Source organism: Myotis yumanensis, unplaced genomic scaffold (genome assembly GCF_028538775.1).
Source record: "Myotis yumanensis isolate MYYU_CA2020_CCGP unplaced genomic scaffold, mMyoYum1.0.hap1 SCAF_1, whole genome shotgun sequence".
NCBI lineage: Eukaryota > Metazoa > Chordata > Mammalia > Chiroptera > Vespertilionidae > Myotis > Myotis yumanensis.
In genome coordinates, this window is record NW_027223752.1 from 80984349 (window position 1) to 81096945 (window position 112597).

At 47.6% G+C, this 112597-nt stretch overlaps 4 protein-coding genes and 2 pseudogenes across 12 annotated transcripts; 4 read left to right on the top strand and 2 right to left on the bottom strand.

Moving 5' to 3' along the window:
* Positions 1–5436: 5436 nt before the first annotated feature.
* On the top strand, positions 5437–5536 carry LOC139000495 (U6 spliceosomal RNA; annotated as a pseudogene).
* A 17243-nt stretch (positions 5537–22779) lies between these two features.
* On the top strand, positions 22780–43850 carry ARHGEF40 (Rho guanine nucleotide exchange factor 40). Of its 4 annotated transcripts, none has more exons than XM_070425934.1 (24): positions 22780–22864; positions 26545–26742; positions 27335–28586; positions 28735–28902; positions 29045–29165; positions 30059–30155; positions 30258–30338; positions 30448–30564; positions 31937–32032; positions 32115–32230; positions 32614–32740; positions 35554–35676; positions 35777–35920; positions 36389–36999; positions 37128–37362; positions 37935–38021; positions 38576–38791; positions 39705–39875; positions 40686–40863; positions 41643–41747; positions 41974–42117; positions 42622–42752; positions 43121–43182; positions 43318–43850. In XM_070425934.1, exons 1-23 carry the CDS (start codon positions 22862–22864, stop codon positions 43175–43177), a joined length of 4578 nt encoding a protein of 1525 aa, XP_070282035.1. In that variant the 5' UTR covers positions 22780–22861; the 3' UTR covers positions 43178–43182; positions 43318–43850. The 4 variants fall into 4 exon arrangements, with proteins under 4 accessions (XP_070282035.1, XP_070282044.1, XP_070282052.1 ...); XM_070425943.1 differs by having other exon boundaries at positions 43136–43182; XM_070425951.1 differs by lacking the exon at positions 41974–42117.
* Positions 43851–44282: 432 nt separating this feature from the next.
* Positions 44283–59224, bottom strand: ZNF219 (zinc finger protein 219). Of its 5 annotated transcripts, none has more exons than XM_070425997.1 (5): positions 59095–59224; positions 47670–47761; positions 45973–47386; positions 45598–45729; positions 44283–45348 (listed from the first exon to the last, which is right to left on the bottom strand). In XM_070425997.1, the coding sequence occupies exons 2-5, from the start codon at positions 47673–47675 to the stop codon at positions 44747–44749; spliced, it is 2154 nt and encodes a 717-aa protein (XP_070282098.1). In that variant the 5' UTR covers positions 47676–47761; positions 59095–59224; the 3' UTR covers positions 44283–44746. The 5 variants fall into 5 exon arrangements, with proteins under 5 accessions (XP_070282098.1, XP_070282108.1, XP_070282072.1 ...); XM_070426007.1 differs by lacking the exon at positions 59095–59224 and adding an exon at positions 53718–53859; XM_070425971.1 differs by lacking the exon at positions 59095–59224 and adding an exon at positions 53258–53360.
* TMEM253 (transmembrane protein 253) lies at positions 55720–58319 on the top strand. 2 transcript variants are annotated; one of them, XM_070406354.1, is made up of 7 exons: positions 55720–55816; positions 55921–56062; positions 56422–56532; positions 56626–56682; positions 56978–57094; positions 57210–57356; positions 57708–58319. In XM_070406354.1, the coding sequence occupies exons 2-7, from the start codon at positions 55955–55957 to the stop codon at positions 57786–57788; spliced, it is 621 nt and encodes a 206-aa protein (XP_070262455.1). In that variant the 5' UTR covers positions 55720–55816; positions 55921–55954; the 3' UTR covers positions 57789–58319. The 2 variants fall into 2 exon arrangements, with proteins under 2 accessions (XP_070262455.1, XP_070262466.1); XM_070406365.1 differs by lacking the exon at positions 55921–56062.
* Positions 59225–78777: 19553 nt separating the features above from the next.
* Positions 78778–79648, top strand: LOC139006777 (small ribosomal subunit protein uS2-like; annotated as a pseudogene).
* Positions 79649–80723: 1075 nt separating this feature from the next.
* Positions 80724–81813, bottom strand: OR5AU1 (olfactory receptor family 5 subfamily AU member 1). Its single transcript, XM_070406381.1, has one exon. It carries the CDS (start codon positions 81657–81659, stop codon positions 80724–80726), a length of 936 nt encoding a protein of 311 aa, XP_070262482.1. The 5' UTR covers positions 81660–81813.
* Between the last annotated feature and the right edge of the window lie 30784 nt (positions 81814–112597).

The window sequence follows — 112597 nt, forward strand, 5'->3', positions numbered from 1 at the left end:
CTCGCTCATCGGTGTTTCTATCTTTCTATCCCTCTCCCCTCCTCTCTCTAAAAATCAATTTTAAAAAATTTTTTTAAAGAAATAGGCATTTGGCTATTCAGCCTCCCAAAGGTCAAGGCTGAGGTCCAAAATGAATAATAGGTTTAAGCCAGACACCAAGGCTGGCTGAACCAGATGCATTACTACCTTAAAACTGAAAAATAGGAAGAGGAGACTGGTTAGTCATGAGACATTTCTTTAAAAATATATTTTTATTGATTTCAGAGAGGAAAGGAGAGGGAGAGAGAGATAGAGATAGAAACATCGATGAGGAAAATCATTGATCAGCTGCCTCTTGCCCCACCCTGGGGATTAAGCTCACAACCCAGGCACGTGGTTCATAGGTCTATCTATGCTCAACCACTGAGCCATGCCAGTTGGGCAGTTATGAGACATTTTTGTTGCTGGAGGTGGGTGCTTGGAAGGGAAAGAGAATATTTAGGGAAGTATAGACCTACCTTGTATAGAAAGCTGTAAAGGATTCTTTCGACCTGGCCCTAAGGAGCAGAAATAAAATCCAGTAAAGAAATTAACCTAAGAACTGGAGCTATAATGAGTTAGCTTTCCTAGGTGTGAGACTGAAGTAGAATAGGCAGGAGACTTTTCTACTTGACACTGGTTCCCCCAAAGTCTCCACACTCGGAAGTAAACGAACCATACTCACTGTGAAGACGGCCAATTGAGTCAACAGTGTGGTTCGGTTGAAGCATCGGCCCATGCACCGAAGGGCAAAGGGTCGAGTCCCAGTCAGGGCACATATCCAGGTTGTGTATGGGAGGCAACTAATGTTTCTCTCTCCTCTCTCTCTCTCTCTCTCTCCCTAAAATCAATTTTTTAATTAAAAAAAAAAAGAAGAAGAAGGGTCCTGCTCTCAAAGACAGAATGTAGGAAGAGGAAATGCCCTTGAGATCAAGACCCTTCTCACATTGGTTCCGTTTGCCCTCTTCATGGTGTCTATGGCTCCAGAGGATAACCCTAGACCTACAGCAGAGAAATCACCACCAGCAGCAACATCCAGGAAGCCTTCTCTTTGGGCTTCTCTCTGGACCCATTTCATCACGTTTCTCCTATGTTCCCACACAACCAGGCCTCCAAAAGAGCTTCAAAGACTTCAGATCGTCACTCTTTTAAAGTCCTTCTCCTGCCCCCTTTTCATCATTGGAGAGGTCAAAAGAGCAGTTACAGCTCTTACCAGGATGTTTACCTGTGCAGGACTCCAAAGCCAGTAAGCTTTGGAGACTTCATGAAGCCACAGGGACACGAGAAAATATTGCTAATGAAGCTCTGTAGAAAGTCCTACCCATAATGGAAATACACACTATGATGCAAAGTCCTCTTGACTTAGGGAGATGGGAATTTCCTCATCTATATCAAGGTAACCTACTTCATAAAGCACTTAGTACAGTGGCTGGCATGTAGGGAAAGTTTGAGAGGTGTTATCATTTATATTTATTACTGTAGTGTCAAATGTCGACTGGCAGCACCTATGATGGAGGAAGCAGGCCTGACTTCCATGACAGAAGAACAAAAAACTTAAACAAAGAAGATCAAACTCTTCCTCATTTCTCTTGCCAAAAAAAGGTCCTAGCCAAGAATAGATAAAATAAGGCTCAAGGTCAGACAAAAACCATTTCAAATTGTAAAAACAGAAAAAAGCTATTTCAATTTTTCCACACATCTGCATTCAGCCTAGGCAGGAGTACATGGGCCTTGATGAGGTTTGTCTTCATTTTGTCTATGTGGGTGTGTCTCTGACCAGTATTTCTCTTCAAGAACTGAGGAAAGAGAATAAGATAATCATGGGGCAAGGGCAGTAGGAAGGTCCTTCAGATGCTAAAAGAAAGAGAGAGAGAGAATAGACATAGAGCACTTGGAACAGTGACTGAAACATAGAGCCCTAGTATAGCTGAGCCTGGTTGCTTTTATCATGGTTGTCTTTGTCATCCCTGGGAGGTCCGAATGCTGCACACAGGCTTGTAGTGAGTTAAAGGCGACAAAACCCATGTGCACAGAGCCACATGCCTCCCTCTTGTTGGAGTGAAGACTACCCTTGAGGACAGATCCTACAGTCAGGAATAAGGGGAGACAGGCTACCCACTGAGGCAAGACCACAGTGGATTGGGTTCCCTGAGCCCAGCCAGTGTAGCACAGTGGTTGGGCATCAACCTATGAACCAGGAGGTCATGGTTTGATTCCCAGTTGGGGCACATGCTGGGGGTGTGGGCTTGATCCTCAGTAGAGGGCATGCAGGAGGCAGCCAATCAGTAATTCTCTCTCATCACTGATGTTTCTATGTCTCTCTTCCTTTCTGAAATCAATAAAAATATAAAATATATATAAAGAGAAGAATTGGGCTCCCTGAGAAGGCCCCAAAGAACCTTTACACAGAAAAGAAAAATGAACCTGGGAACAGATGAGGCTTCCCAGAAGGAGTGTGGCCACTGAACTTCATGGGATCGAGTCTGAGGCTCAGGGTTCAAAAACCAGACTCCAGGATATCTCAGCCATCGGCCTTCAGGGCCAGGGACACCACTTGGAGGAGAATCGCTCCCAGAGAGATTCCCTGTGGAAGCTTCTAACAAGGCTCCTACCTCAACCTTAGACCAACCCAGCTCCCCTGCCCTAGTTGTTGATTCATTGCCAAGACCCCAGATCCCAACAAAAAGAACAAGGAGGGCATTCAGAGAAGCCAGGGCAAGGTAGCCCTGTTGTTCTCCAGAGCTACTCCGGAACAGGACGCCACCCTGCAGTCCCCTCTCCCTTTTTACCCTCTGGGCTTTGCCAGCCTGAGCTCACCTTTACCCAGCTTCCTAGACGTTCATGCTGTTCTCTTCTTTTCTCTCTTCTCTCTCTCCAAGGGATATTGCTCTACATACTCACCAAGTAACTGGGGAGCTAAATATTCACAAGCTTGGTCTCATTTTTTTATTTAGTATTACAAGAATGTCTCTCAGCCGGAGCTAGTCAAATACAGAAGTATCAAGGTAAGCCACCTTAGGAGTAAGTCACCTGTTCTGGCTCCATGTGTCCATCTTGGAGGAAGGAGCTGTTTGCCAGAAAGTTAGCTGAAAATCTTCCATGCTGTGCCCAGGGCAACAGAATACCATCACCAGCCACCTGCCTCCTGAAGCCAATGTTATCCCTTCATTCAGCTTTTCTCTGGGTGAATTTTACTTCCAGGCTTCCACATCCCCGCTTGGCTCAGCCTTGGCACCTACAGAAATCAGCACCAGAAACAGTTCTTCTCAGACCCCTTCATAGCACCTTATCACAGCAGCGTAGCTTTCGGCGCATCAGTCACACCTGAACCTGTCCTCCTACACAGCCTCTGCCCTCTCCTGAGGGACCCGGAGCCTGTGCTGGACAATCTCATACAGGATCCACACTGAGGTTTACTAGTAGAAGAAGCACACCTCATTCCCCCCTGAGCCCCTCCTGCCATTTGCAGCGCCCTGGCCCCTCCGGCACGAGCCCTGCTCCTCCAGACCTTCCCCCCACCCCTCCTTCCTGAGCAGTCTGCCTCTCACCACCAGGAGGCTGTATGCAGGGTGAAGCCTGACAACCACACTGGGGGTGGCCCTTGCAGCTCAAAGACTACCTCATGGTGCTTCTGTCCTTCAGGCCAGCAACCCAGACAGACTTTTGTGGCACCCTCACACAAAAATACTGGTCTTTGGAAATCATTGCTTATTATCTACTGCCCCTCTTTTCAGCTACCTTCAGGGTCTTCCTGTAGGTTCTCTCCTTACATTCTAATCTTGCTACTAGCACTTCGATGTTTCTTCTTGTTTCAGAGAGAGTTAGAGCCAGGAGGCATTTTAGAAATCATTACACTGAAACTCTTTGTGTTAGTGATGTGGAGACTGAGAAGACCAGAGCGGTAACTCAGTTCAGCACACGGTCACTGGGTGTCCCCGTGAGCTCTCGGTACTGGCACTGAGGAGCTAGAGAAATGCCAACAGGCCAGAGTCCTGAACTACAAGTTTACCGTAACTCACGTAAGAGTTAAATAACAAAACAAGGTACCCACCTTAATGGCACCAGGAGTTAATGCTGAAGGAAGTTATGTTCTGGAGGGATTAGCCTGAGGTTGAGTTGTACAGAAAGGCTCATACATATGATCAAGATGATATCATACAGCTGAGCTCTGACGGATAGATAACATTTGAGGGAGGGCTCTCAGGAGAGAGACAAGGCAAAGAACACCCACAGAAGTAAAGTTGAAGGGCACAGCACATGTCCAGGAGACAATAGGAAGACCAGTGTATTAGAATAGAATTTGGTCACAAGGTGACTCCCAGCCCATAAGGCAGCTATTAATAAACAGAAAAGCAGTGTGGCAGAGAGGGACAACAAAACTTTGGAGCCAAACCTACCTCATTTTCAATCCTGGCCCTGCCGCTTACTAAATCTGTGACCTTAGCCTCGCTAAGCCTCAGATTCTTTTCCTGTAAAATAGGGATAATAACATGGAACACATAATATTGTTTTGTATATAAATTATATATAAAGTACAATGTCTTGGCATACAATAAACACTATTTTAATGACTGCTATTAACTAGCACTGTGTCAAGCACATATTATCCTATATAATAAAAGGCTAATATGCAAATAAACTGAACGGCAGACGGACCCGTCGCTATGATGCGCACTGGCTACCAGGGTGCAGATGCTCAATGCAGGAGCTGCCCCCTAGTGGTCAGTGCACTCCCACAGGGGAGCACTGCTCAGCCAGAAGCCAGGCTTATGGCTGGCGAGTACAGTGGCAGTGGCGGGAGCCTCTCCCGCCTCCGTGGCAGCACTAACGATGTCCTACTGATGGCTTAGGACCGCTCCCCATGGGACATCCCCCAAGGGCTCCCCGCCTCCATGGCAGCACTAACAATGTCCTACTGATGGCTTAGGACCGCTCCCCATGGGACATCCCCAGAGGGCTCCCGAACTGCGAGAGGGCCCAGGGACCCCCCCTGAGTGCATGCATTTTGTGCAGTGGGCCTCTAGTATGTTTATAAATGGTGGTTAGTACTATTTCTTCCCTTCTGCTGCTGTTGTAGAGCCCTGTATCAACCTGTCCTTAATGTGACATATATTATGTTGAAGGTCATGTTTAATACCACCATAACACACTAGGTACTTTATCATTTCATCACACCACATTAAATATATAAAATATATAAAATTTGTATTTCTCATTCAGTATCATTCACACAGAAATGTACCTGAAATTATTTTAATAAGTCTTACTTCTGAAATTATTTGACTACAGTTTATGATGGGCACTGTTCCTTCTGCAATTACGGTACTTGAGAATTCCTGTAAAATAAAAAAAATCTAACCTAAGATTCCAAAGTAATAAACTCATGTGTGCCAAATTCCAAAATACATAAAATTGCACTTGCTTTGGCAACACGTGCACTAAAATTGAAACGACACGGAGATCAGCATTGCCCCTGTGCAAGGATGGCAAGCAAATTTGTGCAGCATTTCACAAAAATAAATAAATAAGTAAATCTACTTTATGTTACTGTGGTAGCTGGTAGGTAAGTATGTTAAACTAGAGGCCCGGTGCACGAAATTGTGCACAGGTGCAGTCCCTAGACCTGGCCAGCGATTGAAGTGTGAGCGTCTGGTATAGAAGGGCAGGTCCCAGCTGATCTCTGGGCAGCACCTGGACCCTCAGGCCTTCACACACACCCCCTCCGCCTGAGTCACAGCGCCCCAGTCCCCATGTGGAGATGCAGTGAGCGTGGCCAGACGCCAGGGGCTGAGGCACAGCTTGGGCCTCTGGGCCACCCAGCAGTACTGCATGGAAGCCAGGTGGGCAGCTTGCTCTATCCCGGCCAGCCTCACAGACCGGCTCCTGTGTGAACCCACAGGTCCTGCAGCTGTGGCCCAGCTCACCTGGAAGAGGCCGTGCAAGTGTGGGGCAGGTTCCTTGTGGGCGCCTGGCACCTGAGCACAGGAGCTTCCCAGGGGAGTGAGAACGAGCTCAGTGGACACCCCACATTCTAACTGCATCTCCATCCCGGTCACCCCTGCCCCCAGGTAGCCAGTGAGAGGTCACAGAGCGTCGCTGATGCCCGCCATGTTCCGTGCCACCCCTAGTGGTCAGTACACGTCATAGGGAGTGGTCGAACTCCCAGTTGAATGACTGCCCGAGGGGACAATTTGCATATTAGCCTTTTATTATATAAGACTAGAGACCCGGTGCACAAAAATTTGTGCACTCGGGGAGGAGGGGGGTTCCTCAGCCCGGCCTGTGCCCTCTCGCAGTCTGGGACCCCTCAGGAGATAACAACCTGCTGGCTTAGGTCTGCTCCTGTGTGGCAGAGGGCAGGCCCAATTCCTAGGTGCAGCCCCTGGTCGGGCTCAGAGCAGGGCCGATTGGGGAGTTGGGGCGCTGCCCCCTGTCATGCACAGAGCAGGGCGGATCAGGAGGTTGCGATGCCACCCCTAGTCATGCTCAGGGTAGAGCCGATTGGGGGGTTGGGGCACCGCCCTCTGTCACACTCAAGGTAGGGTTGATGGGGAGGTTGCGGCGCCACCCCCTGTCACATACAGAGCCGGCCGATCAGGGGGTTGGGGCGCTGCCCTCTATCACCCACAGAGCAGGGCCAATCAGGGAGTTGAGGAGCTCCCCCCTGTCACACACAGAGTAGGGCCAATAGGGGAGTTGGGGCTCCGCCCCCTGTCACACAGAGCAGGGCCGGTCAGGGGGTTAGGGCGCTGCACCCTGTCACACACAGAGCCGCATGGTGATCAGGGGGTTGGGGAGCTCCCCCCTATCAGCCACAGAGCAGGGCTGATCAGGGGGTTGGGGTGCCTTCCCCTGTCACGAACAGAGCAGGGCAGATAGGGAGGTTGTGGCCCCGCCCCCTGTCACACACAGAGCCGCAGGGCAATCGGGGGGTTTGGTTGCTGCCCCCTGTCACACTGATCCCGGTGCCAGGAGGCCTTGTGCTCCACTGATCCCAGGGCTGGGAGGCATATTACCCTTTTACTATATAGGATAGAGGCCTGGTGCACAGGTGGGGGCTGGCTGGTTTGTCCTGAAGGGTGTCCTGGATCAGGGTGGGGGTCCCCACTGGGGTGCCTGGCCAGCCTGGCTGAGGGGCTGAGGGCTGTTTTCAGGCTGGTGGGTGACTGAAGCTCCCAACCACTCCTTTTTTTCTTTTTCTTTTATTCTGGGCCAGCTTTAGCTCTGAGGCTTGGCTCCAGCTCTGAGGCCTCGGCTGCTGAAAGCAGGTATCTGCTTTGTTTGGGTTCTATAATCGAAACACTGTTTCAACTCCAGCTCTGAGATCCCGGCTGGCTGAAAGCAGGTTTCTGGGGTTTTGTTTAGCTTCTATATTTGTAACAATGTTTCAAACTGCAAGCTCAGAGGCCGGCAGCCGCAGGCAGGAAACGTTGGCTTCCTCCATCACTGAAGCAAGCAAGCCTCCTGTTAGCTTCAAGCTGCCTGGCCGCCATCTTGGTTGGCAGTTAATTTGCATATCGCCCTGATTAGCCAATGAGAAGGGTAGCGGAGGTACGGCTAATTACCATGTTTCTCTATTATTAGATAGGATTTGATTCTTTAGTTGCCTTTTCCAGTACTGAAGCCAAGATTTTTTCCCCCTGTCTCAAATATTATAGACCCTTGAAAACTTTCCAGACTCTAGGCATTGAGCCTGTAGTGCTTCATGCATAAAACAGCTCTGAGACCCTGGTAGGTGGGAGGACTTGTGGTGAATGAATAGGATCAAATACACAACCATAGGAACCCCTTTCCCAGGCCTCCTTGAGTGGGGCTGGCCAGCTGCAGGGTCTGCACCTTCTTGAGGGAAAGCACTTTTGCAACTTAATTGGATTCAGAGCTTGCAAAATCTGTGGTCAGTCACCTTGGTTAGCACAAAATGTTTCTGCCAGCCTTGGCTCCTGCTGCTATCCCCACCCTCTCACTCCAAAGCTTGGATCTGTAACTGTTAATGAATAATCACATGGTAATCCTTTCATCTCAATGGGAGAGGCTCTGCTGAGGGCCTACAAAAGAGAAATGACTTCCTGGATAAATAAATATTTGTATATTTGCTCCCTGGGGCCCACGTCAACTGCTTGCTGGACAGTGTTCTCCTGGGTTCAAGAATCAATGTTTTGTTAGCTTTATGGAAGGGGTGGATGAAGGGATCTCCACCGTGGAAAGGGTGAGCTCTGCTGGTGGCCCAGGCTCCCCCTTGGAGGCAGAGGGACACACCTTTCAGGAGTTTCCATTGGCAGCACAGATTCTAGAAGCCTAAGTGTCTTTTGCCACTTTGCAGAGCATTTTTCTCAAAGGCAGTGAAGCCACACAAATCACAGAGGTAGAGATGCTGAGATGGGTCTAATACATCGACAATTGTTGCAAAACCCACTTATTGCCAGTAGTATATAAATATAATTTACTTAATATGCATGCACTCATTTAGTTCAAATAATACTTTGCAAATGAAACTGGTTAACACCATATTTCAAAGAGTATGAGTGTCACTTAAAAATAGAAGTAAAAATAAATATGATGTCATCCAATGTTTAAAACTTCGATTTAGAATTATTTTCCGTTGAAAACTGAATCTGAGTTCTGTTGTCTCTATTGGAAATGGGAGGAGAAACAAAGACTTTACCTTCTTGCTCTCATAGGAGACTTTCTCCTAAATGTTATCAGGAGGATTAGAAGGGAATTATTGAAGGCAATGTTCATGCACCGCTTAAACCACAACCAGAGACACACTCACTATGCTCTGCTTCCGTGGAAAAACTTTCTCCTTCCGTTTCAGCCTGGCACTAAACCAAAAGGATGGGTTTAAAGTCAGGAAGCTCCTGGCCCCAGCTCTGCCACTCATTTGGTAGCGCTGGGAAGGGCACTTCATCTTTTAGGACCTCCAGCTCCTTTATCGGTGAGATAGTTGATTGAGATGATCTGATGGCCCTCTATCATTCCAAGACTTTCTCCATCAGGGTGAAACGTCAGCCATGGAAAGAACCCAACTCACCATCCTGCTTTGCTGGCTCCCTTACTGGGAGTGACTGTTTATCCAGCTTCAGCAAGAAACTGGGCCACAGAACAGACAGGAATTAACCTGACTCCACAACCTTAATATTGCTTCTTTCAGGAACGCCTGAGCTAGCCTGGGAGAGTGAGGTATGGACCCATGGCCTATTTTTCTTCCAAGATTCATTTCCTTTTGTGGCCTGACTTCTCAGAGTTTCCAACAAGAAACACGGGAGTGTGGAAAGAATAGGGGCTTTGGAAGCCGAGGGGCGTTGATTAAAAGCCTGTATTTGACATGCTCTAGCTGTGTAATGATGGACAGGTTCCTTAACTTTTCTGAGTCTCAGTTTGCACATATATTTTTTTAAAAGTAATCATACTCACCTCATAAATTCTTTTGAGGGATAAACAAGGTATGATTTATTGGGAGCATAATAAGGCACATGGTCTGCTGACGTTGGACAATAAAATGCCAATGGTGTTCTTCAATAGTCTAGGCTGCAATGACTGACTGAGGGTATGAAATTCTTAGAAGGGCTAGCAACACACCCCCAGTGGTGACCTACTCACCCACCCACGTCTTCCTCCGTGCCATCGTCCCCCTTAGGAGAGATGGCCCCAGCCAGAGCGGGATTTGCCCCCTGCTGTTGCTCCTGCTGCTGGGGCCGTGGGTGGCCCAGGTCAGCACCAAGTCCAAACACAGTTTCAGCTCAGTGGTTTGAAACTCAGAATGTGCAGCCCAGCCCCCAGGGATGCAAAGGGGTGACAGCAACATCAACAAGCACGCAAATCACTGCAGAGGCCTCCACACCTTCCTGCATGAAGCCTTCTCCAGTGTGGCCACCACCTGCCACACCCCCACCATAGCCTGCAAGATCGGCCAAGAAAACTGCCACCAGAGCCAGAAGCCCGTATCCCTGACCACGTGTGAGCTCCCCTAGGGAAGGTACCAAGATCGCAGGTACAAAGACAAGCAACTGGACCTATTCTTCATCGTGGCCCGTGACCCTCCACAACAGGACGGCCTGCCGGCCCTGCTGGTGCCTGTGCCCTGGGTAATGCTGTCTAAGGCCAGGTGTTTCCCTCACCCCATGCTCTGCAGACTCCTGGCGCTGCTGCTGCATTTCCTCCCTTGAGTTCTTTACTAATCCTCAGCCTCCTTGCAAATACCACTTTTCTCCCACACTCCCAACTGCACATACTCTTAATTCCGGAGGGGGGGTTATGGGTGCCCAAAATGAGAGAAGAGAGGCGATTCTCTTTAGCCCTTCCCTGCTGCTTACATTGCTTTCTGAGTGTGTGTGTGACAGTGTGGCCCTTTAAGCCCCAAGGATCTCAGTGAGCAGGGCGGTCTGGGTGTTGTGGGGGCTATGCCATATAGAACTTTGGAGACTGTCTTTAAAAATTTGTAATTTATAAAAATATATAATTCAAATGCAAACTTAGAAGGGCTGTGGTCAGACAGTTCAGAGGGATCCCAGGCAGGGGAGGCTATGGAAGGAGGAAGGCAGGAGAACCTGTGCTGGGTCCCCTGTGTCGACAATGTGTCTGATTTTGCTTCAGTAAAAGACTGACCTTCCTGACTGAGGGCGCGTTACTGTCCAGGGCAAAGTTTGGAGGTTTGCAAACCCCTTCTTATCTCTGTGAGGCATCAGTTTTACTTGCCTGGCAGACTGGAGGGGGGCTGTGCCCTGAGCAGCTTGGGCTTGGAGGAGCAGCCTGGACTCTGCCAATCACCCCCTTGAGAACAGCCTGGTGATCCCATCTCACAGGAAGGGGCAGAAGGAGAGGAAGAGCAGGCTGAGCCCTGGGTGTCAGCCAGATCTGAGGCCTGGCCCCTGCTTCTCTGACATGATGCTGAGCAGGAGCCTCAGACTTCTCCAGTGAATTTCTCTCCCTTGGGAACTTCAGAATCTGGACCTTCCAGAAATCCGGATCTGGTCCCAACTAGTGCTTCCCGAACCATCTGTGGTAAAGGAGCAGTTTGTTTGTTTCTTTGGTGTTTGTGTTTGTTTGTTTGTTGATTTCAGAGAGGAAGGGAGAAGAAAAGAGAGATAGAAACATCAATGATGAGAGAGAATCATTGATCGGCTGCCTCCTGCACACCCCACACTGGGTATTGAGCCCACAACCCAGGCATGTGCCCTAACCAGAATCGAACAGCGACCTCCTGGTTCATAGGTCAACGCTCAACCACGGAGCTACGCCGTCCGGGTGAAGGAGCAGTTTTATATGCAATCTGCCTCACATCAGTAATTTTGTAAAATACAAAAAAATGAAATAGAACATACAGATATGGAAACCCAAGGCCAAATTTTATAGTTAATTGAATCTAAATTCAATTAACATAAAATCACTCTATCAAATTGGCGCAGAAGTTTCTCAATGCTTTCCCTCAATTTCTATACATATCTTAATAGATATTCACACAGAGAAAAACATACACATATAATACACATACATAAGCACCAACATAAGATGTACACATATATACATACATAAACACATATTCACACATGTGCATGTGTGTGCACAACACACAAACACAGGTGCACATAGTAAGGCAGCTCCTCTCCTTCCCTCTACCAACTCTGCCTCCTCCACATACCCCCTTCCCATATTTAAAAAGATTTTCTGACACAAACTAGGGCTCAGAATAAGGAAAGGATGATTGGTGAAGTATGATGTGGCTAAGAAAGCACAGAATCCAAAAATTCTGACTCCCAACCCCCTCCCCTGCTTTCTAGAAAAAAGAGATCGAAGGCAGAGAGAGCTCCCTGCTACCTACCACACCCACACTATCCACCCCAAATATAGCTCCCACGGCATCCAGGAGGCCTCACCATACCATGCTCTGCCCACCAGTATCACTATCTTACCCACCCCTGTGCTTCTGACGAAGGAAGATAGACTGGAAGTGAGAGAAAAACATTCTTCTACCCCTCTGGCTTCACTCCGGTGTCGTGGGCAGGCCCCACTTCCTCTGTCTGCACCTTAAATGATGGTGTTTCTACAGGTCCTATTCTTAGGTCCTATTCTTAGCTCACACCGCCCTCTCTGAGCGACTTGGTACACTTCCATGGCTTCAACTGCCACTTATCTGCCCCCAAAGCATATCTCCAGCCCCAGTCTCTCCAGTTCCAGGCACATATCTCCAGCTACTGACTGTCACTAGCCTCCTCAGTGTCCTGCAGGCATCTTAAGAAACATACTCAGAACTGACCTCAGATCTGCCTGGCTTCCAAACTTGCCCCTGCTCCTGCAGTCTCTCAGTCTTGGCTAGTGGAAACATTATATCCAACCATTCAAGGTCCTAATCTAAGAGACACCTGTGTCAACTGAACCACACCAGCCAGGGCTGTCAACTCATTCTTTTTTGTTTATTTGTTTCTCCAGTAATTCCCCCAACAATCCCATGTACTGCCTTCAGAAAGCACAGAGCTTCTTGGGTTTTCTCTTTTCCACATATCACTCGGGTCCTAATCTGTGCCCAACACAGGTTATGGCTTTGGAGGAGGCTGTGATTTGGAGCCAGGAGAAAAAAAACACTCCTAAGTTGTGTATATATATATATATATATATATATAGTGTAATATGCTAATTAGATGAGACAGCTGAATGACCTTCCAGACGACCTTCCAGACAGCCTTCTGGACAAAGCTGGGGCTGCAAAGGCTGAGGCAGCCACCACGGCTGCGAGGGTCAAGCCCCTTGCACGAATTTCGTGCATCGGGCCTCTAGTATACACACACACACACACACACACACACACACACACACACGCACACACTTGCCCTGGCCAGTGTGGCTAAGTTGGTTGGGTGTTATTCTGTGCACCAAGAGGTTGTTGGTTCGATTCCCAGTCAGAGCACATGCCTGGGTTGTGGGCTCCATTCCTGGCAGGGGGCTTGCAGGGGGCAGCTAATCAATGCCCTGCTCTCACATCGCTGTTTCTCCCTCTCCCTTCCTCTCTCTCTAAAAAATCAATTAAAATCTTTTTAAAAATAAATTAAGAAAAGATTTCACTGTCTAGTTTAAGAGGCAGGTAGAAATAATATATTTGAAACATATCAAATATCAGAAGAGTATAAGGAATCAAAGGAATTCCATGACATTTTTCTCCCACCTTCCAAAGAGTTTCGTTCATCCTAACCCAAAGCCCATTCTTTATTACATGTTAATCTTCCTGTTACATGTCTCTGGTGTAACATTCGGTCTGTGACCAGAGTTAGTCAACACCAGGAGAAATTCAACCATCTATAGGAGTTGTGACCCCAGAAGCTGGGAAGAGTGTGGAAAGAATTCAGAATGGAATGAATCCTTAAATAGATTCATTATATCCAAACAAGTGGTGTAGCAATGTAGATAAGAGTTTTCTGACTTCCGTGTGTAGGTTGAAGAATGAGATGGAGTGTAACTTGAATCCAGGGGCCTTGGCCCACTCAGAGAGTAATGACACAGCATCCATAAAACAGGGCTCAGTGGGGCACTTGGGGGCTTGAGAAGAGCTTCCCAAAAGACTTGGGACAAATCTCTGCTGGTTATGCTCTCTGGGCCATGGAAGACCTGTTTCCAAAAAGTCACTTGGGAAGGGGCTCCCCAGCTATTTAGGATGACATATTTCCTAGAGGGTAAGTTTGTTTTAATATCCAGGACATTTTAATTCAGGATAGAATATTTAAGAAAATCAAACACATAACATCATTATGTTTGCATTAAGGAATTTGTGCATATTTGGTATTTTAGGTATTTGCAGTGTTTAAGAGAATTCAGTCTGTTACAGTTACAAATTGGCCTTGTAATTCTAATTTAAAATGTGTAATTGGTGTAGACGTGACTTGAAATAGAACTTTCCTTTAAAAGCAGTTTTGGAACATTTTGGGAAAACCTAAGAATTGAACCATATTTATAAATTGCTAGATTTCTGAGTTTTTTAGGTATTCAGGAATGTCATGTTGGTTAGCTCAGATGATCAAATTACTTTATAAGGGCATGGAATAAGTTAAATTTATAAAATATATTTTAAATTTGTTTATACATTAAATACAAAGGCTTAAGGAAGAACTTGACTTCTGATTTGCATCTTTAATACAGGGAACATACATTTTACAGAGCCAAAGTGGCCCTCTGAATATTCTTTTCTGGGCACAAAAGGGACATATTAAAAACTCACACTGACATTGCAAAACCAGCCCATTTTCTGTGTTGTTTTCATCTACTGGTGACTGTATTTCCTGGCGTTCCCATGTTCGTTGCTTTTATTGAGCTTTTAGGAGGAAGGGTGACTACTGATGATGCAATAGCCCAGATCAAGGCATGCAGCTGCCAGTGGCGGCATCAGAATTAAACCCGGAGCTGTGTCTCCTCAGCGCCCTCTGCTTCTGCACCGTGCTGCCTTAGGTGGATCACTCTGCCGACTTGAAGAGGGCCTCCCATTGCATTCTGGAGAAACTCAGAAAGTTTCCCTGAGGCCTGTGTGGTGGTGGCAGAGGAATTCAGCAAAATATACACCAAGAAAAAGTAAATCTCAGAGACTATGATTGAATCTCTGTCCTAAATAGGGGCTTTTCTTCCCTGGCTAAACTTGGAGTTTTGAGACTAGATTTCACCAAGTTAGTTTTAAAATATATATAAAAACCAGCCCTAACCACTTTGGCTCAGTGGAAAGAGCATTGGCCTGGGGTTTGATTCCAGTCAAGGGCACATGCCTGGGCTGCAGGCTCCTCCCCAGGCCCAGGTGGATTGGGGGGGCATATGGGAGGCAACCAATCGATGTGTTTCTCTGTTTCTCTCACATCGATGTTTCTCTCTGTCTTACCCTCTCTCTTCCACTCTCTCTAAATATCAATAGAAAAATATCCTCAGGTGAGGATTAAATTATATATATATATATTCTAATATATAAAAAGCCAGGGGCCAACCAAAACAACCAGATGGACAACCGAACAGCAGGCTGCTTGGGGCGACAAGACCGGCAGTGGGATTAGTGAGGGACAACCAAATGACAGAACAGCAGGCTGCGTGGGGTGACCAGGCTGGCAGGGGGGGCAGTTAGGGGCGATCAGGCCAGCAGGCAGAGGCGGTTAGGGGTGATCAGGCTGGGGATCGGGCCTAAACTGGCAGTCGGACATCCCCTGAGGGGTCCTGGATTGGAAACGGTGCAGGCTTGGCTGAGGGGACCCCTCCCATGCACGAATTTCATGCACCGGACCTCTAGTATATATAAAACAGCAGAATGTCAAGCAACTGGTTTCTTCAATAAAAATCAGATGCCCTAGTTGGTTTGGCTCAGTAGAGCATTGGCCCGTGGACCATAGGTTCTTGAGTTTGATTCCAGTCAAGGGCATGTACCTCAGTTGCAGGCTCAATCTGGCCTGGTTGGGGAGGCAACCAACCAATGTGTCTCTCTCACATGGATCTCTCTCTCTCTCCCTCTCTCTCTCTCTCTCTTTCTCTCTGTCTCTCTCTCTTTCCCTCCTCCTCTTCCACCTCTTCCTCCTCCCTTCTTCCCTTCCATTCTCTCTAAAAATTAATAGAAACATATCTTCAGGTGATGATTTAAAAAAATAAATAAATAAGGCTAAGTGTGTACAGGAGTGTGTGTATATAAACACACGTGTTCATAGTGGGGAGGTAAAGTTATGTTAGTGGAATTAGGAATGCTATATTCCACCAATTACAGATTTTTTGGAGACCCAAACTCCTCATTTGAAGTACAAATATCTTTTGGCAGAAATAAAAAACAAGATAATATAATAATTACTTAGAATCAATCACTTAGTTACCGGTTTTGACTTGGGAGCATAATGATAGTTTTGTAACAAGAATAGGGTGAATATGAGCAGAGACCTATAAGTGGACAATGAGTCCAGAGGAGGGGATGTCAAGGAACTGGAAATAAGTTTTTACCCACCTGCTTAACAGCTCTAAAGATTGGGGGGTTGGCTTCATTGACTCCATGCTGTCCTAATTCCCAGATTGCCTGCCCCTGGAGACTGCTGGGAGCCTGCTAGTGAGGGCTCGAGCTGCCACTAGATATACCCAGCACATGCTAGGTCTTCAAAAATGTTCTTTTAACAAAATTTGTTTTCAAAGAAAAGGAATGGGAAAAATATACAGATCACAAATCAGGAAAGTTGTATAAGCTAGTTCTTTTCGAATTCTCTACGCTTAAAAATCTCCAGAGAGGGGGAATCTACTGCCTATGGAGATAGCCTTATGCCATTTTCGGGCAGCTCTAAATATTAAAAATTCCCCTGGATAGAACCTAATCTTACAGCTCATCACTGCAGCAATGCCTTATCACTGTTGAGCCATTCAGCACAAATCCAATTCCTCTTCACACCAACCTTTTAAATACTTTAAGAGTTTCATAACCTGTGCTCTCCAAATACAGGGTTGGGCAAAAACAGGTTTACATTTGTTCATATGTAAAATAATACAATAATTAATAAATAATAATACAAGAATTAACTGTGTTTCACATACTCACAACTGTAAACCTACTTTTGCCCCACTCTGTATTGCCTCATTAGGTAATAGCAAGAGCTATAAAATGGCTCCTACTGTTTGATCCAATAATTCCACTTGCTAAAATAGGCTAAATGGAAGTAACTCAAAGTGAGGAGGGATAAACTGATGCAAATCTGTTTCCACTTGTCTTTGTGTAACAGAGAAAATTCAGAAATAATACAAATTCCAAACAGGCTCATAGATACAAAGAACAGACTGATGGTTGCCAGAGGGAAGGGGAGTAGTGGGATGGGTGAAAAGGGTGAAAGGATTAAGAAGTGCAAATTGGTAGTCACAAAATAATCCCAGGGATGTAAAGTACAGCATAGGGAATATAGTCGATAATACTGTAATATAGTAAGTATATATGGTGGCAGGTGGGTACTTGAAATATCAGGGGGACCATTTTGTAAAGTATATGACTGTCTAATCACTATGCTGTACACCTGAAATTAATACAAAATAATATTGTATGTAAACTGTAATTGAAAAATAAAATAAAAAGGGAATAATATAAATTACTCAAAATTAAGATGAATTAAAAAAATGATGGGGGAACTATTTGATGTTTTGACGGAAGCACCAAGTTATCACTTTAACTGAAGGCAAATACACAAAAATTATCCTGATGCATGGAAATATGTATGGGCGCTGCCACATGAAGAAAACAGAACATAAAACTATGATTCCATTGGGTTGCAATTCTATAAAAGGGTCTCAGGGTTTATACATCCATAAAGTTCATAAGTGAATGTGGAGCTGTTCCAGAGCTCCCTCTCCAAACCATGCTTCATCCAGACTCTCCCAGCCCAGTGAGCTACCTCCAACCAAGGAGCTGTTCCACATTTGCTTTTGATTCTGTGCTGTGTATCTCCCACTTGCAAATACTTACCCACAGACGTAAAAGAACCTGTGAGGGCTAAAGAAAGCTAAGCAGCAGACCCCAAGCCTCGGCCTCCCCAGTCCCTCCCAGTTTTCATGTATCACTTTGTCTGTGGGGCTTTCTGCTCCCCTTACAGTCTTTACCTGTAGAGCTGATGTCTCCTGGGACCAAGTCAGACACTATCTAGGGTACAGCAGTGACAAAATAGACAAGGTCCCTGAGTTTATAGAGTTTATTTTAAAACTAGAGGCCTGGTGCACAAAAATTTGTGCACTCGGGGGTGTCCCTCAGCCGGGCCTATGCCCTCTTGCAGTCTTGGACCCCTCAGAGGATGTCCTCCTGCTGGCTTAGGCCGGCTCCCTGGGGGATCAGGCCCAAGCTGGCAGTCAGACATCCCTCTGGCAGCCTGGCAGTCCTCGGGGGATGTCCACTTGCCAACGGGGAGAAGGCCTAAACTGCAGTCAGACATCCTTAGTGCTGCTGAGGAGGCAGGAGAGGCTCCCGCCACCACTGCTGTGCTGGCAGCCGTCAGCCTGGCTTGTGGCTGAGCAGAGCTCCCCTTGTGGGAGAGCACTGACCACCAGGGGGCAGCTCCTGCATTGAGTGTCTGCCCCCTGGTGGTCAGTGTGTGTCATAGTGACCAGTCATTCCCAGTCGTTCTGCTGTTAGGGTCAATTTGCATATTAACCTTTTATTATATAGAATAGAGGCCTGGTGCACAGGTGGGGGCTGACTGGTTTGCCCTGAAGTGTGTCCCGGATCAGGGTGGGGGTCCCGCTGGGGTGCCTGGCCAGCCTGGGTGAGGGGCTGAGGGCTGTTTGCAGGCTGGTCAAGCCCCCTAGTGGGGATCCTCACCCCATGGGGGTTTGGTCAGCCTGGGTGAGGGGCTGATGGCTGTTCGCAGGCTGGCCACAGCCCCTTCAGGGTAGGGGTCCCTGCTGGGGTGCCTGGCCAGCCTGGGTGAGGGGCTGAGGGCCATTTTCAGGCTGCCCACACCCCCTTCAGGGTGGGGTTCCACACTGGGATGCCTGGCCAGCCTGGGTGAGGGGCTGAGGGCTGTTTTCAGACTGACCAAGCCCCACAGCTACCGAAGCTCCCAGCCTTTCCTTTTCTTGTTTTTTTTTTTTTACTCGCTCCAGCTCCATGGCCATGGCGACTGGAAGCAGGTATCTGGGGTTTATTTACCTTCTATAATTGAAACTTTGTTGCCTTGAGAGGAGGCAGCAGCCGGCCAGGAAGCTTGGCTTCTTCCATCGCAGGGGCAACCAAGCCTCCTGCTTGCTCCAGCTCCATGGCTGCCAGCTGCCATCTTGGTTGGTTAATTTGCATATAGCCACTCTGATTGGCTGGTGGGCGTGACTTGGTGTGTAGCAAAGGTATGGTCAATTTGCATGTTTGTCTATTATTAGGTAAGGTATGTTGTGGTAAAGGTGGGCTTATTATGAGAAAGGAAATAAACAAATACATAATCAAGTAGAGAGAAATGTGAAGAAAACAAAACTAACTAACATTATTGGGAGGTATAATGGGAACACTAGACCAGGTGGTTGGGGAAGACATCTGAGAATGCAACACTTTAGTTAGGACTGAAGGATGAGAGCCAGCCACTAGACTTCCTCCAGGCAGAAGGAACAGAGAGCAAAAAAGCCCCAAATTAGGAATAAGCAAGGCATATTTGAAGGACTGGAAGGCCACAATGGCTGGAGGATCACTGGTAGCTTTCTACTCAGGGTAAGAGAGGAGCCTGGAGAAATAGACAAAAAAGGAGTCATGCAAATCAGAAGCCATGGAAAGGGATTGAGGTGATCTGATTGAGGTTTTTGGAAGATCAGTCTGGTGAGGGTGCAGCGAATGGCTTATCAGGAGGGAAGAGTGGAACGTGTAGACCAGTGTGGAAACTAATGTGCTCCACAGTCAAGATGTTGGTGGTGTGGACTTTGCCAACATCTGGTTCAGAAAAGTTGTACATTTTTAAAGGAATATTACCAATAAAATAAAATCTAAACTAAGAGAAAGTTAAACAAAGATAGATTTAAAATATATATACTACACAGAGTTCTTATCCTAAGATAGCTAAGGTTTGGCCCCCAGTTTCCTTGGAAGGCCTAGGCAACAAGAAGATGTTCTCTCAAGGCTGTCCTTTCCTGTCCCCTTTGTGGTCCTTCATTAATTCCCCTTACCTTGTGGCATGAGAAAAAAGCAGAGCCCACAATACTGCTACTATTCAAGTGGACAAACAGTGAGCAGCCTAAAGCCCCAACCCTATGTACAATGGTAGTTACATCTCTTGGTGCACATAAACCAGATAATACATTAGACACAAATGTTTCTTCCACCTATTCTCATGTTAGGATAACACTCCTTCCCCCTAAAAACCATAATGGAAATTTCTTGGGGATTATTTTAACTATAACACTCTAGAACCGTGGTCAGCAAACCGCAGCTCTCGAGTCACATGTGGCTCTTTGGCCCCTTGAGTGTGGCTCTTCCACAAAATACCACGTACAGTACAATTGAAACTTCGTGGCCCATGCGCAGAAGTCGGTATTTTGTGGAAGAGCCGGTATTTTGTCTGGTCTGTTCCCTGCCTCCAAGTCCTCCATTATCATCTTCCCCTTCACATTTCCCCAAAACATATATGTCAACACACACTCCATTGTACACACAAACATGCACCACACTACACACTCCCCATGCACTACACACTCTTAGGTAACAACCTTCATTCTTGGAGAAAGTGGTATTTAACCACTATAAGCATAGTAAGTGTCACTTTACTTTTTAAAAAATATTTATTTATTTGAGGGAGAGGGAGAGAGAGAGAGAGAGAGAGAGAGAGAGAAACATCAATCAGCTGCCTTCCCCCCTGCCACCCCCACTAGGGATCAAGCCTGCAACCCCACTGGAATCAGACTGGTGACCTCTCTGTGCACCGGGACAACTCTCAACCAACCGAGCCACACCAGTTACATAGTATATGGCACTTAATAAAATAAATATTTCTAATTTAGCACAGATTAAAACAACTCCTGGAAAGAAGTAACTGGATCCCAGACCCTGAATTCAAACTCCCTCATGCTACACCCTCAAAAATTTTCAAGTGCTCTTTTTCCATGGGGAAAATAAATGACCCACTCCCTTTTCCAGAAGTTCATGGACTCCCACAACCAGTTAGGTTTATATTCCACTTTCTAGTTTAGGTTCTACCAACTGTTTCCCAATTTGCTTGAGCATAAGGAATTTAAGACCAGGTAAGGGAAGGTCCATAATGCCTCCACACTGGGAATAGGTGAGCTGGATCTGAAGCAAGTGAATAAGGTTCATAATACTGTTGACCCTTGAGCAACACAGGTTTGAACTTTTCATACCCACTTGTACTTGGATTTTTCCCCCTATAAATACCCGTACTGTTTTCCATCCATGGTTGGGAGTGTAAGGATTCAAACTGCATTGTTCTGCCATTTTATATAGGAGACTTGAGCATCCATGGGTTTTGGTATGGGTGGGGGTTCCTGGAACCAATCCCCCTCCAGTACTCAGAAACAACTTAAGTTGGGGGGAGTCAAAAGTTGTACATTGATTTTCGAATGCACCTAAGTATTGGCCTCGGTAACCAGCTACTGGGCAGCATTTGCCCAGTGGACACCAGGGGGTAGCAAAATCACACTCTCCCGGTTCCCAGGCACAAATCCTTAGGAAGAGTCTTCCTGACTCAGGGCCCCCTAACCCATGGACAGCAAAGAGCTCCAACTCCCTGCTTCTCACTGGACTGGAAAGATGGTCACCAGGGTTTGTGGCCCTCGATTAATCTTTTGCCACGATGGGGCAGAGGGATCTTGCCTACAATTAAAATGAACATTTTCTCTCTCCTCTTTTCTAAACCCAGTGGAGTGGAGAATGGGTGGAGTTTAACTTTCTGAGGAGGTGAAAGAGTCTTCACCTTAAGCGACGTCCTACTCTCCCGCGGTTCCGGCGACTGCCCAGAAGCTCTGGCCTCCTGGCTTCCTGGGGTTTCACACCCTTCACCCCCTAGCCCACCCGTCACCCCTTAGCCCACCCGTCACCCCCTAGCCCACACGTCACCCCCTAGCCTCCGCGGCACCGGCCTCCAGCCCCTCTCTAGGAACTATTTTGCTGTCTGAGCTCCTCTCAAAAGCCCACCCTTTGGAAGCTCCACCCCACCCCCCAACCCACTGCCCTGCAGGGCATCCCGGGCCGCTCAGAGGAGGGACAAGACATCTCCCATCTATGCCTAAACCGGCCCTAACCCTCCTGGGGGGGCCTAACTGGGTCTTCACTTCCCATCCAGACTCGAGGAAGGGAGGGTGAGGCTAGAACTTTAAGTGATCTACGCCCCCCCCCTCCCCCTTTGTCTACTGTGTCAGATAGCCATCCCCACCACCAGGAGCCCCAGTGCCTCTGGGAGACATCGCCACCCGCAAGAAGGAAGGGTCTGATATCCAGTATCAAATTATGGGGTCCGATTGGGGTTCTGCTGCCTCCCCTCCGCCAGCACAAGTGGGAGAGGTAGGAAGGACGTGCCGAGTGGATACACAGCGACCATGAGACTCAGAACATGTTCCCAGCAGCGCGCGCCCTTCCAGGAGGATCCCGATCCCCGGACCCTGCCCCCCGTCTGCCACGGCGCCCACCCCAAGCCTTCACGGCCCCCCACGCCTCCGCCATCCCCAGGCCGAACAGAGGAGCCCATTGTCAGAGCCCGAGTGTTCGAGGACTGAGGAGGGGAGAAGGGAAAGAGGAGGGCCCGCAGGACGCAGAGGGTGGGAGGAATCCCCTGGCTTCCCTGCCCTCCGCTCCACCCAAGGCGGGCAGGGGGGAGGGGGGTCTCTTCTGAGCCCCAGGTTCTGCCCGAGTCTGGCAACTGAAAGGAGAAGAGGTTCCCAGGCCAGTTAGAGACGGAGGCTTCCGGCCGCCGACCGACCCGGGTCCTGGGCTGGGGGTCCCGGGACTTCACGGACGCCCCAGCCTCTGAGCCTGGAGGGTCCCGCAGAGCGCGAGGCGGTGGCGGGAAAAGAAGGGCATCTCGGGCAGGCGGGCCTCCCGGGCAGGGTCGCAGCTCCCCCCGGGGGTAGGGGTGCGTGCGAAGGAGGGAGAGGGCTGCGGGGGAGCCGGGCAGACCGGCCGGGGAGCCGGGGAGAGGCTCCGCGGGAGAGGGGGTCGGGCCCGCGAGTCCCGGCAGGGGGTCGGCGCGGAGCCCGGCGGGCGCTGGGAGGCGGGGCGGGCGGCCGTCTCGGTCCTCCCTGGCGGGGCCCCGCGGCCTGGGAGCCGAGCCGCCGAGCGCAGCGGCCGGAGCTGTCCCCCCGCCAGACCCGGGAGACGCGAGCGGCGGGACGGAGGCGGCGGCGCGCCCGGCCCCGCCCGCCGGCCGGAGCGTCGGACGCGAAACCGCGCCGAGCCATGGTGAGTCCCGCATCGCCACCCCGGGTGCCCTCCGCCTGCGCCCCGCGCGCTGTGGGCCGCCAGCTCCCACCCAGCCCGGTGCCTCCGACGCCTGCTCCGGGCTGCGGCGCGCTCCCGGGACTCCCCTCCCGCCCCCAGTCTTTGATCTGTCTGCCCCGCTGTCTGGCTCGGTCCCCACCGGGGACTGCCCTCACCCTTTCTTTCTTCCCCCTCTTCCCCGCCCCTTCCCCCATCCTCCCTTGGTCTGTCCCCTAATCCACACGCCTCCCCTCGCCCTCCTCGGTCCCGACCCGTGCAGGACCTTCCCTCCCGCTCCGGTCCCTCCTACGGCTCGGGTGCTGCAGCGGCCCTGCAAGGGGCCGGCCCCAGGTCATGAGAACTGACCTGCCTGCAACTACCATTTTCCATCCCAGTCCCCAGCCCGGTGAACCGGACCCACCCATCCGGCCCTGGGGGACCGGCCGCAGCTGAGCCTGGGCCACGGCCAGGGCCAGGGCCAGACCCGAAGAGGGAAATTCCCGCGGGGAAGAGAGGTCGCCTCAGGATAGTGGGCAGAATGGGGAGGGGGCTCACGGTGCCCGGGGGCGTGACGCTGCTGGAGCAGACAAGAGGTTGGGGGAGGGGGTGTCCCAGCTCCCGCTGCAGGGAGCAGAAGCTGTGCTAGGGCATTCCCGCCGCAAAGGGGAGGGCGCTCCCTGTAGGGGGCAGGGGCCCCTGGCAGCAGCCACTCAGGGCGCAGGAAGCAGGAGGGCATAGTTCGGGGGAAGCCCACACCAGCAGGAGTGGTCACTGTCCTGCGAACTTTCGCTCCAGAAGTATTCTCTGAAGAATTACTGCAGTGGGCGCTGCCAGGGAGCGTCCGCTGCGGGGGTGGGGTAGGGGGACACGGCCTAAGGGGTGCTCCCTGCAGAGAGGGGAGGAGGGGGAGAGGGAGGAGGGGGAGACGAGAGGACTGCCTGGGAGGCGCTCCCTGCGGGGAGTGGAGAAGGGGGAGGAGCACTACCGGGGCTGCTCCTCTGCTAAAGGAAGGGCACCCTCTGGCTGGGAGGCTGGAGCGAGAAGAAAGAGGAACTGGGCCAGGGAGAGCTGACTCAGTCTCTCTGGTCGCTTCTTTGGTCCGGGCGGCCTAGAGGCCTGGTCTCGGTGCTCCTGCCCACCGCCTCCCACCCCAGACCCCTCCTCCCCTCCCGCCGGTGTCGTTTCCTGTGGCTGAGACTCTCTCTCAGCCATGAGCTCACCGCCCCTAATGGGTTGCAGCTGCCTCGCTGCTCCAGCTCTAGCGCCCCGCTCCCCGCTGCTGGCCTCAGAGCGGACGGCCCACTCTGCCTCCCCTCCCCTCCTCTCCCCTCCCCCCGCCCATCTCCCCCCGCCCCCCTCCCACGTTCACTGCGCTGGCCGAGTCCCCGGAACACTGGGGGTCTGTCTGCTCGCCCACACACCTTGGGGCTGGATCTCTGTGTGACGCACGGAATGACCCTTTCTGGAGTGGCTGCCCTAGCTTCTCATGGTCAGGACTGGCTGGCAACGCTGGCTGGAGGGACCCAAAGCAAAATGGTATGCAGTTTTGTCTTCAGGGCAAATGCGGGGGCTGGGGATAGGGTAGGTAAAGAACTGGAAAAACTCTGCAGTGAGCATCCCCTTGCGCGTTTACAGCGATTAAATCTGGTGAAGGAACTTCAAAGCCATCTTGAAGGAGAAATAAGTTTGCCTGAGGGGTAGTTGTCTAGAGTGTGGGATGGAGACAGATAACCCATTAATTCACTTAGGAGGTGAGTTTGGAGGAAGTAGCGCTGAGTCTTTTGAGACTGGGGCTCCAGGTGGAGATGGGCAGAGAGAGTCCTGCTGAAATCAGAAAAGACAACTCCAATACATACCATCAAGGCCTGCTTCTCCCTTCCCCACATGTTCCTTTTGTGACTTTTTCCTGTTTCAACTGTCCCCACCCAGTTCTTTGTAACCCAATCCCACATGCTCTGGAATGGGTGATTGCTTCACAGCCACTCTGGGAGAGGGGAGAGAAGGTGCTAGAAAGATTCAAGATACACAGCCCTCTAGTCCTCCCTCCCATCCAACAACCATCTCTAGCATATGACTCATGGGTGGTGGCACCACCTCTTTTGATGGGGGTCTCTGCAGACTCATGGATACAGAGAACAGACTGACAGCTGTTAGAGGGGAGGAAGTTGGGGGGTGAGTGAGAAGGTTGAATGGATTAAGCAAAGGAAAAGAAGGTTCCTGGACAACAGTATGGTGATTACCAGAGGGAAGAGAGGGTGGGGGGAAGTGGAAGAGGGTGAAGGGGGCATAAATGGTGATGGAAGGAGACTTGACTTGGGGTGGTGAACACATAATATACAGATGATGTAGAATTGTATACCTGAAACCTATATAATTTTATTAACCAATGTCACCCCAATAAATTTAATTAAAAAAATAAGACAATTTTTAAAGAGTTTATTTGAGCCAAACTGAGGACATGCTTGGAAGCAAGATCTCAATAGATTGAGAAAATGCTCCTGAGAATGGCAGTTTGGCATTGCCTTATTTACATTTAGAATTAAAGGAGAAAATGTAAGAAAGTTTACATAAAATCCATTGGTGGTAGACTAAGGAGGTGGGAGAAAGCAAAGAGGGGAGGGGGGAATACCTGGGGTTGAATAAAAAGCAAAATGGAGAGATATATACTTCTTTCACATTGACGGGTTCAGGGTAGTTAACATTTAACATTACAGCAACTAGAGATAATATGCAGGCAACGAGGCAGCAGTGAGTTTTGGCGCACCTGCTCTCTCCTGAGGGTGCTTATGCCTCCAAGTTGTCTGGAAATGAAGATTGCTCTGGCATTTGAAAGGTATGTTATCGTAGATGCACAAGAACAATGGGCAGGGCTCTATTAAAGTAAAGATTAACCTTTTACTAAGGAAGCTATAGGTCTGGCGCTTGACTACCCGTCATGACCTACCCAGTTGGGAATGTATCATGTGTGGTTACTATTGGCCACTGAACTTGTCAGGTCTGCTATGTAGCCTCTTTTTCACTCACAATTAGTATTTTTGCTTTAAAAATTTTTTTAAATGCATATAAAACAATTAAATGTTGTATACCTCAACTGTGAGCACAGCAAAAATATCACCCATCTTACAGGAAAATAAACTGAGGTATAGAGGTTAAATGGATGGCCTAAGATATTGTATTGTCAGTCAAAATTAAACTGCTGTTTAATTTTTTTTAAAGATGGCGGGTGCGGGGAGGTCTGTGGATGGTAGGCCCTGTGAGGAGGGGCTTGCAGGATGATGTGTGAAAGCCCTCCACCCTCCAGAGCTCTCAGCCATAACTCAGTCCCCTGATATCCCAGTAGCCATCTCAACTCTCCTGGGAGGGCCTGTGCAATCAGCCTGATCCTTAAGATCAGGGATGGCCCTAATCAGAGACATGCACAACAAATTCTCCCTAGATCTCCACAGCCAAGGTCTCAGAGCTCTCTCAGGAAGTGCCCTGCAAGGCCTGTGCACTCTGACTGGCCCAGCTCCACTCCCATCCTGAGCTCATTCAGCCAGCAGTCCCTGAGTGCCCTCTCTGTGCTCTCAGTGGGACCCCGGGGTGACACAGCCAGCCCCATACCAGCCCACTCCCAAGGAGCCATGCTGGGGTGATCTGCAGCCTGGTCTTGTTTCTCCCAGGAGCCGGAGCCCGTGGAAGACTGTGTGCAGAGCACGCTCGCCGCTCTGTACCCGCCCTTTGAGGCAACGGCCCCCACACTGTTGGGCCAGGTGTTCCAGGTAGTGGAAAGGACTTACCGGGAGGATGCGCTGAGGTACACTCTGGACTTCCTGGTGCCCGCCAAGCATCTGCTTGCCAAGATCCAGCAAGAAGCCTGTGTGAGTGACCATGGATTCCTGTTTTCCTCCCTTAAGATCCTCTGCCTCACTCCGGAGACTAGGCAGGCTGACTAATCTCCCCCACCCAGAGACGGGAGCCTCCCTGATCCTGATCTCTCCAGAGGCACAACCCCTCAGATATTAACACACAGACACTCATCTTTCTTGAAAATTAGCCCCTAAGAAATATCAACTCCCAAACACCCTGACCCTCCAGACCCAATTCCAGACATTTTTTCCCTCATATCAATTGTCAAGATACTAACTCTCCCAGATGTGACTCAATAGAGATCCTTCACTTTTTTAGCTATAAAACCTCCTGAGAGTCTCTGAGTCCTCCAAGACAATGGTCTCTGCTGACCATGTCTTTGTCATGACTCAGTTCTTACTCCCACACATGGAATTAGCTTCCTACCACCGGAAAACTGACCAGTCCCAAGCCCTTCCTCTGCCACGTGAACACCTGCTCCCCTGGGGTTATAACCCACCAGGCATAAGGCCACTCCTGCCTAGGATGGTTCCATTCTAACTGCCCCCTCCTGTTGGTTTCATCAGCAGAGGCCTGAGCACAGCCTCCCCTCTCTCTCCCCAGGCCCAGTACAGCGGTTTCCTCTTCTTCCATGAGGGCTGGCCCCTCTGCTTGCATGAGCAGGTGGTGGTACAGCTAGCAGCCCTTCCCTGGCAGCTGCTGTGCCCAGGGGACTTCTACCTGCAAGTGGTGCCCTCAGCAGCCCAAGCACCCCGCCTGGTACTTAAGTGCCTGGCCCCAGGAGGTGGGCGTGTACAGGAGCTGCCTGTGCCCAATGAGGCTAGTGCCTACCTCTTCACACCTGAGTGGCTACAAGGCATCAATAAGGACCGGCCAACAGGTCGCCTCAGTACCTGCCTACTCTCTGCGCCCTCTGGGATTCAGCGGCTGCCCTGGGCTGAGCTCATCTGCCCCCGATTTGTGCACAAGGGAAACCTCATGGTAGGACATCGGCCAAACACGCTGCCCCCAGAACTGCCCTCCGGACCCCCAGGGCTCCCCAGCCCTCCACTCCCTGAGGACGCCCTGGGCACCAGGAGTCCTGGGGATGGGCACAATGCCCCTGCTGAAGGACCTGAGGGCGAGTACGTGGAGCTGCTGGAGGTGACACTGCCCATGAGGGGGACCCCCACGGATGCTGAGGGCTCCTCGGGCCTCTCCAGAACGCGGACGGTACCCACCCGAAAGGGTGCTGGAGGGAAGGGCCGGCACCGGAGACACCGAGCATGGATGCACCAGAAGGGCCTGGGGCCTCCAGACCAGGATGGGGCACGCCCACCGGGTGAGGGGAGCAGCAGCGGGGCTTCCCCTGGGTCTCCCCCTGAAGCTGAGTCTCTCCCAGAGGCAGCAGCCCAGGAGGTATCTGAGCCCCCAGCAGAGGCTCTGGGGGAAGCCTCTGAATTTTGCCCCCTGAGGCCAGCGGAGGCTGGGGGAGGATTGAGCCAGGGATCTGAAGGACCACCCGGCACCCCTCGGAGAACAGGCAAAGGAAACAGGAGAAAGAAGCGAGCTGCAGGCAGAGGGGCTCTTAGCCGAGGAGGGGACAGTGTTCCTGTCCCGCTGAACCCTGGGGCCAAGGAAGAGACCAGCCAACAAGAAGCCCTTGTTAATCTGCCTTCACCAAGTGAGCATGAGCTTCCAGGAGGCAGCCTGGTTAAGGAGGAACTGGAAGGTTCGGAGAAGCCAGAGTCTGAGCTGAAAGAGGAGCTCATACCAGCAGATGAAAAGGAGCCGCAGCCCCCAGAAGCCTGTGGGACTAAGGAAGAGAAAGCCCAAGAGAGAGAGCAGAAGGGCCCGAGTCTGGTGTGCACAGCAGGTGAGGTGATACTGAGGCCAATGGGGCAAGGGCCAGTGTAGGTTAGGCCTCAGAAAGGGGGCTGGAGGAGAAGCAGAGGTGAGGCTGGGAGTGGAACAGCCATACTCAGTCTCACTTCAGGCCCATAGCTCTGTCTGTGTCTGTGCAGGACCCACAGATCCCGAAGGGCTCCCCTCTGACCCTCCACCACCACCTCTGGAGCCTGTGCAGGAAGTGAAAGGGGATAGGATCCCAGAAGAGGCACCTCCGGTTTCCATCTCTGATGACCCTGACATAGCTTGGGACTTGATGGCATCTGGATTCCTCGTCCTGACTGGTCAGTGAGCATCAGTGGTTGAAAGGAAAGGGAACAACAAAAGAGAAGCAGTTGAAGTGGGCTGCAGAGGGAGGCAAGAGTGGATGGGAGGTAGCCAAAGCCTGCCTCCAGCAAGGACAGTCTGGCCATTTTGTGTCCGCAGGAGGGGTTGACCATAGTGGGCGAGCTCTGCTGACCATTACCCCACCGTGCCCTCCTGAGGAGCCCCCGCCGTCCCGAGGCATGCTGAGCACTGCTCTTCATTACCTGCACTCATTGCTCAGGTAACGGAGGCCCATTGCTGGCACCCTGGACACTAACCTCTTGGGTCATGAGGACTTTGACCCCTCTCTTCTCAAGACACTAACCTGACATCTAGGACACCTATTTCTCAAAATTTCAAGTCATTGACTTCTGACTTTACTGACCTCCAACCCCCAGCATTCCTACACAGATCCTTAAAATCAGCACTGCTGACTTTTAATATCCTGAAACACTAATGGTTCTCAACCTTCCTAATGCCGCGACCCTTTAATACAGTTCCTCATGTTGTGGTGACCCCCCAACCATAAAATTATTTTCATTGCTACTCTATAACTGTAATTTTGCTACTGTTATGAGTCGTAATGTAAATATCTGATATGCAGGATGTATTTTCATTGTTACAAATTGAACATAATTAAAGCATAATGATTAATCACAAAAACAATATGTAATTATATATGTGTTTTCCGATGGTGTTAGGCGACCCCTGTGAAAGGGTTGTTCGACCCCCAAAGAGGTTGCGACCCACAAGTTGAGAACCGCTGCCCTAGACTATCAGGACATTGACTCACTTATTCAACAACTATTTATTGAACACCAAGACCTATTAGGGACCATGCTACATGGTGGCATTGAATTTATTCCTTCCAGAGCAAAGAATTCTTAATTTTCCAGACCCTGACCTGTGACCCAATAGCCATGTGAATATAGACTGCTGATTGCTAGGTCACACCATTTCTTGAACACACATCTCAGACTTTGGCCCTTTGCCCATTGCCTCCCAAACATACCAGGAACTAACTTCTGCGAACTAGTAACACTAAAGCCAGACCCTGTACTACTATTACACATACACACACACACACACACACACACACACACACTGCCTCCCTGGCTCTTCCTGCCCCCACAGGCCTGATCTACAGACACTGGGGCTGTCGGTCCTGCTAGACCTTCGAAAGGCACCTCCCCTGCCTCCAGCACTCATTCCTGTCCTCAGTCAGCTTCAGGTAAGCAACCCTTTGAGACAGGTACTTCTCCTGATCCTAACTCTTCCTTACTGGCCATCCAGGCCACCCAGTTGCCCACGATTTGGGCTTTTCTTCCTTCAGGACTCAGGAGACCCCCGTCTCATTCAGCGACTGCTGCTTCTCAGTCATGATGACCCTCCGGCTGAGCTCCATGGATTTCAGGTTTGAGCCCCTCCCACCTAGTGCCCCTCAGTAGTGGAGAGAGAAGAGGTTAGCTGGAATCCAAGGGTGGCGCCCAGGCGAGAAACCCCTTGCCTCCATATGTCTACAGGGTGCTGAGTTGCTGACAGAGAATGATCTGAAAAGAGTGGCCAAGCCAGAGGAGCTGCAGTGGGACTTGGGAGGTCTCAGGGAGCCCTCTCCCAGCCACTGGGTAGAGACACACCAGGTAAGCTACATTTCCTCCACCCAGGACACGGGGAGCCAGGAATGACCCCACTGAGAACACTCTAGGAGGCAAGGCAGACCTGAGACACAACTAAGGGGTTGGGAAAAAGTGGTTTCCCTTCCATTCAATTCAACAAGTATACTTACGGCTCACAAACCATGAGCAAAATATGGTGCATGTACCTTGCATGGGCTACTGAGGAAATGGGATGAGTATATTAAACAAAAATTTTAATTGATTTGAGAGAGAGAGAGAAACATTGATGTGAGAGAGATACATCTATAGGTTGCCTCCTGGGGATCAAACCTGCAACCTGATTCCTGACCAGAAATCAAGCCCACGACCTTCCCATGCATAGCACGATGCTACAACCAACTGAACCACACCGGCCAGTACTTAAATAAATTCTTAATATGATATTAAGCTGCATGTGAATTTTGGTGGGAGATGTCAGAAACAACTGAAGAACTGCAAAATAGCATCACTGGGGTTCTGGAAAGAGTTGAGAACCAGGAAGTCTGATTCTGGTTCCACATGACGTTGGATAAGTTACTGTATACCACTTCCTGAGATGGTGCCTTTCTGTACCTGCTCCCTGCACCAACATCCAGGCCTCAGGATTCTCCCCCACAAAGGACATCTATTGTGATAAAATTTCTGATTCTATGAATCTAAATGTATGCAAGAAAAGAGGAGTAGCCCAGCCCGGGGTGGCTCAATGACTGAGCGTTGACCTATGAACCAGGAGGTCATTGTTTGATTCTTGGTCAGGGCACACGGGTTGTGGGCTCGATCCCCAGTAGGAGGCATGCAGGAGGTAGCCAATCAATGATTCTCTCTCATCATTGATGTTTCTATCTCTCTCTCTTTCTCCCTTCCTCTCGGATATCAATAAAAAATATATATTTTTAAAAAAAGAAAAGAGGTGTAAACCTGATCTGAGCCAAGTATTAAAGGAGGTCTGAAAAAAAAAAGAAGTAAAGGAGTTCTGTAACATGGTCTCTAAGTTATGTACATGGGACCTGGATCTGAATAGGCTGGGAGGAGGGTTTTATAGGGTAAGGACCCAATGCAGACAAAGGAAAGGAGCCTCATGTTTACTAAGCTCCACAATGTGCCAAGCCCATGCTGGGTGCTTACACAGCAGCATCTCTTTAAACCTCACAAAATCCCTTATGTCTTATCTGGACTTTACAGTTGAGGACACTGAGATTCAGGGGGGTTTCTGGACCTGCCCAAGGTCATACAATTAGTAAGCAACAAAGTCACGAAATGAAGCCAGCATTGCCTCCACAAAGGTCTCTGGGGCTGCCCCGTGTGCTCCTTGTGCTCCACTCTGCCCCTGGACTCCATCCCTGTGTGCGTGTTTCAGGAAGTGGCAAGGCTGTGCCGGCTGTGCCAGGGTGTGCTGGGCTCTGTGCGGCAAGCCATTGCGGAGCTGGAGGGAGCGGCAGAGCCAGAGGGAGAGGTATGAAGTGAGATGGGGCAACAGGGCATGGGGTGGGGACTCTCTGGTGGAAGCCCAACTGTCAACTGTTCCCTGCTCCCAGGAGGCGGTAGGAATGCCGGAGCCCCTACAGAAGGTGCTGGCAGATCCCCGGCTGATGGAACTGCAGAGGGATGGGGGTGCCATCCTGATGAGGCTGCGCTCCACCCACAGCAGCAAGTATGAGGGAGGGGCAGGTGTGCTGGGGCAGGTGGACGTGGCAGGTGGAGACACAACAGAGGGTGGCCAATAAACCTTAGCTGGCAGAACATTCTTACTGAGCATGTATCTGGACAAGATAGCATGCTTTTCCACTTATCTCATAACCCTCACAAGGTCCCGACATGCTAGTTATGATTACCAATGGGGATTTGGTGGGTCAGAAATGTTAAATGTCTTGGCCAAGGTCAGTCAGTAAATGAAAGAGTTAGGATTCAAGTCCAGGCCCACATGATGACCCATGATGCTGTGCCATCTCTCTCGTTGGGATGGGATGATGGAATAGGGGTGGAGGGGCTTGACAAGGAAGGGCAGTGGTTTATTCTGCCCTACTCCTTCCTCAGGCTGGAGGGCCCAGGCCCAGCTACACTATATCAGGAGGTAGACGAAGCCATACACCAGCTTGTGTGCCTGTCCAACCTGCACGTGCAACAGAAGGAGCAGCGGCAACGCCTGCACCAACTCCAACAGGTAAACCAGGACCCCCAGACCTCTTATTCCACCTGGGGGCCTGGCCTCCAGCACCCCCCTCCTTTCACTGATAGAGTTGATGGTGTTCTCCTAACCCGGCTTGGTTGACTGACCCTCCCTCTCTCCTTACCTCCCCTGGAGGTTAGTCGTGGTCAGTGTGAGATTCAACATGAGGGAGATAGTATCTATCACAGGACCAACAAAGAAGAGAAACCACATCTCCCCTCCCCATTGTATGTTTGATCAAGTCTTCTTAAAGATTGTGAGAGATGCTCAGTATCCTAGAGGGTCTGGGAAGAGCTGATTGATCCTGGAGTGCCTACTCCTTAGCTTAAAAATAATAAATGACTATTGATACCATGCCCCCTCAACTCTTATGTCTTTATTGATTTCAGAGAGGAAGGGAGAGGGAGAGAGAGATAGAAACATCACTGATAGAGAGAACCATTGATTGGCTGCCTTCTGCACACCCCAAAAAACCAATGAGTCACTCAAGGCCACAACCTGGGCATGTGCCCTGACCGGGAATCAAACCGTGACCTCCTGGCTCATGAGTCATTCAACCACTGAGCCACACTGGCCAGCCTCAACTCTTATATATATATATATATACACACACATACATACACTAGAGGCCTCATGCATGAAAATTCATGCACTCAAGTGGGGTGGGGGGTCCCTCAGCCTGGCCTGTGCCCTCTCACAGTCCGGGACCCCTCGGGTGATGTCCACTTGCCAGCTTAGGCTCGCTTCCTGGGGGATTGGGCCTAAGCTGGCAGTCAGACATCCCTCTGGCAGCCCAGGAGCTCTCAGAGGATGTCCTAAGCCAGAGTTGGACATCCTTAGTCCTGCGGAGGAGGGGGGAGAGGCTCCCACCACCACCACCACTGTGCTAGCAGCTGTCAGCCTTGCTTGTGGCTGAGCGGAGCTCCCCCTATGGGAATGCACTGACCAATAGGGGGCAGCTTCTGCATTGAGTGTCTGCCCCCTGGTGGTCAGTGTGTGTCATAGCAACCAGTCCTTCCACAGTTAGGGTCAATTTGCATATTACCTTTTTATTATATAAGATATATTTATTTTTTTATTGATTTCAGAGAGGAAGGGAGAAGGAAAGAGAGATAGAAAAATCAATAATGAAAGAGTATCATTGATCGGCTGCCTCCTGCACCCCCCTCCCCCACTGGGGAATGAGTCCTCAATCTGGGCATGTGCCCTGACCGGGAATCGAACCATGACCTCCTGGTTCATAGGTCATATGCTCAAACACTGAGCCATGCTGGCCGGGCATGGGCTCAACTCTTTATACAGTGTCATCCACCAAACCTGAGGCTGGAAAAGCCCCTTGGAAAGAGAGGGCAATGGAAGCCCTAAGTGCCTTGGCAACCAAGGCCTCTTTGTGGGGGAGATTCAGGGATAAGGCTGGCTTCTCTGAACCTTGATTCTTCTCTCCTATGGTTAAGAGCCCCTTATGGATTTGCTCTCCACCCTACCACTTGGAGTAGAGGGGGCTTTGAAATCTGATTGCTCCTTTCTAACCCCAAGCATGGTGAGTGAATTCACATCATGGGCCTGCCTCTGGGCATCAGGGGAAGGGTCCATTCAGGGCCAATGACAAAAGGGTCAATTCAGGGTGTGGGAAGTAGTGGCAGGGCTCTGTTTTCTGGGATTTCTGCATATTCGCTCCCTCCATTCCAGTATCCAAGGGGTTGTATATCTTACTGTTTGTTTGCTTGCTTGCTTATTACCTGTTTTCTCCCACTGTTTAAAAACCGTTAGCCACCACCCTAGCCAGTTTGACTCAGTAGATAGAGCACCAGCCTGTGGACTAAAGGGTCCCAAGTTTGATTCCGGTCAAGGGTTATGGGCTCAGTCCCCAGTGTGGAGCGTGCAGGAGGCAACCCATCAGTGATTCTCTCTCATCATTGATGTTTCTATCTCTCTCTTCTCCCTTCCTCTCTGAAATCAATAAAAATATTTTTTAAAAAACATGCACTCAAAAAAACGTTAGCAGATAGGATTTGAAGTCTAATGTGCTCAGCTTGAGTTCTTGCTCTGCTAGGAGTAAGATGTTGGACAAGTCTTAAAGCTTCTCTGAGTTCCCAAGTCCTCATCTGTAGAATGGAGATGATAATTACACTTACAGGGGTGTAAGGACCAACCAAATGAATTCAGCAAAGGACTATGGAAGTGTTAGGTAATTAGGAGCATTCTGACTTATCCTCAGGCAGTTTCACTCAGCTTCCAGCCTTTCTTCAGAGGAAAAAATTACCATCCCTTTTTGGTCAAATATCCAAGAACCAGTGAGTCACTAGAGCCCATAATAGGCAACTAGAGCTGCATACGGGTGCCTGTGTGTGCAAACACAAGCACAGAAAACCACCTCCTGAGCCCTCTCTCCAACCCTGATCCCTGGGTACCTTGCACACCCATCACTGGGCTCGGTAAATGTGAAATTTCTCCTGGCCCTCATTTCGATTCATCATCCCCTCATCCTGCCTCAGGCTCACACCAGTTTTATTGATTTCATCTCCAGGTATATCCCTGGAACCCTAACCCACCTGCCTCAGTGCTTCCTGCCAGCCTAGCTTCCCCTTCATCTGGTGCTTTACCAAGATCTTACTTTCTCACTTGGCCTTGTGGAAACAACTACCGTTCACTGTTAGCATTCCCACTTGACCGCTGAGATGAAACAGTTCACCCAAGGTTCTGCTGATTGGGCTGGTGGGGTTGGAGCTGGGCCTCGGCTTCCTTTTCCTTCCCTCTGCAAGGCCTTTCTCCCTCTCAGCCCTGCTCTCCACCCTGCCTGCCCCCAGGTGCTGCAGTGGCTCTCAGGTCCAGGGGAGGAGCAGCTGACAAGCTTCGCTGCGCCCGGTGACTGCCTGTCTGCCCTGCAGGAGACAGAGCTCCGATTCCAGGCTTTCAGTGCTGAGGTTCAGGTGAGAAGGGGAGAGGAGCAGGAGAGAGGAGACATTCGGGAGGAAGGGGGGGATTGAGTGGTAAAGAGGACCAGGTCTGAGCGCAGCCCCCCTTCTCTAGGAGCGCCTGGCCCAGGCACGGGAGGCCCTAGCCCTGGAAGAGGACACTGCCTCCCAGAAGGTTCTAGATATCTTTGAACAGCGGCTGGAGCAGGTGGAGAGTGGCCTCCACCGGGCCCTGCGGCTACAGCGCTTCTTCCAGCAGGTGTGTGCATAGCCTCATTCTTCTGCTTGGACAGACTGATCGGATAGTTGTTAAAAGCAGGGACTCAGGTGGCCATCTCCCTGGCTTTCACTATTGGCTCTGCCACCTACTTGCTAAATGGCCTGGGATGAGATACCAAGCCTGAATGTGCCTCAGTAGGCACCTACCTCTCAGGGCTGCTGTGAGGATTATACAAGCCATATATAAAAGGCACTTAGTGCAGAGCCTACCACTGATAGATGCTATGTACACATTGGCTATTCTTTCATCTAGGCCGCTGCTTCCATGTCGGCTGAGATGGCATGGTCAGGCAGGGATGCTGGAAGAGCGAGGGGACATGTTCTGAGAGGACCGGGAGGGTGATGGGCAAGCCCTCGGGAAGGAGGCCAGAGCTGTCATCAGGCAGCATATGGGAGAGCACAGGCCTCACTCTTTCCTCTCCCATTCCCAACCCCTTTGGTTTCGTAGGCACATGAGTGGGTAGATGAAGGCTCTGCCAGGCTGGCAGGAGCGGGGCCGGGTCGGGAGGCCGTGCTGGCAGCCCTGGCCCTGCGGCGAGCCCCGGAGCCCAGCACAGGCACCTTCCAGGAGATGCGGGCCCTGGCCCTGGACCTGGGTAGCCCAGCAGCCCTGAGGGAATGGGGCCGCTGCCGCGCCCGCTGCCAGGAGCTGGAGAGGAGGATTCAGCAACAGCTGGGAGAGGAGGCCAGTCCACGAGGCCACCGGCGACGGAGGGCAGACAGTGCCAGCAGTGGAGGGGCCCAGCGGGGCCCCCACAGCCCCTCACCCAGCCTCAGCTCCCTGCTGCTCCCCAGCAGCCCTGGGCCGATAGCAGCCCCATCCCACTGCTCCCTGGCTCCCTGTGGGGAGGACTGTGAGGAGGAGGGCCCTGAACTGGCTCCAGAAGCAGAGGGCAGACCACCGAGGACTGTGCTGATCCGAGGCCTGGAGGTCACCAGTACCGAGGTGGTCGATAGGACGTGCTCACCCCGGGAACACGTGCTGCTGAGCCGGTCCGGGGGTCCAGATGGGCCCTGGGGAGTAGGCACCCCCCGGATGGAGCGCAAGCGAAGCATCAGGTGAGAGCCCAGCCCAATCAGTACCCAGAGGCAGGCACCACTGCCCAGCAGGAAAAGAATGACACTGTTGGGGTGGTGACTCCCTCCCACGCCCCAGTCTCCTCTGCCACTCTTTGTTGTACCTGCAGTGCCCAGCAGCGTCTGGTGTCTGAGCTGATTGCCTGTGAGCAGGAATATGTGGCCACTCTGAGTGAGCCAGTGCCACCTCCTGGGTATGAGCTGACCCCTGAACTCCGGGGCACCTGGGCTGCGGCCCTGAGTGTCCGGGAGAGGCTTCGCAGCTTCCATCGGACACACTTTCTGCGGGAGCTTCAGGGTTGTGCCACCCACCCCCTGCGAATTGGGGCCTGCTTCCTTCGCCATGTGAGTGATCCTATAAAACCTCTTCCTTCTGCCGAAACTGGTTTGGCTCAGTGGATAGAGCGTCGGCCTGCGGACTGAGGGGTCCCAGGTTCGATTCCGGTCAAGGGCATGTACCTGGGTTGCGGGCACATCCCCAGTAGGGGATGTGCAGGAGGCGGCTGATCGATGTTTCTCTCTCATCGATGTTTCTGACTCTCTATCTCTCTCCCTTTCTCTCTGTAAAAAAAAAAAAAAAAAAAAAAAAAACCTCTTCCTTCTTCCAGGTCATGTTTCAGCTCCACCCACTTGATCCTCCTTCTCAGTGTCTGTCTCCCAACCCCATCCCCACCAAAATGTGTGGTCCAACACTCGGGCCTAGTGCTATTCCCTTGGCCCCTCTGGACCTACTCAGCCTCTGTGTCCCTGTCCACAAGTGCTGCCTGGCCTTCACTCTCCACGGGAGCCCACGATTCCCTTAGCAGACTGAGTGCTCCCTGGTGACCCTGCCCCTCCTTTGGACTACAGCGAGGATGTGGAGGAGGAGAGGAAGGGGCTGTATGCAGGGATGGCTTACTTCTCCTCTACTGGCACAGGGGGACCAGTTCAGCCTTTACGCTCAGTATGTGAAGCACCGACACAAACTGGAGAATGCTCTGGCTGCACTCGGCCCACCGACAAAGGTAACCTTTTCTCCAACCCTCATGAGAAGGAGAGGGGCCAGGAAGCTCTAAATTCCACCCAAGCTCAAAATCTCCCCGGGGGAAAAAAGCTTTCCTGCACGTGCCCAGGAACGTGACCTACCGGTAATCTCCCAGAACCTAGGTCTTATCTAGTCCACCTGAGGGACTCCTAACCAAGACCCTTGGTTCCTCTGAGCCTCTGTTTCTACACTGGTAAATGGGGGCAAGATTCACTATAACTAATTCACAGAGTGCTCCGAGGATCAAAAGACCTCACAACAAAAGATGTGAAAGTGACTTCAAAAGTTAAAAGCCAGAGAATAGAAAGGATTATTTGTATTCCTCCTCTATTCCGTGTCAAGATATAGAGGATGACTGAATCCCTGCATTTCTCTCTGGGGAAAGGTTTTTTGCCTTACCTTGGGGTATATCTGAGCTTCATCTATTCCCCAGATGAGATGGGCCTTGGAGTACCACCCACCCTCCCCACAGAGCTCGGTCCCCACCAGATCTGGACCCTCCCCTAATCCCTGTCTGTCTCCTCCCCAACCTAGGGCTCCACAGAGAGTGCTCCTCACCTGCCCAGGGCCCTGCAGCAGCCCCTGGAACAGCTGGCTCAGTATGGGCGGCTCCTGGAGGAGCTCCTAAGGGAAGCGGGGCCTGAGCTGAGTTCTGAGCGCCAGGCCCTTGGGGCTGCAGTGCAGCTGCTTCGGGAACAAGAGACCCGGGGCAAAGACCTGCTGGCTGTGGAGGCAGTGCGTGGCTGTGAGGTGAGGCCGGGCTCCAGTCACTCCCGCTCAAACTGCCCAGCCCTGTGGCCTCAAGCAGTGTGGGCTGGTGACAAGAGAACTAGACTCAAGGTCAGAGGGTCCCAAGCTGTAATTTTTAACCAGCTGGGTGACCGTCGTCAAGTCACTGAACTTCACTTGGCTTCAGTTTCCTCATCTTTGAATAAAGAAGCTATATCCTGCTCAATATCCCATGATCCTACATCTGCCTGTGCTTACCTGTTCCTTTCCTAATTTTTCTCTTTCTCCATCCACTACTCTGCATTTCTTCCTGCATCTCAACACTCAACACATATCTTATTCTCCTCTACCTAATCTCTTTTCAGCCCTGAGATTCAATACAGGCTGAAAACCTACCTCCTCTGGGGTAGATTTCTTTCCCCATCAGGTCTTTGTTGATTCTCTTCCTGGGGCAAAATGGTGCTTTGGTCCCCAACATTCAAAGGCTTCCCCATGAGAGGCTGTAAACCAGTGGTTCCCAAACTTATTTGGCCTACCGCCCCCTTTCCAGAAAAAATATTACTCAGCCCCTGGAAATTAATTTTTTTTAAATTTTAATAGCAGTTACTCATCGCCCCCAAATGCATCTGTGGCCATCACCGCCCCCCAGATTGCTGCAGCGCCCACCGGGGGGCAGTAGCGCCCACTTTGGGAATCACTGCTGGAAACCCTACTGTGCAATGTGCCTTCCATCTTTAGAGGCAAGCTGTGCTGCTAGGCCAGGTGTGCTGTGCACAGTGACCAGTAGGAGGATTCTAGGCCAAGTGCTGCCCTGATTCCAACTCTGTCTGAGAATTAGTCATTAGGCCCTTGCCCTATAAATCCCATTTTTACTCCCCGTAAAACATACACAAAGGGTTCCAGGGCCAATAACCTTTCCTTTTCCTTTCTCCAGACAGACCTGAAGGAACAGGGACAGCTCCTGCACCGGGACCCCTTCACCGTCATCTGTGGCCGAAAGAAGTGCCTTCGCCATGTCTTTCTCTTTGAGCATCTCCTCCTGTTCAGCAAGCTCAAGGGCTCTGAGGGGGGGTCTGAGACCTTTGTTTACAAGCAGGCCTTTAAGGTACAATGCCTGCAGGAAGGAGGGGTGGCAAGGAATGGGTCAGGAAGTCATGCTCTTCTTGAGAACTCAGGATGTTCTGTAAATTCAACCCCAACCCAGGTTCAGAATCTGCATCATCTAGAACAGGCTTTGGCCTGCAACCAACCATCAGTTAGGGTATCGGGGTGATAGAAGTCCGTCATCAGCCTCCTCCTTGGGGTTTTCCTTCTCATTCATGCAGGAGGCCCATGAGGCATTCCAAGCCAGAAAGAAGGAGGACCCTTGCCATTAAGAACACACATGCCTTTTGAGTCAGGAATGGTCCCTGGGGATGAGGAGGAAGGACATGCATATATAGCTTAACATGATGGAACTGAAGAAGCCAAAAGGAGGGAGGCCTTACCTTAAGGAAACAGCTCTGCTGTCCAGATAAACATCAGTGGCAACCTGTGGCTCTGTGGCATGATTCTAAGGGCTTCTAGACTTTGTCCCCAAACTCTAGTTCCAGCTCTTTGGGGTGGGGTGGGGGAGTACAGTACAGAGGGAAAAAAAGCCTAGGTTTGGAATAACATAGACATGAGTTTGAACCTTCCTTCTCTACTAAGCTATGATAAACCCTTGGGCAAGTTGTTTCATGTCTCTGGGCATTCCCCTTCTATAAATTATGGTTGCTATGGAGACTAAATGTAGAGCACTTGGCCCATGGTAGGTGTTGAGCAAACATTTACTGAACATCCACCACATGCCAGGCTAAGTGTAATGCTTTCCCATGTGGTACTATCTAGCCAGGACTCACTCCATCCTTACCCACTCTTTTCCGCTCTTTCTCAGACTGCTGACATGGGGCTAACAGAAAACATCGGGGACAGCGGGCTCTGCTTTGAGCTGTGGTTTCGACGGCGGCGGGCAAGAGAGGCATACACTCTGCAGGCAGCTTCACCGGAGATCAAACTCAAGTGGACAAGTTCTATCGCTCAGCTGCTGTGGAGACAGGCGGCCCATAACAAGGGTAACAGGCAGAGATGGGAAGGGTGTGCTTAGGGTCAAGATTATGGCAGGTTAGCTGGAAAGTGTGGAGACCACTTGGGAAAACAGGGTGTAGGATGGAGAAAGAAGAATGACTTATGAGAATATTTAAGATATGGTTTGAGAAAGGAAGCTGAGATACAAATTAGCCTAAGGTGAACCAAAAGGAAAGAGGAACCCAGCAAACTTCAGGGAAGCAAGAGCAAATGGCTGAGCAAAAGAGAGAAAGTATGCACTGGACCTGGGTCCCAGACTTACTTGCTGTGTGACCTGAGCTCGTTTGTTTTGGTCCTGCATCTGCTTTTTGTGCTTTTTTAAATTCTCTGAACCTCATTCCACACATATGAAAAAAATGGAAAGTAATATCTACAGCTCAGTGTGATGTGTGATGGGGAATATTAAATAAGGTGATATATATGGAAGCACTGGTAAACTATAAAGGTATGTAAAAATATGAGTTTTGCTCTTAACACCCAAGATAAAAGGAAAAACTCGAGTATCCGAAGAAAAGTTGGGCAGCTAGAATGGTCAATGGGGAGGATGAAACTACAGGAGAAAAGAGACAGGTGTTTGAGGAGGAAGTTGAGGACCACCATCTCCATCCATGTCGGGACAGTCACCCGGAAGAGTGACAAGAGACACCAGAGGAATGAGAGGGAGAAATAAGAGTTGGCAAGGAGCAAAGAAGAGTCAACCGTAACAGGGCTAAGGCTGGAGCAGAGAAGGAGCAAAAGGAGGTTGGTAACACGGTCTCTTCCCTAGAGCTCCGAGTGCAGCAGATGGTCTCGATGGGCATTGGGAATAAGCCTTTTCTGGACATCAAGGCCCTCGGGGAGCGGACGCTGAGTGCCCTGCTCACTGGAAGAGGTGAGGGCCACAATGCTGGGGGGTGGCCGCCAGAGTCAAGACCTTGACAGTGAAGGCACAGTTGGGGAAGCATGGTACAAACTGAGGAAGGGTAACGAGCGGATGTCTTCCCAGAAATTGTGGAACTGATTGGGAAGCCCTCTGTGAAACTTAGGGTCATTTCAGGGAGCCAGGAGGGCTTTCCCACACCAGCACCCCACCCCTCCCCCACCCCCACTCTCTGCAGCCGCCAGGACTCGGGCCTCTGTGGCCGTGTCATCCTTTGAGCATGCCGGCCCCTCCCTTCCGGGCCTCTCACCGGGAGCCTGCTCCCTGCCTGCCCGCGTCGAGGAGGAGGCCTGGGATCTGGACGTCAAGCAAATTTCCCTGGGTGAGGCACCTCTCAAGGGGTGGCTCCCCCCAACAGCTGGGTCATCATTGTGATGTTCAGGCTGCTTGCTGCTGAGCAATTCCTTTTTCCAGCCAAGTAGCCCCATTGCCATGACAACTATTTACAGCTTCCCCACTGCTAAAAGAGCCTTCCATCTGGTTGCTAGGGTACTACTACAGCAGCCTGTTGCTATGAAGCACTTCCTCTGTACCTCTCTCTAGCTCTCCTTGGGTTTCTATGGAAACTGCCTCAGCTTCCTGTTGTACCCTCCTGGTTCACCATGGCAATCCTTATAGTTTCCTGTCGCTTCTTCCCTGGTTGCTCTAATGACGCTGCTGACAATTTCCTGCCTCTTGGTAGGGGGGGTTCTCTTGCAAGTGGATTGCTATGGTGACTCACAGCTTCCTGTTGCTATAGAGCTTTTTCTTCCCTGATGGAGCAGCTTGGTTGCTTAAGGTAATCTAGGAGTTCTATACCCTGCTCTCACCCTAGCTTCCCCTCTAGCCCCAGAAACACTTGACTCTTCCGGAGATGCGTCCCCAGGACCAAGAAACAGCCCCAGCCTGCAAACCCCCCACCCTAGGAGCAGCACTCCCACTCTGGCCACTGGAGGGATCTTAGGGCTATCCCGGCAGGTAAGTCCCTGCAATAGAGCTAGGAATGGGTGACCTCTTCAGCCACTTTTTGGGTGGGCTTTTCTAATCTTTCAACCCATGAGGGCAGGGGAACCAGTGAGCCTGTGCTGCCAGCAAGGCTACAGGCTGGATACAGTCTGCCTTTGTCCTCTCCCCCACCCCTGGCTGAGAGGCACTGAGGTCAGAAGTGAAAAGGAATCTTTAATAAAGAGCACACTGCAGGAGTGGGTGGTAAGGGGAGAATGCCAACAGCCTGGTTTGGACTTGGATTAAATCTGGGAGGAAAAAGGTGAATTGACAGGGATGTGTGAGAGAGAGAGATGGAATACAGGGAAGAGGTCATTTCTTCTCCTTTTAATTCACTGCAGTTTCTCTCCCCTAAGAGTCATGCCCGAGCCTTGAGTGACCCCACCACACCTCTGTGACCTGGGTGAGTCAGTACCCCCTTTCTACCACCTCCACACTCCTTCCCTCTTGCATGTACCATCCTTCCTCCCCCCCAACTGCTTAGGAGTCAGCCTCTTCCCTCTCCCAACCCATCTCCCTCTTCTCTCCTGGTTTCTAGAGAAAATCCAGAACTTGGCTACAGCCCCTCCTCTCAGCACATTTTGGGCTGGGCTGGCAGTGGGACATAGTGAAGGACTGGAAGAGCACTGACTTCCTTCCCTCTGCTTCCTGGACAGAGAGGTCAGAGGACCAGCGTATTTCCCTGCTGCCACTATCTCTGTTGCTCTCCCCAACTGGGTGCCTTCCTTCAGGAACCAAAGTAGCCATACTTGCTTGCCTTCATACCCAGGAGGTGGGGAATTATCCCTGACCCAGTCCTTCCCCACCCTGGGCCACTGCTCACTCCCAGGGCACAGCCCCGTGCCAGGCTCCCCGGGTGACCAGTGTTTCCCCTTCCTCCCACCCCAACTCTCCCTGAGAAGACCCATCCCTGCCAGGTTACCCATAATTCCTAGTGACTCCATTCTGGGGGGTCATAGGAAATGGAGCTATGCAAACCAATATATGAGGGTGGTGTGGGAAACTGCAAACTTTATATGTGTAATTACTGTTATTATAATCCTATTGTTATATTAAATGTATTTACTCACACTTTGTGTCCAAAGAGATAGAAGCCGTCCTCTGGGTTGAGGTGATAATACTAACTTGAACACTTCCCCTCGACCAAAGCTCAGTGTGGGCCGGGCCTAAGAGAATGTACCTTCTCCACAGTGGTTCCCAGAGACTCAATGCACCCTTTGAAGTTCCTCCTCTCACAGTACACCCACGTCTTGAGGCAAAGCTAGTCACGGTTAAGATGGGATTCAGCACATTTGAAAATGAGAGGTCCTCAGACCACGATGCATGAGAATCCCCTAGGCCACTTGCTAAATGCCAATTCCTGGGCCCACAGCAGAGCTGCTGAAGCCAAAGCCTGGGGGTAAAACCCAAGCTCTTTAGGTGATAACTAAGTGCCTAAAGAGATGCCTCTTTCCTGGACAGAAAGGCCCAAGGAGGACAGGACATAGGCAGACAGACGCAGTGTCCCTGTGCCTCAAGACACCTGTTTATTGGGGACACAACTCTGCAACAGGGATGACAGGAATCGTACCAAAAATAGCGACGTCTACAGGACCCCTGAAGGGGCTTAGAAGGGTACAGTGCCCCCCACCCCCACCCATTGTACAAAAATAAACTCTCATGCCTATGGACCAGCAAGGACTGGCAGAGCATCTCCTCAACAGGGGCACAATCCTCTCTGCCAGCCCTGGGAACCCATTCTTTGATCCTCACCCCTGCCACTTCTAAGGCACTGTGACTCCCCTGGGCTGGGTGCATACCGCCCACCCACCCCCCTATGCCCTCCATACCCTTTACCTCTGGTCCACCTGGGGCTGGGATATGGGTCCCACACTGCCCCCCTGCTGGCTGCTCTACCCAACTACCTCTAGTGCTCCCCCGCTCCTGCAGGGTAAGCTCACTAAACTAACAGCCCCTAAGAGGGCTTCCTACCGTTCTTGCCCCCCCAACCCCACCTCTCCGGATCTCAGCAGCCCGGGGCCCTCCTCCCCTTCCTGCAGAGGAGGACTGGGAGGGGTCTCTCCTGATGGTGCTCGGACATAGGGCAGCGACACATCGGCCTGGGGAAGCCGGCGGCCCCGAGCCCGGCGACTGTGGTGCACTTGCAGGTGCAAGGCCATGAGCTCGGGGGCTCCAGTGGCGAAGGGGCAAAAGAGGCAACGGTGGAGGGCACCCCCGGGCCCGGCCTCGCCTCCCGGCCCCGCCCGCAGGGACAGGTCCAGGGGTTCGGCCTCACCGCCTCGCCCATTGCGCAGGGTCCTCCCAGGACTGGCAGGCTTCCTACGGGACCCCGGCGCGGTGCTGCTGGAAGGCCGGGGGCTCGAGGTGCCCTCCACCCAAGTCGCAGGCTGCTGAGCCACCTTGGCTCCAGACGTCTGGGCTGAACCCCTCTGGGAAGGGGGCGGCTCCGGCGGTGGCCCTGGGCCAGCCCCGCTCCTCTGCTCCCGATGGTGGCGCTGCAGATGATACTTGAGCGAGCCAGATTGGGTGCCCGCGTAGTCGCAGTGCGGACACTTGTAGGGGCGCTCGCCTGCGGGAGGGGGGTGCGATAGGGTCAGAGACGAGATCACTGCCCACCCCATCCACCTTTCGTTCAACATACAGACCTCCTCTGGGCCAGGAAAGAAACGCTGCCCCTCCCGCCCCCTCGGATTTACTAAAGAAGGGTTTCCCTGCGCCCGCATCCGGCCAGTCCGGAGGCTGCCAAAAGTCACAGTCGGCCCTCTCCCTTCTCTTCCTGCCCTCCAGGACCCTCCCGCCCCGGAGGCTGCCCCCTCACCTGTGTGCACTCGCAAATGCACTTTGAGGTGATGCGCCGAGCGGAATGATTTTCCGCAGAAGGGACAATCTTTGCCGGTGGCCCCCCGGCTCCCTTCGGACCGGTTCCCTCCGACTATCAGCCCATTCTCTTCTGCAATGCACACGTTAAGGGACATCAGAGGAGCCCATTGCCCTACCCTACCAGAGCCATGCGCCCCATACCCACCCTTCGCCCCCCTTCGGGTCTGAAACAGCACGTTGGGGGAAATGAGGGGTTGGATTTGCTGTGAGTGGAGCTGGTGCATTACGAGATCCTTTTTAAAAGGAGGGGAGTGGTGGCGTCAGAGTGGGACCAGATGCGGAAAACCTCAGAGACAGGAGACCCCTTACATACCCTGCGCGGCAGCGGGCCTTGCCTGGGCCCCCGAAGCAGGTGCCGAGTGCCCTGGCCCCTCCCCTGGGCGTGGGTGCAGCGAAGCCAGAGGGCCCAGCGCCCTGTTCCGGGCCCAGGTCTCCTCCTCGGCCTCCACCACCTCCTCTTCTTCCTCGGGCTCCTCAGCGCGGTGCCGGCGAGCCCGAGCTGGGAGCGCAGAGGGCAAGGGGCGGAAGCCTCCGAAGCTGCGGCCAGCCCCAGACTCGGCGCCCTCGCCATTGGGCCGGGCTTCGCCAGCTCGCAGGCTCAGGTAGCCCAGGAGGCTTGCAGGCTCACGGCGCTCAGCCGGGGTGGGCGCTGGGGCCAAGAGGAGCGTGGGGCCCAGCGGCTCATAGGCCAGCAGGCCCAGGTCAGGAGGTTGGGGAGCCCGGGCAGGCCCAGAGCCAGGCCCCGGGGCACGCAGTGGGCCCAGCTTGCTGGCATGCACCTTCATGTGATTCTTAAGGAACCAGGGCTCCTTGAAGCAACGGCCACACACGGGACACGCATGATCAAAAGAGGCCTTGTGCTTGCGCATGTGGCCCTTGAGAAACCAGGACTGGGTGAAGCTCTGGCCACACACTTGACAACGGAACTCTGGAGGCGCAGGGGGCTCCTCAGGAGCAGCAGGGGCTGGGGTTGCCTCACGTTCGGGCTCCAGCTCCGGCTCCGGCTCGGGCTCCTGCTCGGGCTCAGGGACTGATCTGGGTTCAGGTTGGGGTGGAGGTTGAGGCTGCGGGGCAGCCGAGGTGGCCGCCAGAGGGCGCTCAGGAGCTCCGTGGGCGGTCAGGCTGTGGTGCAGCAGCTCCTCCTCCTGGCTGGAGCCGAAACTGCATAGGCCGCACTTCCAGGGCCTGTGCAGGATGTGCAGGTGGCGTTCCCGCTCCGCTGCGGTACGAAACTTGCCTTTGCAGAAGGGGCAACGGAAGGTGGATGCTGATGGAGCCTGGGGCCGCACCAGGCTCTCAGTGGCAGGAGTGGCCTGCAGGCCCCCTGAGCTTCGGGCTCTTCCTAACCGGGCCTCGCGCAATAGCGCGCGTTCCTCCAACTCCAGCAACAGGCGTGCGGCGGGACTTCGCGGGCGCTCTGGCTGGTGCGTGCGCAGGTGCGAGCGCAACAGGGCCCGCTGAGCTGCACGGTGGCCGCAGTGTGGGCATTGGAAGGCCTGGGCGCCTGGGTGCGCCCGCAGGTGCAAAGCCAGGATAGAATTGAAGCGGAAGCGCTTTCCGCATACAGGGCAGGGAAAGCGCCTTTCGCCAGCGCGACTCTCAGACCAGCCCACCGCTCCCATTCCTGGAGACCCTGGTCCGTTGGAGTAGCGCTGCAGATCCAGTTCTCCGTCGAAGGCCGGCGGTGAGGGCGCTAAGTGGCCGCCCAGGGCGCGGGGACGTGAGCCCTGTGGAGAAGGATGTATATAGAGCAAAGGGTGGAGAAAGGAGAGCTGTGTGGGGTAAGGACATGGAGACCCATAGAACCCAAGGGAGGGTGGATAGGGGCCTACACCAAGTACACCCGGCACCCTTCCCACTCAACTTAGGGAAATTGGAGGATAAATGGGAATTGGGCTGTTGGGGACACGGAGATAACTTATAATAAGGGCGGGTCAGAAGGTGAGAGAGGTAGGGAGGGGCAGGAAGTATAGTTGTAGGTACTTGCAGGTTCAGGCAAGCTTAACTCACCTCCATGGACCCCTTTCACATTCTTTGGTTCTGGGGAGTTCAGGGAAGAGGAGGAGGAAAAGCTGCTAGTGAAGGCAACAGGTGCTGAAGAGCTAAAGCAAAAGAGAGAGATTTGGAGGAAAAGATAAGTCCTGATTTTCAGCAATGGAAATAGTCACTCCCAACTCAAAACTCTTAGCACCCTGTATTCCTGAAACCCTTCTCCCTCCTTGCATCCTGAGGCAGGAGGTGGCTGCTGTCTCCAGAACTTGTACTCCTTGATTTGCCCATGCCCAAGCTTCCTGAGAACATAGATTTCTCCCCCCAAACACGTTCTAAATGCCTGGTCCAGAACAACTACAACCACCACCACTACCCCCTGGTGGTGGGGGAGACTATCACAGTATAGCCCTCTCTCCTTTAGATTGGGGTGTGCAGCTTGATGAGCAAACGGGGTGGGCTTGCCATGCCCCATAGTTATCCAAGTGGGAACAGTTGCTCTCAGATACCTAACTGACCAGCAAGCCAAACATCCTTCCAGACTCCACAGTCCTTCCTTTGCTCTTACCCTGTCTTTCTGTCTTTCCCCCTCATTCTCCCTCCCTCTGCCTGGATTCCTGATCCATTCATTTCCATTCATTACAGAGACTCATTCATGCATGGGAGAGAAACACCTCCCAGCAGCAGCAGTCTGGAGACAGACAGAGGGGGAGGGGCACGAAGGGGGAGAGAGCCAGAAGGAGAGGGAATGAAGAAAGAGTTGGGGGAGGAGTGGAAGTTAAGGGGTGCTGCTGGCCTGGGGAAGGGGCTAAAAACTGCAAATACCGGATAGGATTCATTCCCGTGTTTCAAACCTTGGAACCTGCAGTTTGCTGGGGCATCTCAGCCCCTTTGTCCAGGGCTGTTCCGAAGCAGGCTTTTCTCCTCTCTGCAGGGGAGAGGCTCGCTCACACAAGAGGAGGATTACACTGGCTCTGAGCTCAAGAGGCTGGAGTGAGGGACGGGGGGCGGGGCTGGGCCATCTGCACAGATAGGGGCTCAGCACATGCTCTGAGCAGAAAAGGGTTAAAATTCTCCAGGCTAAAATTCCCTGGGCCTGGATGTGCAGAGGTCCAGTTCTGAGGAAGAAGAGAACTGAGAGGAAGAGGATTGGGGGGGAGGAGGGGGCGCAGGAGGGGGTGCTCCTGAACATAAGCTGCAGAGGAGGTTAGCATTAAGACATAGAAGCCATCCCAGAATAAAGATTCATGGAAATAGGCCTGGGAGGCTGACCAGAAGTCAGTCAGTATACCTTCCTGCTTACTTATATAATTTTATCTGGTCAAGGCTAGACAAATGTGGACTTAATCAAATTTTTTTTTGCCTGAAATAGAAAGAATATTTGATATATAAAGAACTTTCTTACAATAGGCATGAAATGGGTTACTAAGCAAGAAAAAGACTCAAGCATTACTTTGCTTAAGGATCTTTAATGGAAGAAAATTGGGCCAGAAGTCAGCCCTGCTTATCAGCAAAGAAAAGCTCTGGAGGTCCAAGTTTCTTTAATTTTTGATATTTACTGGATGTGATAACACTCCATGAATGGGTCCTGGCAGCATGACTCAGTGGTTAGAACATTGGCCCGTGAACTGAAGGATTCCAGGTTCGATTCTGATCAAGGGCATATATCTAGGTTGCAGGTTCCCCACCCCGGTTGGGGTGCATGCAGGAGGCAACCAATTGATGTGACTTTCTCACATCGATGTTTTTTTCTCTCTCTCTTTCTCCTCTCTTGCCCTCCCCACTCCCTTCCACTCTCTCTAAAATCAATGGAAGAACTATCCTTCAGTAAGATTAGCAACAAAAACAATCAACCAGTGAGTGCATAAATGGGTGGAACAACAAATCCATGTTTCTCTCTAAAATTAATAAATAAAATTAAATAAAAAATGGTCCTAGCCGGTTTGGCTCAGTGGATAGAGTGTCGGCCAGCAGGTCAATGGTCCCAGGTTCGATTCCGGTCAAGGGCACAGACCTCGGTTGCAGGCTCCTCCCCAGCCCAGTCAGGATGTGTGCAGGAGGTAACCAATCAATGTTTCTCTCACATCGATATTCCTCTCTGTCTATTCCTCTCTCTTTCACTGTCTCTGAAAATCAATGGAAAAATATCCTCAGGTGAGAATTTAAAAAATAAATAAAAAATGAAAAGAAAAGATTATTTATAAAAAATTACTCCCTTGGCCAGCTAGGCTCAGTGGTAGAGCATTGACCTATGAACCAGGAGGTCATGGTTTGATTCCTGGTCAGGTTGCATGCCTGGGTTGTGGGCTCGATCCCCAGTGTGGGAGTGCAGGAGGCAGAGAATCAATAATTCTCTCTCATCATTGATGTTTCTATCTCTCTCTCCCTCTCCTTCTCCTGTCTTCTCTGAAGTCAATTATATATATATATTTAAATATATTTTTTTAAAAAAAGACTCCATGAGCCGGCAGGTACCTGTTACATGTGGAATCTGGGTTAAGGGAATTTTATTAACAAGAGGTTAATTAAGAAAGTGTCCTTGTCCAAGGGTCACTAAACAATCTCCACCACTTTTAATATTTGTATTTCTGTAGCTCCAAATTAGTGCATCCACCCTCATTTTCTGGATTCTAAAAAAAAAAAAAAAAAAAAAAAAAAAAATCCCCTTCCTGGGACCAAGAGTCTAGCCAGGCTCACTGAGTAGTATCATGAAAAGTGTAGAATAAGACCGAAGGGTTCAAGGCTATTGTGGGCCCAATCAGACCATTAAAAGCCATGCAACCTTCCGTAAATCACTTAACATCCCAGCTTACTCGTCTGTAAAATAAGGGGATTGAACAAATTTATATAGATAGTTCCTTCCTGCTAGAAAGTTGTGTAGTTCTGAGTCACAAGACTTCTGGACCCCAAGTGGAGTTAAAACAAATGGTCATCCCTTCAGTACCATGGAGAGTGCAGTGGGCTACCAGAGGAGCCACTGTGGCCACCTCATACCTGGCGAGAGCTATGAAGTGCTAGAGGGGCCACATTTAACATTTTAACACCACAATTAAAGCACTGAGAAAAGCTAGATTTTTAAAAATTCTTCCCTGGAAGCCATGGGGGAGGAAGGGGGGAACAGCGATACCAGAGGGTTTATTTTTGCCTTTTGGATGACACTGAAAATAGATGTAACAAAATAGATGTAACTAGAAGAATTTTAATTAGCTATAAGGAGTGTCCTGACAGTTACAGTTTGTACATCCTGGAATGAGTGAGTGAGGCATCGTATTTGGGTCCATCACATTCTGTTGCTCTCCTGGGGATTCCCGGAACATCCTGGTGTACAGCCAATCTGGTATATTCAGAGGAAGCAGATGGTGGGGGAGGAGGGGGAAGGCTGGGAATACTGCATGGTCATAGCTGACTAACCTATGGGCGCATACTCTGATTCTGAGAAGATTCTAGGGCCCCTGAAACTGCCTGTAGGATAGTAAGCAAAATATTTCAGGGGAAGTTGACCTCATATCTGAGGCAAGTAGAGTTGGAATAGGGCAAAGCTTTCTCCCCCACCCCACCCTACCTCCAAAAAAAACACTGCTTTGTACACAGCCGTTTCTAGGATAGAAATACGGTCATATACAAGAAGACCCATATTGAAACTATATTCCTGAGCAGGGAGACTTTCCCCAAAGGGTGGCCTCAAATCAATAAACCCACTGAGAGACCCTCTAGGCACAATCAAGATCTGACTCACCTCCACACCAAACCAGGTCCCAGGCACCTAATCCGATGAGTTTTTCTCAATAGGAGAAAACAGTGACAGGGCCCAAGATTCTATGAACTGGCTTAGAACCCAGGTCATGCACATATTGCTTGTGGGCAATAATCAACAGTTTTCTATAGTCAGGCCCTAACCACCATCCGAGAGACTTGGCCAGACAGTAGCACTGACCTACTTTCCTCCCACACTGGGAATCAGGGGTTATCTTGCCCTTATTTGGGTTCTATAGGGATGCAAGGCCAGGGATAGGGGTCAGAAATCTTCCCAAAGCAACAGGCCAATTACTTTTATGTGCGAGGAGAGCTGGTGGAGAAGGGGGTGTGGACCACCAAACCTTACCGAGTAGGAAAGGATAAAAGGTTTGGTGAGAAGATTCTTGGAAACAACAGGGACGGGTACATAGAAACGTCTGCTGACTGGAGAACCATGATATTTGTCCCTCAAGCCTTGTGGTTCAAAAGTTTTTAGGGTCCAAGTGTAAGGGGCAAGGGTTCAGAACTTCTGAGGTATTGCTGTGGCTAGGCATCTCTCACTGATAATTTCTAATACTTGATGTCTTTCCCTCTATGGGGATTCCTACACCTCCACACGCCCTCTAACAATTATTAACACTGCATTAGACGGGGTTAAAGAAAAGGAATTTCTTAGAGGGTCTACAATCAAGACCACCTTTATCAAACATCCCAGTAGTTCTTTTTATGGTCTCCTCTCCATAGCCCTCTGAACATCACTGCTCAGGTGGCTCCTCCAAACTGACCCCAGACCACAGCTTGCCCACCTTTCACATTGAGGGCACACTCTCCTGCATTGGGGGCATGGAATCTCAGTCATGAACTCCAAAAATGGAGCAGGAGGCAAGAGGAAGGTACACCTGCTCCCCTACGGCCACCCCACCACGGCCAGTCTTACTCCACAGGCACGTCCCAACCTGACCCCTCTTCTGAAAGTTCTAGATTTGTGGGAGGGGGCACAGAGCAAGCCCTAAGTTCCCTTAACTGGAACTGACCCTAAAAGGTCAGAGTCTTAGCACCCATAGGGGCCCCAGTCCTGGGATGAGGGGGTGGGGTGGGCAGGAGAGCCTCTGGGAAAATCCACCTCCCACAAGTAGGTGGGCAAGTAGGGCAGGACCTGTGATCCTGCACAAGAGGTGCTCTGAGCGGCACCCCAGACCCCTCCCCGGGAAGATAAGCCAGAAGGATGATGGGGGGCAGGGTTGGAAGCCTGGAAGGCCAGGGCTCAGCTACCCAGGCCGGGAGAACAAAAGCTGAGTTGCAGCCGCCTCTGCTGCTGCCGGCGGCCGAGCTCTTTGTGACACTTTGTTTGGGACGCAGAGAGGGAAGCACCCCCCATCCTCTCCCCTCCCCCACCCCTGCTCCCAGAGAGTTTGGGTCCCTTCTCCCTCCTCCATCAGCCCTACCTGGGGAGGGGTGGGGGGGCGGCCATCCACTCTGGCTCCCGGCTGTGCAGCCCTGCACCCCAGGCCCCTCGCGCCCTGCCTTCGGGCCCCTACAAAGACGGCTGTCCCCGTCCCCCCCCCCCCCGCCCCCGCTGGCCTTTCCCCTTTGGTGCCCCCTTTCCCGGCTTCCCCACCTGGCCCCCCTCCCTCGAGACCCCCCTGGCTCTCCAGGCTTCTGAGGCCGCAGCCCCCCCCCCCGCGCCCCCCCAGGAGCTCTGGGCGAAGTTTGCTTGGGGTCGAGCCGGCGCCCCTCCCCCGCCCCCGCCCCCTGCACCTGCTCCGAGCCCGGCGCGCGGAGTGGGGGGCCCCCCCTCCGGGAGGGGGGAGGGGGCCGGGGGCGGGGGCCGGGTGGCGGAGGGGGGGCCGGGAGTGGGGGGAGCGGCTACTCACGAGCCCAGAGCGGGCGGCGGCGGAGCGGGCGGCGGCGGCGGCGGCGGCGGGCGGCGGGCCGGCGGCGCGGGCGTCAGCGTTACGTGGGGCCGGGGGAGATGCGCCGGGCCCCGGCCCCCCCGCCCCCGGCCCGGCCCCCGCCCCCTCCCCGGTCCCCCGCCCCCGGCCCTGGCCCGCATTGTGTGCGGCGGGAGGCGGCCCGGCCATTAGCATGCGGGGGGCGGCGCGGCGCGCTGGGAGCCGGGAGCGGGCTCCGGCTCCGGGGACTGGGCGCTGGGCGCCCCGGGAGCCGCCGCCAGGGGCGGGGTGCGGGCCGTGCGGGGACGGGGGGCGCTGTCGGAGGGAGGGGGTGGGGCGCGGACGGTCTCTCCCGGAGACCGGGAGAGATTGGGAAAGGTCATCCCGTCCTTCCCCCAGCCTCCGAGCCGCGCCGCCCCTCCCACCCTAAACCCGGACATACCAGGGAAGGAGTTGGCGCGGCCGCCTTTTCTGCCCCGACATGCACAGACTCGGGAAGTTCTTCCTGGGGTTTTATCTCAAAGCCTCTCCCTTCAATTTGTGTCTCTTTTTGGGGAGGAGGAGGGGCGATGATAGAGATAGCTCATGTCTGCCGTGTAAGAAACATTATTTAAAGTTACTCCTCGGTCCTTTCTGTTCTTGATAAACAATTCCTGCACCTTCCTCTCGAATTCTGTTCTCCATTCCTGAAGTCACTTTACTGGCTCTTCAATACAACAAATATGTGCTGAGTGCTTACTGAGTACCCGGCACTCTGCTCGGCGCTGAGGGGGGTTGAACGGATGGGGGGGTGCAGCGCCGTCCCTGCGGGAGATGATCATCTGGACTGGGGCTATGTGTTTTTAAGCAGTGTAGTCAGATCTAATCAGTAATTACTGGATACCTGTTCACATATTTAATAGTATACAATCCTTACCATTACACTCTGAAATGTTAGGTCGCATTTACAGGTAAGGAAAACGAGGCTAACGAGTCTCTCTCCCCTGGCCTGCCGGCTCAGGGAGCTCCGTGCACGCCCAGCACCTCACATTCTGTCGGACCATGCACCGCGACCAAATAAAGTTCATCCACAGCAGCTCCCAGCCATTTTAAGTGTGATTCCCACTCCCCAGGAAAGAAGAGAGGGCACAATGCTCCGATGAGCACAGGCTCGGCACTGAGCAGGGCATCAGTGGCTTACAAAGAAGGCCGCTTTCCTCACAGAACCCAGCCGCCCGGTGCTAACTCCCAAGGGTCTGCTGGCTCAGTCTTCTTTCATCATCAATAATAATAACGATAATAGCCACTAGCATTTATTGAGCACTTATGTGCAAGGTGTTGGGCTGAGCTGGTTTATATGCATTTTCTCTTAATACTCAAAGGAACCCTGTGGTATTATTAACTTCCCTTTATAGGTAAGCAAACAAAAGATTAAGTAACTTTCACAAGGTCAGCCAGGTAGATGTGGAATTTGAACATAGGTCTGGCTGCCTCCAAACCTCAGGCTCTGCATCAAGATGGATCTTTCCTCTTTTTGATCTCTAAATATATATTTGGGCCCCGCTGGTTCTGCTTCCTATTGTAGAAATAAATATCCCCAGCTTAGCTTCTGAATAAGCCCTTTAGTATATGGGCAACAGGCACAACAGTATGACCTCATCAGCGCCACTAATGGTTACTAAGCACCCACCATGAGTCAACAACCCTTCACAGTCATATTATTAGCCCCCGTTTTATAACTCAGTTTGAACAAACAGTGGTTCAAATAGGTAGAATAATGTATTCAAGGTCACACAGCTAGGAAAGTGGCAGAGCTGAGATTTTAGTCCAGGTCAGCCTGGCTGCAGGGCTGCAAGGCAACTTGTATCTCTCAAAAATATTAATTGTTGCAATAGCATCCTTCGCAAGACTGACCATTTGGGGACTCTCTTCTATACATGTCTAGCTGCAGGTTATCACTGAGCTAAAAACAATCCCCACTATAATAGGGCACCCCATCCTCTTTGTCAGTGTTCCATCCAGAGAAAATCCTTCAAAAAAGGAAGGAGAGAGGAGAAACCATTCAGAAAGGGACAGATAGGAAGCCAAGGGAATTAAACCTTGCCTGGTTTGGGGACAAAGCTGCAAGTGGTAATGACATGGGAACAATCCAGACAGTAATGTGGGATTTCCCTAGGGAACAGCAAGTTATTTGAGGAGGAAGAAAAGAAAAAGGAGAAAGATTAGATGGAAATGGGGGCGGGGGGCAGAATTAGGGCCCAGGGTGGTAGCATCCATGGGTGAGTGATCAGAAGAGGAACCCAGGATGGGCAGAGGTGGAGGCAACAGGAAACAGGAACAAAGCAAGGCAGAGCTGGGCATCTCGTGGACCGAACAGCGGCTGGTATCTACCTACGGCCACTTCCTGGGTCCTTAGGCCCTCTTAGGGACCTTTGCCCCACCACACCCCAACCCTGACAGCCTGTCTCAGCCAAGACAAGTCTGTTGTCAGCTCTGAGCCACCAGGCCCCACCAGGAGCTCCAAGACCAGCTGGGTCCCTTGGAGTAGCTGCTTCAGAGTAGGTAGGTGAGAGGTCCTGAGCCTCAACTCCCTGGATATTAGAAGCATATGGAGGGGCAGCTGAAATAGAGGCTCCTGCATGACCTGTCTCCTGCCTTTTTCTCAGGGGAAAAAAAAAAGCTTCAGCAATCAAGGGAGCCATGGGGGACAGAGCTGGTCAGCAAGAGCAAGGGAGATCCAGCCCTCGTCTGGAAAAGCTACAGCATTGGGCAAGGCACAGGCAGAGTGGGCACCTCTTGATGCTGGCGGTGAGGCCAGGATGCCCTACCCCAAGCTTCAGCATATCCACTTGTACCCCAATTCAATTCCATCTATGTTTTGTGAACACTTACCATGTGTTTGAAAACGTTAGACTCTGAGAGGGAGGAGGGTGGGGGAAGCATAGAATAAATAAGGCAAAACCCTTAATCTATGAGCAGCTTCCATCATGTGGGGAAAGCACATAGGTAAGTAACTAAACTATGACATCAGGCGGAACAAATTAAATGATATCCCCTTCCTTCACTGCCCTTGGTTGGCTACTTCCCACCACCAGGCATTCGGGCCAATTGCAGGGGTTGGGAGGAGGAAGGGGATCCCTGACAGTTCCCCTGCGTCTGGCCTCCAGGTGAGCCAACTATGGCTCGCAGTGGCTGTGGTGCCCTTGGCTGTCTCAGTTGCCTGCCTGAATTCTGCTTGTCACATGGCCACAGCACTGCCGCTTGGACCTGGAGCACTGGTAAGATCCACCACAACAGAGGACGGAAGAAAGATCCTGGGGGCCCTTCACTAATAGGACCAGAGCTCAACACTTGCCTTTCTCACCATTCAGGGTCTCCTCACTGGGATTGTTACCCTTGAGCTGCGCAGAGCACCCCGCCTTTGGAAGGTGAGAGGGGAAGTGAATGCAGTACTATTCTTTGACCACCCAAAACACACACACACATGCACACACACACACACACACCACACCCCTCAACCTAGAAAGTGGCTCTCCAAGCTAATCCTGTTAGCTCTCTGCCTGACAATCTTAAAAGACTAAGGCAAAAAGCAAAAAACATGGAGGGCTGAGGGCCCAGTTAGGAGAATAAAATCTGAGTTCTGTTTTCGGGTAGGTGCAGGTTGGGCTTGGGGTTGCAATGAGTCCCCTTAGGCTAGGCAGGGCTGAACTGGTTCACCGGCAGGTGCGCGCCATGATGATATTCAACACCATCAATCTGATCTTGGGCTTCATTGTGGTGGTGGTTGAGGTGATGAAGACAGCCTTGGGGCCTGCAGCACCTGCCTCCTCCATGGTACCGGTGAGTAAAGGAGAAGATGGGAAGACGAGGAGGCAAAAGGAGCCGGAGAGGGATAAGGGCAGGGGCCAACAGGTGTTGGTTCCCCTGTAGCATCCTCAGCCTTGTCTACCTGCAGCTGGAAGGCTTGTTGGTGCTGGAGCTCAGTGCTGAGGCTTTCACCCTAGGAGGAGTGCTGGTCTCAGCGTATTCCCTACTCCTGCTAAACCAGAGGAAGCCAGGATGCTGCAGGAGACAGAGTCTGCACTACCAGGAGCTGCAGGAGGTACTGAGGGCAGGGAGGAAAATATGGAGCAGCTACCTACGAGCTCATTTTTTTTTCAATGGCTATTTTGGCCAATGGCACTTAAAGGAAAACAATGGGGCAGGGAGGAAAGGAAGGGGTCCTAGACTCATGCTGATTGGTTTTCTGACTGGACATACCTCCCTTAGTGGTGGGTAAGAGGGAATTGGATGTCTAAATGGTTGGACCCAGAAATGTGGGGAGAGCATTAGAAAGCTGCCTAAATATTAGAAGGGCTATAGGAACACAAGAAAAAAACGAGAGAGGAGGAGGAAGTTGCTTTTGTGGAGGATTCCTCCTTTCTCACCCCTCACACTTCTGTCTGGTTTTCAGGGTCTCTCTGAGTTGGAGGAAGTTACTGATTTGGAGAACGGTCCCGCGGTGGCTAGCACAGCAAACCGAACAACTGAATGAGATGGCAAGGGAAGCAGACAAGCGCTGCTCTCCTACCCTGTGGGAACGTTCTCCGGACCCTACTGCACCCCACCAAACTCAGAAAACAGATGGAGGCCCTGGAGACCTACATGCAATCCAGCGGGAATGCCTTCAATTTCCACTCAGACTAGGCCCCTTTCTCGTCTAGGGGAAGCTATACCTAGACCAGATTCTTCCCTCACCCCATTGCCCTGAAAAGCTGTCCCCCATCAGGACATCCTTAGGCTAACTTTCAGCTTCCCCCCTTCCATCCTTACCCACCCCCGTCCCATATAGCTTCATATCTTCCTCATCTCACTATGTCCCTTCTTTCCACCTTTCATAATCCCATCCACTCCAAGCCCAGGTTCCCATACGCGGCGATCTCTGAAATCAGTTCTTGGGTGCTTTAGTCCCCCCGCCCCCCACTCCCCGTCCGACTGGTTCCGTACTCCAGCGGAGACTACAAGTCCCATGATGCCCCGTACCCCGCGGCCTGCTGGGAAATAAAGAGCCTTTTCTCCGCGGTGAGGGCGCTGTGCATCTGCTGAGTGACGTGAGGAGCAGAAAGTCCGGGCCTAGCCGACTTTCCTCGGACGCGACCACTGGCCCGGCGTTCAGGGAGGAGCCAGACGGGTTATTCCGAAAGGGGGCGCCGCTACCCCAACCAGGCGAACTGAGAGCTGACTGTGGCTCCATGATCCTCTCTCTGGCAGCTTCGGAAACCCGCAGGCGGTGGGGGATGGCCCTCGGCAAAGCTGGGGTTCCCCAAATGCTGTCATCGCGCCCCCTCTGACGGTGCCCAAGTCTAAAGTCCTGAGACTTGGAGCGCGCGCGAGAAGGGGGTTGGAGATGATGAGTCAGAAGCCCAGGGCCCTGCACGCCGCCCTCCCCCGAAGTCTGGCCGCCTGAGAAGGTCCGGCTCCCAGGGCAGCAGACAGGTGGACGGGGCAGGAAGAGGGAGGGGCGCGGCGGCTCGCCTTAAGACTTTCCCGCCTCTGCGAGCACGCGGTGGAAGGAGCCCGCTGCCGCCACCCCTTCTCGCCCAGGCGGGAGTGGGACTGCGCAGGCGCAGCCTCTCGCGGCCCCGCCGACCTTTGATCCTGCGGGCGGCCGTCTGGTGGCCGGAGCTCGTGTTACGCGCAACCCCCACCGTTTGTGAACTTTGCAAGTGTGCAAAGATGACAAGCACAAGCGGGCTTGAGAAAAGCCCAGAAAAACCGGTAGAGGCCCCGGAGTCCTCATCAGGGCAGCTTATGAGCCCGACTAGAAATTGCCCAGAGCTGGAGGACTTAAAAGAACTCACCCCACATTCACATAGTGCCCGGGATGGGTGTGCGCCGCACACTCATTTTTGCTCCCACTTGAGAAGGCTTCTTTCCCTTGGAGAATGCTGCTTCTCCGAAGTTGGCCAAGCCCAGGCACCGGCGAGGAAAGAGCGCAGCCTGGCTGCCTTGCCCTAACATTGCAGCGGTGCCAGCGGCAACTCCTTTCTGTTGGTGACACCTTGGGAGTGGTAATAGGCGCCCTATGACAAGGTTATGTGAGTGCTAGTGGGTGGGGATAGTTCTGGGATTAGGTTTTGGAACGGAAAAAGGATCCGGGCCGCTCTCTTCTCCTCCCAGTCTAACTGCCAGAATAATGGCAAGCTCATGTGGGAAGGATTCAGAAAATAATTTTCTTCCAAGTTAGAAGGTGGCGGTGGATGAGGAAATTAGGGGTGTAAAAAAAAAAATCAACAATTGATTCTCACTGTCTTCCAGATAGGAACTACAAATTTTAGTGACATGATCAGGTCTAGGAATTGCATTCTAGTTCTTGAAAAAGTTCAGCAACCATGCAAATGAGTCCTTGTATGGGTCAGGTCGGGCTAGGTTATGCTGTGGCAACAGTGCCAAAATCGCAATGGCTTAAAACCACAGAGGTTTATCTCTCACACTACATGTCTAGCGTAGTAGGCAGGCACCTCTGCTCGTTGTAAGTTACTCAGGTACCCAAGCAGATGGACCTCCACCACTTCGAGATCCTGCCATGTCACTATGAAGCTTAGAGCACCCCCACACCCCTTCCCGGGGCATGAAGAATTGTTCATGAGCTCTTAAATGCTTCTGCCTCAGAGGGACAAATACCACTTCCACTCGAACTTGACTGGCCAAAGCGAGTCATATAGCCACACCCAACTTCAAGACAGCTAGACGGGCAGTCTTTTCATATTCCTGTAAGGAGAAGGGAAGCAGAAATAGTCATTAAAAAAGAAAAGTTAAACATTTGCAGTGATACTTGAACAGCTTAGCAGTTGGAACTCATCTATTCTAGCAGTTATGCCTGTATCTACTTCTTTGGCTTTGTTGCATGAATCACTAAATGAAGTTCTTCATAGAAACTTTCTCCCCAAAATTAACAGAACTGAAAGAGGAAATCTAAAGATTCTGGAGTTTTTTGTTTGTTTTTTACATATATATACTTTTTTATTGATTTCGGAGAGGAAGGGAGAGGGAGAGAGAGAGAGAAACATCAATGATGAGAGAAAATCATTGATCAGCTGGCCTTCTGCACACCCCACACTGGGATTGAGCCCACAACCAGGGCATGTGCCCTTGACCGGAATCAAACCTGGGACCCTTCAGTCCGAAGGCTGACACTCTATCCACTGAGCCAAACCAGCTAGGGCTAAAGATTCTGGTTTTGTTGTATAAGTTTGGGCGAATCAAACTTCTCTGAACTATGTTTTGTTTACATCGGGATAATAATCACAGTATTTAACTTCTCTACTGACTTACCAAGGCTGAAATAGAATCGCACATAGAAAATAATTTAAAACTATAAAGCACGTCAGAGGGTGAAAATAAATTGCCTATAGAGATGAGGAGTAGTGAAAATGAGTGAAATGGTATAAGGTAATAGGGAGTGGTGTGAACTGTGGTAAAGTAATAAGCATACATTCTATTTAATGGCCTTTCCCCCCACTCAACTCCATCCAAACATACGCCATGTGGGACTGTGAGCCTAGTATTGCCATAGTTCCAGTTTTCCTATAAAAGTCAAAAATTCTGGCGTTTAAATGTGGAGTCATCTTATTTTAAAATGTTAATAACTACTTTTTTAATTGACCAGATTCAGGCTGTAGTCCTTCAATTATAGTCTCTCTATTATACAAAAATATGGTAGGGATTATGGACAAAAAAGGGCCCCATACTAAACCTGACAAGCTCAGGGGAGGCCTACATGGTGGCCTCACAAACTCAGAAACCAAATTAACCACATAGGATGGTCTGAAATTAAAAGTTCATGGTAGGTAGTCATGTCCTAGGCTGGCATTTTTCCCTAACAAAAGTCAATCAAACTGACCTTGTCTGTCATGTTTTTTTGTATGTATAATAACATACCTGTTAACATATCTTTGGAATATCAATATCAAAGTAACTTCCTTTTTTCTGGACCCATCAAAGCACAACCACTGCACAGAGCAGACCACAAATCCCCTCATTGTTATTATTTTTTTTTAAATATATTTTATTGATTTTCTACTGAGAGGAAGGGAGAGAGATAGTTAGAAACATCGATGAGAGAGAAACATCGATCAGCTGCTTCCTGCACACCTCCCACTGGGGATGTGCCCGCAACCCAGGCACATGCCTCTGACCAGAATTGAACCTGGGACCTTTCAGTCCGCAGGCCGACGCTCTATCCAATGAGCCAAACTGGTTTCGGCATCATTGTTATTATTAACTAGAGGCCTGGTGCACAAAATTGATGCACCAGGGTGGGGTGTCCCTCAGCCCGGCCTGTACCCTTTCGCAGCCCAGGAGCCCTCGCAGAGCCCTCGCGGGGGAGCGGGCCTAAGCCTGCAGTCGGACATCCTTAGCACTGCCGTGGAGGCTGTGAGCCTGGCTTCTGGTTGAGTGGCACTCCCCTGTGGGAGTGCACTGACCACCAGGGGGCAGCTCTGGCTCTCCAACATACCCCAAGGGGTCCTGGATTGCAAGAGGGCACAGGCCAGGTCAAGGGACCCCACTGGTGCATGATCGAGGCCAGGAGGGACGCAGGAGGTTGGCCAGCCGGCAAGGGACTGTGGGAGGGCTCCAGGGCATGTCCGGCCCATCTCGCTTAGTCCCAATGGGCTGGACCCCAGCAGCAAGCTAACCTACCGGTCTGAGTGTTTCCCCCTGGTGGTCAGTGCACGTCATAGCGAGAGGTTGAGCAGCCTTAGCATATCATTAGCATATTATGCTTTGATTGGTTGAACAGATGACCAGACAACCAGACAGTTAGAATATTGGGCTTTTATTATATAGGATTGTTAATTGTTAACTATCCTATACCCACCTATGTAAAATAAGTGTGTGTCTATTGGTTCTACTTTCTATCCAGTCCCAGAGATCCCCACCCCACCTTTTGCTTTCTCTTGCCTTCCTAATCTATTGCCAATAAATTTCATGTAACCCCCTTATGTCTTCCCCTTTGATTCTGATGTTTAGCATAAGTGGTACAATTGCCATTTTCCTGAGCATTTTCTCAATCCATTGATATCATGCTTCCCAGCAATTATCATCAGTTTGACTCAAACTCATTTTTTTCTCTTTTTTTTTTTGTATTTTTTTGTTTTTGATCCTTATTTTATCAGATAAACTCATAAAAATCCTTACAGGTTTGGACTTTTCTTACATTGACAGAATTGAGGTTTTAGATGTGCAATACGGTTTTTGTAGGCTTTCCGGGCCTTTTCTGAAATTCAAGTCTGGGAGAGGTTTAACATTATGTTCTTAAAAACTTTTAAAAATCAAATCGCTCTATGGCATTGGTTCTCAAGCAGCCTTTAGTCCCCCAGGGGTTATTTGGCAATGACTAGAGACATTTTTGGTGGTAACAACTGGGGGAGGGACAGATGTGTAACAAAAGGAGCATTAGTAAGTCAGATCAGAGATTTAGCCCCAATGCTACTAACGCCCCTTTCCTGTGCATATCCTCTGCCAGCTGCAAGTGAAGACTGTCTGTGAGGCTTGTCCTGTGACCTCATTCTTACCCCTCCCTTCTGCCTAGTGCCAGAGTCCCTGGCTACTCCCTGAAAGCATTCTACTTTCTTGCAAATGCTTCCCGACAAAGTATCTGCCCCTTGGTCAGTTTGGCAGCTTCTGTGGAAGTCACTCATATTTTACTTAAATTGCTGCCTATTGAAACTTCACAGGAAGAAGTGACTATGACATGGCTCCTGCTGACGTCAGTTTTTAAAGGCCTTGGCCAATGTACCTAGCTTTAAGCATTGGAGAAATGTCCTATTCATATGGCTTCATATGCAGCTGAATTCTGTGGTGGGTGGGAAATTCTCCATGTTGATGCTCATTTCTTTTTCAGACATGTATTCTGGCCTTGAATACATGATTATAAGCATTATAGGCAACTAATGATATTTCCCAAATGAAATGAGCTGCTTTTGCAGATGGTTCAGGTTTTGTGGCCCGGGTTGTGTCCTCTGCTGCCATCTCGTGGCCTCCCGGCTGCCCGGGTTGAGGTTTCACAGAGAGCCTTCCGCAAGGTAATGGCGTGTGGCAGCGGCTTAGTTGGAGAAAGAATCTCTGCACGCTGCCGGCGCTGCCCAAATCCCTCCCCTGCAATGAGTCCGCCAGGCCCGCGGCACGCTCCGCTTGGCCCGGACCTGGACAATGCGAGCAGGCGGGGAAGCGCAGGGCCCTTCCGAGCCATCCTCACCCGTTTGGGCCTCTGTCTGTTATGCAATCCTGGAAATGAGCCACGCCACGGAAATCAGTAAGCTCAACTATCTAGGAGTAATCCGAGCTGACCTCGCCTGCTTGGCCTGATGAATCCTGGGTAGCGACTCACCCCTCTCCACCTGGGACCGAGATGTTCTTAATCTCAGCGAGGAAAGATTATTCAGTGGAGTTTCTGGATTTCATTTTCTTGTCCAGGCCCATTTTGTGCTGCTCTGTGTCCACGCCCATCATCTTGGCTTGCCCCGAGGTGCTGCCTCAAGTGTGATATTTGATTGATGAGTTGAGCAGAACGGTGGCAGAGTTGTCACTGGGAGACAGTGTCTCCTACAAATAGGGCAGGGTCTGTGCACTGAGGGGATCAGAGGCCCCTCTCCAGAGCACCGGGAACCTGGGAGACTGCCCTGAGCTGAACTGGTGACTGAGCAGTGACTCAGCACAGGAGAAAAGGCTGGAAAACATTTTTACTTGGCGCCTTTCCCCCCTAATTATAATAATGTGTTAAAAACGTTCCAGTTTGTTAAAGCAAATCTGTAGAACTGTCTCTACTGTTAGCCCCTCTTGTACACTTTACATGTGTGTGTGTGTGTGTGTTTTATGAGGGCTCTGACTCTACCACTCCCCCATTTCCCCTAACCCCAGAAGAGGAGAAGAAATGAGGAGGAGGGGAAACCACTGTCTTTGATGTTTTAACCTGCTTTCCCTGTATGAAATTCAGACGGAAGAGCCTCCTTGTACAATTTCCTTAGGCCTCAGGCCAGAGATAACCTGCTACTAAGCTGCTATGTGTTGCTTCTCTTTGAAATTCAGATGTCATTTACTAAATGGGAGTTGTTTCTGTTTCTCTTGTTTTACCTTCTTTGTCTATGTTTTTTTCTGCCTTATTTAATTTATATTTTACTAGAGGCCCGGTGCACAACATTCATTTACTGGGGGGCGGGGGATTCCCTCAGCCTGGCCCCCGCCCTCTTGAAGTCCACTCCCACCCCAGTCCCATGGGCCTAAGCTGGCAGGCGGACCTCCCCCAAGGGGTTCTTAGCGCTGCCTCCTTAGCACTGCCTCCTTAGCGCTGCCTTGGAGGCGGGCGAGGCTCCCAACACTGCCACTGAGCTCGCCAGCCAGCTGTGAGCCCGGCTTCTGGCTGAGTGGCGTTCCCACATGGGGAGCACACTGACCACCAGGGGGCAGCTCCTGCATTGAGCATCTGCCCCCTGGTGGTCAGTGTGTGTCATAGCAACTGGTCATTCCACCCTTTGGTCGATGTGCATATTAGGATTTTATTATATAGGATAGAGGCCCAATGCACGAAATTTGCGCAAAAGTAGGCCTTCCTTCCCCCGGCTAGTGGCACCAGCTTTCCTCTGGCACCCAGGACCCAAGCTTGCTTCCTCCAGCAGGCACCTGGAACCCGGGCTGGCTTCCCTCTGTCCCCAGCTTCATCAGGAAGGACATCCGGAAGGATGTCTGGTCTTATTAGCATATTACCCTTTTATTATTATAGATGTTGCATGTTATTCTTGATTCTACTTATCTTAATTTTAGGCTTATTTTTCTTACCAGAAGCTCTTCCTGTGTTCTGTCTAGAGTTAATGAGTTGTCTGTGTTGATTCTAGTCTATTTTACCTTGCCTTTGTAAAGTTTTCTTGTTTAAAATATTTTTCCCCAAGTCCCAAATCCAAGGTACAATTTAATCTGTTTTACTTTATTATGTGTTTCCTTTATATATAAAGAAAATGCTATGCACCTACTCTTATGCTTTAGATAAAGCAAGAGGACTCAAAGGAAGTCATGGCATAGAAGAAACAGGACTGATGTCTTTTTAAAAATATATATATTTTATTGATTTTTTTACAGAGAAGAAGGGAGAGGGATAGAGAGTTAGAAACATCAGTGAGAGAGAAACACTGATCAGCTGCCTCCTGCACACTCCCCACTGGGGACATGCCTGCAACCAAGGTACATGCCCTTGGCTGGAATCGAACCTGGGACCCTTCAGTCCGCAGGCCAACGCTCGATCCACTGAGCCAAACCAGTTAGGGCAGGACTGATGTCTTTATAAATCTCAAAGATAATTATGATGAAGAGAAACTGTTTTTTGTGAACCTAAGAAGTGAAGCTGGGTCCAGTGGCTACTTTTTTTGTTGTTGTATTTTTAAATTGATTTGAGAAAGAGAGGAAGGGAGGGAGGGAGGGAGGGAGGGAGGGAGGGACGGAGGGACGGAGGGACGGAGGGAGGGAGAGACATCGATTTATTGTTCCATTTAGTTGTGCAGTTACTGGTTGATTCTTGTATGTGGCCTGACAGGGGATCGAGCCCACAACCTTGATGTATCAGGATGATGCTCTATCCAATTGAGCTACCTGGCCAGGGCCAATGGTTACTTGTTATAGAGAGACCAAAGAAGAGAAGAAACTGAACACTTTTCCAAAGATGAGCTGCTTTGAAATTGGACTCTGAACCTCTGGATATGTTGGAGGTATTTCGTGCAATGCACTTCTGCACTGATCGGTTATTGAAGCAAATATCAGCTCAATGGTTGGGATAGATGACCTTTAATTTCTTCTCCAACACTAGGATCTGGTTTCTCAGTGGCACTGATGTTTTTTAATTGTCCATCCAAGTTCTCTAATATGAATGACTGGCCCTCAGCAACATTCTAAAGTAAGGTGTAAGTATTCTGCTAGTCCTTAGAACAGAGTTTGTCAACTCTGGCACTACTTACATTTGGGCCAGGTAATTCTTTGTTGTGGAAGGGTATCCTCTGCATTGTAGAATATTTACCAACATCCCTGGCCTCAATCCACTAGATACCAGTAGCACAACCTCTCCCCAGTTGTGACAATAAAAAATCTATAGCCGTTTCCCTGGCCAGGTGGCTTGGTTGGTTGAGTGTCATCCCATGCACCAAAAGGTTGCAGGTTCGATTCCCAGTCAGGGCACATGCCTAGATTACGGACTTGATCCCAGTAGGGGGCATTCAAAAGGCAGCCAAACAATGTTTCACTCTCACATCGATGTTTCTCTCTCTTCCTCTCCTTTCCTCTCGCTCTAAACACACACACACACACACACACACACACACACACAAAAGAAAACAAAAAAAAAATCTCTAAAAAATCTACAGACATTGTTAAATGTCCTCTGTGGCTCTAAATAGCCTCCCTCCTTGAAAACTAGTGCCATAAAGAGATATAATAAGCCCTGACTGGTTTGGCTCAGTGGATAGAGCGTCGACCTGCGGACTCCAGGTTCGATTCCGGTCAAGGGCATGTACCTTGGTTGCGGGCACATCCCCAGTAGGGGGCGTGCAGGAGGCAGGTGATCGATGTTTCTCTCTCATTGATGTTTCTGACTCTCTATCCCTCTCCCTTTCTGTCTGTAAAAAATCAATAAAATATATTTTTAAAAAAGAGAGAGATAATAAGAAAAATTTTCAAGAACTTAATGTCTAACTTCTCCAAGATTCTTCTATTTAAAAAGAGACCTACAAGAACCATATTACACACCCAAAACCTGAAATCCTCCCCTTGTTTTTACACCCTACTCTCCCTTCTGAATTTTTTATCTTAACTGGTGTTATCACTTGGTCGCATAAGCTGAATACTAAACTCCTCTCCCTCAAATAGTCAATAATGTAATAGCTATGTATGGAGCCAGGTGGGTATTTAGACTTATCAGAGGGATCACTTCATAAATTTTATAAATGTCTAACTACTGTTATGTAATTTTTTTTAAATAAATAAACTCATCTCCCTCATTTCCTATAGCCAGTTACTCACCATATTCTATAGATTTTTCTGCTCTTGAATGAGTCCTTTTCTCTTCATCACCACCTTTCACTTAAACCACAGAAAAAGCTTCCTAAATAGTTTCTGTGCCTCCCGGTTTGTCCTTCTCAGATACCTTTCACATTAGCCACCTAAATGTGACCACCAGCTTCCCTGCTTAAAAGCCCTTAGTTGTGCCCTGGCTGGATGGCTCTGTTGGAGTGTCATCCATGCACCAAAAGATGGTGGGTTTGATTCCTGGTCGGGGTGAGTGCTGGAGGCAACCTCTCTCCTCTCCTCTCCTCTCCTCTCCTCTCCTCTCCTCTCCTCTCCACTCCTCTTCTCTCTCTCTTTAATTTCTTTTCTCTAAAATAAAAATAAAATTTTAAAGTCCTTAGTCATCCCCATCACCTATAACAGTGATGGCGAACCTATGACACGCGTGTCAGAGGTGACACGCGAACTCATTTTTTTTGGTTGATTTTTCTTTGTTAAATGGCATTTAAATATATAAAATAAATATCAAAAATATAAATCTTTGTTTTACTGTGGTTGCAAATATCAAAAAATTTCTGTATGTGACACGGCACCAGAGTTAAGTTAGGGTTTTTCAAAATGCTGACACGCCGAGCTCACAAGGTTCGCCATCCTGACCTATAAGTTTAAGTCCAAGCTTTTTCAATTGGTGTAATGACCCCTGTGATCTGGCCCCTGCCTGTGTTTCCAGTGTCATCTCCCACATCCCCTTCCTTGCACTTAACTCTTCAGTGACAACAGTCTGCGGAAGGTGGCATGCAGCCTTAAAGAAAGTTTCTTTAAATTATTAACATGTATGATAAACACTTCCACCCCATCTTTGAGCTTCCCTCTTTTTTCATTTTTGATTAGCCCAAGGATGATGATGATGACAGCACTGACTCAGTACAAGGCTGGATGGGTCAGGGCTGTGTGTTAAGCACAGTAGTGAGAAGTTAAAACAATTAAAACACTAATGGGGAGTGAAAGCCATATCATGTCAAAACATCTCACTTTGGCACATACGTTTCTTACTTCCATGCCTACTTCAAGCTGTGGTATCTAGTGTTAGCCCCTTACCAGCTCCTCGTGTCGCTATCTGCAGCTGATCCTTACAGACTCAGCTCAGGCCTCACCTACTCTGAGAAGCTTCCCTGAGGTCTTCCCCCAACTCCTTTCCCATAGCAGGAGGAAGAAAAACAATCATTTTCACAGCAGACAGAGAGTCAGCACTGTGAAGGGTCTTCACAAAAAAACTTTACTAAAATAACCCTTATCTTCCATCAATTTCCCCCTCATGTTTACTTTCCCACAATTTACCACTCCCGTAAGTCCAAACCCCTTTTCCTTTGTCTTGTCACTTCACAATTTCTCACCTTGTATTTTTAAAATCTACACTAATAAAAGAGAAACATGGTAATTAGTGTACGACCACTACCCTTCCCATTGGCTAATCAGCATATCCTTATGCAAATTAACTGTCAGCCAAGATGGCAGCCGGCAGCCATGCACTGAAGCAAACAGGGAGGCTTGCTTGCTCCAGTGACTGCGGACTCCAACGTTCCTCGCCTAACTTGCCGGCCTCTCAGCTGCAACTCTAAGCAACTATGTACTATGTTGCAAATAAGAAGCTAAACAAAACCCCAGAAACCAGCCGGACTAAAAGCCAGCCGGACCACAACATTGTATCGATGTTTTCAGCAGTGAGGCCTCAGGGCTAAAGCTGGCCCAGGATAAAAAAAAAAAAAAAGGAAACAAGGAGCGGTTGGGAGCTTCAGTCACTCGCCAGCAGGAAAACAGCCCTCAGCCCCTCACCCAGACTGGCCAGGCACCCCAGTGGGGACCCCCATCCTGATCCAGGACACCCTTCAGGGCAAACCAGCCGGCCCCCACCCGTGCACCAGGCCTCTATTCTATATAGTAAAAGGGTAATGTGCCTCCCGGCACCGGGATCAGCGGAGCAGCGAGGCTCCCGGCACCGGGATCAGCATGACAGGGGGCAGCGCCCAAACCCCCTGATCGCCCTGCGGCTCTGTGTGTGACAGGGGGCGGGGCCACAACCTCCCTATCCGCCCTGCTCTGTTCGTGACAGGGGAAGGCGCCCCAATCTCCTGATCAGCCCTGCTCTGTGCTTGATAGGGGGGAGCTCCCCAATCCCCTGATTGCCCTGCGGCTCTGTGTTTGACAGGGGGGAGCTCCCCAACCCCCTGATCGACACTGCTCTTTGTGTAACAGGGTACGGAGCCCCAACCCCCCTGATGGGCCCTGCTCTGTGAGTGACAGTGGGCAGCTCCCCAACCCCCTGATGGGCCCTGCTCTGTGCATGACAGGGGGCAGTGCCCCAACCCCCTGATCGGCCCTGCTCTGTGCGTGACAGGGGGTGGCGCCACAACCTCCCCATCGACCCTGCCTTGAGTGTGACAGGGGGCGGTGCCCCAACCCCCCAATCAGCCCTACCCTGAGCGTGACTGAGGGTGGCATCGAAACCTCCCGATCCGCCCTGCTCTGTGCATGACGGGGCGGCGCCCCAACTCCCCAATCGGCCCTGCTCTGAGCCTGACCAGGGGCTGCACTTAGGGATTGGGCCTGCCCTCTGCCACCCGGGAGCAGGCCTAAGCCAGCAGGTCGTTATCTCCCGAGGGGTCCCAGACTGCAAGAGGGCACAGGCCGGGCTGGGGGACCCTCCTCCCCCCACACCGAGTGCACAAATTTTTGTGCACCAGGCCTCTAGTAGTATATAATCCCCTCTGTCTAATCACCTCTTTGGGTCTTTGTTTTTTGTTTCTTTAACAAATGTGCTTTAAATATTTTTCTTTGATTAATTTTAGAGAGAGAGGGAGGGAGGGAGAGAGAAAGAGAGAGAGAGAGAGATCAGTTGTTCCACTTATTTATGCATTCATTGGTTGATTCTGTATGTGCCCTAACTGGAGATTGAATCCACAACATTGACAAATGCCAATAAGCAAATGAAAATTATGTTGAACATCATTAATCATTAGGGAAATGCAATTCGAAACCATGAGATACCACTTTACCACTTCACCTCTGCCAGGATAGCTATAAAAAATGACAATGGAAAATAAACAAGTGTTTTCAAGGATGTGGAGAAATTAGGACTCTCATGTATTGCTGATAGGAATTTAAAATGCTACTGTGGGAAATAGTTTGGTGGACCCTGGCCAGGTAACTCGGTTAGAGTGTCAACCCAATACACCAAGGTTTCAGGTTCAGTCCTGGTCAGGGCACATACAAGAAGCAAAGCAACCAGTGAATGCATAAATAAGTGGAACAACAAATCAATGTTTCTCTCTCTCTCTCTCTCTCTCTCTCAAAATCAATCAATACAAAATTTAAAAAAAGAAAAAACAGCTTGGCAGTTCCTCAATAGGTTAGGCATAGAATTACCACATGATCCAGCAATTCCACTCATATACCAAACAGGTGTTTAAACCAACCAACCAACAAACAAATAAAAAGCACAAGAACATTCACGGCAGCACTATTCACAGTTGTCAACAGGTGGAATAACTCAAATGTCCATCAACTGATGAATGAATAAACAAAATGCGGCATATCCATATGACGGAATATTTGATATTCCAACATGCTACAAAATGGGTGAACCCAGAAAATATTATGTTAAGAAGACAGACACAAAAGGACACATATTGTATGATTCCATTAATCTGAAATATCTAAAATAGGCAAATTTATGGAAACAGAAAGCATGTAAGTGGTTGCCAAGGGCTGGGAGAAGGAAAGAACAGGGAGTGACTGCTTACTGGCTACAGGGTTTCTTTTTGCAAAGCTGAAAATGTTCTGGAACTAGATAATAGATGGTTATACAACACTTAGAATTTACTAAATGCCACTGAATTGTACACTTTAAAATAATTAAAATGGTGAATTTTATGTTATGTAAATTTTACTCCAATATTTGAAAACACATTACAAAGCAATTGGTATATAGCTGGTTTTATTTTTCTAAAAGTATATGCATAGAAAAAATGTAGAAGAATAAATATCAAATTACTCTGGTTGTCCATTGAGTGGTCATTTAGGACTACTGTTCTAATTATTCTACAAAAATCCAGGATTACTTGAGTCCTTTTTAAATATATATATATAGTGATTTCAGAGAGAAAAAGAGAGAGGGAGAAAGATAGAAATATCAATGATGAGAATCATTGATCGGCTGCCTCCTGCACGCCCCCTACTGGGGATCAAGCCTGAAACCCAGGCATGTGCCCTAACTGGGAATCAAACTTTGACCTCCTGGTTCATAGGTTGACACTCAACCACTGAGCCATACTGGCTGGACTAATTACTCTGGTTGTCCATTGAGTGGTCATTTAGTGAGTCCTTTTTAAAACATGCTGTAGAATAATATTTAATGAAATAAAGGAGTGTTTATCTATCATATATTAATATATTATTAAACCAAAACAGTATATTTGAATGATGACAATTTCATTATAAAAAACACCGATTGCATAGGGGAAAAAACTTACTGGAATTGTATATGCCAACATATAATGGTTACGTTTGAGTGAAGTGAATATAGATGAATTTTCAAAATTCCTCCAGTGAGGAATTTTGGGTTCAAAATATTTTTTAAAGGTTTTTCTTATATTGAGCCAAAAACTCTTCTTTTAAAAAAATGCTTTTTATTGATATTTAGAGAGAGAGAGAGAGAGAGAGAGAGAGAGAGAGAGAGAGACACTGATCAGTTGCCTCCCAAAACCACCCCAATCGGGGACTGAACCCACAACCAGAATCAAACCGGTGACCTTGCAGTGCACGGAAGACGCTCAACCAAATGAGCCCTCTGGCCAGGGCCAAAAACTCTTCTTACTTCTTAAATGAAACTTTTAGTTGGGAAAAAATGGAAAGATATAATTTTAAAGGTAAATAACACCGAAGACTCTGGAAACTATTAAAGTGAAGGAGGAAGAGAATTTCAGAGATAAATTTGTTTGTACTTAGAAATAAAAAAATCTCTTGCATGGCTAACTAAGTCAAAAAAGTATTGTAGGGAAGAAATGCCTTTTGAAAAGGGAAAAGCAAGCAAAGAGAATAAGGATGCAATAAAATCATCTGAAGAGGGACAGACTATACCCTGGCCAATGTGTTCAGTGGTTAGAGCGTCGGCCTACGCACCCAGGAGTCTCGGGTTTGATTCCTGGTCAAGGGCATGTACCTCAGTTGCAGGTTTGCTCCTCACTCCCAGTCCGGGCACACACGAGAGGCAACCTATCCATGTTTCTCTCTTTCTCTCTCTCCCCCTCCTTCTCTCTCTTCTACTCTCTCTGGAAAGCAATGGAAAAAATATCCTCCGGTGGGGATAAAAAAAAAAAGAGGTACAGACTAGAAGTTTCATTTGCAATAGATTGCAACAAACAATATCAGGGAATTTAAAAAGAATTCAGGGAAGGAACTAGAAAATTTGTCCAAACCTGTAACCTCTGATACTGGGTTGCAGGATGGATGGGCTGCAAATGTGGTTTGTGCTCATAAAAAGGGACCCAACCAACAGATATATGACATATAATTATAAGGGAAATACAGATATAACTATAAGGGAAATGCAAGTCAAAACCACAATGAAGAAGTACAAATTTGTAGTTACAAAATAGTCATGGGAATATAGTGAATATATTCAAGAATATGGTAATAACTATATATGGTGCCAGGTGAGTACTGAAAATATCAGGGGGAACACTTTGTAAAGTACACCTGAAACTAATACAAAGTAATATTGAATGTAAACTGTAATCCAATATAATAAAGAGGTAATATGCAAATTAACCCTCACGCCCTCACAATATGGCTGCCTAAGACCAGGCCAGCAGGGGAGTTAGTGAGGGACGACCAGACGACTGAACAAGTAGGCTGCATGGGGCGACCAGGCCAGCAGGGGGGTTAGTGAGGGACGACGAAATAACTGAACAAGGAGGCTGCATGGGGCAACCAGGCCGGCAGGGGGGGCATGAGGGGTGACTAGGCCAGCGGGGGAGTAGTTTGGGGTGACAAGGCCGACGGGGGGGGCAGTTTGGGGTGACCAGGCAGTCAGGCAGGTGAGCAATTAGGAGCCAGAAGTCCAGGATTGTGAGAAGGATGTCCCCCAAGGGGTCCCAGATTGGAGAGGGTACAGGCTGGGCTGAGGGGACCCCTGCCCTGTGCATGAATTTCGTGCATCAGGCCTCTAGTTGAAAAATAAAATAAAAAACAACAATGATAGACTACCTCACACTGGTTAAATGATTATTAATAGGACAAGAAATAAATGCAGGAGGGAATGTAGAGAAAAGAAACCCTCATACACTGCGGAGGGAATGTAAATTGGTACAGCCACTATGAAAAACAGTATGGAGGTTCCTCAAAAAATTATGAATAGAGCTGTCATCCAGCCGGCATGGCTCAGTGGTCAAGCATTGACCTGTGAACCAGGAGGTCATGGTTCAATTCCTGGTCAGGGCACATGCCTGGGTTGTGGGCTCGATCCCCTGTGGGATGCATGCAGGAGGCAGCCAATCAATTATTCTCTCTCATTATTCATGTTTCTATCACTCTCTCTCCTTTCCTCTCTGAAATCAATTATATATATCGTGCACTCGGGGTGGTCCCTCAGCCTGGCCTGTGCCCTCTAGCGGACCGGGAGCCCTGGGGAGCCGGGGGGATGAGAGGCTCCCGCCACCACAGCTGCACTCACTAGCCATGAGCCCAGCTTCTGGTTGAGCGGCGCTCCCTCTGTGGGAGTGCACTGACCACCAGGGGGCAGCTTCTTCATTGAGCGTCTTCCCCCTGGTGGTCAGTGTGCATCATAGCAATCAGTCGTTCTGCTGCTCAGTTGATTTGCATATTAGCCTTTTATTATATATATATATATATATATATATATATATATATATATATAAAGAGAGAGAGAGAGAGAGAGAGAGAGAATAGAGCTACCATATGATCCAGCAATTACTCTTCTGGGTATCTAGCTACCTGGACATTTTGAAAACAGTTATTCATAACAACATATGTACCCCTATGTTTATTACAGCATTATTCACAATAGCCAAGGCATGGAAATAACCTAAGTGTCCTTTGACAGATGATTAGATAAAGTATACCTAATTTATATATAGTGGAGTACTACTCAGCCATAAGAAGATAAAATATTGCCATTTGTGACAACATGGATAAATCTGCAGAACATTATGCTTAGTGAAATATGTCAGGCAGAAAAGGACAAGAATCATATTATTTCACTCATATGTGGGGTATAAAACAAAAAGTAAATGAACATACAAAACAAACTAACAAAAAAACCCAAACTCATAGACACAGACAACAGAATGGTGGTTACCAGAGGAGAAGAGGGTAAGGGGAGGACTAAGCTTATAAAGGGGATCAAATACATGGTAATGGAAGGAGACTAGACTTCTGGTGGTGAGCATACAATGGAATATATATATATGTCATATTACAAAGTTTTATGTCTGAAATTTATATAATGTCATTAACCAATGTTACTCCAATAAATTTCATAAAAGGGCTGAGAAAATAGCAGTTATGAGCAACCATGTAGCATAATAATAATAATACCACCTTCATTTCTAAACTTTTTTTTTCATTTTATGAGATCAATGCATCTTTTTTTAAATATGTTTTTATTGATTTTGAGAGAGAGAGAGAGAGAGAGAGAGAGAGATGGATAAAGAGATAGAAACATTGATGAGAGAGAAACATCATCGATTGGCTGCCTCCTGTGCGCCCCCCAATGGGGATCGAGCCTGCAACCCGGGCATGTGCCCTGACCAGGAATCAAACTGTGACCTCTCGGTTCAGGGCCAACACTCAGCCATGAAGCCACACCAGCCAGGACCACCTTCATTTCTAATCAGATTTACATCTCTCTTTGTTATGTTTACTGTGTGCTTGACACTGTCTTAAACACTCATAGTCTTTTAACTCAGCACTCCTAGGAAGCAGGCACCATTATCCCTGCCCTGCAGATACGGAAAGTGAAGCACAAGGTTAAGTAGTGTCACACGGCTGGTCCGTGAAAGAGGCCATTCACATCCAGAAGCCCTTATTCCAGCGCTCATGCACTTTAACCAGCATGTCATACTGCCTCTGTGGCCAACAGTGATTCACAAAGGAAGTTCAGGAGGGCAAAGCTATTTTCATAATAATCCTAAGATTCTTTCCTCCTTTTCGTTCTCATTCTCTCATGAGTACACAGAAGAGCTTTCCGGAGGCTACGGCAAGTATACTGATATCACTTTAATGACTAATAGAAAATGTGTTTATACCATCTTGTGTTTGCTAGGATTTTCTAAGGCAAGCTCTTTGGGTCCTGAAACCAAAACATTTGAGCACCATTGCCCTAAGGCAATGATTTTCAACCTTCTTCATCTCATGGCCCATATAAACTAATTACTAAAATTCTGCGGCACACCAAAAAAAATATTTTTGTCGGTCTGATAAAAAAAAATGGTATAATATTTTTTAACCCTCACCCAAGGATATGTTTTTATTGATTTGAAAGGGAGAGGAAGGGGGGAGAGAGAAACATTAATTGGTTGCCTCCCATACACACCCCAACCTAGGATCAAACCCAAACCTGAAATCTTTTTATTTTAATATGTTTTTATTGATTTCAGAGAGAGAAAGGGAGAGGGAGAGAGCGATAGAAAGATCAATGATGAGAGACAACCATTGATCCATTGCCTCCTGCACTCCTCCTGCTGGGAATTGAGCCCACAACCAGGACATGTGCCCTGACTGTGACCTCCTGGTTCATGGGTCAATGCTCAACCACTGAGCCACACTGGCCAGGAGCAAACCCTAAATCTTTTGGTGTGTGGATGATTCTCCAACCAACTGAGCCACCTGGCTAGGGTGAAAAAATAGGTATAATTTTGATTCATTCACACCAGATGGCTATTGTTGTGTTGGCTGTTGTCATTTTTCATTTGACAATCTAAGGGAAAAGAGATTAGTGCCCCTGACTAAATAGTCAGGTGTTGCATGTTTTAAAAATTCTCGTGGCACACTGGTTGAAAATCGTTGCCCTAAAGTAAAGGAGACATGGTTTCTGAAAGAATAATAAAGACTGATGCCAGAATTCATTCATTCCTTTACTCATTCAATAATTATTGAGCACTATATTCCAGGTATTGTTTCAGATGTGGGGATTACAGTGGTGAACAAGAGTAGCATGGTCCCTTTACTCTTCGAGTTTGGTGCAATGTTCATAAAACATTAGGGTGCCTGGGAATCCCTTGGTAAACTAATTAAAAGTCCTCAATTCCTGGCTCAGTGGTTGAGCATCAATTCATGAACCAGTAGGCCACGGTTCCATCCCCAATCAGGGTACATGCCAGGTTTCAGTCTCGAACCCCAGTAGGGAGCGTGCAGGAGGCATAGGATCAATGATTCTCTCTCATCATTGATGTGTCTATCTTTCTCTGTTCCTTCCTTTCTGAAATCAATAAAAATATATTTAAAATAAGAAGGAATTGGAAAGCTAATTAAAGATCTACCTTTTTAAAAGGCACCAGTTCCAGATGGATTTATAGCTAAGAATCATTTTTAAGGAATAGATATTTCTATCTTATTTAAATTATTCTATTGGAAAAGTTGAAAGAACTTAAATACATTTTATAAAACTAGTTTACCCTTAATACTAAAACACAATAAAGATAATACAAAAAGACCATAAAACCCAGTCAGCGTGGCTCAGTGTTTGATCATCAACCTATGAACCAGTAGAGTATGGTTCAATTCCCGGTCAGGGCACATACCTGGGTTGAGGGCTCAATCCCCAGTGTGGGACATGCAGGAGGCAGCTGATTAATTATTTGCTCTTATCATTTTTATTTCTATCTCTCTCTCCTTCTCCCTTCCTCTGTGAAATCAATAAAAAATATATTTTAAAAAACGACCATAAACCAAGTTTATTTTTGCCAAGACTCCAAATAATCTCTTTGCAAATCAGATCCAACAGTCTATTAAAAGAAAATCATTTTATGACCAAGTAAGATTCCAGGAAACAAAAATGGTTTAACAAAAGGAAATCTATGTATTCAATTTACCTCGGAAATATAATATAGGAGGAAGATTAATGACTATATCAAGTTATTGAAAAGGCATTTGATAAAAATTCAGCAGCCATTTCTAATAAGAACAGCTATTTATGCCAGGCATTTGTTCCCAGGGCTTTGCTTGCATTAATTTATTTAATTCTCCTAACAACAACTGTATTGCTGCAATTATTTTTTATCCCTACTTTACAAAGGAGAAACTCAATGAGGTTAAATAATGTCACACATATGGAAATGATGGAGCCAGGATTTGAACCAAGGTAGTGTGTCTCTAGAGCCCACATTCTTATCAGCTATACTATACCACCTCTAATAAAATCTCTAATTAGCACCAAAAGAAAATCACTATACTTAAATATGATCAATGTTAATTATTAAAGGTTAACAGTAAAGTCTATTAGGAAAGGAGAAGTTGCCATTAAATTTAGGAACAAGTTCAGTTTCAGGATTTTTGTGTGGGTGTGTCAATACATAGCACCATTCTTCCCCTCCTGATTCTAAACAATTTAGAAAAAGGATAAAATATAATCAGATAGATAGCAAAATATCAATTGTGTTACTGTTAAAGGCGAAAGTATATGAATTGTATCTGTGGGAAAATAGTCTTTATGAAACTGAACTCCAGAGTTAAGCAGACTTTGCTGAGTGAGTCATGGATTCGCTGAGCCAGGGCAGGTCTCCCCTCGCGAGGGGACTAGCCAAGCATGCCTGGAGCCTTTTCTTCAAGTTTATCAAGGAGGACAAAGAGCCCAGGAATATCATGCCTGATTGAGTTCCCTCTATCTGATTTAATTAAAAATGTTTAGGTTAATTCAATCATAACTTACAAATTACCAGGAACAGAATGCTAGCAAGGACAACAGTCTTTGAGAAAGGCAAAATATGTTCTCCTCATTCTCACTCTGTGGTGTGCTTACATAGCAGCTTAGGGGTGCTGCTAAATAGGAAAAGGTGAGGGAACATACCAATGACTATTATATGCTGAATGATTTACCTGCAGTATCTGAGGACTTAATTTAAAACTCACACCTCTTAGCCCTGGCTGGATAACTCAGTTGGTTAAAGCATTGTCCCGACATGCCAAGATTGTGGGTTTGATCCCCAGTCAGGGCACATACAAGAATCAACCAATGAATGCACAAATACGTGGAACAACAATTTGATGTTTCTCTCTCTCCCTCTCTAAACGTCTATTTACATTTTTTTTAAAATCTTTATTGTTGAAATTATTACACAGGTTCCCTTTTTTCCCCCATTAACCCTTCTAGCCTGCCCCCATATTTAAAAAAAATTTTTAAACCACACCAATTAAAATGCGAGACATCATCTTTTCCGTGCTACCCAGAGAGGTGCCCACACAGTGCTGTTCTGGGTTTCCACATGAAGGGAAACTTTCACAATGTCCTACAAATGAAGGAGGAGGATGTCCTTACATTCCTTGCAGCAGGACCCCACTTAGGTGGCACTAACTTTGATTTCAAATGAAACAGAACATCTACAAAAGGAAGCGTGGTGGTGTCTGCATCATCAATCTGAAGAGAACCTGGGAGAGCTTCTGCTGGCAGCTTGTGCCACCGTTGCCATTGAAAACCCCGCTGAGGTCAGTGTCACATCGTCCAGGAATACCGGCCAGCGAGCTGCGCTGAAGTTTGCTGCTGCCATTGGAGCCACTGCTATAGCCGCTTCACTCCTGGAACCTCCACCACCCAGATCCAGGCAGCCTTCCGGGAGCTGGGACTTCTGGTGGTTACTGACCCCAGGGCTGACCACCAGCCTCTCACAGAGGTGCCTTATGTTAACCTGCCTCCCCCCGCTCTGTGTATCACAGACTCTCCTCTGAGCGATGTGGGCATTGCCATCCCTTGCAACAACAGGGGGCTCGCTCAGTGGGTCTGCTGTGGTGGATGCTGGCCTGGGAAGTTCTGCGCATGTGCAGCGCCATCTCCCCTGACCACCCACGGGGAGGTCATGCCTGATCTCTACTTCTACAGAGACGGAAAATGAAGAGCAGGCCACTGCTGGAAAGGCTGTGACCAAGGAGGAGTTTCAGGGTGAATGGACTTGGGTACCCAAGTTCACTGCTGTGTAACCTGAGGTCACAGCATGGTCTGAAGGCACAGGTACCCTCTGTGCCTATTCAGCCGTTTCCTATTGAAACCTGCAGTGCTAAGCTGCCACTGAAGGCTGGTCTACAGCAGCCCTCACTGCTCAGCCCACTGAATGGGTAGGAACAACCACTGAGTGGTCTTAAGCTGTTCTTCCATAGACTCTTAAACAGAATAGAAATAAGGTTGACAGAAGATAGAGTTCTAAAAGTATGTCCATTAAAAAATAAAAAAAGATGAGCCCAACTGGCATGGTTCAGTGATTGAGCATCGACCTACGAACCAGGAGTTCACGGTTTGATCCTGGTCAAGGCACACGCCCAGGTTGGGAGCTCGATCCCTGGTGTGGGGCATGTAGGAGGCAGCCAATCAGTGATTCTCTCTCAATATTGATACTTCTACCTTTCTCTCCCTCTCCCTTCCTCTCTGAAATCAATAAAAATATATTTTTTAAAAAAGTAAAAGAACAACAAAAACTTAATTAAAAACAAAAGATGAGACATCTGTGATTCTTAATTCGCCCAAGCTTATTCAGTTTGAAAGTGACCAAGTAGCTATTTGGCTAGGGGAAAAAGTCAACAAAGATAATGAAATGTCATGTGAACTTTTGAAGTTGTTGTTACAGTATGATTCAAATAACTAGAGTCCAGGGGTCCTCAAACTACGGCCCGCGGGCCACATGCGGCCCGCCGAAAACATTTATCCGGCCCGCCGGGTGTTTTTGCTGCCGCTGCCTGTTGCTTAGCAGCTAACTAGTTTTTTTTTAAACTATAGTCCGGCCCTCCAACGGTCTGAGGGACAGTGAACTGGCCCCCTGTTTAAAAAGTTTGAGGACTCCTGAACTAGACAATCCAAAAAATGTTTAAGCCAAGGAGTCATTTTTTACAAAGAGGAGATTCTAAAGAATCAACCAAGGTCTTCGAATTAGGTAAGGGGGAACTTTACCATGAAGAACATAAATGTCAGTTTCTAACAATAGAGTGAAATGTTCATAAACATGGATATATGAATGAATCATATGAAAAAAGTCACTTCTTTCTCATCTCTATGACACCACCAGCTCTTTCTACAGCAGGCTGGCAGGCTGATGCAGAAGCACCTGCGTCTAGACCAGAGAGCATGCCCGCTGCCCGCTGGGTGAGCATGGGAATGTGCTCAGATTAGCACCACATAAGGTAAAGTTTCCTCGGCTTCCTAAAGGTATGTGGTAACGAGTTGAGATCATTCCCTTATTTTCCTGCTCCAAACCTTTCTTAAAGCTTCCTTCACATCCTTGTTTCTCAAAGAGTAGATAAGGGGGTTCAGCATTGGGATCACCACCGTGTAGATCACTGCAACTGTGCGGTCTTGGGCCAGGGAGTAGCTGGACCTGGGGCGCAGGTACATAAAAAGTGTTGTGCCATAGAAGAGACACACAGCGGTGAGGTGAGAAGCACAGGTGGAAAAGGCCTTGAACCTGCCCTGGGCTGAATTCATTCTCAGGATGGTGAAGAGAATTAAGAGGTAGGAAACCAAAATGGTGAGAGTGCAGCTCAAAAGGTTGAAACCAGCAAAAATAAACATCAGGATCTCACACAGTGAGGTGCTCACACAAGACAGAGACAGGATGGGCGGTCCATCGCAGAAGAAATGTGTGACCACGTGAGCACCACAGAATTTCAAACTGAAGATACAGCTTGTGTGGATAAGAGAATTGAGGAATCCTGCACCATAGGAGCCTACAATCAGAGAGACACAGACCTCAGGAGACATGGTGACAGGGTAGAGCAGGGGGTTACAAATAGCAGCGTAGCGGTCATAGGCCATGGCAGCAATGAGATAGCACTCGCTGGTGGCGAAACCCGCATAGAAGAACATCTGGGCCATGCAGCCAAGATAGGAGATCACCTTCCTCTTGGCCAAGAAGTTCACCAGCGTCTGGGGGACAACCGTGGAGGAATACCAGAAATCCAAGAAGGACAGGCTTTTCAGGAGAGAGTACATGGGTGTGTTCAGGGCGGCACTCACATGGATCAGAAGGAACATGATCAGATTCCCCAGCAGAGTGATGATGTACATGCCCAGGAACACCACGAAGAGCAGTGTCTGGAGCTGGGGGTCACTGGTGAGGCCCAAGAGCTCAAATTCCATCTCTCGGCTCAGGTTTGCTCCTTCCATATTTCTCAGGTGCTCTGGGTGTGAAGCGTGGAGAGCACCAGAAATGAGGCAGAGCACCCAAGCGGTCTCACTAGGTTTAGTTCTGGCCTGAGGACAGCCTTCCGGAGACTGGTCTGACTGAGGAAGTCCGGTTTTGTAGATGGAACTCAGTCATAAAGAATGTCTTCTCACCCTGGCTGGTGTTTCTCAGTGGTTACAGCATCGGCCTGCACCCTGACGGCTCAGGGGTTTGATTCCTGGTCAACCGCATGTACCTGGGCTGCAGGTTCCATCCCCAGCGCATGCAGGAGGCGACCAATCAATGTGTCACTCTTTCTCTCTCGCTCCCTTCTTCCTTCACTTCCACTCTCTCTAAAATCAATGGAGAAAATATCCTCGGGTGAGGATTAACAACAAAAATAAATAAAATAAAATTTTTAAAAAGAAAGTCTTCTCTACTTGTAGGTTAATTGGGAAGCATTACTTGAGCACCAATGGAAAATATTAAAAAATAGATACACAATTTGGTCTCTCAGGAATCTTAAAAAATTCTAAGTAATCAAACAGTTACTTAACAAATATATATTGACCGCCTTCCATATGCTTAGCTCTGTGTCCCCCTGTCAGGAATTCAAGAGTGTCTGACCTCGCCCTGGCTGGTTTGGCTCAGTGGATAGAGCATCAGCCTGTGGACTGAAGGGTCCCAGGTTCAATTCCAGTCAAGGACACATGCCCGGGTTGCAGGCTCGATCCCCAGTGGGGGGCATGGAGGAGGCAGCTGATCAATAATTCTCTCTCATTATTGATGTTTCTATCTCTCCCTCTCCCTTCCTCTCTGGAATCAATAAAAAAATATTTTTTAAAAAAAGAGTGTCTGACCTTCTTAGAGACGGTATATTTCGTGTTTAAACACACAGGCTCTGGTGTCAGACAGTCCACATTCCAAGCCGAAACCTTCTATTTGTTTTACTGTGGAAACGTTATTTGACCATTCCGAGTTTCAGGTTTCTCATCTGTAAAATAGGGATAATAGCATTAATCTCAAAAGATTGTTGTAAAAATTCAATGAGTTAATCCATGTAAAGCACTTAAATAAAGCCTGGTACATGAAAAAAATGAAAGAATGTTAGCTTTGAATATTCTAAGCTAAGTTGGGGAGATAGACCTAACACATGATCAATAAAACGAAACAACAACACCCTGGCCAGTGCAGTTCAGTTGGTTGAGCAGCATCCCATGCATCAAAAGGCCATGGGTTTGATTCCCTGTCGGCACATACCTAGACTGCACGTTCAGTCCCTGGTTGGGGCGCACACGGAGGGCAACTGATCGATGTTTCTCTCCCTTCCTCTCTCTCTTTCCCTTCCTCTCTCTCTAGAATCAATAAAAACATCCTCTCAGGTGAGGATAAAAACAAACAAACGAAAAAAAACCATGAGTGCAAATTTGAACAGAGGGCATCAGTAACTTCTTTAAAGCATCCGGAGCATATCTCTGATTTAGTTGATGTCTCTGAAATGTAACATTCAGACATTCTTAACCCAACAGCTTCTAATTTATAATGAACCCCATTATTGCAGTGATGTGGCAGTGTTAGATTTGGGTTGCAAATGGCATCAGCCCCATTGGTATCAAAAGCAAACTCAGCTTCAAGGCAAATAACAAGGACTTCAGAGAAATGACTGTAAATCCCAGTGAAGAGTGGAGTCATATTCTTGAGACCCAGTTTCACATCTTTCCTCAGTAGACTGTTTTGGTGTGGGTAGTAGGTCTGCAAGTATCTCTCTGATTTAAAAAATGGACAAAGCAAGGAATGTGGCCAATACTCAAGGTAGGGTAGGTGAGGGGGGGAGGTGTGATGGGACTGAGTAGGGTGCTGGCTGATCAGATCCCCCAGATGTATGACTTGCTTTAAATCCAATCTCTTTCTTTCTCTACCCTTTTTTCTCTCATCTCTCTTCTCCAAGCTGCACTAAATTCAAAATTATTCAGAATATAGTCAATCAAGAAACTGGAGAAATTGACATCTCTGACAGTTTTTCAAAGGTTTCTAGAATAACTGCTATTTCTGTTGACTGCAGTTTGTACCTGTGAATGAAAACCAAGAAGAAAACATAAGGGAGGCCTTATAGGGAAATGAATTGGGAGTGAAGTAAGTAGGAGTGAGAGCAGATGCCTGGGGCCTGTAGTTGAGGGAGGAGCAGGAGAGGGGCTTTATTTATACATCCTTCATGGCCTTCTCCCTGGAATAGCAGAATGGGGACACAGAGAGCAGGCAGCCAGAGGAAGCAGCCGGTGACTCTGAGCAACAGTGGTCCCAAACAATAGTTCTTTTTTTAAAAAAACAAACAAACATATTTTATTGATTTTTTTGCAGAGAGGAGGGGAGAGGGATAGAGAGTTAGAAACATCAATGAGAGAGAATCATCGATCAGCTGCCTCCTGCACACCCCCTGCTGGGGATGTGCCCACAACCAAGGTACATGCCCTTGACCAGAATCGAACCTGGGACCCTTCAGTCCACAGGCCAACGCTCTATCCACTGAGCCAAACCAGTTAGGGCCCAAACAATAGTTCTTAAACATTAAAGTGCCTTGCCCAAGGGCCACTGGAGAAGTTGCAAATTCTAGGTCTCAACCTTAGAAACTAGACCTATTTATTCCAACAGGTACATAGCTGGGCCCCAAATCAGGTGGCTCTAAAAGAGGTTGCATCTGAACCACAATTTGAGAAACACTAAGCCATGAGGTACCTGCAGACGTGCACATATCTTCCTGAGCCACATGTAAATGTCCTTTTTTAACTTGCTAAGATTCTCCAAGTCCTGGAGGAAAAGCCTGTAGGTAGCATGGCTTTCCTGGACATTCTCTTGCTTACAGGATGTGTATTAGTAGTTAACAATTCCCAGAAATCTGAGTATTACCTGATGATAATCAAACGCCAGAGAATATCCTCCTTCAAAGTTGCTTGAGATGTTCTTAAGCAAACCATTTAATTCCAACACAGTACATGATTGGATGGCAGAGCTATTGCTCTGGGGGTCAGAACACAAGCCTTCAGTAGAAAAACAGTAAAGATAAAGCCAGACGCATTGGGTTTATAGACTGAGTCTGGGAATCAGAGTCCTCTACTGACTTCAACCACTCCCGTGGTGAGGGGAGTGAGGCAGCCCCACTCCCGGCAAGGCCCTCACAACTGATCCCATACTGGCAGGAGATATCCCAGAGTCATCTTTCCCCTGGGGAGGATGATGTACATCATTGATGAGGGTTTGGAAGGCAGGCCAGGAAGTCAAAATAATTGGCCCCATGTAGACCATTAATGTGTTTACAAAATGATTAGCATCTCCTAGAGTCTCTACTCCTGGGAATCAGGCGACTGAGAAATTGGGAGTGTAGGGAATGGAGCCATACCAGGTCCCTGCCAATAATGCTGATCATTAGCCCCAAAGGACTGCTCTACCTGAACTCCAAACTTAACACCTAGGTAATTGTTATCTGTATTTCCTCCGCACTAGAAAACCAAGTTTGTACAGTTTTTCTTTCTTCTATGCCAGCTACCCAATTTAGACTGTGACCTAGATTATAGCCGAGGACCTCCCCGTTCATCAAGATCATAGTAAAATGTGGAGGTGTATTATTTTTTCCCAAATACTTGGGGATTTTCTAGAGATTGTTACTGACTTTAATTTAATAGCATGTGGTCAGAGAACATACTTTGTCTGATTTAAATGCTTTCAAAGTTATTGGAACCTGTTTTATGGACCAGAATACTGTCTCTCTTAGTGAACGTTCCATGTCCACTTGAAAAGAATGCATGATCTGCTGTTGTCCTGTAGAGGGGTCTATCATTGTCGGTTAGATCAAGTTGTTGATAGTGTTATTCATATCTGCTTCTATATCCGTTCTAATGTTCTGCCGAATTGTTCTATCAAGAATTGAAAAGGGAGTACACTGAAATCTCTATCTGTAGTTGTAAATTTATTTCTCCTTGGAGTTCTTCAGTTTTTGCTTCATATATTTTGAAGTTCTGTTATTAGATACATAAACATTAAACACTGTTATGTCCTGTTGAAAAAATTTTTAACTTCCATGGCTGGAAGTCTTTTAAAAAGAAAGGGTCAGCCCTAGCTAATTTGGCTCAGGAATAGAATGTTGGCCTACGGACTGAAGGGTCCTGGGTTTGATTCCAGTCAAGGGCACATGCCCACGTTGCAGGCTTGATCCCCATTAGGGGGCATGCAGGAGGCAGCCAATCAATGATTCTCTCTCATCATTGATGTTTCTATCTCTCTATCCCTCTCCCTTCCTCTGTGAAATCAATATATATATATTGATTTTTTTAAAGGACCAATGCTCTGGCTGGTGTTTCTCAGTGGTTAGAATGTCAGCCTGAGCACTGAAGGGTCTTGGGTTCGATTCCCAATCAAAGACACATCCCTGGCCCAGTCGGGGCACATGCAGGAGGCAACCAATTAATGTGTCTCTCTCACATTGATGTTTTTCTCTTTCTTTCTCTCCCTCCCTCCCTTCCACTCTCTCTAAAAATATCCTTGGGTGAGGATTTAAAAAAAAAGGGGGGGGGTCTATTATTCCTAGTGTTAGCATAGGTAGTTAGAGATTAATAAAGGAAGGGAACAAGGGGAATCAGACATTATTAAGCATAATCAACGGGGGAGCATGAGCCTGCTTGTTTCACTAGGAAGTTACAGCTTCACACACTCCCCAGGGAACCACTGTCCATTCCCCCACAGATCGCTGGGGGGGAAAATAAAACAATAAAGAGGGGGGTCAGCACCTGCGCAGTAGAAGTCAAAATGGCATGGTTGGAGGTGCTCTTATGAGGCCTGCACAATAGGAGCCAAGGTGGTGACCATAGAGGCCTGCCAGTCTAGCCTGGGGAAAGGATCGGATTGGGTAAAAGACACAACCCCAGAAGACCTAGGTGGGACCTAGTACAAGCCTGTGAAAGCTTGGGAAGTTGATGGGTTGTTTTGAAAAGCTTCTGGTCCTTCCCAAGCCTGAGATAATATCATCCCAGGGAACAAAGCCTCTCTCTTTCTTTCTCTCTCTCCCCCCCGCCCCCCCCGCCCCCCAACATGTGCAACCAAGCAGGTTTAGCAGCCAACCGAGTCTGCAGCAGACGTTGCAGACTCTGAAGGACTAAGCTTTAATATGAAACAGACACTCTGGAGACTGGCCCTTGTTTTGGCCTTGATGAAGGCAAACTGGAGTTTTCCATGGCAGCACAGATGGAGATAAGACATTGGAAACCAGGGGCAGCCGTCTATTTCCACCCGAATAAATCTCGCCACGTCACCACCTCCCGTGCATGGGTCCGTAGAATGCTTCCATGCAATCCTGGGGGAAAAGGTACAATTTCCACTGGCAGCACTAGCAAAAAAAAAAAAGGAGAAGAAGGAGAAGGAGGCCAGTCTTGGGGCGTGGAGTCTAAACAGCCAGCAACATGGATAAATAGGGAAGACATATTCAACACCCAGGAGTTTGCAAGCATTTTTATATATCAAGTGTGTGTGTGGCGGGGGGCGGGGGATGTAAGTCGTTCTGAAAGACTTTACATTAGCCATAGGCAAAGGCGATAGGAGAAGGTGAAGAGGAGCTAGTTCTGGGATGGATACAGCGGGAGTCCTGAAGCTCATGTGCAAATGAGAAGCAGAGGCTGCAGGGGTCCCACAGTGCCAGGCTGTGCTCTCCTTTGGATAATCACAGAAATAGCCACCTGGAACTTCAGCAAATTATAGGGATGTGAGCAGTCTTTTGTCAGAGCTGGTCCACAGCTACTAACAGGCTTGTTGTTCTGTCTCTTTCTCCTGCCACGGTAACTTTACTTTAGGACATCTCAGAGTCTCTTTTCTTGTCAGTCCTCTTTGATAAATTTGCCCATTTGTCATTATAACACAGCCTTCTTTATGCCTGCTAATATTTTTTGTTCTGAAACATACTTCCTGATATTAATATAGTCACTACAGCGTTATTTTTATTACTTTTAGCCTGGTATACCTTTTCCATCTCTTCACGGTTAACCCTTTATTTTCAACCTTTCTGTGCCATGATATTTGCACAATTTCCCCAAGCAGACCTGAAACCTAGGTCTTTAGGATAATGATATGCCTGGAATATTGACTTCAGATGTAACTTGTCACACAGTAAGCATTCAGGGGCTTTATCAGAACAGCTGGCATGGGCTAGGCAGAAATCAAACAAGCCTCATGAGTGGCAACTCTGAAAAGGATGGAATGGGACCCTCACCCCAGTCAGGTGGAATAATAGGAACCTGAATGACGCTGTGGAGATCTGAAGGCCAGGGAGAAGTGTTCCACTGATAAAGTGCTGCAGCGTCTTCTCTATGCAGGTCCTACCTTTATTCAGTTAGTTTGTTACACCCTCTATGTATTACAGTAACGGAATTTGTGTTCTTCATGTGTGTCTATTAAGGTCATTTCACATAAGGTCATTTTGTGAAACCAACCCTCAACGTTTCAGGTATGGCTTTTGTAAATAGCAAGTATCTGGAATTCTCTCCTTTAACCAATCAGAGTATCTCTGTTTTTATATAGTAAGATTTTTGGGGAGTTGGGTTCTGGCTTTTTTTCTTCTTTCTATAATTATTATTATTATTAGTGGCTTAAAATTTATTTCTTCATAGAAATTTATTTCTGGAAGCAACAGGTCCAAAGTCAAGGTGTCTCTAGGGCCATATTCCCTCTGAAGGCTCCAGGAGAGAAGGAATCCTCTCTTGCCTCTTCCAGCTTCTGATGGCTCCAGGTGCTCCTTGGCTTGTAGCAACACAGTTCCATTCTGTCTCTGTCTTCACATGGCCTCTCCTCTGTGAGTGTGGCTTCTCTTTTCTCTCGTATTGGACTTGGGGCACATCAGGGCAATTCAGATGAGCTCATCTCAAGATTCTTAATTCAATTACATTTACAAAGACTTTTTCTTAATAAGAAAGCATTCACAGGGTTTCCCTATTAGGACATGAACTTATTTTGAAAGGGCCCACCTCTTTTGTTCTTCTTCCCCCCCCCCCCCTCCTCATCCTCCTCCTCTCCCCTCCTCCTCCTATTTCCTCCTCCTTCTCTCCCCTCCTCCTCCTCTCCCCTCCTCCTCCTCTCCCCTCCTCTTCCTCTCCCCTCCTCCTCTCCCCTCCTCCTCCTCTCCTCCTCCTCCTTCTCTCCCCTCTTCCTTCTCTCCCTTCCTCCTCCTCTCCCCTCCTCCTCCTCTCCCCTCCTCCTCCTCTCACTTCCTCCTCCTCTCCCTTCCTCCTCCTTCTCCCCCTCCTCTCCTCTCCTCCTCCTGCTCTTCTCCCCTCCTCTTCCTCCTCTTCCTCCTCCCCTTCCCTCCTCCTCCTCCTTTTCCTACTTTTTCTTTTTCCACCTCCTCTTCTTTTTACAATTTTGGGGGCTTTTTGATATATTAAATTAAATTTTATTTTTTCCATTTGTCATACTTTTTCAAATTTGCTTTCCTCCCCCACCCCGTTCCTGTTTCCTTTTGGATTAAGATTTCTTTGTTTTCCACTGCATTTTTTTCTTCTTCTACCAATTCCTCTTTATTAGTAGCTCTCCTTAAATACTTAACAATCATATTTCATTTAATAGTCTATTAAATATGCTTAAATTCATTAGTTCATAATGAGATGGATTAGTTATGTATTGCCACACAACAATTTGTCCCAAATTTTATCAGTTAAAATCAATAAACATTTATGATCTCATACTTCGTGGAAGTGACATACTCTAATTTCTGCGATATTCTTTTGGCTACACAGGGCAGCCTTATTCACTGTAGGAGTGCACTGTACAAAGGCATGAATATCAGGGGGTGAGAATCGGTGGAGCTAGCAAAGACCGGCTGTCATAGCCTGCCTCTGGCCCTCACTGATGCATGTCCACCTTACATGCAAAATTTACTTACCCCTCCACAGACCCCCAAAAGTCGCATCCCATCAGAGTGTCAGCTCAAGGTCCATAATTGCATCATCTAAATCATGTATGGATGAAGCTCATCAGGTATGGTTCCCTACATAGAATCTCTCCAGAACAATTCCTCTCAATCATAAAGCTGATTAACTAGACACACAAGCTACATCTGGCTTCTACATGCACACACATAACACAGGGCAGGTATAAAAGAAACACCACGGGGAAAATAGGAGGAGGGCGAGGCAGGCACGCAGGAGTCACTGCGTCATAGAAATTTTGAAATTCAGTAGGGTACTTGTTGGCAATCCTTTCGTTAGGATTCAAGTCCTGGGAATAATTCTCTGTGGCTGTGTGCTCTGCCTCTGAGATCATGATTCTGCCCACTGAGCCACCCTTCGCTTTCTATGAAAGCGAGTCTGTGTTTATAGTTGAGTGGTCCCCGCTTGCTTCCTGTCTGAAGAAGTTTGGGGTTGAAAGGCTTCTTTTCATTTCCTACTGCCTTACAGTTCCAGCCGCTGTGGTTCTGCCACCCCGAGGTCTTCTGTGAATCTTGTTGGGATTTTTCCACTGGACAGAAATCACCGAAAGATGCCTCTTTGAGGCAGCTCTGTGCCTTGACCTCTGCTGAGAGTGCTGAGGGTGAGGCTCTCGGGCGTTTTAGAATCCCCCTGTTTGGCTGAACTATTCTCTGAGGCGTCACCTTGAATGGTTCTCAGGTCTTAGCAAGAGAGTTTACGCTCGCCCTCAGCTTCACCTTTAGACACCGTTTCCCTGAACATGCTCTCCCCCGTTGCCACTTGTTAGTATTCGCTTTACTCGCATCTGAAAAGGCTGGGGATTTTCTGACCTCAGAATCCTTGCTGCTTCTTGTGGAACAACCATCCCTACACCTTATCTCTCCCCTATCACATTTCACTCTAAGAAGCTAGAAGAAATTAGGCAACACTTTTGAACACCCTTCCCAAACACCCTTCCCTATTCTTGCATAGGTCACCCATTTCACCAGGTACATCGTCTACCTTCTGCACCGCTGCCAGCAGCACTGTTGCTAAACATTCTGCCACTTCATAAAAAAGGCTCCCTTTTCTCCAGTTTCCAAAACCATTTTCCTCCTGTTTCTTTTTTTTTTTTTTTAATATATTTTATTGATTTTTTTACAGAGAGGAAGGGATAGGGATAGAGAATTAGAAACATCCATGAGAGAGAAACATCGATCAGCTGCCTCCTGCACAGCTACTACCAGGGATGTGCCCACAACCAAGGTACATGCCCTTGACCGGAATCGAACCTGGGACCCTTCAGTCCGCAGGCCGACGCTCTATCCACTGAGCCAAACCAGTTAGGGCAGTGGTCAGCAAACTCATTAGTCAACAGAGCCAAATATCAACAGTACAACGATTGAAATTTCTTTTGAGAGCCAAATTTTTTAAACTTAAACTATATATGTAGGTACATTGTTATCAACTTAATTAGGGTACTCCTAAGGCTTAGGAAGAGCCACACTCAAGGGGCCAAAGAGCCGCATGTGGCTCTCGAGCCGCAGTTTGCCGACCACAGAGGCCCTCCTGCTTCTTTAAATCCACACTGGCAGCCTCCTCAAAGGCCATCGGAATCATACTCACAGTCCTTTCATGGGCTGTTTCCTCAAAGTTCTTCCAACTCCCCGCCTTGCTGCCAAAGCCTCGCCAACTTTTTAGGTTTTTGCTGGGACAGCAGCTCGCTTCCATGGACCAAAATCTGTATTAGTGATCTGTGGCTGTGTGTCAAATTGCCCTAAAGTTTGGCAGCTTAAAAGAACATTAAGTACTTAATATTTCACACAATTTTGGGGGGAGGGTAAGAAATTTGAGAGACTTTGGCTCCCCCGTGGGATGGCAGGTAAGATGTCCACGGGGCTGCTGTGAGCTGAAGGCCTGGAGGATGCGCAGACAAGGTAATTCACTCACAGAGCCGGTGTTGATTCTGTCAGCAGGAGCCTCAGTGCCTCTGCACCTGGGTCTTCCCACAGGACTGTCCTCACGACATGATAAGGACCTCCCTGCAGAGGAAGGAAACAAAGACAAAGCAAGGAGGAAGCCACAATATATGTTAAGAGCTTGGGAGTCTCAGAAAGCACACACCATTATTTTCACAATTTTTTATTGGTTACTCTAACTCTGGGCTGGTGAGGATCACTGTGGGCTTGCTATCATAGTAAGATTTGGAAGACTGTGAGAATAAACAAGTCATCTTCTTTGTCAAAGAACAGTTTAGACAGCCGCCATGTTGGACTGCGTGACTTGGCAGCCACCTTGTTGGCTGCATGACTTGCAGCTCCCCTGGGGGGCTGCCTTCTTGAAATGGCAAAGGCCAACACCTCCCTTTGAATTAGCCAATCGTGAAAGACTGTGCACCTGGGCTCCAATCAAGAGTGAGGGACAGGTCACGTGTGTCAGGATTAAAAAGCCGAGCAGACCGCCTGCTCGGTGGCACGTGCTCCCACACTATGTGCGTGCACACCCTTCTACACAGCAGTAAAGATATTTGCCTTGCTGCCTGGCTCCCGAGTATGCTTTGTGTTCTACCAGGACCCCTAAATTTGGGGGCTCACTTTATTTCTTACAATTTGGGGGTGTATCCGGGATACCATTTGTCATCATGGGGAAATTGGACCCCTCTCCTGAGGAGGTGCACCCCACTGCCAAGTTGCAGTAGTCTCGGTGAGGAGGGACAGCCATTACCCCCGGACCGACTATGAGCTCAGGATCAAGAGTCAGCCAGCAATGCTTGAAGGGCCCAAGCAAGACCCGCGGCAATCAGGTAACTTCATGCATGAGCCAAGGTGGGAAATTGGACTGAGTACTACTTTGGTGCTTGGGTATCCTCACAGCATATGTAGCTGAGCATATGTGACTGGGAGGTGTCTTGGACATAAAGCAAGTGGGAAGTTCTGATCTGTGGTTCCGTTCTCCTGCAAGGGAAGCAGCCAGAGAGGAACAAAGCAGATCTCGGGGAGTACGAGAAATCTCCAATAGCGGGGGTTGAGTACATAGTCACAAAGGACCTGCCAAGGATGGGAAACAGAAATTCTAGGCCTAGGGAATACATTCCCCCAAAATAGTCCATTGGGAGAATGCTGGGATTCTGGGGAGGGGCAGAACCAGGGACAGAAGACATTGCTCTGGTGGGGCTCTTTTTTAATGCCAGGCATTCTGTGGTGTAAACTTTTAGTGTGTTGCGTGCGCCTGTATAAGAATGTTTCTGTTAATGTTTTATGTCTCTTTGTTTAATTTGTTTAAAAATGAGACAAGTCCCACTTTGGAGAAGCCCAGTTATGTGTGGTGGGGCTGAACATGTGACAGAGACTGCAGGAACGTCCCAGCAGGTGCCAAGAATTTTTAATATTGGGGACTCTTTCTGCTCTCCCTCTCAGGGTGTTAGCCACCAGAAACTCTTAGCTAGTGAGATTTCTGTCTGTGTGTCTATAATTTAATGTTGACTTTCTATCTTTAGGGACTTTAGTTTGCTCTTCCCTGGCTTATGAATATGGGTGAAAGGGGGAGGGCTAGGCCCTCCACCTTCCCCCAGGGTAAGGGCCATCTTGCCCCAGGGTAAGGGCTACGTCCTCCATCTTACCTTGGCCACGTGTTTGGCAAGGAGCTTCTTCCCGGAAGTCTAAGACTCTGCTAGCCACACCCAGGAACAAGACATCGACTTGCGCCTGGCCAATCGGCAGAGCACAGTCCTTTCTCCTCCCCTTACTCCGACCCCCCCTATATAACTGGTCTCTAGGTGGGGTTCTCTCTCTTGGCCACTTGGCTAGCCGATGTGTCAGTGAGTCTGGTGGATGGGGAGCTCAAGCTAGCTTGAAATACAGATTCTTATGCTTTTGCATCGGATTGGCTGGCTCCCTGATGTGGTTTCTTGGGAATCTTGAAATCTGGGCATAACAATGGGGAAGTAGGTTATATGGGTTGGGTTGGGTTGGGTTGGGCAACAAGGTTAATGCTTCCATGATAATGGGCAGTTCTTGAATGAGGATGGACTGCATTCCAAGGGTGACTCCCAGGTCCCAGGGCATATGATTCCCAGCCAGGTTGGTATGTCCTTTCTTTGAACAGAAAGGGCAATCATGATTAAAAGCATAATTAATATTTTCTATAACTATAACTAGTCCCCAGTGTTCTGTTTTCTCCCATAACACTGGGAGAAACAGATCTGTAGAAGTACCCTCCAGCTGTGAAGCAGGGGCACTCCTATTGTCATAAAGAAAAATAAAATAGTACTTTCACATTGAGTTATCCCTCTTACAAAATTGGTCAAGAAAATGCTTTAGGTAATAATTGACTTTAAAATCTCAAAGTTGTTAAGACATAATAAATAGATGTAACTAAAATGAAGGATTTGTGATAAAGCTTTTTCAGTAATAATTATAAATATGTTAATAATAAAAGTCCAGTCACTCAAGAAGAGATTGACTGTGCTCTCTGTTGGAGGAAGGGGCCAGACATCCTTCTCCCTGTAAAGGCAGAGAAACCTAAAAGAGAACAAGGGCAGACAGAGAAGGGGGGTCCCTTTCCTTGCCTTCCCTTCCCTATGCAACCAGGGGACAATCTGAGGGAACATCCAAGAAGGCAATTTACAATCCCAGTCTCCCCCTCAGGGGGAGGGCTGTCTTGATAAGGCTCCAACTGGCCCTGAGGCCTCTGTGCCACCAGGAACCAGCTTTTCTAGGTTATGAAAGGAGTTGGAGCAGTGTAAAAAAAAATAGTTAAAACCTCTGCTGGAAGACCCACATGGCTTAGCTGACCATCTAGACCCATTTTGGGGCCCACAAGTGTATATGCAGACCCGAGTTAATGTCTATCTTGGGAATACAATTCTCAGGAAAAGAAGGGGGAGTGATTTGAAGGTCGGGTATGTCTATCTGGGAAAGGGAGCAGATGGGTCACAGAGGAAAAGGAGGAGACCCCTCACTGAGCCTTTAGATCCCAAGGCCGAATTCTCCCCTCTTCCCCCCCCCCCACCCCCCCCCCACCCCCCCCCCCCCCCCATAGAACAGTTTCTTAACAGTCCGGCTACTATCAGAAGCTGAACTCATTATCACCCAAACCTTAGCCTGTTATCTCTAAGGAAAAATGTGGCAGTTTTGAATCCAAGCAGCTAGAGGTCTGGATACACAGCCAGATGGACCATCACTGAGGCCCTAAAGCATTGGCAGCTTTAGCTGATGACTGAGCTGGAACCTTGGATTGAGGGTCCTTTCTCTGATTCACTAGAGCAATGGTTTGGAAAGTGGAAGGGAGCGATGGTGTTCATATTCACCCCTTTGATTAGGAGTTACAATAATGGGATGTTACATCATCCCATGTATGGGAGGCCTTATCCAAAGGTTAATTTAAACCACATTAACCAAATAGCAAATTAGACTTCTCCTAGACACTGTAGAGCATGAAAGTTGATGAATGTCAGCCAAGTTTGAAAAAAAGAGTTTAAATAAAGAAAAGAGGGGAATCGTGAGAATAAACAAGCCATCTTTTCTGACAAAGAACAGTTTAGACAGCCGCCATGTTGGACTGCGTGACTTGGCAGCCACCATGTTGGCCACATGGCTTGCAACTCCCCTGGGGGCCGCCATCTTGAACTGGCAAAGGCCAACCCCTCCATTCAAATTAGGCAATCACAAAAGACTGTGCCTCAGCTCCAATCAAAAGTGAGGGACAGATCATGTGGGTAAGAATTAAAAAGCCAAGCAGACCGCCTGCTCAGTGTACGTGTGCTTTCAGACAGTGTGCTTTCAGACCCTGTGCATGTGCACCCTCCTGCAGGAGTAAAGATATTTGCCTTGCTGCCTGGCTCCCGAGTATGCTTTGTGTTCTACCAGGACCCATGAATTTGGGGGCTTCCCTTATTTCTTACAAGACACAAGGGAATCAATTCACATCTTGAAAATTTATAAATAATAAAACCGTAATATGCTAATTAGACTGGACAGCCAAATGACCTTCCGAACAAAGCCGCAGCTGTGTGGGCTGAGGCAAGCTGCTGTGGCTGCGAGGGCAAAGCCCCTTGCACAAATTTCATGCATTGGGTCTCTAGTTAGTAAATAAAGGGGAAGAATCAAACATTTATCCTGCATTTCCTATGTGAACTGCATCTAAAATATAAGGACAAAGAAAAGTTGAAAGTAAGAGAATGAAAAATATGTATATACCATGCATACTTTAACCAAATGAAAGCTGGTTTAGTTATGTTAATATTAAAGTAGACACTAAGAGAGAGATCATTACTAGAAACTAGGGAAATTTCATAATAATAACAGGACCAAGCCAACAAGAGGAAGTAAAACTCCTACAATAATATGCATTTAATAACATAACCTCAAATATATATAAAGCAAAACATGACAGAAAATAAGGAAAAAATATATAAATTAGAATCACAGTTGGATATTTTAACACATCTCTCTCACTAAATAATAGAACAATCTAAGAAAAAATCTGCAAGGATATAAAGGATATGAACAAACAACTAATAAAATTGACATATATAGAACACTGCATCCAAACACCACAGAATACACATCCTTTTCCAACATATATAGATATTTACCAAAATAAAACCTACATATTTGTTAAAAGTCTTAACAAATTTGAAATAATTAAAGTATACAGAGTATATTATCTAAATGCTGTGGAATTGAGCTACAAATCTACAAGAAGATAACCATAAATTCTTGTTTAGAAATTAAACAAGACAAGAAATGAAACAATAGATTTCTAAATAACCTGAGTCAAAAAAGAAACCACAATAGTAATGAGACATTACAAAAATTAAAAAGATAAAAGGACATTATGCCAATTAATTTATAATGTAATTAAAATAGAAGAAATAATTTAAATCTACCGAAACAAAAAAGGAAATAGATGATCTGAATAGTCCCGTAGCTAATACAATTTTTAATTCTGCTGTTCTTTTAATTTTAGAGAGAAAGGAAGTGAGAAAGAGAGAATCATTGATGTGAGGAACAGCAATTGGTTGCTTCCTGCACTTGCCCCAACCAGAGATAAAATGCACAACCTGGGTACGTAACCTGACCTGGGATGAAACTTGCCATCGTCTGGTGTAGGGGATGACACTCCAACTAACTGAGCCACACTGGCCAGGGCTTTTAAATCTTATTTTTAAAAATTCCCTACAGAATAGGAACCAAGATGGCAGTGTAGGTAAATGCAGTACTCGTCGCCTCTCACAACTACATCAAAATTACAACTTAAATACAGAACAACCATCATTCAGAACCACCTGAAATCTGGCTGAACGGAAGTCCTACAACTAGAGAATTAAAGAAAGCACATTGAGACTGGTAGGAGGGGCGGAGGCACAGAATGAGTTGGTCCAACACCCACACCCACGTGTGGCATTTTAAATTTATTTTTATTCTTTTAAATATATTTTGTTAATTTTTTACAGAGAGCAAGGGAGAGGGATAGAGAGTTAGAAATATCGATGAGAGAGAAACATCAATCAGCTGCTTCTTGCACACCCCCTACTGTGGATATGCCTGGAACCAAGGTACATGCCCTTGACTGGAATTGAACCTGGGACCCTTTAGTCTGCAGGCCGATGCTCTATCCACAAGCCAAACCAGTTAGGGCACATGTGGCATTTTTTAATTGGGAGGGGTATCTTGGCTGCAGAGGCCTCCCATGAGGAATGAGGGGTCCCAGCCCCACACCAAAGCCCTCCGTCTAGGGGTCCAATGACAGGAAGAGAAGTTCACATAACTTTGGGCTGTAAAAACCAGTGGGAATTGTGGCTGAGTGACACAGAGGCTGCTTTAGACCTAGGCATTTCCTCTTAAAGGGCCAGTGCACAGCCTTACAAGGTCTCACTCCCTCTGAGCTCCAGCGCTGGGGCAGGGGCTTGGGGGGAATCCAGGGACATATGGCGAGGAACTGGATTGTCTGGCATTGGAGCAAGAACTTGGGGGCAGCTTTCTCCCAGACAGGGGTGCTAGCAGGTCATTGCTCCTATGCTGAGACCTCCTCCATCACAGACCTGACTGGCAGGGGCCATATCTGAGTCTCCATCAAACTGGCTCATACTGTTCGCTCTGCCCTAATGATTCCCTGAAACTCCACCCCACCCAATTTGCAGCCCCACCCAAGCTGTTTGCAGTGGTTTTTCCTGGATGAATGGCCTAACCTGGATCAGGCTTCAGACTTTCCTAAAATCTCTCAAACAAGCAGCAGCTGGATTCAGAGTGCTCCATACCTCTTAATAAAAGGACCCAGACACAGCACTAGCAGCAGCCTGCCTTGTTTCACAGCTTGGCCTCTCCTGGGCACTTCCAAGCCAAACACAAGTAGCAGCCATCTGCAGATTAGTCTGTACCTCCAGGCAGGGTACAGGCAACAGCTAACTTTGCACATCCAGGAGGACCCCAGAGTCAGTGCACCTGGTGGACAGTAAAAACCATGAGCAACACACTCAAGGGGAAGACTCAGTGAGCACCAAAGCCCCACTGAAGCATGTCTTGCTCCATAGGGGTGTCTCCTGCAAAGCAGCTCTTCCACTGTAGTCAGAGCTGCTCCTCACAGCCAATTGACTTGGGGGCAATTACTCCCAATGACACCAACAGCAATCAAGGCTCAACTACAACAAGACAGTGCACACAGCCCACACAGGGGCCCAGCAAAGGTGACTGGGGAGGCAGAGCCATTGGGCCCTATAGGACACCAAGTACACAAAGCCATTCTACCAATTCCAGGAGACATAGAAAAAAACACACACACCTAATACATAGAAAAAAACACAGGGAAGCAGTCAAAATGTGGAGACAAAGAAACATGTCACAAATGAAATAACAGAAGAAACCTCAGAAAGAAAAAAAAAACTAAATGAAATGGAAACAAGCAAACTACTAGATACAGAGTTCAAAACAATGGTTAAAAGGATGCTCAAGGATCTTAACAAAAGCTTCAAGGGGCCGAACCGGTTTGGCTCAATGGATAGAGCGTCGGCCTGCGGACCGAAGGGTCCTGGGTTCGATTCTGGTCAGGGGCATGTATCTTGGTTGCAGGCACATCCCCACTGGGGGGAGTGCAGGAGGCAGCTGATCGATCTCTCTCATCGATGTTTCTAACTCTCTATCCCTCTCCCTTCTTCTCTGTAAAAAATCAATAAAATATATTTTTTAAAAAAAAGCTTCAAGGGGCTTAGTGAGACTTTCAACAGTCTTAGTGGGAATGTCAAAGACATGCAAAAGGACCAGTCAAAAGTTAAGCATACAGTAATTGAAATAAAGAATAATTACCTGCCTGGTTGGGGTGACTCAGTGGTGGAGCATCGACAAATGAACCAGGAGGTCATGGTTTGATTCCCAGTCAGGGCACATGCCCAGGTTGTGGGCTCGATCCCCAGTGGGGAGTGTGCCAGAGGGAACTGATCAATGATTCTTTCTCATCATTGATGTTTCTGTCTCTCTCCCTCTCACTTCTCTGAAATCAATAAAAATATATTTTTTAAAAAAGAGTGGTTAAAAGAAAAAAGAATAAACAAATATGAAGACAGAGAAAGGAGCCTCTGGGACAACTTCAAGCCTACCAACATTCACATTATGGGAGTGCCAGAAAGAGAAGAGCGAGAGCAAGATATTGAAAATCTATTTGAAGAAATATGACAGAAAACTTCCCCTGGTGAAAGAAATAGACTTACAAGTCCAGGAAGCACAGAGTCCAAGTCAAGATAAACCCAAAGAGGCCCACACCAAGACACATCATAATTAAATGCCAAAGGTTAAAGACAAAGAGAGAATCTTAAAAGCAGCAAGAGAAAAGCAGTTAGTTAACTACAAGGGAGCGCTCATACAACTGTCAGCTGATTTCTCAACAGAAACTTTGCAGGCCAGAAGGGAGTGGCAAGAAATAATCAAAGTGATGAATAGCAAGGACCTACAACCAAGATTACTCTACCCAGCAAAGCTATCATTCAGAATTGAAGGTCAGATAAAGATCTTCACAGACAAGAAAAAGCTAAAGGAGTTCATCACCACCAAATCAGTATTATATGAAATGTTGAAGATTGTTCTTTATGAAGAGAAATAAGAAAAGGAAGAGCCCTGGCCGTTTTGGCTCAGTGGATGGAGCGTTGGCCTGCGGACTGAAGGGTCCCGGGTTCGATTCCTTTCGGGGGCATGTGCCTTGGTTGCGGGCACATCCCCAGGAGGGGGTGTGCAGGAAGCAGCTGATCGATGTTTCTCTCTCATCGATGTTTCTGGCTCTCTATCCCTCTCCCTTCCTCTCTGTAAAAAATCAATAAAATATATTTAAAAAAAAAAAAGAAAAAAGAAAAGGAAGAAAGAAAATATTAAAAATATGAACACAAAATGGCAATAAATACATATCTATCAACAATTGAATCTATAAATTAAACCAACAAGAAATCTAATGAATAAAATAAACTGATGAATAAAATAGAATCAGAGGCATGGAAACATGGAACAGACTGATGAATCTCAGAGGGAAGCGGGGAGGAGAGGGTGGGAAGAAATTACTCAAAGATCTTACATACATATATGCATTATCTATGGACACAGACAATAGAGTGGTGAAGACCTGGGACAGGGCAATAACCAGGTGGAGGGGGGCAATTGGGGGAGGGACGGGGACACATCTGTAATGCCCACAACAATAAATATTTTTTAAAAAAGATGAAATATAACTATCCCTATTTACAGATGACTTGACTGAATAGGTAGCTGAATCTACAAAACTCTCAATGAGTAGAGAACATTTATTTCCCAATGAAGCTACAAAAAAGGGAAAAAAGTAGATTATACAAGATCAAGATATTAAAAAATGGATCATATACTAAATAAAGTTAGTCAGTCAGAGAAAGACAAATACCATATGATTTCACTTATGAGATCTAAAGAGTAACATAAATGAACAAACAATATTAACCAGACTCTTAGATAGAGAACACAGGGAAAGGGGTGAGGGACTGGGTGCAAAAGGTGAAGGGATTGAGAAATACAGATTGGTAGCTACACAATAGTCATGGGAATGTAAAGTTACAACATACGGAATATAATCAAATGGTAATAACTATGTATGGTGCCAGGTGGGTACTGATAATATCAAAGGGAGCACTTTGTAAAGTAATTGTCTAAGCTCTATGCTCTACACCTGAAACTAACACAAAATAATATTGAATGTAAACTGTAATTGAAAAAATGAAAAGAATTATATTTCTATGTACTAAATATGACCATGTAAAAACTGAAATTAGAACACAATACCATTCGAGATTGCTACTAAATATTTAGGTGTAAATCTAGAAAAACTGTGCAGAATCTGTATGCTCAAAACTACAAAACACTGATGAAATAAATAATAGTCTAAAAGAAATGGAAAGACATCAATGTTCATGGGCTAAAGGATACAGCATGGTAAAAATGTCAGTTCTCCTCACAGTAATTTATAGACTTAACATAACTGAATAAGATTGTTTTACATATAGACAAGAAAACTCTAAAATGTATATGCATATGTAACTGAAATAAGTTTGAAAAAATAAAAAATAAAGTGAAAGGAATTATTTTACCCAATTTTAAGACTTTTTTATACAACTACAGCTAACAAAAGCATGGTATGGACAGATGGATAAATACATTGATTAATGGGACAAGATAGAGAACCTAGAAATAGCCCACACAAGTATGCTCAATTGATTTTTGACAAAAATGTGAAAGCCATTCAGTGGAAGGTTAGCCTTTCCAGCAAACGGTGCTAGAGCAATTGAACAACCATATGTCAAAAACAAAACAAAACAAAAACTCAGTCTAAACCTGAAATCTTATATAAAAAAAATACAGGAGAAAATTGTGAGGACCTAGAGCTTGGTGAAGAATTCTTAGAAATGAAACTGAAAGCATAATCCATAAACCAAAAAAATTGATAAATTGGCCATCATAAAAATTAAAAACTTTTGCTCTACAAAAGGCTCTGTTAAGAATAAAATGACTAGGAGAAAACATTTGCAAACCATCTGACAAAGAACCTGTGTCTAGAATATATAAAGAACTCTCAAAGTTCAACAATTTAAAAAGATTCTAATAAAAAAATGGGAAAAAGGCATGAACAGACATTTCACCAAAGAGGATATATGGATGGCAGAAAAGCACATAAAAAGATGACCAATATCATTAGCCATTAGGGAAATGCAAACAAAAACTATAAACAAAACAAAAACCACTACATACGTATAAGAAAAATGAAAATAAGAACTAGTGAGCTCAGCCAGCATGGCCCGGTGATTGAGCATCAGCCTATGAACCAGGAGATCACGGTTCAATTCTTAGTCAGGGCATATGTCTGGGTTGCGGCTTGATCCCAGGTATGGGGCATGCAGGAGGCAGCCAATCAATGATTCTCTCTTATCATTGATGTTTCCCTCTCCCTCCCCCCCCCCCCCCCGAAATGAATAAAAAAATATATTTTTTAAAAATGACAATCGCCCTAACTGGTTTGGCTCAATGGATAGAGCGTCGGCCTGCAGACTCAAGGGTTCCAGGTTCGATTCCAGTCAAGGGCATGTACTTTGGTTGTGGGCACATACCCAGTAGGGGGTATGCAGGAGGCAGCTGATTGATGTTTTTCTCTCTTTGATGTTTCTAACTCTCTATCCCTCTCCTTTCCTCTCTGTAAAAAAATTCAATAAAATATATATTTTAAAAAATAGTGACAATCCTAAATCCTGGCAAGAATGTGGAGAAAGGGATTTCTTATACATGTTGGTGGGAATGTAAAATAATTTGAGCAACTTGGAAACAGTTTGGCAGTTTCTTACAAAACTAACCATATACTTAATACTAGTATACTACTTACCAGTCAACACAATCACAGGTAACCACACCCAGTCACCACATCCAGAGAAATGAAAACTTATGCTTATAAAAACTGATAATTATTCATAGCAGCTTTATTTGTAATAGCCCCAAACTGGAAACATCGAAAATGTCTTTCAACAGATGAATGGGTAAACAAACTGGTACAATAAAAAGGAACAAACATTGATACTTGTAACAACTTGAATGGAATTCAAGGTTACATACTATATGATGCCATTTGTATACTTCTTGAAATGGCAAAATTATAGTGAAGAGCAGTGGGAGGATGGAGAATGTGGTGTGATAGTAAATAGTACAAAGGGTCCTTTGTGGCAATGGAACAGTTCTATATATTCATTGTGGTGGTGGTCACATGAATTTATACATGGATAAGATTGTGCAGAACTACACACACAGGTAAAAACTGGTGAAATCTAAGTGAGGTCTGCAGTTTAATAGTAATGTACCAATGTTGGTTTCTCAGGTTTTCTGGGGGTGAGGGTTTAAATTGATTTTAGAATGAGAGCCAGCAAGTGAGAGATTATTCCACTTAATTATATGTATTCATTGATTGATTCTTGTACATGCCCTGACCAGGAATCAAATCTGCAACCTTGGTGTATCGGGACGATGCTCTAACCAACTTAGCTACCCTGCCAGAGCTGATTTCTCAGTATTGACAAGTGTATCGTGATAGTTTTAAAATGTTAACATTAGGGGAAACTGAACAATGGGTATGCAAAGAGCTCTCTCTACTGTCTTTGCAACTTTACTGTAAATCTAACATTATTCCAACATTAAACACTTATTTTTTAAAAAGCAAAGATTTTTTTTTAATGTGACACCACTACTAGAATGGCTAAAATTGAGAAAAAAACAGCAGTTAGATAGTGGTGTGCGGTAATAATCTATATCCCAGTAATTTCACTTGGATTTTTTTTAATGTTTATTGATTTTAGAGAGAGAAACACTGATTGACTGCCTCCCACATGCACCCTGGTCTGGGATCATCGATCAGGTGTCAGGCTCTCAACCTGGGCATGTGCCCTGACTGGAAATTGAACCAGTGACCTTGTGGTGCATTGGATGATGCTCAACTAACTGAAGCACACTGGCCAGGGCATCATTCTTAGTTTTATAACCAGCAGAAATAAATACATATGTTCAAAAAAAGACATGCTCCAGAATGTTCATAGCAGCTTTATTCATAATAGTCAAAATTGGAAAGTTGAAATGCCTGTTCATAGGATAAACTGCAGTATATTTATACACTGTAATACTATACAACAGTATGAATGAACAAACTACAACATGCAACCAGTATGAATTGACATAATGTTGAATCAAAGAAGCTAAACAAAAAAAAATCCCTACATATTATCCTATTTATTTGAAATTCAAAAGCAGGCCAGACGAATCTACAATATCAGGATAGTAGATGTTGTTGGTATGGTGGTATAGTGGTGGGAAGAGGGCACACATGCATGGGACTTCGGTAGTGCTGCTGATCTTCCAATTCTTGATTTCTTGCTGTTGTGTGTTCAGTGTATGAAAAGTAACAGCAGTACACATGATTTATGTACTTTTCTGCTAAATTATGCTGCAATAAAAAGTTTACCCAAAAGGAAATAAACACAAAATGAGATACCACTGCATACCCATTAAAAAACCTAAAATTAAAAAGACTGACAATACCAAATGCTGGCAAGGATGTGGAGCAACTTAAAATTTCATTTACAGCTAGTGAAAATATACACTAGTACAATCACTTTTAGATAATGTTTGGCAATAGCTATTAAACTTGAATATACACATACCCAACAATTCCATCTGTTTATATAACTAAAAGAAATGTGTACACGCGTTCTCATAACTAAAAGCCATGTACAAGAATGTTCACAAAAGTCTTATCCCAAACTGAAAACAATCTAAATGTCTTTCAATGATGCTGGAATCTAAGATCAGTTACAGCTCAGAATTGCAGGGAAGTTAACCTCCTTGTGGCATCCCTCAGTCAACGGGGAACCGGAGCCAGTAGATAAATAAGCAGTATGTATCCAATCTCAAGAACAAACCCTTATATTGGTTTTTCTTCCTTAACACATTAAGCGCCATGTCAGTCACCGGTGACTGACACTATACTTTCCGTCCGGACCGGTCAGTCACTGGTGCCGTCAGCATATTGGTGAAATTGGGTATGGCGGGCTAAACAGAAAGGAATACAAAACAGGCTTGGCGCTTAACGTGTTAGCTGTCTGACTCTTCTCACTTCACTTGTTTCCTGGAATCATCCCCCAGATAAACTCTCTCTCAAGGGAAGCCCAAACTTCCAACAACAAAATACTATGCCATCTATACATAACTCAGCCAAAACCTATTATGGTGATGCAAGTCAGAGGAGGGGTTCCCAGTGAAGTAACAACTTATCCTGAGCAGGATGGTGTTTAAACAAGCATGTTCACTTTGTAAATCTTCGTGACACTGTATGCTTAAAGCATATGCATTTTATTATATGACTACTTTAATTTTAAAAATTAAGATATGCGAGGGTTGATAAGAGAGCTGCTCATTTAGGGGAGAGTGGGCTTTTAAGGGAAATTGGACTTAAAGGTATTGAAAGACAAGATGAATTGCGGCCGAAACTGGTTTGGCTCAGTGGATAGAGCGTCGGCCTGCGGACTGAAAGGTCCCGGGTTCGATTCCGGTCAAGGGCATGTACCTGGGTTGCGGGCACATCCCCAGTGGGAGATGTGCAGGAGGCAGCTGATCGATGTTTCTCTCCCGTCGATGTTTCTAACTATCTATCTCTCTCCCTTCCTCTCTGTAAAAAAAAAATCAATAAAAATATATTTAAAAAAAAAAAAAAAAAAAGATGAATTGCAATGAGCACATCCAGCTTTTCTGGATAATGCCCTTTCTCTCTCACCCTTGGCATCAGTCACAGGTTATTGAGGGATTTGTTGGAGGCTGACATTGGGAGAGGATTGTGAAATTACATTATAGTGAAAGAGGGCCACAAAATTCACCTGTAGGAATGCACCCCCTTGTTAGGCACAAGATATTACAACGCTCCTTCAGGTGTTTTTTTCCCTTTCCCTTCAGGTGAATTTTTGAGTTTGCTCCTTCAGACTTGCTTGGCATTCCTGATGCCTATTTCCAAGACTGCCTCACCTAGGACTAACCTTCCCCTATGTCTTCCCTTCCCTTTCCCATTCATTCAACATATATTTATGCCCTAGACACTGTTAAGCACTTGGGATATATATATTGGTGAACAGTAATAGATGTGGTTCCTACTCACTGTGTTCTACACGAAGAAAAACATATCAAATAATTATACAAATTGATGAGTGCGACCGTAATTAATGCTACCAAGAAGATTCCTGGTTCTATGATAGCCTATTGACCTACTTAAGAAAGGCAAGGTAGGCTTCCTGGAAGAAGCAACATGAGCTCAACTCTAAAGGGCAAGTAAAGTCAGAAGGTTTTTAAGTGGAAAAGTGCCATGATTATATGTATTTTAAAAAGATCACTATGGCTGCTGTGGAAGTGACTGGAAAAGGATCACAGTGGATGTGAGTATACAGGAAGCTATTGTAGTAAGCCAGGAGCAAGGTGGTGGTAGCTTAGACTAGGATGGTGGCAGTCAAGATGGAGAGAAATAGAACAGTTGAACATATTTAGGAGGCACATGAACTTTAACCATAGCTATACAATATGGTATGTCAACTTTACTTCTGATCTGAGCAAATATATTCGTGTTTATATCAGCTAGATACAGGAGAATGCATTTTGCTAACATTGGTTGTCTTTTTTCATTAGCACATTTCTTCTTAGAAAAAAAGGTGTGTAGTCACATTGCTAGTGAATTGTGTCTGGGATATTCTGAAGCTAATTACAAAACTAGTGAAGAACAGAATTTTAAATTGCCATAAAATTGCCAAAATGGGGGCAGGGGACATGGCTATGGAATCAACAGTAAGGAGAAAAAACACCCAAAGGGCATTATAAAGACAAAATGAAAAACAAATGTACAGAGGACAGGCAGGAAACTGCCATCTTGGTGGGAAAAGTTAAAACAGGATTCCTCAGATGCACCAAAGGTAGAATAGCGCTTTCCAAGGTCTGTAGAGATCTAGGAAAAATGAACCTTTGAGTCATTTACATGAAGACTACGAACTCCTTGGTGAAGTGAGGGACTCTGCATTAATATTCTTACACTCAGGTGAATGCTTAAGAGGGCAAGTCAGCATGAACTTCAGGAGTGCTGCCAACCTGGTTGGTCCACAGGCTGAGGAGTAGGACCCAGGTAGTTGCCGGGCCTGCCAGAAGAATGGATCAGTAGTATTGTAGGAGGGAATGAAAACACTAACAGCAAACACCAAGGCTGTATGGAACAGTGAGAATGAGGATGTGGCTACTTCCCCGGAGGGCTGCTTTTCCCTCTGCCCAAGGCTGAGAGTTGAAAATTCGCTATCACTGCAGGATGGGGGACCTGGCAAGGACAGACCACCACAGCACTCCCAGCAGTTACATAGTCAACTTTCTGGCAACTAAACCCCAATGGCTTCTGGGAATTTGGGAATGACCTAGCTGCATTAAATAGCTTTTGTGGAGAGCTCATATCAAGTTCCGGGAGAGGGGCAGGTTTGGCTGGTTCCTAGAGAGAAAAATATTGTGGATGAGGTTGGGTTGGCAGTTGGCTCTGGGTGGCTACTTAGACCACCTGGCCCCACTACAAGCCCTCTAGTAGGGGCAATTTCCCACAGCACGGCCAAGAGGGGTGTTTTAAGTATCTCATACCTGTCTGTATCAAATATTCTTTAGGGCAAGCAGACAAGAGGCCAAAAAATAGCCATCAAACTTTAAGATTTTGGAGTCTGGGAGGAAAAAGTAAACTATGGACCAAGCTATCTGGAAATGAGTGAGACTTTCTGAGTCATTGAACAAATAGATCTTCAGGCTCACCTTTCTGACTAATGTCCCCAATTCACACCAGAAATGCATTACTGTGGCTTCTGTAGGTCTGCAAAGGTGACTCAATCTGTGTCACTGAACCCCTTTCACATTAATTAACCCTTTTGGTGTAAAGACCAGTCTTTTTTAGGAATTCTTGCAATTACACTGCCAGGTGTTTCTAATGGGCCAGGAAGGCATCAAGGTACAGGGCGTATCAAGTACTGTCCTGACAAAGAGGAATTTTTACAAGGTATTTGTAAAGCTTGTTGTTTGAGGTAGAATAAATGGTTTAAAATAGGAGTTCTGGGTGATCCAGGAAAATGGGTGGAAGTATAATCTCTGAATTTTTGCTACATTTCTAAAGCCCAATCATGTTGCATAAAACAGCATTTCAGCTCTTAGCCAGGCAATTTTCAATGTACTTTTGCAGCTGTTAGGTCTATGAGCCACTCTAGCACAATGCATATAAAACATTCTATAATAGTGGTAACTGCCTTGGGCTTCCGGCACTTAGCACCTAACTAATAGATGGGTTCCCACTTAAAAGAAACAACTGTATACTGCAAGAGGCATTGCTAAATCAAAGTGTGACCTACATGGAATAGGTCTGCAGTTGTAGAGGTTTTCACATTAGGGACATCTTTTCAATGTTTGGGTCTAGGTCCTAGAAGGATGTTATTTTCAATGAACTCAGCATATAAAATGTTGGACACATTTGTTCATAGAACTTTGAATTAGTAATCAGCCTTCTCTAGCATGTTATCTAATAACAACTTTAAAATAAAAATACTTTAAAAATTTCTCAGTCACACTAGCCACAGGGCTACTATTGGTCAATGCATTCTGAAACAATTCCATCATCACAGAAAATTCTACTGGACAGTGCAGTAGCTTTAAGAGTGGTGGGCCAATCAAGTTGGGCTTTAATATGCTTTCCTACAACCTCAGGATTTTTGTCTCTCCTTCAACCCTAGCTTTTCTCTCACCTTTACCCCTACCCACATACCTCCTTATGTGTTTCCTATACTTTGGCCTGATTTTAATGCAGGTATATTCTTTGCCCACAACCCAGGTACATGCCCTTGACTGGAATCGAACCTGGGACCCCTGAGTCCGCAGGCCAACGCTCTATGCACTGAGCCAAACCGGTTTCGGCTCCCTAGGTAATCTTAATGCACAACCAAGGTTGAGAACCACTAGACAACTAATTTGATAAAGTACTAATAACCATTCTAATTACATTTTTAGGTTTGTGAAAGGCATGTAAGTTCTTTTTGCATAAGGAAATTGGTCAGACTTCAGAACATCTTTTGTCCCTCAAACTCTTTTACTCCTGTGTGACCTTAAAAAAGTAATCTGGCATGTTCAGGACTGGCAGAGAGAGCACCATGCCTTCTTATCCCCATTCATCTTGGGCTTCAACACCTTCCTATGAACTTCCCTTTGTTGGCATTCACCCCATTATACTATTCCTTCTCTCTTCCTATTACGGTCTGCACCTCTAATTTATAAGCTGTGGGGGAAGTGTCTCACCTAGTTCACAAGAGGGCTAACTTCACCACTCTCCAGACAGGTCCTACTTTTCATTAATTGGGGCTAAAAATATTTTTTCATTAACAAAGTCACTAATACAACCACATACTGTTTTCAGACCTTTTCCTTGGTTTACTTCACTTCAATAGGATTAATTTATCAAAAATCCAAACTTGAAACTTTGCAACATCCCTAATTTAGTCAGTCTCCTCTGTAAACATCTGGAATTCTCTCATCACAGTCAGGTATAAATCCATATCCAGCTTTCTCTCTAGTTTAACTGACCAAAATTTTAATTTATGCCAAACTCTTTCTAATAAATACTAAAAATTCTCCAACATAATGCCCATATTGTCAAAACCACCTCAGTATAAATGATATCTGTTCTCTGTGAAGTACGGCATTGATAAAGCCTGTGAAGTACTTCTAAAGTTACTTAATTGCCCATACTCTATTACATATAACTCATTTACTGGTTACCCTCATTTCTATCATAGCTGTTTTACTGTTAATTGGTTTCCTCCAGTTACCAAGGTGCTTTTTCTTTTAACTTAAATGCATTTTCTTCGTCAAGGTGATCTGAACTAGGGTCCAGAAATTCAAACCCCATTTGACATTGGTGTATTTCAGAGATTTTCAACTGGTATGCCACAAGAACTCTTAAAATATGCAATACCTGACTATTTAGTCAGGAATTCTGATCTCTTTTCCCTAAGACTGTCAAATTAAAACATGACAACAGCCAACACAACAGCTGTCTGGTGTGAATGAACTGAAATCTACTGGGAATCCTCTTTTCAACTATTTTTTTTTGTCAGATCAGCAAAAAAAAAAAAAAAAAACAACACAAAAAAACCCCAACTTTTTTGGTGTGCCACAGGATTTTAATTAGTTCACGTGTGTCATGAGATGAAAAAGGCTGAAAATCACTGGTATAATTTCTCTTATATTAAATAGAAAGGTCAGTAGGAATGTTTATGTGGCTAAGTCCTTCATTTTGCTAGGCCACAGTCAATAATGATGCTTGCTGGTTCTCGCCTGAAAATTAGTGCATCACTGGTTAGCACATATTCTCAGAATAAAGTACATCTATCAACCGATCTCATTAAACATATAGCTATTCCGTATTCCCCAAGTATTTCTGTAACATTACCTAAATACTAGTACTTGTAAAGTTTAATTTGTCATCTGTTGTTTTACTTTCCCTGTCATACCCCTGGGCTTCGCTGCTAAATTGTCCAATAGATTCCTTTGACATTTTATGATTACTGGATGGCTGAAATAATAGCGCATTTCCTTCTACTCCTTCCATTACATTCTCAGTCCTCATTTGACTTCCGTTTATCCCTTTCCAATTTACCATACCTTGCCGTTCCTGTTTGCATTTTCTTTTCTGTTACACCTAGTTTCCTCTGTAAGAGGTTTAAGAACCTGCACTGACTAGCACTAATCTTATAAACTTTACAGGTTTCGGATGTTAAGGTAACATTTGAACTGAAATCTACTGGGAAACCTCTTCAACTATGAAGGCATTTAATTCACAGTAGCCTGAGAACAAGAGTGTAAAGTGATTCTTCCCCAAGAAGACTACCTAGACACATCTTTTGACAATAACCCTGTGTGTGCAGGTTTTCTAAGAGTGGATGATCATTTCTCTAGCTATTAAAAAAGAGCCGCCGAACCGGCCTGGCTCAGTGGATAGAGTGTCGTCGGCCTGCGGACTGAAGGGTCCCGGGTTCGATTCCAGTCAAGGGCATATGCCTAGGTTGTGGGCTTGATCCCCAGTGGGGGGTGTGCAGGAGGCAGGCAATCAATGATTCTCATCATTGATGTTTCTCTCTCCCCCTTCCTCTCTCTGAAATTAAATTTTTAAAAAAATACATTTTATTGACTTTTTACAGAGAGGAAGGGAGAGGGATAGAGTTAGAAACATCGATGAGAGAGAAACATCGATCAGCTGCCTCCTGCACGCCCCCCACTGGGGATGTGCCTGCAACCAAGGTACATGCCCTTGACCGGAATCGAACCCAGGACCCTTGAGTCCGCAGGCCAACGCTCTATCCACTGAGCCAAACCGGTTCTGGCTCAAATTTTTTTAAAAAAATTAAGAAAATAGACACTTTCCCTTTTGCCAGTGTGGCTCAGTTGGTTGGGCATCATCCGGTGCACTGGGGGGATTGCACATGCCTAGGTTGAGAGCTTGATCTCAGGTAGGGGGTATGCAAGAGACAGCCAACTGATGTAAAGCTCTCGTATCAATTTTTCTCTCCCCCTCTCTTTCTAAAAACCAGTAAAAATGTTTTAGCTTTGCAGGTGTGATCAGTGGTTGAGCATCTACCTATGAACCAGGAGGACACGGTTCGATTCCTGGCACATGCCTGGGTTGCGGGCTCAATCCCCATTACATGCAGGAGGCAGCCGATCAATGATTCTCTCCCTCTCCCTTCCTCTCTGAAATATATTAAATAAGTGTTATTAGCATTTTAGAACACTGACCCTTTCTAAGAATCCAGCTAAGCATCCACTTTGTCATGAGTTATGTGTCAAAAGTGAGTATTGTGCAGCATAGAAAATCACATGACTAGAAAACAAGGTGGGTAGTAGTATGTTTGATCAACTTAACACAAAGGCTACTTTTATACTGTGGATCTCAGATCCAAGGGCAGCCCATGGTTCAGCCTCTTTCTATTCTGCTTTGTTATGTAATGATTTAGGAGATTTTTATAAATAGAACTTTCTGCCCATAGTAGCTTGGACATAAATGTCTTTGCTGTGAGTTATAAAAGAGCAACTTTCCAGGGAATCAAGGCTTGTGTAGATAATAGTCTAAACTAACCATGTTTTTGTCCTGTTCTGCAGGAAAAACGGAAATATAAAACATACACATATTCAACCTTTCAGGACCGGCAAGCATCACAGATCTGGAAGCAGATTAATAAATCTGCCCTTAAGAAGTCTGGGTGTTGCCGAACCGGTTTGGCTCAGTGGGTAGAGCGTCAGCCTGCAGACTCAAGGGTCCCAGGTTCGATTCCGGTCAAGGGCATGTACCTGGGTTGCGGGCACATCCCTACTGGGGGCTGTGCAGGAGGCAGCTGATTGATCTCTCTCATTGATGTTTCTAACTCTCTATCCCTCTCCCTTCTTCTCTGTAAAAATTCAATAAAATGTATTTTTTAAAAAAAAAGAAGTCTGGCCGAAACCGGTTTGGCTCAGTGGATAGAGCGTCAGCCTTCGGACTGAAAGGTCCCGGGTTCGATTCCGGTCAAGGGCATGTACCTGGGTTGCGGGCACATCCCCAGTGGGAGATGTGCAGGAGGCAGCTGATCGATGTTTCTCTCTCATCGATGTTTCTAACTCTCTATCTCTCTCCTTTCTTCTCTGTAAAAAATCAATAAAAATATAAAAAAAAAAAAAAAAAAAAAAGAAGTCTGGGTGTTAACTAGTGCCCTATGCCTAAAAATCATTGCAAGTAATTGAGTAGGGGTGCACAAAAATTAGTTCATATGAATTGAACTAATTGAAAATAAAATAAGTGTGTACACCTCACTACGTTCTCAGTTACCTGGGAAAGAGGTTTTCTATTTTTAGTAACACTGAGGCAAAGACTCAGAATCCAGAAGGTAACTGGTGCTATAAACAGTAATTAAAAGG

Excerpts from the sequence above, each read along its gene's own strand:
- ARHGEF40 (XM_070425934.1), top strand. Across the intron at positions 35,921-36,388 it reads TACAGCGCTTCTTCCAGCAG|GCACATGAGTGGGTAGATGA; the intron begins GTGTGTGCATAG and ends TTGGTTTCGTAG. Across the intron at positions 39,876-40,685 it reads TTTACAAGCAGGCCTTTAAG|ACTGCTGACATGGGGCTAAC; the intron begins GTACAATGCCTG and ends GCTCTTTCTCAG.
- ZNF219 (XM_070425997.1), bottom strand. Across the intron at positions 45,730-45,972 it reads AAGGCCCGCTGCCGCGCAGG|AAGAGAATGGGCTGATAGTC; the intron begins GTATGTAAGGGG and ends TGTGCATTGCAG. Across the intron at positions 45,349-45,597 it reads GCATTTGCGAGTGCACACAG|GCGAGCGCCCCTACAAGTGT; the intron begins GTGAGGGGGCAG and ends CCCCTCCCGCAG.
- TMEM253 (XM_070406354.1), top strand. The coding sequence starts at position 55,955 with ATGGGGGACAGAGCTGGTCAGCAAGAGCAAGGGAGATCCAGCCCTCGT. Across the intron at positions 57,095-57,209 it reads CTGCCTCCTCCATGGTACCG|CTGGAAGGCTTGTTGGTGCT; the intron begins GTGAGTAAAGGA and ends GTCTACCTGCAG. Across the intron at positions 57,357-57,707 it reads ACTACCAGGAGCTGCAGGAG|GGTCTCTCTGAGTTGGAGGA; the intron begins GTACTGAGGGCA and ends TCTGGTTTTCAG.
- OR5AU1 (XM_070406381.1), bottom strand. The coding sequence starts at position 81,659 with ATGGAAGGAGCAAACCTGAGCCGAGAGATGGAATTTGAGCTCTTGGGC.